The following is a 128,866-nucleotide window of genomic DNA, read 5'->3' as shown; positions in this document are numbered from 1 at the left end:
ATCGATAATAGGTCATTATCGTTGTTCGCGGAAGGTTCAATCATTAGCCTATGCTAAATAAGACTCAGTTGAAGTAGATAATAGGTCATTAAATTTTGTAAATAGTAGAAAGTAATTTTAGAATGGGAATTAACTATTTTTTTTTTAAATCCATTAAGCATATTTAGAAAGATTAAAAATTGGTTTTTTTGAGGAATACTGCGAATGAGAGTTGGTGGTGGAAGGTTGATTTGTGAATCTGGAAGGGATATTTAGAAAGTAGGGGAATGAATGACAAATATAGATCAGAATGTTTCGAGCTGTCGAGAAGTGAAGTCCAGTAGTAGACGGTAGTGTACGGAGAGTGAGAAAGCCGGTGTAGTTCCGTGAGTGTGGAGATCTATCGTGGAACGAGAGGTATGCCAGGTTGAGAGTAAAAGAACCTCCTTGAGCCAAGAGTGTCCCGGTAGCTGATTGCAGTTTCGAAAAAGGTAGAATACAGCATCACGACAGAAGCAGGTACGAGAGCTATACGAGCTAGTTTTCAAAGGAGAACATTACTGAAAGCCAGGACGAGGTTTTGATCGCAGCCAAGGATAGCAAGAAACGGGTCTTGTGTGAAGACATTCTCAGTTCACCAGAAAAAGGTCAGTCTCATTTGTTTGGACATGAATGTATGGGTTTTTCGTATTAAATACCACATTATAAATTGAAGAACATAATAAATAATATCAGAAAAGCTTCATCAAACTTAAATAGAATTGTTGCTAATAAATCCTAATAGTTAAAGGTTAATAAAAACTTTCAATTGGAAACCAAAAGGAAATAAGATTCCCATTTGTAAATGTTATGTTTAAGAATAATAAGATCTAGCACATATTAAGCAGTGATTGCCATTTAAATAAAATAAACAATATTTTGATTATAATTGTAACCCATATGTGTGTATTATTTTACTCTTTTCTTTCCTATCCCGATTAGGAACCATTGAGAAATACTGAGAAGCCACGTAAGTAAGTAATTAATTTTATAATTCGCCCTGAGATTGAAAACATATTGATATGTGATCTGGTTAATTAATTAAATTATTATTAATGCATTGATTAAATTAAATGACAAATAAGAATATTATCTCATAGCAATAATCAAGATCACATCAACTGTCGTCCAACGTGGAAAGCATTGAAAAGTATTTCTAGTGGCAAATTTGAAGGATAGAAAGAGTAAAGCCGGTATTTGAAAATTTATATGCCTGTGGTAAAAAGTGAGATACTTACATTTGATAACATAAAATTTTAGATCTCTTTAGGTACAAATTTTACATAACTGATTTAATATTTTATTTTTACGATATTTACATTTGATATATTTATTGACAATTTATAATATTTGGGTGAGAAAAAGTCGTCTTGGTAACATACTAGTAAAATTTCATATTTGGCGGGGACAGTACTTCTTGAAAACAAATATCTGTGACAAGAAGCCAAAGCAAGGACAACAAAAAACAAAAAGAACATTCAGACCAAGAAGATATTTTAGACACGACAATCATGGCATCAGAACAGCAAGAATTATCAGGAATAGATAAACTATTACAACTGATGCAACTCCAGTCACAAAAACTGGATGACAATCAAAGAGAAACAAAACTAGCAATGGATGAAGCAAAAAGGACAATGGATAAAAATCAGGAAGAAACATCAAAGAAAATGGATAAAGTGGAGCAAAAAATGGATGACAATCAACAGGAAACAAAACAAGCCATAGAAGAAAACAACAGAAATATAGAGAGTATTAAGAAGGAAATGGTTAAAAAAATAGAAGAGATTGCAGAAAAGAGCGAGAAACAGGAGTTAGAGATTAAAGAAATCAAAATCAAAATAAAGGAGATAACGAATTGCCAGAAAAAGGAAATAGAAAATTTGGAAAACAAGTTTGAAAACGCTATTCAAGCAGACAGAGAAGAAGTGGAAAGAAAGATTGCGGATATCAATACTCAACAAAATGTCGAAGAAAGAAGAGAAATGGTTATACATAGCACAGATGACGTGAAGATAAGGTTTGGCGGGGATGTAAGAAGATTACACCCAGTGCCGTTCATAAATAGCCTGAAAAAGAAAATACAACACATCGGAAATTTCGAAACAGCAAAAGAAACTATCAGAAACCATCTCAAATATGAAGCAAGCCTATGGTTCGATAGCAAAGAAGAAGAATTCGGCAATTGGCAACAATTTGAACAAAAATTTTTGAATTATTTCTGGGGAAAGGTCCAACAATTGGAAATTAACAAGGAATTGCAAAATGGGAAATACAATGATAGGATGGGTGTATCAGAAAGGACATATGCTTTGCAAATTTACAATAATGCAAAACATTTACAATATAATTACTCATCGGAACAATTAGTCGAACTGATTGCAAGACATTTCGAGGAAACGCTGGAAGACCATATCACATTGCAAAATTACAAAGACATAGATAGTTTATGCCAATTCCTACAAATAAGAGAATCACGTCTAAGAGAAAGAAAATCAAGAAGGTCGCGAGAAGATTACAGGCCCCGAGAAACACAAGATTACAGAGATAGAAATCAAAATAGGAGGGACTACACAAGACGAGATTTTAATCCTAGAAGGGAAAACGAAAATAGAGACAACGGAAGAGGAAATTATGAACAAAGAAATAGGCAATGGAATGAGGACAGAAATCGAGAATACCAGAATAGAAACACCACACGCTCAAATCAAGAAAACAGAAATAATGGTAGACAAAATGAACAGGGATATCGAGGAAACCGAAACAGATCCGACAGACCTAGAGAAAATAGAAGAGAAGTAAATAATACCCAGACAGATGAATATGACGGAGAGAGACATTATGACGAAAATATAAACAACGATGAGCAACCGGCGTCTTTTCACGACGGCGCTCACTAAAAACCAAAAATCAAACAGGAATCTTTTGTCACCCCAAGGAGTTTATTAAATTGGCAGCAAACAACGAAAAGAAAAATGGAGTTAATTTAAAATTTGTGGATGGATTTATCAACGAGAAACCAATTAAAATTATGATAGACAATGGATCTGAAATAACATTGGTCAACAGAAAACTAATAGAAGAAGTTAACTTAACAAATTTAATTTACAAAATACCTAGGGTAAATTTAGTGGGCGCAAACAAACGGACATTGGCAACTATAAATGAAGGCATACGAGTAATGGTACGACTGGGTAAGAATATGTATGCACTACAATGTGTAATAATGCCAAACATGTCACATGACATGATAGTAGGAGTTGACGAATTGGCAGAAAAACATGTAGTGATAGATTTTAAAAATAATACGATGAAACTAACAGAAGAAAAAGAAAAAGAACAGGACAAGGAACATGAGAAACAAAATACGGACGAATCAGGTAAAGAACAAACAGTGGAAATGAATTTGGCAGCGAAGCAAGGACAAAGAAAAAAAAGGAGAAAAGGTCAGAAAAAGATAAAAGAAAATGAAACCTGTGGCTCCTCAAAAGAAGAGTCGAGCCCAGAAGAAGAAAATTTGAGAGTATCAGAAACAAAGGAAACCTGGGATTCCTCAAAAGAAGAGACGAGCTCAGGAGAAGAAGAAATAAAGCTAAAAAATGAAAGTGAAAAGAATATGATTGAAACAGTAGTATTTGAAGAGGAGGTATATGCAAACGAGGATGCAGAATGCACGGTAAACATGTGTGAAGAGTCTGAGAAAAAAGACAGAAAATTGATATGTGGAGAAGGGAAAGAAAAAGAATTGCGGTTGATGTTAAGAAACTACGAAAATTTGATCAATGAGGAAAACAGAGTGGCTAAAAAGTACGAACATTCATTTGAGGTGAAAAACTTGGGAAATTTTCGATCAAAGACTTACCCGATTCCATACAAGTATCGACAAGAGGTGAAAGAAGAAATAAATAAAATGTTGGAAGATCAAATCATCGAAAGATGTGAATCACCGTATGTTAACCCGATTGTGATAGTAAAGAAAAGCAATGGAGAATTGAGATTATGTTTAGATGCCAGGAATATTAACCAGCACACTGTATCACAATATGAATCACCTCTAAACATCGAGGCCGTTTTTGGAAGAATCACCGGGTCACACATATTTTCAAAAATTGACTTAAAACACAGTTTTTGGTAGATACCGTTAGCTGAAAAGTGTAGAAACTACACCGCTTTTTCTATTGATGGTATTGTCTACAGGTTTAAGGTAGAGCCATTTGGATTGCAGAGTGCTTGTGCTGCACTCGTCCGAGCTCTACATACCATTTTGAATCGCCATGAAGATTTCATAGTTCATTATATCGATGATTTATTAATTTTTTCACAAGATACTCAGAGTCATCTGGAACACATAGAAATAATTCTGGAAGAATTGGACACAGCGGGATTGAAATTAAACATTGAAAAATGTCAATTTTTTCAAAAAGAAGTCATTTATTTGGGTTTTCAATTGGACACCAAAACAGTAAGATTAGCCGAAGATAGAGTCAAGCTCATAGATGAATACCCAAGACCAACGAATTTGAAAACATTGAGAGGTTTTCTTGGCACGATTAATTATTTTAAAAAGCTGATTCCCGATTTGAGCCAAAAGGAAATCCCTCTGATAAAATTGCTTAAAAAAGGAATAAAATGGAATTGGAAAGAAGAACAGGAGGAAGCTTTCGAAACATTAAAACGAGAATTCGCAAAAGGAACGAAAATATACCACCCCATTTACAATTTACCTTTTATACTCCGAACTGATGCGTCCATACAAAAATTTGCAGGAGTTCTGTCTCAAATACAAAACGACCAAGAAGTGCCGATATGTTTTATATCTCGAGTGACAAAAACACATGAGAGAAAATATAGTGTTACAGAATTGGAGTTTGCCAGTGTACTATATTGCGTAAACAAATTGAGGTTTTACTTATTGGGAGCAAAATTCACAATCGAAACAGACCATGCAGCTTTAGTACATATCATGAAGAACAGATTAGTAAATAATAGAATACATAGAGGCATTCTATTATTACAGGAGTATGATTTTGAGTTCCGATATATAAAAGGAAAAGACAACATAATAGCCGACGCTCTAACACGGGATGAGGACACCGGAAAAAAGGAAACAATTACTCTACAGGTGGGACTAAATAGATTAATACAAGAAGAAGGGATATATTCGTTAAATGAGATAAGGACAAACCAGGAAGACCTAGAGGAAAGAGAGAAAAGAAGAGCGGAAGTAGAAAATAACATATATTTTAAGAGAATAGACGGAAAGGAACTATATTTAGTGACACAGACATTGGCCGAAAAGATAATAAAGAAATTACATGAGGACAATGGGCATATCGGTAGCAGAAAAGTTTGGCTCGTTTTTAGGGAAAATTACATCAGCCGACAGGATTACCGCATTGCAAAGGAAATTACCCAGAAGTGCGATGTATGTCAAAAATATAAGAGTCGGAATTTCAAAAACGAAAATGTTGCCAAAAATATTGAAGCCCGAAACAAACTAGACATTGTAGCAATAGATATGTTAAGCGATCTAATTATGACCACTAAAAGGAACAAACATATTCTGGTAATGGTGGATGTGTTTTCAAAATACGTAAAATTATATAGTTGCCGCACCACAAAGGGGGAAGAAATATTAAGAAAAATCGACAATTTTATAGCCATAGTAGGAACACCAAAAAAGATTCTACTGGACAATGCAACGTATTTCCGAAATGATCGTTTCAAGGGACAACTTCGAGAACGAGGAATAGAGACAAATTTTGTCAGCATCAGGCATCCACAGAGTAATCCGTCGGAACGATTCATACAGGAAGTGACGAAATTTCTTCGCATTGCAACAGATGGTCAACATCGCCACTGGGACAGGAAAATGGCGGAAATAGAAAGGTATCTAAATACAATTCCGAGCACAGTAACAAAAGAGACCCCAGAATACATCATGAAGGGTGTACTGCCGATAAGGCCATGGGAAGACCAAGAGCCAAAAGAATATCAACAGGTGATTGAAACCGTACAGAGAAGATTACGGCGAAGCAACGAAAAATATATCCAAAGACAGGAACACAATAGAAAAAGAAGACCAGTGACTTTCCAAAAGGGTGAAAAAGTACTCGTGAGGGCATTACGAGTATCAAATCTTCCTGGGGGCATTTGCGCAAAGTTGATGCCTGTTTTCGAAGGCCCGTACATCATGAATAATGAAAATGGGATAAATAGTTATGAGTTGAGGCACAGGAACTCGGAAAAGATCCGAGGAATTTATAATATTCACGATGTATACAAATATCACGAATAAAAGACAGAATTACATGAAGTAGATAGTAAGTTAGGATATAAGACGTAGATTAAAGTAAGGAAATATACAGGGAATTGGTTTTGCCTCGAGAAAATTTATTTAAAAATGCAGATAAATTTTATCGAATACAAGGCGGGGATTTGTTATATTTCTATTTGATATGAAAATTAAATTTTGATAATTATAAACAAAATTCAATTTAATATAAAATATTTTCAATTTTCTCAACCACGGGCATATAAATTTAGAACAACCTGTATACAACAAATTGTTATATCTAATTTTAAGAAGTGATTAGAAGAAGCATACGAAACTCGGGACAATGCGCTTAGAATAAACAAAGTGAATGGCGCGTACCATTATCGTTGTTCGCGGAAGGTTCAATCATTAGCCTATGCTAAATAAAACTCAAGTGAAATCGATAATAGGTCATTATCGTTGTTCGCGGAAGGTTCAATCATTAGCCTATGCTAAATAAGACTCAGTTGAAGTAGATAATAGGTCATTAAATTTTGTAAATAGTAGAAAGTAATTTTAGAATGGGAATTAACTTTTTTTTTTTTAAATCCATTAAGCATATTTAGAAAGATTAAAAATTGGTTTTTTTGAGGAATACTGCGAATGAGAGTTGGTGGTGGAAGGTTGATTTGTGAATCTGGAAGGGATATTTAGAAAGTAGGGGAATGAATGACAAATATAGATCAGAATGTTTCGAGCTGTCGAGAAGTGAAGTCCAGTAGTAGACGGTAGTGTACGGAGAGTGAGAAAGCCGGTGTAGTTCCGTGAGTGTGGAGATCTATCGTGGAACGAGAGGTATGCCAGGTTGAGAGTAAAAGAACCTCCTTGAGCCAAGAGTGTCCCGGTAGCTGATTGCAGTTTCGAAAAAGGTAGAATACAGCATCACGACAGAAGCAGGTACGAGAGCTATACGAGCTAGTTTTCAAAGGAGAACATTACTGAAAGCCAGGACGAGGTTTTGATCGCAGCCAAGGATAGCAAGAAACGGGTCTTGTGTGAAGACATTCTCAGTTCACCAGAAAAAGGTCAGTCTCATTTGTTTGGACATGAATGTATGGGTTTTTCGTATTAAATACCACATTATAAATTGAAGAACATAATAAATAATATCAGAAAAGCTTCATCAAACTTAAATAGAATTGTTGCTAATAAATCCTAATAGTTAAAGGTTAATAAAAACTTTCAATTGGAAACCAAAAGGAAATAAGATTCCCATTTGTAAATGTTATGTTTAAGAATAATAAGATCTAGCACATATTAAGCAGTGATTGCCATTTAAATAAAATAAACAATATTTTGATTATAATTGTAACCCATATATGTGTATTATTTTACTCTTTTCTTTCCTATCCCGATTAGGAACCATTGAGAAATACTGAGAAGCCACGTAAGTAAGTAATTAATTTTATAATTCGCCCTGAGATTGAAAACATATTGATATGTGATCTGGTTAATTAATTAAATTATTATTAATGCATTGATTAAATTAAATGACAAATAAGAATATTATCTCATATCAATAATCAAGATCACATCAATATATATATATATATATATATATATATATATATATATATATATATATACAAGAATAAAAAACCGCTAAACGCCGTAAAAATGAGTGGCGCATAAAATATTCCAGCTACAAAAGATCTGATATGAATATTACGTGGCGCGAAAATGGATTTTCATTTGATGCAAAACAAAATTCTAGTTTTATTTTAAAATATTTTTCCATAATATTTGCTAAATTTGAAGTAAACGCGCCACAAAAGAGTAACTTTGATACAGTTTGAATTTTGAAACTCTTTTGTGGCGCGTTTACTTCAAATTTAGCAAATATTATGGAAAAATCTTTTAAAATAAAACTAGAATTTTGTTTTGCATCAAATGAAAATCCATTTTCGCGCCACGTAATATTCATATCAGATCTTTTGTAGCTGGAATATTTTATACGCCACTCATTTTAACGGCGTTTAGCGGTTTTTTATTCTTGTATCAGGAGTTTTTCAAAGTTATTTATAAATTAAATGTATGAAGTTGAATACAATGTTCCTCTATTACACGTCAAGCTTTATAAATGGTCACCTTTGTTGCATTATCTCCCAAATGATCTAGTGTCCATCGAATGTACACTAGATTTTTTTTATTCGAAATAGATTGAAAAAAAAAATATTGAGATGGCCGGTAAATGATGTCGGACTGCCCGTTGCCAGATCAAATTTAGCGTCGTAACCACTACAACTACATAAACCATTTCGGGAATAATCGTTAATTGGATTATACTTTTGTAGCTTAATAACTTCTAAACGGCTTAACCGATTTTGATTAGTAAACATGAGTTTGAAACGTATTGACCAGTAATATCTGATGGATCTAAGGTCAAGTATGATAACTGAAGCTATTACAGGAATTATTGAGCTTGAGAAACCGTTTTTCCCACAGGAAATAGATTTTATCATACTTATGAAGCCTATAACCTAAAAATTTCAAATTTTCCGGGATATGAGGTATACACCGTTAAATTCGTCTTGAGTCCTTCTACAAACGCTAAGTTATTGGCGCAATTCGTAGGTTGAAATGTTGAGTAATTGTCGAAAAACCAAAATTTTCAAAGTTTAGTTTTTCAGTTTTTCAGCTATACTGAGCCGTGTGTATGTCTGATCCTGACGGCTTAAACACCATTTGAAAGCTTAAGTCAACACTATTAATTTGATGTATTTGCGGTTCTCCTGGCTCTTCTTGATCCGAATATATATACCCCCAAAACATATGCCGTTTTGTACCTACTAAGTCCTATAGCTGGCTTATGGGTGGTCAAAAGTCACAAACTACACCGGTTCTAAATCGGCCCTGACCCCCTCTTCAAACACAGAGGAAAAATATCAAATCGGTTTAACTTTCAAACACACATACATATATATCCACAAACATTTTCCCTTTTTTAAATAAAAATTAAGTCACATTTCTAAGCTCTATAACTTTTGAATGATATAACCGATTTTCAAAATTAGACATGCGTTGGAAAGGTAATGATCAGTTTTATTAGAAGCCGCAAAGGTTGGATTTAAATTTTTAAAGTTTTTGGGAGTTGTGGGGACGAGAACGAAAAACAGACCCTAAAGAGGAAGGGCCGTAAAATCTACACTCTTTGACCAAAATCGATGGTTGACATATAAATGGGTGACTTTTTTTCTGAACTTTAAGATGGGAGTTGGCCCAATTTTCAATTCAGTCAGATTTAGAAAATCGAAAATTTCGTGTATATATAGTGTTACGTGTAGGCGGTGTGGGTGTGCGCTACTGGCGCTCTGGTAATGTTCAAAATTAGACATGCGTTGGAAAGGTAATGATCAGTACTGTTAGAAGCCGCAAAGGTCGGACTTAAATTTTCGAAGTTTTGGGGAGTTTTGGGGACCAGAACGAAAAACAGACCCTAAATAGGAAGGGCCGTAAAATCGACACCCTTGGACCAAAATGGATGGTTGACATATGAATAGGTGAGTCTTTTTCTGAACTTGAAGATGGGAGTTGGCACAATTTTCAATTCAGTCAGATTTAGAAAATTTAAAATTTCGTGTATATAATAGTGTCGCGTGTAGGGGGGTGTATTTCTGCGCCACTGGCGAGAACTGCCGTTCTCTGGTAATTTTTTCAATATAAAACTAACAGCTTCGATAACCAATAAATCGAAAACTATTAATTTTATCAAAAAAGTGTATAATGAACATTTTTTGCTTATAATTAATATTTTTTACCAGCAGTTGCGGTCAAAATATAATAAAAAATTTCCACCCTCGAGATGAGGTGGCAACCACCCCATGGTAAAAGCGTCTTTCGGCATCATATAGATTTTGATCCTTGGACTATCCACTACTTGTCAAATTTTCAAGCAAATCTATCCATTCTGTAAAAATTGCGAAGTGAAAAATTTCAGTTCCTGGACTAATTATACTTTTGGAGCTCTATAACTTCTGAACGGTTTACCTGATGTTGATCACTAAACATGAATTTGAAACGTATTGACAAGTAGTATCTGACGCATCCTAGATCGAGTATGATAACTGAACGTATTACAGGAATTATTGAGCTTGAAAAACCGTTTTTCCCATAAGAAATAGATTTGATTATACTTATGAAGCCTATAACTTAAAAATTCGAATTTTCCCAGATATGAGGTATACACCGTTAGACGCGTCCTGAGTTCTTCTATGAACGCTCAGTTATTGGCGCAATTCGTAGGTTGAAATTTTGAGTAATTGTCAAAAAGCCAAAATTTCCAAAGTTTAATTTTTCAGTTTTTTGGCTCTGGTGAGCAGTGTGTATGTCTCATCTTGATCGATTAGCCGCCATTTGAAAGCTTAACTCAACCCTATTGATTTGGTGTATTTGCGGTTTTCCTGTCTTTCCTTGAACCTAAGATATATACGCCCAAAAAATATGCTATTTTGTATCTACCTAGTCCTCTAGCTGGCTTACGGGTAGTCAGAAGTCAAAAATTAGACCGGTTCTGAATCGGCCCTCACACCTTCTTGAAACACAGAAAAAAAAATTCAGATCGGTTTAACTTTTCCACACACATACATACATACATACATACATACATATCCACAAACATTTTCCATTTTTTAAATAAAAATTAAGTCATATTTCTGAGCTTGATAACTTTTGAATGGATTAACCGATTTTCAAAATTAAACATGCGTTGGAAAGGAAATGATCTGTGCTATCAGAAGCCGTAAAGATCGGGCTTAAATTTTTGAAATTTTTGGGAGTTTTGGGGACGAGAACGAAAAACAGGCTTGAAATGGGAAGGGCCGTAAAATCCACACCCTTGGACCAAAATGGAGAGGTAACATATGGATGGACGAGTCTTTTCCTAAACTTTAAGATGGGATTTGGCCCAATTTTCAATTCAGTCAGGTTTAGAAAATCGAAACTTTCGTGTATATATAGTGTCGCTTGTATGGGTGTTGTGCGCCACTGGTGAGAACTGTCGTTCTCTGTGGATATATATATATATATATATATATATATATATATATATATATATATATATATATATATATATATATATATATATATATATATATATATATATATATATTGTTATATTTCTATTTGATATGAAAATTAAATTTTGATAATTATAAACAGAATTCAATTTAATATAAAATATTTTCAATTTTCTCAACCACGGGCATATAAATTTAGAACAACCTGTATACAACAAATTGTTATATTTAATTTTAAGAAGTGATTAGAAGAAGCATACGAAACTCGGGACAATGCGCTTAGAATAAACAAAGTGAATGGCGCGTACCATTATCGTTGTTCGCGGAAGGTTCGATCATTAGCCTATGCTAAATAAGACTCAGTTGAAATAGATAATAGTTCATTATCGTTGTTCGCGGAAGGTTCGATCATTAGCCTATGCTAAATAAAACTCAGTTGAAGTAGATAATAGGTCATTAAATTTTGTAAATAGTAGAAAGTAATTTTAGAATGGGAATTAACTATTTTTTTTTGAAATCCATTAAGCATATTTAGAAAGATTAAAAATTGGTTTTGAGGAATACTGCGAATGAGAGTTGGTGGTGGAAGGTTGATTTGTGAATCTGGAAGGGATATTTAGAAAGTAGGGGAATGAATGAAAAATATAGATCAGAATGTTTTGAGCTGTCGAGAAGTGAAGTCCAGTAGTAGACGGTAGTGTACGGAGAGTGAGAAAGCCGGTGTAGTTCCGTGAGTGTGGAGATCTATCGTGGAACGAGAGGTAGGCCAGGTTGAGAGTAAAGAACCTCGTTGAGCCAAGAGTGTCCCGGTAGCTGATTGCAGTTTCGAAAAAGGTAGAACACAGCATCACGACAGAAGCAGGAACGAGAGCTATACGAGCTAATCTTCAAAGGAGAACATTACTGAAAGCCAGGACGAGGTTTTGATCGCAGCCAAGGATAGCAGGAAACGGGTCTTGTGTGAAGACATTCTCAGCTCACCAGAAAAAGGTCAGTCTCATTTGTTTGGACATGAATGTACGGGTTTTTCGTATTAAATACCACATTATAAATTGAAGAACATAATCAATAATATCAGAAAAGCTTCATCAAACTTAAATAGAATTGTTGCTAATAAATCCTAATAGTTAAATGTTAATAAAAACTTTCAATTGGAAACCAAAAGGAAATAAGATTCCCATTTGTAAATGTTATGTTTAAGAATAATAAGATCTAGCACATATTAAGCAGTGATTGCCATTTAAATAAAATAAACAATATTTTGATTATAATTGTAACCCATATGTGTGTATTATTTTACTCTTTTCTTTCCTATCCCGATTAGGAACCATTGAGAAATACTGAGAAGCCACGTAAGTAAGTAATTAATTTTATAATTCGCCCTGAGATTGAAAACATATTGATATGTGATCTGGTTAATTAATTAAATTATTATTAATGCATTGATTAAATTAAATGACAAATAAGAATATTATCTCATATCAATAATCTTAACACATCAATATATATATATATATATATATATATATATATATATATATATATATATATATATATATATATATATATATATATATATATATATATATTATATATATATTCAGCGAATATATATATATATATATATATATATATATATATATATATATACATATATATATATATATAACAGGTATATAATATTTGCTGAACAGTTAGAAACAAAATTCAATAAACAAAAAATCAGATGTAATACATCTCAGTGAAATTTATTCTTATTTACTCACTTTAGATAAAAATAACCAATTTAAATTTAATAATTCAAATTCTTCTTTCATTTAATATATAATTTATAGATTTTTTCAATATAAATCACATAATAAAAAAGACATCTACTATTAAAAAAACTTTGCATTGATTAAAACTGTTTTATTCTCATTTCGGAATTTTCCTATTTCAAAATTTAAAAAACATTTATTAAATAATTATAATTGGTTCAGTGGTGGTGACGTTTCCGTATGAATTCAAACAAAATTTAATAAAAATCGATATAACAATTGTTAGACATTTTCAAAAATGCCATTTGACATACATCATTTTTTAAAATATTTTACCATTCTTCAATTTATACTCGATTTTTAGAACAATTTTTTATATATAGTTTTTAATTTTAATTTTTATTTACGATTTGTACCAGGACAAAATTTCGTTTTATATGGCAGTGTTTAACAACTAGGCTCAACATCCTCAAATAATGTAAGTACAAACATATAAGTAACTCTTTAGTAAGATTGTTTTGTGATGTGCAGTGTTTTTAGTGAAAGTATTGACCCTGCATTTCTCAGAACAATTTTTTGTTGTTTTTGTGTTTTTGGGAATCCTCGACACCTGGTTTAGTGAGAGGAAACTATGGTGTTCTGGATTTTTGGTAACACAAGGATAGCAATTATTATTGATTTCAGTTAGCCTATTTGTTAAATACTGTCTATTTATGATTGTAGTTTCCCTGATGATGAAAATAAACATTTTCGAAAGCTTGGAACTATTATAAAGAGTTTTCTTTGAGATTGCTGCTACCCCAATATTTCAGCCTTGTTTTATATATATATATATATATATATATATATATATATATATATATATATATATATATATATATATATATATATATATATTGGTTGCATTGCTCCTGCAAATTGGTTGCATTGCTCCTGTTTAGCTATATCATACTGATGACGACTAATAAGTCAGAAACACGTGTCTATGGTTGCATTCCATCTTGTGCATATTTTGTTTTTTATATATATATATATATATATATATATATATATATATATATATATATATATATATATATATATATATATATATATATATATATGTTAGATCACTGATCACGTATTTGACTTTTTAAAAAAAGATTTTATTTGTTACACAATAAGTTTACATAATAGTACAAAGTTAAATTAATTTAAAATGACTACAATAACTGGACTGGTCGAAGTTGCAGCTAAGAGTGGTCCCGGCATCTGAAAATGGTAATTTATAGGTTTGGTATAAAGTGCTGAATCGCTGTTCCCATGAATGTTGGCCAACGGTTCGTACAAAGTTCCTCTGCTGCTTGGTCAGCGGTTTCTGTGGGAATGGTATGATGAAATATGAATTCGGCGAACTTAGGCTAGTTCAAGGTTAATATTTTCTCATATAACAACTCCCCTTATTAGTGAAAAGTCAATGCCATTGCTTTGACTTTTACAGAGAAATTGGTGTTTCTGCTTCTTCTTCGCTTTCTTGTTGGACATTGGGTCTTCTTCTGAAGGAGGTTAAGCTTTGAAGTTTTTGTCTAATGGAATTCCTGCGTGGTGCTGAAGTTGGAGGCTGATCCTGGGACAAGGAGATTGCAATTTTTGGGAATATTTTGGTTCGATATTTACAGCAAAGGTATAAGATAACTAGGATGATAATCAGGGATAAGGTAGATATGGTGAATAAGGGTAAATGTTCCTCGATGAATGATTGGCTCATGATATGGTCCAGTTCTTCTGAATATTGGTCCAATTTGTGTTGTGCAATATTTAAGTCATCTACGTTGATCTTACTGAGTTTTAGCGGTTTCAATTTTGATAGGTGACTCTTTGTCTCAAAATGGTCACAGCATCTGTAGGGTACGTTAACTGGGTGACTTCTATACGTAATATTTGTATATTTCTCGATTTGGTCTTTGGCATGAATTCTGGTAATGCCAATGAATGCAATACATTCGGGAATTAATCTTAAGATTGAATTTGTTTTGATTATTCGTGTAGTGACATCTTTTCTTGCACATTTGATTGTTACTGGTAATGGATCGGAAATGGTTAGCAACCATAAATTTCGGTCAATTTCTTGAACGTTGTAACCTTGTGCCAAGAGCATGGACATCTGGCAAGTTTTTGGCAAGTTGCTGAGAGGTTTCAAAAGCTGGGCTTCGCATATAGCATCGGTGTCTATGGGGTACGGAAGAATGTCTGTACACATTCTTTGGTTTTGACTGATTTGATTGCATTTTTCGGTGTCCATGGGTAAGACATATGAAATTGAATCATCATCTCGCGCTATGTATTTATGAACAGTTGAAAGTATATGATGGAAACCAGTTTGATTATCTAATATTGGTATTGAATATAGTTGATACAAAGTGAAGATTTCGGGATCAACTAACGGAATTTCGAGAACGAAAACAATTTTTGAATCGAGCTGATAAGCTTGTAGTTTTATTATGTCAATATACTGAGCTATATTTGACATATAAGTGGGTAGAGGCAAAACGTTATTTTGTAATGACTGTGAGATTTCTTTTAATGCTTCCATTAAGTCTATGGGCGAAATAATAGAACTATGTAAAATTTGCAGGCGAGAGAATGTGATAGAATTTAGTATATCATTTAAATAATTTTCTAAAAATACGTAGCTTTCCATTAAGGACTCACATAAATCTAGTATTTGTAATTGTGCTTGGTAAAAGGAGATGTCATTATTAATGTCCAGAAGTGTAGTCTCTATAGTTTTTAAGTCGTTGTTAAAGGTTTCTTCGTCTATTTGCAATTTTTGAATAGAAGTGTTGAAAGTTTTTATAATTGAAGTGGTAACAGATATTTGATTTTTTAAGAGATTTTCAATTTGAGTTTCATCGGAGTTTATCTTATTTATACATTTATTAAAGTATTCGCCGTCAGAGGCGTCCAAATTTCCAGTAATGGATTTCCATATTGTTCCAATACCATTTACTAAACCGCGTTTTACGCGTTTATTATAAGGTACTGTGTCAGAGGTTATTTCTTTATATTTTAAGTTAACGGAGTTTGAGATTTGTTTTAGCAGACTAACATGTGTCTGTACTTCGGCTTGAAAGGCAAGTTTTCTCGGTGTATCCACGTTAATAAATTTTTCTAATAGGTTTTCCAAAATTTTGTCATTGTTGGATATTGTAGTTTTGATAGGCAATAATTCTTTGTAAACAAGTAAAGTCCATTTGTCGTTAGATATTCGTATAGTTCCTTTTTCATGGAAAAATATTCCAATTGTGTTATTAATGGGAGTGAGGAGAATTTGGGATTGGACGATAGAAAGGAGTCCATAGAATCTGTAAAGGAAAATTATTCAAAATAAGGTTTTAGTCTGTCAAAATTTACTTTAGAAGTTTGGTTAGTTTTGGGATTTAGGATAATTGCGGAATTTGTAAAAATTTCTTGAATTTCGAAAGGTCCATTAAAAAGATTTTCCGATTTTGATTTAATTTGGGATTCTTTTACGTAGACTTTATCACCAATTTTAAAATCAGGTCTTTGTGCTGAAATATTTTCGTCAAATCTTACTTTCGCCTTTTCTTTCTGTCTCTCTGTTTTTGCTCTGGCTACTTTGTAAAAATATTCCATGCGATTATTCAGGTCTCGAATATATTTACTCATTAGTGTTTTTTGATTGTATAGAGTTTCTGGTGGTCGGCCTGCAGTGTGCCCAAATATAAGTTCATATGGTGTAAAACCGTGAGTTTTATTTTTTGTGTTGTTATAGCATATTATTGCATAAGGAAGTATAGTGAAGGGATGATCGTTTGGGTTTTCGGCTTGATTTGCTCTAATCATTTCTGAGAGTGTGGCATGAAATCTCTCTACGGATCCATTAGATTGTGGATGGTTAACACTAGAAAATGTTAGTTTGATGTCGTATAATTCGCATAGGTCTTTGATTATAGCATTCTCGAATTCTCGACCGCAGTCGCAATGAATTCTTAATGGTGTTCCATAGTGTTGAAAGAAGAGTAAAAGTGTCTTGGCTACTGTTACTGCTCTTTTGTCTTCTAAAGGATAGGCTTGTGTGAATTTTGTCAGTTCGTCACGAATAGTTAATGCATAATTTCTAGTTGGGTATTCGAATATGTCCATATTGATTCTTTCGAATGGTGTTTTTGGAGTTTCTGTTATGACTAGTGGTCCACTTAAGTTTTTTCTACAAATTTTAACTTTTTGGCAAATTTCACATGCTTTTACAAATTTCTCTACATCTTTTGTTAAATTTTTCCAATTATATTTTTGTTTTATTCTTCTGACAGTTTCGTTTATTCCACGGTGTAAATTATTTTTACCACAATGGTAATGATCTAAAATTTGAGGGATTTCGTCTTCGCTGGCTGTTTTAATTATATTTTGACAGATTCTTAATTTTAATTCTTTGTCAGCAAAAATATAAGAAAATATCTCTAGAATAGGTAGTTCGAGATTATTTTCGACACAATATATTTTTGATTCATCGAATTGATCTTTATTTGCAAAAAGTACAAGAAACAGGTGTGATATTACTCGTTCGGGATCAAAAGGTAATGGTATAATAAAATATTTTCGATCTTTTACTGTTTTGCTGTGTACAATATTAATTCTTCTGTTACTATATTCCATGTTTTCTTCGAATATGTCATTCATTATTTTCTCGTGAAGTTCTTCAAGTTTATTTTGCCAGAAAAAGGTAACAATATTTTTGTTAGATTTGTCTAATAAGTCTGTATTCGATATTTCAACTTTAGAATAATCGATTATCGACTTAGTTCTATAAAGTTCGATAAACTTGTCAAGTTCTTCGGACATTTTTTCTATATCTTCTTCATCGTCGTCTTCCTCGTTTTCTTGTGTGTCCGTGTCGTCTTCATTCGATGCATGTAATGTGATTTTCGATTGAAAGTTTGCACAATCCTTAAAATGGTTAATCTTAATCCTTGAGAGGGCATCAGCGTTTCTGTTTATTTTTCCTGCACGATGTTCTATTTTATAATTGTATTCTTCGAGTTTTAGGCGCCACCGCGCTAATCGGCTTCCGGGATCTTTTATCGAGAAAAGCCATGTAAGGGGTCTATGATCGGTAATAAGTGTGAATTTTCGGCCAAAAAGATATGGTCTAAAATGTTTGACTGCCCACACAATAGCTAGTAATTCTCTCTCTATGGTTGAATATTTTGTTTCTGCACCGCATAACGTTCTGGAGGCATAAGCTATGGGTAAATCTTTTCCTATTGGGCCTTGTGATAGAACGGCTCCAATCGCGAATGCACTAGCGTCAGTTGTTAGTAAAAATGGTTCCTCAAAATTCGGATATATGAGTATTGGATCTGATGTTAGAATATTTTTGAGTTCGTTAAAGGCTTCTTTGCATTCAGAATTAAAGATAAAAGGAACGTCTTTCTGGAGTAGTTTCGTAAGTGGTTTAGAAATTTTTGCAAAATTTGGAATAAATCTTCTGTAGTAACCGGCTAAGCCTAAAAATGATTTTATTTCTTTTGTGTTCTTTGGTTCCGGGAAGTTTTTGATGCAAGAAATTTTAGCTGGATTTGTTTTTACACCATTTTCTGTTACAAGGTGGCCCAAATATGCCACTTCTTTTCTTAAAAATTCGCATTTGTCTGGCTGTATTTTTAAATTTGCTTTTCGTAACCTTTTAAAAACTTCTGTTAGTCGTGACATGTGATCATGGATAGTGGGTGAGTAGATAATGATGTCATCCATGTATACTAGGCATCTTTCGTTTTGTATTCCCAAGAGGATGTTGTCCATTACTCTTTGGAAAGTAGATGGAGCATTCATTAGTCCGAATGGCATGCGGACAAATTCATAATGCCCATTTTCGACGGAAAAGGCCGTTTTCTGGATGTCTTGTGGCTCTATTTCAATCTGGTGAAATCCAGATGCTAAATCTAGTGTTGTGAAGTATTGGCATCTTCCTAATTGGTCTAATAGTTCTGATATTTGTGGTAGAGGATAACGGTCTTGTACTGTCAGTTCGTTAAGCTTGCGATAATCAATAACAACTCGCCATTTTTGTTTTCCTGAGGCATCCAATTTCTTCGGTACAACCCAGACTGGACTAGAATATGGCGACACGCTTTTCTGGATTATTCCTTCTTCTAACATTTTATTAATTTGCGTCTTTACCTCTTCCTTATGTATTTGAGGATATCTATAGGATTTAGTGAAGATAGGTTTAGCGTTGTTTGTATCGATTTTGTGCTTGATTTCGTTTGTGAAAGTCAATTTGTCGCCTTCGACATAAAATATATCTGCATATTCAGTACAGATATCTAAAATCAGTTCTTGTTCTTCGCAATTTAGGTGATCAATTCTTAGTTGTTCTTTAATTATTCTTGTTCTATCTACTACGGGTTCTTCAAAATCATTTCCGTTGTAGGCTAGGATTGTCTCCGAATTTTTGAAAGGTTCGATTGAAATGTCTGAAAATTCGATTGTCTTCGGCATAGCATTAGCATTTAGGACGGAAGTTAAGAATTCTCCATTTTCGTCAACATGGACTAATGCATGAGGTAATCTAACTTTTTCTATTTCTTGTGCTGATAATATGGCATCTGTATTTGATAAGTTGCATTTTAGTCTGCATATTTGTTCGGTCCGGCTGTCAATGGTAATTATGTTTTTTCCTTTTATTCGTTTTCTCTCCGGTCTTTCAAGATTTTTGTCTTGATCTCGGTTATTTACGATAGTGTATTTTTCATTCATAGGGTTTTGGTATTTTAAATTTGATTCCTGTTTAGAATCTGGTTTAATTTTTATTTTAGGTTCGTTTTGTCTTGTTTCTGTAGGGTATGTCGGTGATATGTCTTTAGGAGGTGTGTTTGTATCGTGTCCTACCTTGTGAAGGGTGAGAGTTTTAAAATTTGTATGCAACTGTCGGGATTTGAGATCTATTACGCATTCATAATGATCTAGAAAGTCTAGGCCTATTATGCCATCGAAATCAATGTCTAAATTGAAAATAAATACTTTGTGAGGATTATCGTCAGTGAAGGGAATAAGGACAGATTCTGTTATTAACAATTTTTGATCGGTTATACCTTGGATAGTAACGTTTTCAGGAAATCTATTATGATAATTACGTGCTGTGTTTTCTTTGAAAACAGTGATTCCAGCACCTGTGTCGATTAATAGTTTAAAAGTTTTGGTAGCATCGTTAATGTAATATAAATTTTTTGAACTCATGGTATGAAATGGGGTTACAGGAACCTTTGTTCCGGAAAATTGAGATCCGGATGAAAATTGTCCAAGTTGAGTGCTTGGATTTGTTCTTGGATATTCGTAATATCCGTTGAATGGTTCGTATGGTTGGGAGGATGATTTTGATTCTGAAGTGAAAGAAAATCCTGATAATTTTCTGTGTTGAGTGTGTTAGTTGTGGTTTCGTAAAAGTTATCGGTTTGTGGATTATTTTCTGTATAATAATCTGTTTCATAGTTTTCATAGTTATCGGTATTATAATAATTATTTGTATAATAATCGTCTGTATAATAGTTAGTCGTCATTTCATCAGGGTATTCGTTTAAAACATGTGCCCTTTGAAAATGTGGGTTTCTTTGAATAACGGATGGACGATTTTGATTTTGATTTTGATTCTGAGATGAAAAGGAAGGTCTCTGTTGGTTGAAATTTGGATTGTTTGAGGAATATTGATTCCTATTAGGGTTTTGATTGTTTTGATAGTTGTTAGGTCCATTATTATATTGGTTTTGATAACCGTTAGGCCTAGAAAAAGATTGATTTGGTTGTACGAAACGGGAAGAGCGGCATTCAAAATTTTGATGACCTATTCGGCCACAATTTGTGCATTTTGTAAATTGAGACGAGGGCCTTCTCATTGGCTGAGAGGGTTTAGGAATAGTTGTCTTAGAATTGGATTTTTGTTCTTCAAAATATGACAATTGAAGTTCGCGTCGGATACGATTGCTTGCTTCAATGAGATCTTTAGGGTTACTAGCCCTAATAATTTGTCCTAGACGAGGTTCTAAACCGGTTAAAAGTGTGTTTAGGGCCATGGTATCGATTAAATCACATTGGGCGGTTTTTTGTTCTGCGGATAAATCTGCAATTTGGATCGAGGCGTACATTTTTGCATTTAAAACTTGTAAGCGGTTAAAGAAAGTTAGAGGAGATTCGTTAGATAGTTGTCTCAGTCTTTGTAAGTCTTGTATTAAAGAAGTCAGGTCTCTACTGTCTCCGAAATGTAGATTTAGTAATTGTTTTATTTCTTTATAAGAAAGTGGTTTTCTAGAATTAATAAGCTGTGCAGCTTTACCTTTGAGTTTATTTTTTATGTGAATCGTTAAAAGAACGCGCTGATCACCTGTGGCCATCTTAACAGCACAGTCGCATGCATCTAAAAATGTTGAAAGAGAAATCGGATCGCCTTCAAATTCTGGGATAATGGAAAAAATTTCCGAAAGCTTATATGGTTCAATATCTTGTTGAGTTTGGGAACGTGTCTCGGGCATTTTGCGGGATATTTTTAAACGAATATGAAAAAGAAGTATGGAGAAATATAAAATGTCTGAATGTAAGGGAGATAAAAAAATATGTAGTGGTATATAAAGGGCAAAATGTATCAATAAAAATAAAAATGTTATATAGAGACAAAATGTATCAATAAAAATATCAAATAATATATCAATAAAAATGTATCAAATATATCAATAAAAATATCAAGAGAAAATATACCAAAAATATAGCAAGTAAAAATATGTCAATAAAATATGGTAGAAATATACCAAGTAATAAAAATATGTCAATAAAATATCAGTATAAAATAGTATAAAGAAAAATGTCAATATTAATACTTTCAAATATTAGATAATCAAATTGTATTTTATTTTTTTTATGTATCTTGATTAATAATTGACTTGCAGTATAGTCAATTTCGTAAATTATTAAAACAAAATTATTAACGAGATGATTCAAAATCCACTTACATAAAGAAGAACATCGGGACGCCTTGTTCTCTCTGCTCAGCTACCAGGGGCTTCACTACGTGTTCCTTCCGTAGATCACAGGAGTGGGGTTGTTCGGAGATGCTTTCTTCTTTAAGGGTCGTCTTGTTCTCTCTGCTCGGCTACCAGGGGCTTCACTGGGTGTTCCTTCCGTAGTTCACAGGAGTGAGGACTTCCGTAGATTCTTTGATCCGTTAAGGGATGAGAATCCGCCGCTGCCAGTGAGTATACACGTGTTCTAGCAACGTTAAACGGATCCTACTGACTGCGCCAATTGTTAGATCACTGATCACGTATTTGACTTTTTAAAAAAAGATTTTATTTGTTACACAATAAGTTTACATAATAGTACAAAGTTAAATTAATTTAAAATGACTACAATAACTGGACTGGTCGAAGTTGCAGCTAAGAGTGGTCCCGGCATCTGAAAATGGTAATTTATAGGTTTGGTATAAAGTGCTGAATCGCTGTTCCCATGAATGTTGGCCAACGGTTCGTACAAAGTTCCTCTGCTGCTTGGTCAGCGGTTTCTGTGGGAATGGTATGATGAAATATGAATTCGGCGAACTTAGGCTAGTTCAAGGTTAATATTTTCTCATATAACATATATATATGTTATATGAGAAAATATTAACCTTGAACTAGCTTAAGTTCGCCGACTTCATATTTCATCATCCCATTCCCATAGAAACCGCTGAGCACGCAGTAGATGAACTTTGTACGAACCGTTGGTCAATTCTCATGGGAACAGCGATTCAGCACTTCATACCAAACCTATAAATTGCCATTTTCAGATGCCGGGACCACTCTTAGCTGCAACTTCGACCAGTCCAGTTATTGTAGTCATTTTAAATTAATTTAACTTTGTACTATTATGTAAACTTATTGTGTAACAAATAAAATCTTTTTTTAAAAAGTCAAATACGTGATCAGTGATCTAACAATTGGCGCAGTCAGTAGGATCCGTTTAACGTTGCTAGAACACGTGTATACTCACTGGCAGCGGCGGATTCTTATCCCTTAACGGATCAAAGAATCTACGGAAGTCCTCACTCCTGTGAACTACGGAAGGAACACCCAGTGAAGCCCCTGGTAGCCGATCAGAGAGAACAAGACGACCCTTAAAGAAGAAAGCATCTCCGAACAACCTCACTCCTGTGATCTACGGAAGGAACACCTAGTGAAGCCCCTGGTAGCTGAGCAGAGAGAACAAGGCGTCCCGATGTTCTTCTTTATGTAAGTGGATTTTGAATCATCTCGTTAATAATTTTGTTTTAATAATTTACGAAATTGACTATACTGCAAGTCAATTATTAATCAAGATACAAAAAAAAAAAAAAATAAAATACAATTTGATTATCTAATATTTGAAAGTATTAATATTGACATTTTTTCTTTATACTATTTTATACTGATTTTTTATTGACATATTTTTATTACTTGGTATATTTCTACCATATTTTATTGACATATTTTTACTTGCTATATTTTGGTATATTTTCTCTTGATATTTTTATTGATATATTTGATACATTTTTATTGATATATTATTTGATATTTTTATTGATACATTTTGTCTCTATATAACATTTTTATTTTTATTGATACATTTTGCCCTTTATATACCACTACATATTTTTTTTTTCTTTCTCCCTTACATACAGATATTTTATATTTCTCCATACTTCTTTTTTTCATATTTGTTTAAAAATATCCCGCAAAATGCCCGAGACACGTTCCCAAACTCAACAAGAAATCGAACCATACAAGCTTTCGGAAATTTTTTCCATTATCCCAGAATTTGAAGGCGATCCGATTTCTCTTTCAACATTTTTAGATGCGTGCGACTGTGCTATTAAGATGGCTACAGGCGATCAGCGCGTTCTTTTAACGATTCACATAAAAAATAAACTCAAAGGTAAAGCTGCACAGCTTATTAATTCTAGAAAACCACTTTCTTATAAAGAAATAAAACAATTACTAAATCTACATTTCGGAGACAGTAGAGACCTGACCTCCTTAATACAAGACTTACAAAGACTAAGACAACTATCTAACGAATCTCCTCTAACTTTCTTTAACCGCTTACAAGTTTTGAATGCAAAAATGCACGCCTCGATCCAAATAGCAGATTTAACCCCAGAACAAAAAACCGCCCAATGTGACTTAATCGATACCATGGCTCTAAACACGCTTTTAACCGGTTTAGAACCTCGTTTAGGACAAATTATTAGGGCTAGTAATCCAAAAGATCTCATTGAAGCAAGCAATCGTATCCGACGCGAACTTCAATTATCATATTTTGAAGAACAAAAATCTAATTCTAAATCAAATATTCCTAAGCCTTCTCAACCAACGAGAAGACCCTCATCTCAATTTACAAAATGCACAAATTGTGGCCGAATGGGTCATCAAAATTTTGAATGCCGTTCTTCCCGTTTCGTACAACCAAATCAATCTTTTTCTAGGCCTAACGGTTATCAAAACCAATATAATAATGGACCTAACAACTACCAAAACAATCAAAACCCTAATAGGAATCAATATTCCTCCAACAATCCAAATTTCAACCAACAGAGACCTTCCTTTTCATCTCAAAATCAAAATCAAAATCGTCCATCCGTTATTCAAAGAAACCCAAATTTTCAAAGGGCACATGTTCTAAATGAATACCCTGATGAAATGACGACTAACTATTATACAGACGATTACTATACAGATAATAATTATTATAATACCGATAACTACGAAAACTATGAAACAGATTATTATACAGAAAATAATCCACAAACAGATAACTTTTACGAAACCAATAACACACTCGACACAGAAAATTATCAGGATTTTCTTTCACTTCAGAATCAAAATCATCCTCCCAACCATACGAACCATTCAACGGATATTACGAATATCCAAGAACAAATCCAGGCACTCAACTTAGACAATTTTCATCCGGATCTCAATTTTCCCGAACAAAGGTTCCTGTAACCCCATTTCATACCATGAGTTCCAAAAATTTATATTACATTAACGATGCTACCAACACTTTTAAACTTTTAATCGACACAGGTGCTGGAATCACTGTTTTCAAAGAAAACACAGCACGCAATTATCATAATAGATTTCCTGAAAACGTTACTATCCAAGGTATAACCGATCAAAAATTGTTAATAACAGAATCTGTCCTTATTCCTTTCACTGACGATAATCCCCACAAAGTCTTTATTTTCAATTTAGACATTGACTTCGATGGCATAATAGGCCTAGACTTTCTAGATCATTATGAATGCGTAATAGATCTCAAATCCCGACAGTTGCATACAAATTTTAAAACTCTCACCCTTCACAAGGTAGGGCATGATACAAACACACCTCCTAAAGACATATCACCGACACACCCTACGGAAACAAGACAAAACGAACCTAAAATAAAAATTAAACCAGATTCTAAACAGGAATCAAATTTAAAATACCAAAACCCTATGAATGAAAAATACACTATCGTAAATAACCGAGATCAAGACAAAAATCTTGAAAGACCGGAGAGAAAACGAATAAAAGGAAAAAACATAATTACCATTGACAGCCGGACCGAACAAATATGCAGACTAAAATGCAACTTATCAAATACAGATGCCATATTATCAGCACAAGAAATAGAAAAAGTTAGATTACCTCATGCATTAGTCCATGTTGACGAAAATGGAGAATTCTTAACTTCCGTCCTAAATGCTAATGCTATGCCGAAGACAATCGAATTTTCAGACATTTCAATTGAACCTTTCAAAAATTCGGAGACAATCCTAGCCTACAACGGAAATGATTTTGAAGAACCCGTAGTAGATAGAACGAGAATAATTAAAGAACAACTAAGAATTGATCACCTAAATTGCGAAGAACAAGAACTAATTTTAGACATCTGTACTGAATATGCAGATATATTTTATGTCGAAGGCGACAAATTGACTTTCACAAACGAAATCAAGCACAAAATCGATACAAACAACGCTAAACCTATCTTTACTAAATCCTATAGATATCCTCAAATACATAAGGAAGAGGTAAAGACGCAAATTAATAAAATGTTAGAAGAAGGAATAATCCAGAAAAGCGTCTCGCCATATTCGAGTCCAGTCTGGGTTGTACCAAAGAAATTAGATGCCTCAGGAAAACAAAAATGGCGAGTTGTTATTGATTATCGCAAGCTTAACGAACTCACAGTACAAGACCGCTATCCTCTCCCACAAATATCAGAATTATTGGACCAACTAGGAAGATGCCAATACTTCACAACGCTAGATTTAGCCTCTGGATTTCACCAGATTGAAATTGAGCCACAAGACATCCAGAAAACGGCTTTTTCAGTCGAAAATGGACATTACGAATTTGTCCGCATGCCATTCGGACTAATGAATGCTCCATCTACTTTCCAAAGAGTAATGGACAACATCCTCTTAGGAATACAAAACGAAAGATGCCTAGTATACATGGATGACATAATTATCTACTCACCCACTATTCATGATCATATGTCACGATTAACAGAAGTTTTTAAAAGGTTACGAAAAGCAAATTTAAAGATACAACCAGACAAATGCGAATTTCTAAGAAAAGAAGTGGCATATTTGGGCCACCTTGTAACAGAAAATGGAGTAAAAACAAACCCAGCTAAAATATCTTGCATCAAAAACTTCCCGGAACCAAAGAACACCAAAGAAATAAAATCATTTTTAGGCTTAGCCGGTTACTACAGAAGATTTATTCCAAATTTTGCCAAAATTTCTAAACCACTTACGAAACTACTCCAGAAAGACGTACCTTTTATCTTTAATTCTGAATGCAAAGAAGCCTTTAACGAACTCAAAAATATTCTAACATCAGATCCAATACTCATATATCCGAATTTTGAAGAACCATTTTTACTAACAACTGACGCTAGTGCATTCGCGATTGGAGCCGTTCTATCACAAGGCCCTATAGGAAAAGATTTACCCATAGCTTATGCTTCTAGAACATTATGCGGTGCAGAAACAAAATATTCAACCATAGAGAGAGAGTTACTAGCTATCGTATGGGCAGTCAAACATTTTAGACCATATCTTTTTGGCCGAAAATTTACACTTATTACCGATCATCGACCCCTTACATGGCTTTTCTCGATAAAAGATCCCGGAAGCCGATTAGCGCGTTGGCGCCTAAAACTCGAAGAATACAATTATAAAATAGAACATCGTGCAGGAAAAATAAACAGAAACGCTGATGCCCTCTCAAGGATTAAGATTAACCATTTTAAGGATTGTGCAAACTTTCAATCGAAAATCACATTACATGCATCGAATGAAGACGACACGGACACACAAGAAAACGAGGAAGACAACGATGAAGAAGATATAGAAAAAATGTCCGAGGAACTTGACAAGTTTATCGAACTTTACAGAACTAAGTCGATAATCGATTATTCTAAAGTTGAAATATCGAATACGGACTTATTAGACAAATCTAACAAAAATATTGTTACCTTTTTCTGGCAAAATAAACTTGAAGAACTTCACGAGAAAATAATGAATGACATATTCGAAGAAAACATGGAATATAGTAACAGAAGAATTAATATTGTACACAGCAAAACAGTAAAAGATCGAAGATATTTTATTATACCATTACCTTTTGATCCCGAACGAGTAATATCACACCTGTTTCTTGTACTTTTTGCAAATAAAGATCAATTCGATGAATCAAAAATATATTGTGTCGAAAATAATCTCGAACTACCTATTCTAGAGATATTTTCTTATATTTTTGCTGACAAAGAATTAAAATTAAGAATCTGTCAAAATATAATTAAAACAGCCAGCGAAGACGAAATCCCTCAAATCTTAGATCATTACCATTGTGGTAAAAATAATTTACACCGTGGAATAAACGAAACTGTCAGAAGAATAAAACAAAAATATAATTGGAAAAATTTAACAAAAGATGTAGAGAAATTTGTAAAAGCATGTGAAATATGCCAAAAAGTTAAAATTTGTAGAAAAAACTTAAGTGGACCACTAGTCATAACAGAAACTCCAAAAACACCATTCGAAAGAATCAATATGGACATATTCGAATACCCTACTAGAAATTATGCATTAACTATTCGTGACGAATTGACAAAATTCACACAAGCCTATCCTTTAGAAGACAAAAAGGCAGTAACAGTAGCCAAGACACTCCTACTCTTCTTTCAGCACTATGGAACACCACTAAGAATTCATTGTGACTGCGGTCGAGAATTCGAAAATGCTATAATCAAAGATCTATGCGAATTATATGACATCAAACTAACATTTTCTAGTGTTAACCATCCACAATCTAATGGATCCGTAGAGAGATTTCATGCCACACTCTCAGAAATGATTAGAGCAAATCAAGCCGAAAACCCGAATGATCATCCCTTCAATATACTCCCTTATGCAGTAATATGTTATAACAACACGAAAAATAAGACCCACGGTTTTACACCATATGAACTTATATTTGGGCACACTGCAGGCCGTCCACCAGAAACTCTATACAATCAAAAAACACTAATGAGTAAATATATTCGAGACCTAAATAATCGCATGGAATATTTTTACAAAGTAGCCAGAGCAAAAACAGAGAGACAGAAAGAAAAGGCGAAAGTAAGATTTGACGAAAATATTTCAGCGCAAAGACCTGATTTTAAAATTGGTGACAAAGTTTACGTAAAAGAATCCCAAATTAAATCAAAATCAGAAAATCTTTTTAATGGACCTTTCGAAATTCAAGAAATTTTTACAAATTCCGCAATTATCCTTAACCCCAAAACTAACCAAACCTCTAAAGTAAATTTTGACAGACTAAAACCTTATTTTGAATAATTTTCCTTTACAGATTCTATGGACTCCTTTCTATCGTCCAATCCCAAATTCTCCTCACTCCCATTAATAACACAATTGGAATATTTTTCCATGAAAAAGGAACTATACGAATATCTAACGACAAATGGACTTTACTTGTTTACAAAGAATTATTGCCTATCAAAACTACAATATCCAACAATGACAAAATTTTGGAAAACCTATTAGAAAAATTTATTAACGTGGATACACCGAGAAAACTTGCCTTTCAAGCCGAAGTACAGACACATTATGTTAGTCTGCTAAAACAAATCTCAAACTCCGTTAACTTAAAATATAAAGAGATAACCTCTGACACAGTACCTTATAATAAACGCGTAAAACGCGGTTTAGTAAATGGTATTGGAACAATATGGAAATCCATTACTGGAAATTTGGACGCCTCTGACGGCGAATACTTTAATAAATGTATAAATAAGATAAACTCCGATGAAACTCAAATTGAAAATCTCTTAAAAAATCAAATATCTGTTACCACTTCAATTATAAAAACTTTCAACACTTCTATTCAAAAATTGCAAATAGACGAAGAAACCTTTAACAACGACTTAAAAACTATAGAGACTACACTTCTGGACATTAATAATGACATCTCCTTTTACCAAGCACAATTACAAATACTAGATTTATGTGAGTCCTTAATGGAAAGCTACGTATTTTTAGAAAATTATTTAAATGATATACTAAATTCTATCACATTCTCTCGCCTGCAAATTTTACATAGTTCTATTATTTCGCCCATAGACTTAATGGAAGCATTAAAAGAAATCTCACAGTCATTACAAAATAACGTTTTGCCTCTACCCACTTATATGTCAAATATAGCTCAGTATATTGACATAATAAAACTACAAGCTTATCAGCTCGATTCAAAAATTGTTTTCGTTCTCGAAATTCCGTTAGTTGATCCCGAAATCTTCACTTTGTATCAACTATATTCAATACCAATATTAGATAATCAAACTGGTTTTCATCATATACTTTCAACTGTTCATAAATACATAGCGCGAGATGATGATTCAATTTCATATGTCTTACCCACGGACACCGAAAAATGCAATCAAATCAGTCAAAACCAAAGAATGTGTACAGACATTCTTCCGTACCCCATAGACACCGATGCAATATGCGAAGCCCAGCTTTTGAAACCTCTCAGCAACTTGCCAAAAACTTGCCAGATGTCCATGCTCTTGGCACAAGGTTACAACGTTCAAGAAATTGACCGAAATTTATGGTTGCTAACCATTTCCGATCCATTACCAGTAACAATCAAATGTGCAAGAAAAGATGTCACTACACGAATAATCAAAACAAATTCAATCTTAAGATTAATTCCCGAATGTATTGCATTCATTGGCAGTACTAGAATTCATGCCAAAGACCAAATCGAGAAATGTACAAATATTACGTATAGAAGTCACCCAGTTAACGTACCCTACAGATGCTGTGACCACTTTGAGACAAAGAGTCACCTATCAAAATTGAAACCACTAAAACTCAGTAAGATCAACGTAGATGACTTAAATATTGCACAACACAAATTGGACCAATATTCGGAAGAACTGGACCATATCATGAGCCAATCATTCATCGAGGAACATTTACCCTTATTCACTATATCAACCTTATCCCTGATTATCATCCTAGCTATCTTATACCTTTGTTGTAAATATCGAACCAAAATATTTCCAAAAATTGCAATCTCCTTGTCCCAGGATCAGCCTCCAACTTCAGCACCACGCAGAAATTCCATTAGACAGAAATTTCAAAGCTTTACCTCCTTCAGAAGAAGACCCAATGTCCAACAAGAGAGCGAAGAAGAAGCAGAAACACCAATTACTCTGTAAAAGTCAAAGCAATGGCATTGACTTTTCACTAATAAGGGGAGCTGTTATATGAGAAAATATTAACCTTGAACTAGCTTAAGTTCGCCGACTTCATATTTCATCATCCCATTCCCATAGAAACCGCTGAGCACGCAGTAGATGAACTTTGTACGAACCGTTGGTCAATTCTCATGGGAACAGCGATTCAGCACTTCATACCAAACCTATAAATTGCCATTTTCAGATGCCGGGACCACTCTTAGCTGCAACTTCGACCAGTCCAGTTATTGTAGTCATTTTAAATTAATTTAACTTTGTACTATTATGTAAACTTATTGTGTAACAAATAAAATCTTTTTTTAAAAAGTCAAATACGTGATCAGTGATCTAACATATATATATATATATATATATATATATATATATATATATATATATATATATATATATATATATATATATATATATTAAATTGTATACAAGTATTTAAATTTAAAATAAAATGTAAAACCTATTTTAGGATGGGGAAAAAGGATTTATTTCGCAACCGTCATCTCTTCGGCGAAATAAATTTTGCACGTATCTATATTATGTGTATCTATATATAAATTGTATAGAAGTATTTAAATTTAAAATAAGTGTAAAACCTATTTTTGGATGGGGAAAAAGGATTTATTTCGCGACCGTCATCTCTTTGGCGAAATAAATTTTGTACGTAGATGTATTGAAGAGAAAACTTCTTTAGGGACGTTGTACATTTTTTGGATGGGAAGAAGTATTAAATTGGCGACCTTCATCGCTTCGAAGAAATACATTTTTGAAGTGAAAACTTCTTGAGGGTCGTTGTGCACTTTTTGGATGGGAAAAAGTATTCAATTAGCGACCGTCATCGCTTCGACGAAATAAATTTTTGAAGTCAAAATTTCTTTAGGGACGTTGTGCACTTCTTGGATGGGGAAAAAGTATTGAATTTGCGACCGTCATCACTTCGCTGAAATAAATTTTGTACGCGTATAAATTATGTGTATGTATACATAAATAGCATAAAGCATACGCATCGCGTATATGATATAGGTATAGCACTTCTTTTTGAATGGGGAAAAAGCATTGAGCTCGTAATTTATATACTATAAGAAGTTTTCAATTCTGTCGGCACTCCCACGAGTACCTTCATTTTTTTTTATATCTACAGGGTGATTGATTAGTGGGGTAAAGCTCCGTAGATTCGTCATAGTAATAGAGAGCGATAAAAGTTAATAACAAAAATTGCAGCCCAACTTTGAGCTTCACATTAAAAAATTAGTTAGAATGTTACAGGGTGTTCGATAACATAGTGGCAGACCAAACTCATGTTTTTTTTTTAATGGAACCTGTATTTTATTTTATATTTGAAATCTTCTTAACTTCTCCATTACAAAAATATAAAGGTTTGGTATGTTATACAGGGTATTTACAAAGTTATAACCAATTTTATATGAAAATCGTATACCCCATTCCACGAATATACGACCCTCTTGGATTATCGCGACAACGAATATTTTACTGTACAAAATATGAAGAACGAAAGTAAATTGCAAATTATATTGTTGTTTATTGGAGTAATTATTGGGGCAAAATACTTTCGTACTTCTTATGTTGCACACTAAAATATTCGTTGCCGCGATAATTCAAAACAGTCGTATATTCGTGGTATAAGCACAACGGCAATGATTTATTGATGCCATATTTTTTTATTTATTGTCTAAGTTGTCATAAATGATTGCTAATATTGCTAATTTTGATAATACGATTTTCATATAAAATTCGTTACAACTTTGTAAATACGCCTGTATAACATACCATACCTTAATATTTTTGTAATGGAGAAATTAAGATTTCGAATATAAAATAAAATACAGGGTGTTCCATTAAAAAAAATGTTTGGTCTGCCACTATGCTATCAAACACCCTGTAACATTCTAATTAATTTTGAAATATGAAGCTCAAAGATGGCTACAATTTTAGTTATTAACTTTATTGCTATCTATTACTAAAACGGATCTACGGAGCTTTACCCAACTAATCAATCACCCTGTATAGTATGAATGAGGATATGATAAACCCAGTGATGATAAACCCACATCACTGGATAAACCTCACCATCTTGTCTTATCGACCCTGTTCTGTGTCGCACTTCTATAAAATATAGTTTGCTAAACTTGTGATCCGAGAACCTGCTCGACCATTGAATGTTGATTCAAGTGTATTCCTTTTTATATTGATGAGCTCATATTGATGAAAAAATAAAACGACAGGCAAAGTTTTTCTATTTATTTTATTTTTTGTTAAGTTACAAATTACATTAAAATATGTACTCACCATATCGCCGGTCCGGAAGAAGAATGACTTAACTGCAAATTTTGGCAATTCCTGTTTATTGCGTAACTAACTTCTAAAATACTGGGTACAGATGATACAAAAGCGACAGAACTGTAACTATTATGTGCTGAGCGACTACAGGGTAGTTGCGTCGTTATTGAAATACGCACCATTTTAGACCTTGTTTCAGATGAATAATGACGCAACTGCAAATAGGGTTGAAAATGGGGGGACTAAATTAAGATAATGAAATTCGGACCAATAGGGATGAAAATAAAAGCCATCGCTGTAAGAATAAACGGCATACTAAATATTTAAGAGTTTTTTTGTACAGAATAATTTTAAGATCAAGAATGACGCAACTGTAGATAGGGTTGAAAATAGGGGGATTAAATTAAGATAATGAAATTCGAACCAATAGGGATAAAAGTAAAAGCCATCATTCTAAGAATAAACACCATACCGATGCTCCTGGACGATTTAATCCATATTTTAAATATTAAGAAATCGTTTTTTTTTTGCTCTCCTGAGAAATTTGGCTTTTTGCAGTTACGTCATTCTTATTCCGGACACAAGGATCTACAGACCGAGCTAGTCCTATAAATTTCCACGGCTTCGCGCCATGCTTCACGCAACCGTACTTACTTACTTGTGTTTCGAGTTGTGTGGTCGTGGACTGGTCGAGTGGAGTTAGAATTTGTCAAATTTAAGTAAATAATCGTTTCTACTGATACATAGTAATTCGGTATCTAATATAATTATTAATAAAGAATACATTAAAAAACAACGTTAAAAACTTTAATAATTATATTATATTATATTATATTATAATAATTATTATATTATAATATAATATACAGCTTTTAATATTTAATATTGCTAATACATATTATTAAAGTTTTTAACATTGTTTTTTATTTACATTAAGTATGTACATACCAAGTCACCTAGGGCTCGATAACATGGAAAGAGTCCCACCAGAGCACAATGCTTTTAATACCTTAGGTATCTGGGATGAGTCAATTTTCCCCTTAGAGGGAGTGTGAGTCGTATGGCTAAATCTGGATTAGCGATATTAAAAACTTTAATATATTATACATATTATATTATATTATATTATATTATATTATATTATATTATATTATATTATATTATATTATAATATAATATAATATAATATAATATAATATATTATAATATAATATAATATAATATAATATAATATAATATAATATAATATAATATAATATAATATAATATAATATAATATAATATAATATATTATACATATTATATTATATTATATTATATTATATTATATTATATTATAATAATTATTATATTATACCGCAGTTTTTTTATATGAAAATGCAAAGCAAAATATATACTATTTGCAGAGTAAATGCTTATTGATTTTTTTTTTAATAAAATAATACAAATTGGATGTAGAGTAGCTAAGCGTTGGGTAGTAGCAAAAGTAGCTACACCACATGAGACACGAAAATGATGAAATTAATTCTATTTTTCTTTTCATGGAGATTTTTTTAAAATAGGTAACATCATTACAAAATATTTTGTTATTAATACAAGTAATTGTTTGTTATTATTTACTGAGCCTTTATAATTTTGACTAAGCCATTTTATAAGCTATTTGGAAAATAGCATTTCAGAAAATACTGTATTTTTATTTAAGTATAATACAAAATATTATTATTCATTTTCTACTTAAGTACAGCAAAAAAACTTTGAAAAAATTAAACAAGAGTTTAAATTATAAACACAAAACTAAATAAATAATTTCCCACAACTGTCAAAAACCACACTTAAAAGTTTTAAAAATTCACACCACAGAATCAGTACCAATATTCAAACAGAATCAACAACCAAACACCTGACGCAGTCGTAAGTACGATTGCGCGAAGCCGTGGAATTTACAAAGCTTGCTAGGTCTGTAGATCTAAGTATTCCGGACCGGGGATATGAACACAACGCTGTATAATTAATAAAAACAAACAAGTATATATTAAATGTCTACAACGAGGTACGTCAACAGAAAGTAAGGAAATTTGTGTTTTTTGTGTTAAAAATAGAAACATTAATATTTTTGTATGGACTATTATGTTACCACTCTTACACGTAATCGCCACTGAAGTAAATATTATTTTAAAGACTTGGCCCCAGCCCAGCTAGCAAGATAACGTTACATTAACGTTAAATTTAGGTTTTTTTGTATTGTTACGTAACATCTATCAAAAAATTACGTTACTGATACGAAATTTTAATACGTATATTATATGTATGAATTTATTCGTTTCTGAAACGTGGCTCTTTGATAGGTTTTAATGCGTATGAATTTATTCGTCTCTAACACGTGGATTTTTGGTAGGTATAGACACGTATAAGATCTCGTTTGAGATTGCAGCGCCATCGCGTATTTATTTTGAACCTTTCATTAATACCTAACCTTACATTTCCGTGATTAAAATCGTGTTTGTTTTTATGGAGTATGGAGTTATGTAAAAAAAATCGAATTATTATTGTTGTGTGCCTCAATGTGATTCTTGGATAAAGCGTACCTAATAGTAATTTATCGTTTCATTCTTTCCCTAAATAGGATAAACAAAATAGAATTCTATTCAATGGAAGTTTAGTTGAAAAACGAAATGTATGGAAATATCTTCTAAAAATGGGGAAGCAGCCTAGTCCTTATATGAAAGTGTGCAGTTTACTAATGAAGATTACTTCAAGGGTATGTTTATGTATTGTAATATAAAGTAGCTATTAATAATTTTGTCTCTTTCTCTCACATAAACGTCAAATATATTATAATAAATGTTTATTTCAAATATTTAATAAATGTGTCAGCATCATGTATGTGGTTTTATTTACACAATAATTTTAAGTCCTATTTATAAATATCATTTATACCGAAAATTCTCCTAAAAAGTGACGTTGAAAAGGTTAAGTAGAAATAACGTAAAATTGTTACGTAACATCGCTGTGACTTTTTTACGTATATTTTAGGTAAAATTTGACGTAACTTTTGTCGTAACTTCTCCCAAAATGTTGACGTTTGTTTGACGTTATATATACGAACACTGTTAGCTGGGAGGTACCATTGTGACTAATATTTTTAAACTTCTTTAGCAAATATACAGCTACATTGATTTTCATTCCTTTGGTTTTTAGATTAGTAGGTTTCCATTCTCTTCTTAACGTGCATATCCGTTCCGGATGTTAGCGATCATCATGGCTATCTTGACTTTGTTTACCGCAGCGCGGAACAGTTCAGTGGTAGTGGTGTTATACTACTTTCGTAAATTTTGAAGCCAGGAAATACGTCTTCTTCCCGGTCCTCTTTTTCCATTTACCTTCCCTTGGAGAATCAGTTGGAGAAGGTCGTAACGTTCTTGATTTCTCATTACATGTCCTAGATATTCTAATTTTTTTTGTTTTGATGGTTATGAGAATTTCACACTCTTTCCCCATTCTACGCAGGACTTTTCGAAAGCTTCGAGCCGATTCATAGATACAACAGTTAGTGTCCACGCTTCCATGTTTTTAATGATATGTCTCGACTGTTGAAAATGGGTCTCATTCTAACGTATGCTGCTTTCGCTTTTATTATTCGCTGTTTAATTTCTGTCGAGTGGTCCTATTGGCTATTTAAATTCGTACTCAGATGTGTATATTGATCAACTCTTTCGATATTCTGTTGGTTGACTGTAAGTTGAGCGTTTAATATTGGTTTTTTACTAATTGTCATAAATTTGGTCATCTTTATGTTAAGAGCTAGTCCATATCTGTTGCTGACTTCTGTTATACGATTTGTTAATATCTGTAAATCATTCAGATTATCGGCGAAAACTATGGTGTCATCTGCATATCTAATGTTATTCAACCATTCACCAATTATTAATACTCCCTTCGCACAACCGTCTAAAGCTTCCTTAAATATCCATTCAGAGTAAATATTGAATAGTAGTGGAGATAAAATACAGCCCTGTCGTACTCCTCGTTCTATTGCAATTTTATCAGTTAACTGGTCTTCTATTTTGATTTTTGCCGTTTGATTGTAATAAATGTTTCTGATAATTATTAGATCTTTGTTGTCAATTCCAATTTCTTGCATTAGAATTAGAGTTAATAATTTGTCATGTTTTACTCTGTCAAATGCTTTCTGGTAATATGTAAAGCATACGTATATATCACAATTTACATCCCTGCATCTCTGAAATAGCACTTGCACAGCAAAAAGGGCCTCCCGTGTTCCCAGAGCATCACGAAATCCAAATTGTGTTCTTGTTAGTTGTTCCTCGCACTTTGTATATATTCGTTTGTGAATGACCTTTAGAAATGTTTTTCCATAGGTTTCCATTAGCTGCCGATAAATACTTAAGTGTCAATGGGCGATAACTTTCTTCTCCTCTCTAACACAGCATCGCAGTATAATGCTAACGAAACAGTACGGTCACTCCTCGAAAATCCTTTGTTCTCTATGTTCCATTTTGGTGACGGCGCGGTGCATCAAAATGTTTAGTCTTTTGCGCAGATGAATGACAGTTAACGGCATCCTACGTTTGCCATGATTGGTCGTTATCGTCGCGCATTAGCCGTGATTGGTCGTTATCTTCACGCATTAAAAATTTTGTCTCGGGAGTGGATTGCAAAATTGGAACCGTCAAAATTCGAGAGTGAATTTATTGATTCTTTAGCATTAACTCTGCCTCTACTTTCTGGACGTCCCTTGCATAAAATAATTTTTGATTTCATGAGGTAACTTTAACCTTCGGATGACCAAGCGGGGGAAATTGTGACCCCAGCGTATGTTTTTCTTTAATAAATTCAAAAGTATCTTCAATTTTTAACTCATTATTTTTTTATTTGACTTTAATGTCATTCTAGATATCCTCATATTTTGAAATAAAAAAAATTCCCTACATTTTACGAATAAAAAATATATTCTGAAGTTTATGTTTAGTAAAATACCGTCTATTATGTGTAATTCCAAGTAGTTTTACGCTAATGACGTCGACTTTGCAAAGTAACAAGACACTTACTTAACATACACACTACACATGACACTAATACTCATGTTGGGACTGGCTGAATGACATAAAGTCCATTCCAAAAAAAAAATAAAAAAAAACGCTTTATTTTTTTGTTAATTGTCATTTTTGACATTTTTGACCTGGGGTCATTTTTCCCCCCTTGGTCATCCATGTAACAAAAAAGGTTGGTCATCGGAAGGTTAAAGGGAATAAAGAAAATATAATACATTTCGAATACAGAATTATAGAATATCACAATATAAAATATACGACATTAGTACGTACTTACATATTAGAGAAGAATAAAATGTAATTGTTTACATTAGTAGAGATCATCGGATTAGTCCAAAATTTGAACAGTGGATTGTGGTTTACTTACTATCATTCTCTTTACAATGCATATTAAATATGATAGACGATAAATTTTAACGGGAACGTGTTAATGCATACTACATAGTTTTTTGAGCAAGTGTTTCCACAGTTTCAAAAATTATTGTATTCTGCGAAAACAATAATATAGAGTACCGTTATAAGGTAATAATAAGTACCTATGAGTTTGTATTTCATTGGTTATGAACTTGTTATATTAATTTAAAATTGTAGTTTTAATTGGATTAGATTAGGTTCGTATACGAAAATACTACATGCTTTCTAGTACTGTGAAAAATAAGAAATGCAGGTACTCTGTTAGGAATAATTGATACACCACTTTTTTTTGAAGTTATACTTCTTTAGGCGCGATTGAGAGTAAAATTTCATAATACTGCGCGCATGCGCACACAGACAGTATGGCGTTTAGGTGCTAAATCTTTCAAGTTATTTATAAGTATATCAGTACAAGAAAAGGTGTGAAAAGAATATATTAGTGTTTTTAGTAAATATATTTATTATAATCTTTGTGTCTTTGGATTTGTCTTCCTCAGGAGTAAGATGAGTATTATTAAAACATTTTATTGTATATTTATTATACTTCACCTTGTCTGTTTGTTACTGTAAATTGTCATTAGTAGACAAGGCGGAAACGGCGGGTTCGTTGGGGAAAATATTCCCATGAGATATTTTTGCATAATCACATTCGTGAGACATCCCAGAATAAGGTTCAAGAAGTCGCCCACGTGAAAAGTGGGCCAATTTTTTTTAACAATTTTTTTTAATCAAATTGCAAAAATCAATATTTTTGGCCCGGACTAATTTTTTTTTTAGATTTTTTGGACCATTCTGGACAAAAACGGTCTCTTATAATGTTTCTCTAAAGTTAATCTTTTTCGAGTTATAAGCAATTTAAAATTTGAAAAACGCGAAAATGACCATTTTTAAGACTTAATAACTCGGTTAAAAATTATTATTATGAAAGTCAGAAAGTGACCAAATTAAAGTTTAAAGTCTCCGCTACATGATCCCGAAGAAATCTGTGTCATTAATTTACTACTAAGCTGTTATTTTTAATTAATAACAATGAGCGGTTAGATCGTATTGACGCGGTTGTAAATGTGAGTGCGAGTAAGATGCACAATTGGACTGCTGGAATGGCTTCTCTCTCGCACTCAGCATTTACAGACGCCGCATATGTGAATGGCGCTTATTATTATTACTTAAAAATAACAGCTTAGTAATAAAATAATGACAAAAGTTTCTTCGGGATCTTGTAGGGGGGGCTTTAAACTTTGATTTAGTCATATATTAACTTTCATAATAATAACTTTTAACCAAGTTATTAAGCCTTGAAAATCGCCATTTTTCGTTTTTTTCAATTTTAAATTGCTTATAAGTCGAAAATGATCAACTCTAGAAAAAAATTATAAGAGATCTTTTTTGTCCAAATCGTCCAGAAAATTAAAGAAAAAAATTGTTCGGGCCAAAAATATTGATTCTTGCAATTTGATTAAAAAAAATTGTTAAAAAAAAACTGGCCCACTTTTCACGTGGGCGACTTCTTGAACCTTATTCTGGGATGTCTCACGAATGTGATTATGCAAAAAAATCTCATGGGAATATTTTTCCCTTCGAACCCGCCGTTTTCGCCTTGTCTATAGGTACATCCGAACCGATACAGACACAGTCCTCGTAACGTATTTGGTATAGCATTCGGCCAGAGATCGAGAGGTCTTGAGTTCGAATCCGGAGCAATCCTATACCTTTTTTTTTATTTTTTTGAAAGCGGTAAGCACAAAATTAGTTTGGTGTTTAAAAAAATTAAAACAAACTGTTTAAAGTATATTTATTTTTAAGAAATCATATAATAGAAGTATAACTTCTTACGTGCGTACAAAGTACAAACACATTCTTTTTTCTTTCTTGATGTCGCCTAATTATACCTACCTATAAAGATTAGTAATAATTCACATGTACTCTACTTTTAAAATTTAAATTACACATAAATATTTCCTCCGCAAAAAACAATTGTATATGTGGCACCATTGTACATGTGCGCAATATTTTCTTTAGTGCGCAAATATCCGGGTTTTTTTTAAGAAGTTGATCCCTGCTAATGTAAACTTTTGCAGAATAAAATCTATACATGAATTAAATGAATTAAAATCTATACACTTCTGGACAAAATTAACACAAAGAACATACGCAAGCAATATTATAACGTCCATGATTACCCTCTTTATTTTATTTCCTTTTAAACTCAATTTCACAGGTAACCCCTTCTGTGGCTCAGTGGTAAGAGAGCCTACCTTTGGATTCAGGGGTCGTGAGTTCGAATCTCATTAAGGGTAGGAAATTTTTAATTTATTAAAAATTAATAAGTGAAGATAGTTTCTATCCTTGTGGGATCAGTACTCCCGGAGACGTTCGGATACAATTAGCGTCTCTTTGTAAAGACAATGAAGTCGACTTCTAAAAGTAATAAGACATTTACTCAACACACACGCTACAATAGGTATCTGACTGCAAAATCAACTGGATCATGCCAATGACCATTAGTTGTCGAGACGTTAAGCTAAATAACGAAAAAATTAACAGGTAATTGTTAGTCACGCACAATATGACGCCTTTGACGTAACTGTCAAATATATATTATGATTTATATTGAAGTTATTCTCAATTTTTCTGTCATAATTTTATTTATTTTTAACAGCATTTAAATTTGTGTGCTGCATAGCAATAAAAAAATGTTATTTTTATCCAGAAGATTAATGAATTGACGTATGTAATAGACAACACTTAAAAACAAAATACCCAATTAATTTATACATAAAAACGATAAGTATCTGTCGTAAATGCTCCTACAGACTTTTCATTATATATAACTTAAAATTATTATTTTCTAATCGCTGTCTTCGTTTAAAAATTTAACCATTCCTTCCTTGAGTCCTTCTTGCAACTGTAGAACATGCGTTATTGGTTCAGGCTTGCCGTCTTTGCCTACTACACAAGGATTTATTGATCCACATTTCATTAGACTATCCAGAAGTACCACTAACTTCATGGCTTCATATTCTTTCTGTAAAATAAGCTTAAATTTAGTTCATCATATGATAAAATGGTTGCCGATTGAGTGTATCTAAATTACGTGGAATGGAAAATCTCTACTAACAATTCTTTGAATTTTTTAAGGCCATCGGTACATAATTCGGAAATATTTTACGGCTATCCCTACTTTTTCTGTATTTACACGGCAAATTACGGGTACTAAAATTCTCACTGGTATGGATATGTAAACATTACTACTTGACAATGTCATAATTAACTTTAAAGAGATGGCTTTTGAATGTTCTTGGATAACTGTTACTTGTATAATTGTAAATTATTAATAGATATGATAATTTTTTCACTAATTATGTATTCAGTGATTGTAATAATTTATATACAGTACAACAAAAACTAATACTCAATCGAGAAAAGAACAAAAGTGTTAAAGCGATTTTTTAATAATATTTTGTTACTATGGAACGCTTACAATTTTGAACATCTTTAACAACAAAATACTTGGATCACAGAATATATCCTGGTCAATTCTCTGCTTGGATCGTCCATAAATAACAAACACTTAACTTTTTATTAAGTTCACGTCTTAAATAAATTATTTATCAAATACACTATCAATATTATTTAATCAACAACTCAAAATATTTCCGATGCCATGTCAAATATTTAAAATTGTCACTGTCTTGTCATCATATTCTATTTGACTCAGTGCGTTGTATGACAAAGATAGCGAATGTTTGATTTGGAAAATATCACCACGGACATGGTGTCCATTTTTTTCAAATCCTGAAAAAACTAATAAATATTTTTAAAAAATTTAATCGCAGAATGAAAGACTAAATTATTATCGAGGGCCGAAAGTCCCTTAGCCGAAAGTCCCTTAGAATAAATGAGAAGTTTTCTTTGAACGAGATATTTGAAATTAATAATCACACTACATTTTCTCTTAGTTTTTCACCCCTGAAACTTATTAAAATACATATTACAGAAGTTTTCAGGGATTTTCGGCCCTCGGTAAGAACGTAATCTTTCATTCTATGTTTAAATTTTTCAAAAATTTCAAGTTTTCTCAGGATTTGAAAAAAATGAATCCCATTTAAATAGCATTAGAGCCGAAACTACGTACCCATCCCCTTAAGTAATAATTGATGGTAGATTTCTGCGATCGGCTTCAGAGTTCACTCCATCTTCAGGCCCATGAGACTAATCAAAGGATCACAGTTTAACGGACATAATATTTACCTATAGATGTTGCAGTAAGTTTAGCCACCATAAATCTAGCCTCAACCAGCTATCTATTACACCACTATATTTTAAAATAATTTTTTGTCCAGAGAATCTTTTGGTGTGCTGGGAGAATCTTTTGGTGTGCTGGCAATTCTTATCGTTAATATAATGTATTCAAGTGTTTTTAATTATGTTCAGGTGCGGATGTACAAATTTTGGGCCCCCTGCAAACCACCCGAATGGCTCCCATAGGCGGTTCTAGACATATTCTGTGCCTACCGGTGGGCCTGGGGATATACCGCCAGGAGCACGGGGAACTCCCCCGAAAAATTTTGAATTATGAATAAAACCCTCCCCAAAAAGGGAAATTGCCAAATTGAGGTAAATAAAAAATAAATTAATAAAATGATAAAAGACCTAAAATGATTTTTAAAAAGTTCAAATGAAATACGCATTTAAATAAATAAAACACAAAATACACTACATTTAAACGAAATCCTTTTTTCTACTCTTCATTGTTGCAAGATTTTGCATTAGAATTTTCCTGTCAAGTCCAGCTTCCTCCGAGTTGATTAAAAATAATCCAAGAACACTTAATCTCTCCTTACCCATGCCACTCCTTAAATAACTTTTAATTCGCTTCAACACTGAAAATGCTCTATCAGCTGATACAACCGAAACAGGCAACGTCGTCAAAAATAACGCAGTCAGTATTTCAGGATAACTTGAGGATAGTGTATCGAACTGATTAATCAGTAGGCAGGCCATATCATGTACTGTTTTTAGGGTTGTTATTTCAGTTTTCAACCCTTACTGAAGAAAAATTAATTCCAATGACAGAGAAGGTCCAATATCATTTTCATAACTCTTTTGAAGCTATTCTGCTCTTTGCATAATTTTATCCTCCATCAGTTTTGCAAGAACAGTAAGGAAATATGTATGAAAATGTATCTATGTGCTGCAGAGAATTGAACTGTTGTGTAATCTGTACCACGTCTAAAAGAGACCACCTTGACCTTGAAAAAGGTCTTTTCATCACAAAATCTATATGGTCCTCTGCTAATTCATCAAAATGCCTGTTCACTTTGCTCTGTCGGGTACTAACAAACACTGAGTCTACCTGCCATTTGGAAGCAAGATGAGTAGCTTCTCTTCTTATAGCTGAGTATTGGGTAATCTTGTCTAATGTTCTGTAAACGGCCTTTTCTCATTTTTAGAGTCTGTACAGCTTTTTCTAGATCTGTTTCTTTACCTCTAAATATTTTAGAAGAGGCATCAACTGAATGAACGTTATTTGACTCTCAGACCACCGTCCACCTCCGCACAACGCACTGGTTGCGGTTGGGTAAGATAGGAAGCCAGCGCGTAAAAGTAAAATTTCTAATTTCTAACAAATTTCTTATCTGCTTTTTAAATGAATATAGCTCTTTGTTTCCCATATTTTATTTTTGTTGCGCCTTGGCCCCTCCGGGTGCCCCAAGCCGACATGCCTGATTATGTTAATTATTTGGTTTCATCTGTTAGTGTCCGCTCCTTTTTAAAACAAGATAATTGGTTGAGAATAGATTTAGTGTGGCTAAACTTACTACAACATCTATAGGTAAATATATCGATTATACTGTGATCCTTTGCTTAGGTTTATAGGCTTGATGATGGAGTAAAAATGGTAAACTCTAAAATTGATTGCAGAAACATACCATCACTTATTACCTTATTCTTCTTCCTATTTATCGGATTGATACCTCTATGGAAGTTTGTCACTCCATCTTTTGCGCGGTCGGTCGATGCTTCTTCTACCGATTGATGATTTATCTCTTGCTATTTTAAATACACGTGTCTCCTTCATTCTGCTGATGTGGTTATAACATTCTTTTTTCTATTTAGTGCCCATTCGTTTATACACTGTACGTTACATTTTCTTCTAATGTATTCACTCCTCTTTCGATACCTCAACGCATTTCCTGTAATTCTTCTCAGTACTCTCATTTCTGCCGTTTCTAGTAGTCTTTGTGTTATGGCTGTATCGGGTCTTGCTTGTGATGCATATATGTCAATGTTGGTCTTATACTGCCTGTATAAATTTTTGACTTAATCTCAGTGTTAATATGTTGGTTTCGTCATATAGTGTAATAACGTCATATAGTGTAAGCCAATAAGGCATCCTGCCAGTCTATTTGCTTTTTGTACTTGATTTCTCACTTATTTATCCCGGTCTCCGAAGCTTCTGACAGTGTAATTCCAAGGTATTTTATTTCCATTAGTTGTCCAATACTAATGCCATCAATTTCTATTTTACATCTGAGTACTACTGTTTTAGTTTTCTGAGATGAAATTATCATATTAAATTCTTTTGCTCTTATGTTAAAACTGTAATCTCATAGTTGCAGCCTATCTTCATCTTGGGCTATCAGTATTGCGTCGTCTGCGTAACAGAGTATTTTTACTGCTTTGTTTCCCATTCTGTATCCTCTTCCTTTGTTGACGCTTTTGATGATTTCATCCATGATTAAATTGAAAAGCATAGAAATCAAGGAGTCCCCCTGCCTATGTCTATAGGTTCTGTAAGTTGCCCATATATTCTGACTTCTCTTTTGTTGTTTTGGTAGATGTTTTCAATAGTTTTTGATATCTAGGGGAACTTCTCTATTAAATAATTGTTACCTAATAAACTTACAGGATTGAGTAGATACTTTTCTTTCCACATCATTTCGTTAGTCATATTAAAATGTTGAAGCAATTTATAGACATTGAGATTGTATTAGTAACAAAAAATAAAGCACAATAAGTGAAAGGTCACATTTGAAAGATCGGCTATCATTATCATTGTTATCAAAACTTTAGTTGCTATAACAGATAAATATATTAGGTTAGGTAACACTGATGATGTTCTTGTTACAGAGCGAAAACGTTTTGTTTCTATGTTTGTAGCCCTATAGGGGCTTTTTAAACTAATATACCTTTTACCAAGAAAAAAATTTTTTATTAAATTTTACAGATAAATATATCTCATAAATTACCTGTTCCTCTGTCATTTGTTCTGAAGCACTAGGATGAGGCTCTTCATAGCAACCAATAACTGGATTTATTCCATGTTTATGTAAGTTATATTCGTCAGTATCACTGTCCTCACTTTCAGAATCATAATCATCTTCACCTTTGTAACGTCCACCTGCTAAGACACCTTTGGTAGCAAAAAGACCTGCCGCGTTGCCATATCCTGTGTATTTTATCATACGGGCCACTAAAAATAAAATAAAGTCATGGTTTAAAAGATAAAACACATTTAGCTTTGATATAGAACAGCTAACTTTCTTAATAATAAATATATTGTACTGCATTTGATTATATACAAATCGTTCATACACCAATAAGGATGAATATTCTGATAAAAAATTTCGTTGGCCATTTCACTACTCCTTCTTTAAGTGCCGTCTCCCAATCGGAGGTTGGATATCATCATCACTTTCTTTATTCTATCTACCGCTGCTCTGAAGAGTTCTATAGAACTGCATTTAAACCAGTCCCTTAACGTTGTTCTGAAGCTATGTCTTGGTGGCATTTTTATGATTAACTATTTAGACGGGAAATAAGCCACAATTAAATTGAAAAAATAATTTTATTAACGTTTCGACGCCCAAATCGGGTGTCGTTGTTAAAATACAAAATACTACCAAATAAACAAAAATGTTGTTGCTAAGTAAAAAAATTCTTCTAATAATTTATTTAATCTGACTCATTTATATTGGCAATTCAGACGTATATTATACATTTTAAAGTAGAAGACTTTAAACTGATATCGCCAATATTTATGAGTTGCGTTCCTGGGACGACTTTACTAAAAGATAGTTCATTCGATTACTTGAAATCAATCCCAACTTAAGAATATCCGTCACAAAAAAAATCATAGCATGTGATCTGTCTTTAAAGACACAACCAAATGCAACGATGACAGTAAAATTCTCGCGTTAGAGATTCCATATTAAATCACGAGGGAAACCAGGAAAAAACCTCGTGATACTATCCCGACATCGTAAGTATTTGGTCTTACATTTAATTTACTTTCAAAAACTAATACCAAATTCTGACTTTAATATGTTTAAATTATAAATAATATTAATAATACATAGATATACAATAAGTAATACTAAAATATAAAATATGTACTAACTCGATATGTTATTGACTTACTAATCGTGGTATTTTCTTTCTATTGACTTCCTCTTTCAGTATGGGTAACCACATCCTACTGCATTCTACTGAGGAATTTGCGACATAATTTCATTGGTTTCATTTAGCATAATTAGAGCCACTTCTTTGATTTTTCTCTTTTTACTATCTGATTCTTTCATGACTATACTTGATATCTCCACTGAACTCTATGTTCATTATCCCATGCGTGTTGACATATTTGAGATCTATCAAATTCTCTATTTTTAATATAAGACTTATGTTCACTTATTCTAACGTTTAATGGTCTTGGTGTTTCACCTAAATAAAATTGTTCGAATTCACAAGGTATTTTATAAATGCAATTCTTTGTTCTTTCTTGTTCATTGTTAGGTTTAGTTTTAGATAGAATAGATCTCAATGTGTTTGTTGTTTTGAATGTTGTTGAAATGTTGAATTTATTTCCTATTGTTTTAAGTTTCTCGGATAGTCCTTTTATTATATGGTATTGATATTTTCCTCGTATTATTTCTTGTGAATGTTGTAGGATCCCGTTCTAAGTTGTTCTGTTCCATTCGATCCAATCTTGACAATTCCTTATTTATAAACGATAAAGGATAAACATTTTTTAATAAAACAGATGTTAACAATTGTTTTTCTTCTAAAAATGAATTTTCGTTAGAACAAGTAATTTTGGCTCTATCATATAAGGATTTAATGATTCCCTTTTTAACGTTGATGTTGTGATTTGATTTGTAATTGAGATATCTGTTGGTGTGTGTTGGTTTTCTATACACTTGAGTCTCATATCCAGTATCCTTCTTTGAGACTAAAACATCGAGGAAAGGCAAAGTGTTATTGTATTCCTTTTCCATTGAAATTTTATTGTCTCTTGATCGATTATAATATTCAGGAATGTATCCAACAATTCTGATCTATGAGGCCATATTGAAAACACATCATCTACATATCTCCACCATACTGTGGGTTTTAAATTTTGATTAGAAATGATATTAGTTTCGAAATCCTCCATAAATATATTAGCCAATAATGGAGATAAAGAAGAGCCCATTGCTAGACCAAAATTTTGTTTATAGAATTCATTGTTTAGTTGAAAATAGGTATTATTAGTACATAATGTCAATAACTCCATTATAGCTGATACATTTAGTCTTGTCCTAGTTGTCAATGTATTATCATTCTCTAATTTCGTTTTGATTATGTTTAAAGTTTTATCTAATGGCACATTTGTAAATAAACTGTTTATGTCAAAACTTACTAAAATATTATTTGGATTAAATTCAATAGTTGATACTTTGTTTAAAAAATGTTGTGTATTTTTATAAATGTGTCATTATTATTAGCAAATGGTTTTATGTTTAATAAAAATTTTGATAGTTCACTACAAGGAGAATTGATGGTACTACAAATGGGTCTAAGTGGTATGTTCGCTTTATGAATTTTCGGCACTCCATAAAAATGTGGTGTCTTACTGTAGTGAGGTGTCATTAATTTTCTTTGATAGTATGTTACATCATTTTTTAAATTTGAATAAAGTTATATATATTTTGTTTTCCAGTGTCTTCGTTGGATCCTTCGTTAATTTGGTATAAGGTCCATTTGTAATTAGATCTGTAATTTTGTCCTCATATTGTATTTTATTCATTATTAGTTGCATTGCTTTTATCCGCTGGTAGGATTGTTATGGAGTCATCATTTCTTTAAGTTTTTAAAGCTTTCATTTCCTGTTTGCTGATGTTCTGTTCAATTTGATTAGACTTTTCCAATTCAAGTTTACATAGTACCCTATATTGTTCTTTTTCATAAGTTGGTAGACACTGGGATATTTTCTCCACTGAGCTAATTATGTCTAATTTTGGAATAGATGGATGAGTAACAGCATAGTTTAAACCTTTTGACAATACCAAATTTTCCGTTGCATTTAATTGTCTACTTGATAGATTAACAACTGTCGCTAATATGTCATTATTTCTATTTAGGTCATCAAAAGTATTTAGACTATTTTGTTCTAAAAGAATATTAAATTTATTTAAATGTATATTTCTTTGTTTCTGATATGAATTCTCATAAATTATGTGTCAACTAAAAATAATTCGATCAAAATCAGAACGAAAAGTAAATCTTACTTACGATGTCTTGTTCGATAAAAAATAAATTTGACCTGTGAAATTGTAACCTTTCCCGGACCATTGACAAACTGGCTCTATGTAATATATTTTTATGACAAACTGTCTTTTTAAAGACAGATCACATGCTATGATTTTTTTTTATGACGGATGTTCTTGAGTTGGGATTGATTTCATGTAATCAAATGAACTATCTTTTAGTAAAGTCGTCCCAGGAACGCAATTCATAAATATTGGCGATATCATTTTAAAGTCTCCTACTTTAAAATGTAAAATATACGTCTGATTGCCAATATAAATGGATATAAAGATTAAATAAATTATTAGAAGAATTTTTTTACTTAGCAACAACATTTTTGTTTATTTAGTAGTATTTTTGTAATTTGACAACGACACCCGATTGGGGCTTCGAAACATTATTAAAATTATTTTTTCAATTTAATTGTGGCTTATTTCCCATCTAAATAGTTAATCAGTCCCTTAACCTCTTCAACCACGACACTCTCCTTCTCCCTTTACTCCTTCCTCCTCTTATGTTTCCCTGTATTATGAGTCTTAGCATTTCATATCGCTGTCCCCTCATTACATCATCATCACATACCGCTACAACCCTGGGTGGGTTCTGGCTGACTGTACAACTTTTTTCCAATTTGTTCGGTCTTCCATCAACCTAGAGTCAAATGAAATGTTTATTTTCTGGAGATCTGCTTGGATGTGATCTCTCCATCGCATTCTGGGACGTCCGAGTGGTCTTTTCCTGAAGGAATCTCCTCGCATACCAGTCTTACAAGTCTGTCGTTATGAAGTCTGTGCACGTGATCTGCCCATCTTAGTCGCTGTGATTTAATTTCTTGGACATTATCGGCACAGTATAAAAAGGGACAGTAAAACCTCTTCTATGTCGGCACTTTGATTTCAAGAAGTAATACCGGCAGTACGCAATTGGTAATTCACCAGTGGTGGATGCGGGTTTTCCCTGTTAAAACCCGTACGTTTCTACGCGACTAGCAATGAAAGAGTGGTGGTCTAGCGACTGGGAACCTTGCACGGTCGCCATGCGCGTTGTAAGATTTTACTTCCAATTTTTCGGAGAGTAGTTCTACTGTCCCTCTTTATACTGCGATATCGGTGTCATTGTAGAGTTCTTTTAATTCGATTTTGGTTCTGATCCTTTAATGGTTTGTGTTAATGTCGTGGTGAGGTCAGAAAATTTTTCTAAGTATGTTTCGTTCAAAACATTTGAGATTTTCTTCGTTTGCTTTGGTCATGGTCCACGTTTCGCATCCATATGTTAGTTATAAGTCTGACGATGGATTTATAGATTTTGATCTTGGAACTTCTTGTAAGATTTTTTGATTTTAGAAGCTTATTGTATTAAAACGTTGTACTCTTTCGAAATTGAAGGTGTTGACCGTCACATTTTGCCCTATCCTGTCTCCTCGTGTCGTTCTATTTATACACATATATTTCGTCTTTTCGTCATTAATTTTCAGCCCTACTTCACTTGTTGCTCCTTCCACCTTGCTGAAAATGTCTTTTATGGATAGGATGGAGTCTCTAACGAGATCAATGTCATCTACGTATGCAAGTAATAGCTTGGGACCTTGAACCGACACCAGTTCTGTTTTTATTTCGGCCGACCTCATGGCTTTCTCTAATACAAAGTTAAAAAGTAGTGGAGATAACGCATCACTCTGTTTGAGTCTAATATTCATTTCAAATTTGCCAGATAGTTTATTATTTACACGTACTTTAGATATTCCACTCTCCATACAGACTTTGGTCACCCGAATGAGTTTCTTTGGTATTAAGAACTCCGCCATGGCATTCCCCTCATTACGTGTCCCAGATATTGCAACTTTCTTATTTTTATTGTGTTTATTATTTCGTATTATTTGCCCATTTCTCCAAATACTTCCGTGTTCCGTTTTCTTCTGTGTCCATGCTATTTTAAGCATCCTTCTGTAACACCACATTTCAAATGACTAGCTTATTTATGTGTTCTTGCTTCAATGTCCAACTTTAATGTCCGTATTTCAAAATCGAAAACACGTAGCATCTCAAAGCAGTGTCATCTGCATAACTTATGTTGTTAATAGACCTTCCGTTAATTATTATTCCTTCATTTTGAGATAGTAATGCTTCCTCAAAAATGGCTCCACTATATACATTACATAGTAATAAAGACATAATACATCCCTGCCAAACACCTCTCCTGATTTCATTCTGGACTGGGTTCGTTATCTATTTCAATTTGTGCTCTTTGATGCCAGTAAAGGTTCGTTATTATTCGTAAGTCCCTGTCGTCTATGTTTTGTCGTTAGAATTTGGACTAATTTGTCATGACTTACTTTGTCAAATGCTTTTTAAAAATCAACGTAACAAACATGCACATTCACTTTCAGCTATCACATTAAAGGCAAATAACGTCTCTCTGGTTCCTAGTCCGTTTGTGAACCCAAACTGACTATGTATCATCTATTCCTTCTTCCAGTTTTTTATTTATACGACCATGTATTACACATTTTCAAGAATAATTTGAGAACAAGACTTATTGATGATATTGTTCTGTATTCACTGAAATCTTTAGCGTTTGTATTTTTAGGGATAGTAACAACTGTTCTTCTTATAAAGGTGCCTATCTTCTGGAGATGTTGGCGACGACATTGACCCATCTTATTCTATTTACGGCAGCTCGAAATAGATCAGTTGACGTTAGACCAGTACACTTCCTAAGATTGGCCAGCCAGGATATACGTCTACGTCCAGCTGTTTGCTGTTGCTCACTGCTGCTACACGTTTTCAAATACTACTGGCCCTAGTATTATTTTGAGAAATTTATATATATTTTACTAAATCAACCTAAATTTATATTTTTTGAGCAAGGCAAAACATCATCTAATACGTTCATTGGGATGTTATGTTTTTTAATTTTACGTAATTACAAATCAATTATACCCATAACGCATGTGACTCTGTCAAAATTATTCACATACTAACAAGAATAAATGATGTCTATTTTAAATTTTGTCAGCTACATCATTGCCGCCACGTGTTTTGATCTGTGTTCGTCACATTTATTGCACCCACTTAGGATGATATCTGTTCTTGTTTTCTGTAGACACTTCCACATTCTGCTGAGTTCCAAGATCGTCACAGCATTTTTGTGGACTCCACCTTATGTGTATCATTAGTCATCAATAAATATAGTCTCTATTCAAAACTTACCATTGTTTTTGCACAAAACAAACAGTAAATCGGCAACCAAATCTCGCAATTGAGTGACAGGAGTGGTAAGTAACCTGCACAGATGGTTCCTCAATGTATTGCCTTCTTCAGGTCTGGTGTGAACATCTTTTAGGGGTGGTAAAATTTGATTCCTTAAAAACTTTCTGATAGGCCTGTGAGTGGTTGCTCCTTTTAGAAGAACTGTCACTATAGGAGACAGGATTTCATGTTGGTTATAGATATCCTGCAAAAAAAAAGAATTTATACAAATTCATTCTAATGTAGTACGGTGATATGGTGATAAAAAATCAAAATAAAATGAAACGGAATACATATTTCAGTTAAAAAAATGGAACTATTTGATTTTTTTTTTGTTTATAAAACTATACAACCATCTCCCTTTACAACTTACACCTGCAACATCTTTCCCAAAGTTCCATAAAATGACAAAAGCCTATCTATCTAAAAGACCATATTATTCAGTAGAAGAATTTCTTAATGAATAACTCAGAAAATTGGGTTTCATATGCAGCAGCTAAAACTTATTATTTCCTTCAGATTTAGCCATACGGCTCACACTCCCTCTAAGGGGAAATTGACTCATCCCAGACACCTACGGCAGGGGTCACCAATTATGTTCCCTGGGGGTCCGTTTCGAAAACCTTTGACACTTACGCGGTCCGGACCTCATGCTACCTATGTCCGGTTGTTCTGATTCGGTTTCTTTGCGGATACTTGTTAAAAAATATCATATCCATCATAATAACAATTCAGAAGGGCACCGGGCGAAATTTTTAGGCAGAAATTGTTAACTTTTTTTTTAACAAATTCAAAACATCACGTTTTTTGCCCCCGAAAATATGTTTTTAGCATTTTTGGGCAATCTTAAACAAAAAAGATCTTTTTTCTCAAAAGTTGATAGATTTCGAGTTTTAAGCGATTTAAAATCTGAAAAATGCGAAAATATGCATTTTAGAAGCTTGAAAACTCATGTGTAAATTATTATTTTTGAGGTTGTAAAGTGTCTAAATTGAAGTTTAAACATTCAATTTTAAGATTCTGCTGAGTAATCGGGGCATATTTCAATTTAGACCGTTGTTTTAATTGTTAATTATACGCGTCCTCTCAACCCTTAATCCGCCGCGGTGGCGCATGGCACTATATGATTGGCGTATTTAATTAGCACATTGGCAATAATTAACTAAATACATACATAAATTATCTAAAAAAACTATGTTAATAATATACAATTTTAATAAATATCCAGTATTTGTTGGGAATTTTTCGCATAAGTACGTATAATATGTATACCTGCGACAGAGACGCATCATAAAGTGCGACTCCCGGCGAGTAACAATTAAAAAATCAACGGTCTATATTGAAATAAGCCCCGATTACTCGTTAGAATCTTGAAACTGAATGTATAAGCTTCAATTTAGGCACTAGTCAACCAGAAAACTAATTATTTACAGATGAGTTTTTAAGCCTCGAGAATGTGTGTGCGTATTTTCGCATTTTTCACATTCTAAATCGCATATAAGTAACTCGAAAACTGCCAACTTTTGAGAAAAATGACAAGAAACCTTTTTTGTTTAGAATCATCCAAAAAACCTAAAAATACCTTTTTGGGGCAAACAGATAATTTTGAATGTTATTTTTAAGATTTTTTTTATGTAGAAAAATGTTACAACCTGTCTGAAGTCTAGAATGAATTTAGCGCAACTGATTTTCATTGGATAGGGAGTTGAGATTCATCTGTTAGCTGAGATCTGTACCAATTTTTAATAAATTTCATGGCCAAACATTTTCAAAATTGCAAAAAACTATATTCTGAATTTAATCGCGGTCCGCACAAAGCTAACCTACGGTCCGGATGCGGACCGCGGTCCGCTAATTGGTGACCCCTGACCTACGGTATCAAAAGGATTGAGCTCTGGTGGGACTCTTTCCGTGTTATCGAGCCCTAGGTGACTTGGTATGCAGGTGTATCTCCCAAAAATTTTCGTACACATCTGGCCGTTGCGAGTAGTACAGCTTTCTGCATGGTTTTGTAAAGGTGTTCATTTAGACCCAACTTTTTTATGCTTTCGAGGAGGTTCTTTGGAATGACTCCAGTAGTAGACATAATAATAGGTATCGTCTGGATACTTTTCATTCTCCATTGACTTCATATTTGAATTTCCAGATCTCTGTACTTGGCGATCTTTTCAGTAAAGGCTATAGCAAATTTTTATCTTCCCAGAGGTCCTAAAACCTCCTAAATCGAGAAAAGAAGAATTTTTAGGTTTTATTTTTTTGTGAGCGCAATTTTAATTTAAAAAATCTGAAAAAATTCAAGAGGATGTATATTTTGAATACAAAACAAATTGATTTTTTTCAGATTTTTGTAATACAAAATGAGCCCAGGAAAAGTTTTTGAAATTTTCAAAAAATTTTTAGGTTATGTAAATATGATTTGGCCAACTTTTAAATAGTATTATTTTGTGTGCTTTTTGTCGTTCTTTTGAATGGCAAAGGCAGAATTTTTAATATCTGAGCGGAAAAAACGAAAAAATTAAAAAAACCGTTTTTGGCTGTCTCGAGATGCATCTCGGGACAGCCAATTTTAGGATTTGGGATCCTGACTACAACAACAGAAAAAACGCTAAAAGTGTGAATTTTGTCATAAAATTTAGTATGTGGGCTTATAATAATATTTGGAACAGCTTTTCCAAATAACTTTTTTAGATATCTCTAACGCGAAGCAAATCGAATCGCATATCGAAAATTCACCCTGTTTGTGGATATATTATCAATTTGATAATTTATTGCAACTGATATAGTCGTATTTTTTATACCTAGATTCAAAATATACATTTAAAATAATGACTAATTCACTAATTTTATCATAAAAAGTTAAAATTTATTGCATTGAAGTATTGAACAAATTAATGTGTAATAATAATATTACAGAGTGAGGTTTATGTACGGAAACCCTCAATTATCTCGAAAACGGTTTGCACGATTTTTATAAATTGTGGTGGGTAGGGGTTTTCTAATGCGGCCGATATTATAGTGATAATTACATTGTTGTCAGATCTTCCGTTTTTCTAAAAATCTATTTAAATTTTTTACTTCAATTGAAATACCCTCTATATTTTTTGCGTTTTGAAGTCATTAAAAAATACTAATTATTTTTCATGTTATATTCCCCATACCTAAAGGCCATAATTTCGGAGTTATTGCTACATTTATTTAAAAACAAATTTAAACAAATTGGACATTATTTTACACGTGTCGGGTAGACAATATTTTACGTTCTTTGGACCATTGGGAACAAAAAAGTTCTTTTGTAATTTTTCTCTAAAGTTAATCGTTTTCGCGTTATAAACAATTTATAACTGAAAAAAAAATCGAATAATGACAATTTTCATGGTTCAAAAACACAAATCAAATATATTATTTTTGTTACTACCCAGTATACAAATTCAAGTTCAAGCCTAATTTTATCAGTTACCAATAAGTAATTTAAGCTTGTTTCATTCTAAAATATTGTTTTTTAGTTGTTAATGCAGCCCGATCGCCCGTCCTCTCATATGCGCTTCACTAACAATTATTAAAAAGCAATGTTTTAGAATAAAACGGGCCAAAAAAGTTTATAGCGAGCGCCTAGAAGACGGGCTTAGCTTGAATTTGGGTACTCAGCAGTTTCAAAAATAATATTTTTTATTTGTGTGTTTTGGACCTTGAAAATCGTCAGTATTCGATTTTTTTCAGTTTTAAATTGTTTAGAGCTCGAAAACCATTAACTTAAGAATAACTAAAGAAAAATTACAAAAGACCTTTTTTCTTCCCAATGATCCAAAGAATGTAAAATAATGTCTACACGGGCCGAAAAAATTGATTTTTATAATTTGTTTAATTTTTTTTAAATACATGTAGCAATAACTCCGAACTATGGCATTTAGGTATAGGGAATATAACATGAAAGATAATCAGTATTTCTTAAGGACTTCAAAACGCAAAAGACATACAGGGAGTTCCATTTGAAATAAGAAAGTTCATTAGATTTCCAGAAAAACGGAAGATCCGACAACAATGTAGTTAACACTATAATATCGGCTGCATTAGAAAACCCCTACCCACCAAAACCTATAAAAATCGTGCAAGATGTTTCCGAGATAATTGAGGGTTTCTATACATAAAACTCACTCTGAATATTATAATAATTACTATAATAATATTATATTAATACGCATTAATTGGTTCAATACGTCAATGCAATCAATTTGAACTTTTTATGATAAAATTAGTGAATTAGTCAGTATTTCGAATGTATATGTATTTTGAATCTAGGTATAAAAAATACGACTATATTAGTTGCAATAAATTATCATTCATTCGATATGCGATTCGATTTGCTTCGCGTTAGAGATATCGAAAAAAGTTATTTGGAAAAGCTGTTCCAAATATTATTATAAGCCCACATACCAAATTTTATGACAAAATTCACACGTTTAGTGTTTTTTCAGTTGTTGTAGTCAGGATCCTAAATCCTAAAATTGGCAGTCCCGAGATGCATCTCGAGACAGCCAAAAACGGTTTTTTCAATTTTTTCGTTCTTTCCGCTCAGATATTAAAAATTCTGCCTCTGCCGTTCAAAAGAACGACAAAAAATACACAAAAAAATACTATTTAAAAGTTGGCCAAATCATATTTACATAACCTAAAATTTTTTTGAAAATTTCAAAAAATTTTCCCGGGCTCATTTTTTATTACAAAAATCTGAAAAAAATCAGGCTGTTTTGTATTGGAAATATACATCCTCTTGAATTTTTTCAGATTTTTTAAGTTAAAATTGCGCTTACAAAAAAATAAAACCTAAAAATTCTTCTTTTCTCGATTTAAGAGGTTTTAGGATCTCTGGGAAGCTAAAAATTTGCATGAGGGCATAATTTTATATCCTTTATCGAAAACATAAGTAGCTGGGCTGATCGGTGCGGGGGCATTTTTGACCATCTTATCCCCCTATAGCCTTTACTACGTAGATTATTGTTGTTAGGTATCGCCACATCAATTAGTGTTGTTTGTCTTGTTAATTTATTAACTAGTACGAGATCTGGTCTATTATGTGCCACTGTTCGGTCTGTGAGCACAGTGCGGTCCCAGTATAGCTTGTAGTTGCCATCCTCAAGCATACTCTCAGGGACGTATTGATAATATGGGAGATGGTCCGTTTGGAGAAGTCCCAGCTTGATAGCTATCTCTTGGTGAATGATTTTTCCCACTGCGTCATGCCGTTCCTTGTATTTAGTTGCAGCAACGTTTTGGACCTGAGGGTCTTTAATGATATATTTCAGGTAATTTTTGGTTGGTATAACCTGATCCTGAATGGCCAGTAATGAACCCTCCGTTTCAGGGAACATCTTTCCTGATTTCAACCAATAGTTCGACGCTGTATTGTCGACATAGTCTTGACTGACCTCATTGGGATGTCGCCCGTGCAGAGGTTTACCCATCCAGGTGCGCATTTTTTCGTCTTTAGTGAGGTGGTTTATGCGCATTTCTGGTTCCGTCAGTTTGATCGGTGTTGTGTCATGTACTGCGCAAATAGCGCGATGTAGAGTAGATGTCTCAGCTTGCATCTGAAAATAAGTTCTTAAATTAGCAATTTGTTTATCTAATTGCTCACCTATATCCATAAGTTTTCTTCCTCCTAGATTACGTGGCAATGTTGTTCTTTCTACTGCACTTTTAGGATGGTGTTTTTGTGCTTTTGTGAGGTGTGTTCTTACTTTTCGCTGAAGATTTTCTATGTCCGTTTTTGTCCACTTAACAATGGCAAACGAATAGCTAACCGCGGAACATGCGTAGGTGTTTAGTGCCTTAAACAAAATTTCTACTGTTAAGATGTGAACGAAGCAGCTGTTTTACCCTTCGTATAAACTCAGTAGTTATCTCAGTTTTCATCTGCTTATGGTCAATTTTCCGCGCTTGCTTTACTCCAAGATATTTATATATATCGTTTTCACCCATGGCCTCGATGTTCTGGCCATTTTGCATATCGAATCCTCCGGGCTGTACTTTTCCTCTGACTATATTTAAAACGCGACACTTGTCTAGTCCGAAGTGCATACTAAGGTCATTTGAAAAGGGTTCTACAGTTCTTAGCATCTCATCCAGTTGGTTTCGAGTGGAAGCCATTAATTTCAAATCATCCATATACAACAGATGATTAAGCTTCGCCACCACCTTCCTTTATTATTAATGTTGTATTTTATTTTATTTTATTTGTTGTATGTTCAATTTGGAATTTATATAAATTTTGCAATATATTGTTTTTGTTTTTTGCTTTACTTTAATTATCTTGTATTCTGTATATTGACGATTTATCTAATTTTAGTAAATTGTATTTGTTATTGTTATTTTTTTGACTGTATGTAAGCTTTGTCCATAAAATTTTAAAATTATCAGTGACAATAAAGTATATTTCTATTCTATTCTATAATATTTTTCTATTCTATTCTATAATTAAATTAATATATTTCTGTGTAATAGAACTAAGTTTTTGGACTATTTGAAAAAATAGGTTATTGTTAATTGTGGGTTTTACTTATTGGGACCGTGCAAGTTCGGAAAAGCGACACCTGGTTTCATAGCTCGGCAACATTTTTCGCACTTTTAATTATATTGGCAAATCATATTGGTCCTGGTTACTGGACAATTGTCAAGGCCATAGCCCAAAAAAATATAAGTAGAAAAAGTAATATTAAGGTTATGTTATTAAATGGGAAACAACTGTATGTAGTAAATAAAATTAATTATTAAAATGCACTACTACAAGCAAAATACAATTAATTAAATTTACTTCTATATAATAATTGCATATCATGTCAATATTGTGGAGCAGCATATAATTTTTCTTCTTCATTGACAGTAGGTAGATATGAAATATACGTCAATTTGACAATGCATTATTTAAGAAAGTTGCAAGATTTCTCCGCTATTCGCGCACGATCCTTTCTTGTATCCTGTCCAAGTACTTGTACACGGCGAATAGGTAAGTATATTTTACGTAAAAATATTTCGAATTCTAATGAGAGTATATTAGGTTTTAAGAGGATTTTTTATTCTAGAAATATCATCAATAGTTTAAAATTTAAATTTTAAATTTAAATAAAAAAAAACAAAATACACGCTTTTAATAAAATTTTTACCTATTTTGGTTTACTTTTATAAATATTTATTTACTAATAATAAAATTGTTTTCTATTACTTCCATTTAGCGCGCCTATGAGTATATTGTCAAAATATTGATCTTAGATAATGTCAAATATTGCCACTGTTGCCAGAGTTTCGCAGAACTTTCGAAAAAGGGTATGATACTACCATTGTTTATATAGAGAGAGAGTTGGTCAGCCCAATAGGTAAATATGTTTGAATTAAATTGAGACAGTCACCAGATGTCCCCACAATTTCTGTCAGGGTTACAACGTCAAAATGTATAGACACCAAGTTGGATAGGATCCTATTCATAACACCCCAACTCGCATACATATTAAGAAAAATAAATATATATTAGAAGAGTATATTTAGAAATTGAATTAATGACGTCATGCTACTATATATTATATATGTAATAGCATGACATCATTAATTCAATTTCTAAATATATTCTGCCATATATATTTATTTTTCTTAATATGTATGCGAGTTGGGCTGTTATGAATAGGATCGTATCCAACTTGGTGCCTATGCATTTTGACGTTGCGACCTTGACAGAAATTGTGGGGACATCTGGTGACTGTCTCAATTTGAATCAAACAAATTTTCCTATTGGGCTGACCAACTATCCCTATACAAACAATGATACTACTATCTCCCGAAGTAATATTGATGACGCGCTAATGTGGCCTCTTAATAAAGTTAACATACTTTTAAAAGTAGTTACCAAATTAAACTTACAGGTTGATCATTAAACTTGGCCTTCAAGAACATTGTCATTTCGTAAATAGCGGTCATGTTCTTTCCTTCAAACTCCAACGATTTTATAATTTGGTGGGACTCTGAGACTGGAGGCAGCAACTCAGAATAAGTTTCTTCGGGCATATTCGTCAACAGATTGATGACATCATTACGCAAAATCCATGTTTTTTCTAAATCTGATGAGGATATCAAAAGATAGCTGCGGAGAACCTTGACAAGTTCTATACAAGTTGCCATTGTTTCTACGTCAGATTCTTCTATTCTTATGGTTAAGTTGAAAAGTGCTTTTAGTATTTCTGACACCATTTCAGCTTGAGCAGGCTAAAAGCAAACTCAATTAATAAAATTTTAAATTCAGTGTCAATAAAATATCAAATTCAGTGTCAAAAAAAACTAATTAAAAACTGGGTCAATGAAATATTAGGGAAACACCAATATTAACCTTCGGATGACCAAGGGGGGTAAATTTGGACCCCAGCGTATGTTTTTCTTTAATAAATTCAAAAGCATTTTCAATTTTTAACTCATTATTTTTTTATTTGACTTTAATATCATTCTAGATATCCTCATATTTTGAAATAAAAAAAATTCCCTATATTTTACCAATAAAAAATATATTCTGAAGTTGATGTTTAGCAAAATACCGTCTATTATGTGGAAGTCCAAGTAGTTTTACACTGCGCGTTATCACAATCTATTTTTAGACTGTGGTGCCTGTTATGTACGAATCATGACATTCCTGTCTGCTACAGTTAGTCAATATTATTATTTCCTGGCGTATATTATTATAGTTTCTTAGTATTTTGCGTACATAAAGATATGGCCCGCAAATATCTTACTGAGGCTGAGTTATAGGAAATTGTTACTGCTAGCGATTTTTATGATGATATAGAAGATGAAATAGTATCAGAAAACGAGGATGAATTGTTAGATGAAGATTTAAATGCTGAAAACATTCATTCCAGGTCATTTTTGACCTGGGGTCATTTTTTACCCCCGTTGGTTATCCGTGTAACAGAAAAAGGTTGGTCATCGGAAGGTTAAAAATACAAAAGATGAAACTATAGATTTCCAAAAAACATTTTTATTAAAAAATGAGGAATATCAGTTAATTTTTAAAACATGAGGAATAAAAAATAAATTTAAAATTTTTGTCATTTTTATTCTGCCATTATAGTTGTTAGATGCGCTATTGCCAAAAGATTAAAATCTCTGATATAGAATAGTTTAATCTACAGTAGGAATATATTCTTTTGAAAACGATTTCCGAAGTGAAAGTTGAAACAACAAATAATTATAAAATGTAATTTTTACAATCAATTGTGGTTTAATCCCATATAAATATAATCTTTAACTTAAACATGCCACAAGAAAACAGTTTCAAATACCTATAAAGAGGAGACTAGAGAAAGAAGCCATAGAGAAAGAGGGTTTATCTGAACGCTAACATGGGTTTTAGAAAAGTAGTCCATTCTTTAACGGTAAAATATTGCAAAACCTCTAAATTTTAAAGAACCGCTTGGATTGACATGAAATTTGGCATACACACAGCTAACAAGTCAAAAAAAAAAAGTGATATTGTGCCGATATGTGCTTTTGCCCTGGGGGTGACTTTCACCCCCTCTTGGGGGTTAAAAAATATTCGTCCAAACAAAGTCAGGAAATGGGTAAACTGGCTAATTTTAAGTAACTTTTGTTCTATGGAGTTTTTTCACTACGTCAATACTTTTCGAGTTATTTGGCAGTGAATATGTTCATTTTTTCAACAAAATAACCACGCTTTTAGACGGTTTTTCGGAAGTAACTCAAATAGTAAGTATTTTGTCGAAAAAGCATTCTTAGCAAAAATATAGCCTATAAAAAATTTTAAAAAATAGTGTATATATCACGTCTTTTTATTTAGTAGAAGCAGAGTTATAGCTAATGAAAAATAGGTTCATATTCGTCAAATTCCAAATGGAATACTTTAACGTGAAATAACCAAAGATGAAGCACATTTCGGGGAAAACTCATTACAACTTATTTAAAGTGTTTAAAAAAAGCTTCATTTTTGTTTTATAAAAAAATTTCTAGCATCAAAATTAAACAAGTTACGCTCAAAATAAAGTTAGTCCCTTTTGGTTTTGGTAAAAAAATTGAGAAAATCACCCCCTAATTAGTATCTTAAATGAACTTAATCGTTACGACTTCACAAGTTTCTTTACTCGTGTATATATTGTTTATATGATCTGTAAGTTTCATCGGTTCAAAGTCCTTATTATTGAAAGTGCTGTAGTTAAAAGGGGTTGAACGAATCACTGATCACGAATGTATGCAAATTTAGAAACACCAAATCTTGATCAATTTTTGTCTAACAGAAAAACAAAAAAATACATGATATTCAGAAAAGCAAATCTGACTTTTTTTGTTTTTCGAGATTTTTGGTATCTCTAACAATTTTTAAGTTATTTTGAAAAAAGCATATTTTTCAAAATTTAAATTTTTAAAATTTTTACTTTGAAACCAAATTTTTTCAAAAATAAGCACTTCGAATCGATGAAACTTACAGATCATATAAACACAATATAAGTAAAATAATTTGTGGAGCGGCAACGATTAATTTCATTTAAGTTGCTAATTAGGGGATGGTCTTCCCGATTTTTTTTTGCAAAAACAAAAGGGACCAACTTTATCTTGAGCGTAACTTGCTTAAATTTAATGCTAGAAACTTTTCGTAAAAACGGAAATAAAGCTTTTTTTAAATACTTTAAAAAAGTTATATTGGGTTTTCCCCAAAAAGTGCTTAATTTTTTGGATATTTCACGTCGAAATATTCTATTTGAAATTTGGTGAATATGAATCTATTTTTCATTGGCTATAACTCTGGTTCTACGAGATCCAGAGACCTAACGCGTACACCATTTTTTTACTTTTTTATAGGCTATATTTTTGCTAAGAACGTTTTTTTCGACAAAATACTTACTATTTGAGTTATTTGCGAAAAACCGTCTAAAAATGTGGTTATTTTGTTGAAAAATGAACATATTCACTCGCAAATAACTCGAAAAGTGTTGACTTGGCGAAAAAGCTCTATAGAACAAAAGTTACTTAAAATTAGCCAGTTTACCCATTTCCGGACTTGTTTTGGAGATATATTTTTTCACCCCCAAGAGGGGGTGAAAGTCACCCCCAGGTCAAAAGCACACATCGGCACAATATCACTTTTTTTCTTTGACATGTAAGCTATGCGTATGCCAAATTTCATGTTAATCCAAGCGGTTCTTTAAAATTTAGAGCAAAAACCGTAAAAGAATGGACTAAAGGGGAATCTAGAATTGGCGCAATCATTACGATCACGGAAGTAATTACCACATGTAGTAATAGGTGGTTGGTGTGGCCTTCTTTCTGGACATAAATGCTTTTAACTGAGCGAACTGGGAAGTAACAACTGGACAACTGGAGAAATTGGAAGTACCCCCATACTTACAAAACATAGTGAGGGAACACTTCTCAAGTAGACAAATAGGGAGGGGAGATGTTATGGAGACACCTGATTGATGGTTTAGAGAAAGATCTAGGAAAAGGGACAGAGGCTACAGCTTACGCGGATGACCAGGTAGTCCTCGTAGAGCCCAATGAAATCGGGTTTGTAATGAACACAGCCAATGCTCACTGGAAAGGGTGAAAACTTGGCTGCAAGACCAAGAGCTGACACTCGCAACGCAAAAAACGGAAGCTCTGATACAAAAAGGACTTCCTCGGCACTATTCTTCCCTCGGGAGAGAATGAATAGTGCCGGTCAAAAAGGTTACATACTTGGGAGTGTGAACATGTCAAATATACTGCAAACAGGGCCGAACAGAGAACAACAGCATTGGTAATAATTATGACAAATATATGCGGTCCCGGTACTAGCAAAAGAAAGATTGTGATGAAAGTGCTACACTCAGCACCGGTGTGGCATCAAGTAACGAATAAACAGAAGTACAAATAAATATTATGGAACGACCTCGACGGGAGCCTTACAAGTTATGGCCGGGGTACTACCAATACACCTGTAGGTAAATAGGAGAGCCCAAATGTATAGCAAGAGTTATCAAGAGAAGACAGAAGAAAGAAGATAAACCATCACTAAATGGCAGTAAGAGTGGGTAATCGCTGGAGAGCTGTATGGACAAGGACTCAACTCTGGTCGTGGAGGAGTGGGTCGACTGCAAATATAAAAGAACGATAAAAATGTATACCATTTTTATTCAGTTGCAACGCGAAGCCAAAACTGTCTTCATGTTTTACTTAGTTCAAAGAGCGCAAACCAGCACTCTAATCGTATTTATTTAACATTCCTTCACGCAATTCTTATGGGGCACGGGTTATTTAGATCATACCTCGAGAGGATACGCAAGGCAATAGATGGTAGCTCTGTGGGCTGTAGAATAAGCGAAACCTCAGAACACTGAGTTAGAATGCAATAAGTCCAATGAAAAAGAGTGGCGAGTATACAAGGGTAGACATATTTGAAGCACACAATTTTATGACCGTAGTAGAAAGGGTTGGGGAGAATGGGTTTAAAGAAATGCTGGAGGCTGTACAAAAATAGTTAAAAGAAATGAGATCTTAGAAAGAGAGAGAAAGGGTAAACACAAGTAACTAAGAGAATAGAAGAAATGAGAAGGCAAAGGGTGGCTGCGCATGCGTGAGAATGGTCTGTAAAGACGTGCGACGCGCGTAAGCCGAGAGTGGTTTTAGTTGATAGGAAGGGTATCATGGGTGCAATCGGGGGAAAGACCCTCCAAAAGGGGAAATGCGTTTGAAGGTACTCCATCTAATCTGAATCCAACTCACGCCAGGTACGATTCACCTGGTATGGTCTTTGAAAAGATTTCCACTCTCACTAACCCAATAGTTTTATGAACATACCAAAATATTTTTAATGTATGTATCGTCAAATCGTTACTGATAAGTTTATATTTCTTATACACTTAACATAATCTCTAATGATTTTAACTCAAGCTTCACCTTGTCTCCTTTTTAAATAAGAAATGTACCTTTTTCCAGTACCATGTATATATTACCAAAGACAAGGATGTCTTTACCAACATTTCTCTGTTATACTTTCTTCTTGTAATTAACACTGTCATCAATTTGTAATGTCCTAAGTAACTGAAAACCTAGTTAGGCAATAGCGCTTATACACTGTGACTAAGTCAAACGGAGATGTAACGACTTTAAAAATATAGTTTTTGGTTTAAATCCAATACTGCAGTAAAAATTATTAAATATTCTGAAGTTAATATTGTATGAAAATATTTTTAATATTCTCCTTCTCATAGGCATCTTTCAGTGCTTCACAGTTTTTCGATTTCTTTCTAACGCATTAAGTTGGAAGTGGCAGAAAAAAGGTACGTCCGTGATTAAAATCATTTATAACAATTATTCTAGTTGTTGATAGATGGCGCTATATACAGCGTGTCTACTTAAGTTGGAAACATATGGGAAACTTTTTTATTATTAATTTTACGAAAAAAAGTTATTCTTTATAAAAAGTTCTGCATGCCCCAAAACCTAATATTCAATCATCAGATATCAAATTTTCTCAATATTATACGAGGTATGTCAAAAAATATGAATTTCGGTCAAGGCTAAAGTACCTTTATTTCTCTCAATATCGAAAATTCTTATGATAAAAAGTTGTTTGCAATTAAAAACTAAGATCAAATATGCAATTAAATGCTTCTAATTGGAAAACAAATTTCTCAAAGTTATGGATACCCAACATCGTTTTTAATTATTACAAATATGATAACTCGTTTATTATTCATTTTATGACAAAAAGTTATTCTTCATAAAAAGCTTTGCATGGTCCAAAATCTAAGACACAACCATGATATATAAACTTTTATTAATTTTATACGAGGTGTGTCAAAAAATATGAAATTCGCTCAAGATTATAGTACCTTTATATTTCACAATATTTCAATTAGAAGGATGTTATTGCATATCGAAACATAGTTTTTAATTCTAAACAACTTTTTTAATAGCCGTTTTCAATATTGTGAAAAATAAAGGTACTTTACTCTTGAATGAAATTAATATTTTTTTACATACCTCGTATAAAATTAATAAAATGTGATATCTGATGGTTGCATCTTCGGCCTTAGGATATACAGAGCTTTTTATGAAGAATACCTTTTTTTCGTAAAAGTAATAATAAAAGAGTTATCGTATGTGTAATAAATAAAAACGAAGTTAGTATCAATAAATTTGAGAAAAATTTGGAAAATATTTTTTTCCAATTAGAACCATGTAATTTCATATTTGATCGTAGTTTATATTTCCAAACAACTTTTCATAACAAGAATTTTCGATATTGAGAGAAATAAAGGTACTTTACTCTTGAACGAAGTTCATATTTTTTGACATACCTCGTATAATATTGAGAAAATTTGATATCTCATGATTGAATCTTAGGTTTTGGGGCATGCAGAACTTTTTATAAAGAATAACTTTTTTTCGTAAAATGCATAACAAAAAAGTTTCCCATATGTTTCCAACTTAAGTAGACACGCTGTATATATATTATCGATCAAAAAGTTATTTATGTATTATCTATACGACTATAATCTGTACAATTTATAAAACTATACAAATCAAAGAACATACCTTTTTATAATAGTCTGGGCAGATTATCGGAGAATAGACCATTTTTGGGAAAAGTTATTTACCAGCAATTTTATTGCTGGAATCGATTCTTATGATTGTACATATATGTTAATAAAATAGGTATTCAAAGTCCGCAGATAGTGTGCTACTCTTTTTATAAACAAAATGGCGCCCGAAAATCGTGTTTTTTTCAATTTTTGCTCTGTAACTCCAAATATTTTAACTTTACACCAAAAACACTCAAATAAAAATTCACCGTAATTAAATTCTGCATAGAGACGTGTTTTTCCTGATTTACTTCCGACGAAAATTTTCCCCGGAAAATGCGGATTTTCCAACAAAATCTTTAATTTTCAACTAAAATTTTAGATAAGTAATTGTTTATTAATAATTAAATAACTCGGTATATAAAAGCTCTTTTTGTATAGATTATAATTCCAGAAGCCAATGGAATTTGAATGAACAGTTTAGCAACAATTGAATTGTTAATTAAATTTTACGGTCGCTATATTAACCACAATATTATTATACATAAGAATAACTATGATTTTTTTATAAAAAGACACTGTACCTATCTAATGTACTTTACAGAACTGAAATTGGACTATTTAAGCGGCCTCAGGAATATTTTAAAATTATAAACAATTTTTTGGCTTATAAACAAATAGAATATCTCGGGAAATATTAAATTAAATTAAATCATGAAAACGGTATTGGAAAAAAGCGGCAGGACGCTTCTTTTAAAAGAAAAAACGTTTAATTGTGATGAGTGGTTCCTGAGATACAACCGTTCAAAGTTGACCGGCATTTACGGCAAAGATATAAACAATAGGATCATAATTTTTGAACCATCATCTTTTTACTTTGGTCCTCTTTCTCCATACCAATTTTCATATCTTTAAAGTACTCATAACATATATTATTACAATAAAAACTATCGATATTACGAGTGAAAATTGCCAAAAATAGCAAAATTCCAATCAAAAATTAGGTTGGAGAAAATCTCAAAGTTTTAAAATCGGTATACGTTAAAAAAATTCAATTTCTCGGCTTCCCATGGAGCAATTTTCTTCATTCTTTTTTTGTTCCAAAATAACTCGAGTAGAGTCATCTAACTAACGCATTATTAAATGTCAAAGTTGATTTGTTTTGTTATAATAAATTAATTTAGTTATTACAACAAAATTTTTTAATTTGTTTAAATAAAGATTGTTTAAATGATTATACAGCTTTCAAATGAGAATATTTGTGTTTTTAACGTTAAAAGGTACACTTCTAGCAAGTTTTTCTAAAAAAAGTCTACAACTGGAAAAATATGTAGTTTTCTTTTCTTATAAATAAATTAATCTATTATAACAAAACAAAAGCAACTTTGACATTTAATAATGCGTTAGTTAGATGGCTCTACTCGAGTTACTTGGGAGCAAAAAAAGAATGAAGAAAATTGCTCCATGGAAAGCCGAGAAAATGCATTTTTTTAACGTAGACCGATTTTGAACTTTGAGATTACATTTTCTCCAACTTAATTTTTGATTGGAATTTTGCTATTTTTGGCAATTTTCACTCGTAATATCGATAGTTTTATTACAATAATATATGTTACAGGTAATGGATTATAGATACTTAGGTGTGGAAATATCTAGCGACAGGCATCTGTGGCAAGAATCAAAACAGCAGGCAACGAAAGCAGCGAGAATATCTGGTTTCCTGAGGGATATAATCTGGCGGAATAAATATATGAGCACCGAAAGCAAAGTCCGCATTTATAAAACATGTGTTAGACCCGTACTGACATACGCAGCTAAGACACGGGCCAAGACAACAAAGACCAAACAAATAATGAGAACAACAGAGAGCTAGGTGTTCAAGATGTAGTGAGATGGACAAGAGCGCGACGACGCATGTGGAGAGACCACGTAGATCGGATGGACCCTGAACGTATGGCGCATTGGGCGAAAACACAGAAGCCCAACACCAAGCGACCCATAGGAAGACCCAAAAAACGATGGTACGAGAGTTGGAGCTCCGGATCGCAGCAAAGACTGTAACAGAAGAAACAGGACATAGTCCTATTACAAGAAGAAGAAGAATATATGTTATGAGTATTTTAAAGATATGAAAATTGGTGTGGACAAAGTGGACAAAAACAAAAAGATGATGGTTCGAAAATTATGAGCCTATTGTTTATATCTTTGCCGTAAATGACGGTCATCTTTGACCGGTTATATCTCAGGAACCACTCATCACAATTAAACGTGTTTTCTTTTAAAAGAAACGTCCTGTCGCTTTTTTTCCAATACCGTTTTCATGATTTAATTTAATTTAATATTTCCCGAGATCTTCTATTTGTTTATAAGCCAAAAAATTGTTTATAATTTTAAAATACTCCCGAGGTCGCTTAAATAGTCCAATTTCAATTCTGTAAAGTACATTGGATAGGTACAGTACCTTTTTATACAAAAATCATAGTTATTCTTATGTATGATAATTATTGTGGTTATTACAGCGACCGTAAATTTTTAATTAACAATTAATTGTCGCTAAACTGTTCGTTCAATTTCAATCGGCTTCTGGAATTATAATCTATGCGAAAAGAGCTTTTATATTACCAAGTTATTTAATTATTGATAAACAATTACTTATCTAAAATTTTAATTGAAATTAAAGATTTTGTTGGAAAAACCCGCATTTTCCGGGGAAAATTTTCGTCGAAGTAAATCGGGAAAAACACATCTCTATGCATAATTTAATTACAGTGAATTTTTATTTGGGTGTTTTTGGTGTAAAGTTAAAATCTTTGGAGTTATAGAGCAAACATTGAAAAAAACACGATTTTCGGGCGCCATTTTGTTTATCAAAAAAGTAGCACACTATCTGCGGACTTTGCATACCTATATTATGAATATATACAATCATAAGATTCGATTCCAGCAATAAAATTGCTGGTAAATAACTTTTCCTTGTATTTTGCTAATTAACCCAGAGTAACAGGAAATAAAGACAATTTGTTATGAAAATACAATAATTGACAATATAAATGAAATAAATAAAATTGATTTGTTTTTATACCAAAATACGATTACGATTCTGATAACTGCCAGTTTTAATAAAATGTCATGCTATGATATGATTCTCTACATTCTTAAAATCATATATTACATCATTAATGAATGACACACTGAAAGACTGAGAAGAACTTTAAATGATAGTCGTATAGATATGTAATAGGTAAATAATCAGTAAATCGATAAACCTAATTTTTTTTTTTTCGATTATCCATCTATCAACAACTGGAATAACTGATATACAGTTATTCCAGTTATTATATACAGTTATTATTATACAGTTATTATATTATATGGTGTATGTATCACGGACGTGCCTTATTTTCTGTCACTTGCGTCACACTGAAAAAAGCCTCCGAGAAGAACCATACAGACCTACATTTTTCCGAAATTGACATACAAGCCCTGAAATTGTGTTTCCCTAATCTTTACCCGCAAAGTAAAAAATCTTACAGTTAAGTAAATTGGTGGTAGATCTTCATGTTTCAGGTGGTTTTTAGCTGCTTCCTGTAAAACTTCTTCCAAAACATTATTAAATGTGTCAATCATGTCAAAAACTTTGTTTCTAGCTTCTGGGCACAAGGCCGTAATTAAAAATACCAGCCGTATATCCATAAATCTGATATCGTCTGATATTTTTTTGTTCCTAAAAGTGTTATGTATAATTAAATACAGAAGACGTAACAGAAGTAGGGTACAAAAATATAGTACACAACATGTACAAAATATAGCTTAAAAATAGATTTTTAAAACTTTTCAGCTGCCCCAAGTAGAAACACTGTATATCCATATTTTTTTCAAAATCACGTTTATTACACTTTTGGATGTAGTGTTATTAGGCTATTGATTATGTTCAAAATAAGAGAGCTAAAAGGAACTACAACGTTAACGAGATTTTATTGTCGCATGTGGTCAATGGACATCCAAATTTGAAAAAACCGCGGAGTGCTACCATTTAAATGGGTGCGTTCTTGAGAAAGGGGTGAATTAGTCCCTAGGCACAGGGCGAATTAGGGTGAGGTATATGCACTTTTGGTACAAACACGTTTACAGGAAAATTGTTCCAGGGTAAATTTATTATCGAAATATCACATTCGGAAGTTAAAAATAATTTATTTTACAAAAATATATTCAAAAGAAAAGCAAGAAAAAATCACGAAAGATAGCAATTTTGTTTTTTGCCCCATAACTTTTTTCCAAAGAGGTATTAGGTCTGGATCCCGCGTATGAAAAAAAAAAGTTGATTAATAGCAAGCTGAAAATTTGTTAATAGCTTAAGGGTGTCTAGTCGGATAAACTTTTATATATGGGAACACTGGAACAGGGGCAGTTTTAATTGTGGAACAGGTTAAAAATTTGGAACGGTCAGACCACGAAAACGGCACATTTATTTTGTCCGACAGAATAGACTTAAACTCTCCGAACAGAGAATAAACTCTCATGCAAAAATCAAACTGCTATTTATCACCAAATGGGCGTTTTAATAAGTGGAACATGTAGAATATTTCAAATGACAGGAATTATGACAGGTGATAAATAGCAGTCTGATTTTTGCATGAGAGTTTAATCTCTGTTCGGAAAATTTAAGTCTATTCTGTCGGACAAAATAAATGTGCCGTTTTCGTGGTCTGACCGTTCCAAATTTTTAACCTGTTCCACAATTAAAACTGCCCCTGTTCCAATGTTCCCGTACATCAAAGTTTATCTGACTAGACACCCTTAAGCTATTAACAAATTTTCAGCTTGCTATTAATCAACTTTTTTTTCATACGCGGGATCCAGACCTATATAGGTATAGGCATTGCTTCAGTGAAAAATAAATTCCATCCTTTCTCTTTAAATTTCCGTTAGGTAGAAGTCTCTAGGTTTTACAGTTTCCGAAATAGCATTTTTCAAAGTTCGCCCCTCACAGCATTTTTTGGCCATTTTCCCCATTATTTCGCAAACATTATTCTGTAACTTTTTTATACGAATCTCTAGGTATAGGCAGTGGTACATTTAGTAAAAATAGAAGTCAATTGCCTTTAAATTGGTCTATTGTAGAAGGTTGTACGACTATTATTAAGCAAGTTATGCCTTTTCGAGGTTTTATACTTTTAAAGATTTTTGATATTTTTTATGATTATTTTTTAACTTTCTCATTATGACTTTTTTTCTTGTACATTTAGTTCCATACATTGTGGAATAAAAAAAGCTTAGTTTCTTTACTTTAAAATGGTGTATTGCAAAAAATTCTAGGACTCTTTTTAAAGAAGATATCCGTAGGATATCCAAGGGTATCCGAAATTTGAGAAAAATTTTAAAATTTTTAATTTTTTCAATTAGAACTACATAATTGCATATTATAACATAATTTTTAATTCCAAATAACTTTTCTTAATAACACTTTTCGATATTGTGAAATATAAAGGTACTTTACTCTTGAGCGAAATTCATATTTTTAACATACCTCGTACACTATTGATAAAATTTTATATCTGATGATTGCATCTTGGGTTTTAGACTATGCAGAGCATTTTATAACAAATATTTTTTTATAAAGTTAACAATAAAACAGTTCCATATGGTTCCAACTTGTGGGACCTATTGGATGTGTATATGTCACACTTTGGAAAAGCATATCTTGTTTAAAAATAGTCCCAGTATTTTTTACATTACACCATTTTAAAGTAAAGAAAATAAGATTTCTTTTTTATTGCACAATGTATATACCTAAATATACAATAAAAAAGTTATATTATGAAATTTAAAAATAATCGTAAAATATATCAAAAATCATTAAAAGTATAAAACTTTGAAAAACCATATCTTGCTTAAAAATAGTCAAACAGCCTTCTACAATAGACCATTTTAAAAGTAATTGACTTTTCTTCCTACTAAATGTAATCTTGCATATACCTAAAGCTGCCTAGAGAAAAAAGTTACAGAACAATGTTTGCGAATTAACAAGGAAAATGGCCCAAAATCGCCGTGAGTGGCGAACTTTGAAAAATCATATTGTGGAAGCTATAAATCACAGATACTTCTTCTAAACGTCATTTTATATAGGAAGGATGGAAGTTTGTTTTCTGTGAAGCAATGCCTATACCTATATCCCCGTGGAAAAAAGTTATGGGACAAAAAACAAAATTGCTGTCTTTCGTGTTTTTTCTTGCTTTTCATTTGAATATATTTTTGTAAAAAAAATATTTTTGACTGTAAGATGTGATTTTTGATAGTAAATTTAACCTGAAACAATTTTCCTGCAGACGTATTTGTACCAAAAGTGCATAGAACTCACCCTAATTCGCCCTGTGCCTAGGGACTAATTCACCCCTTTCTCAAAAATGCACCCCTTTAAATGGTAGCACTCCGCGTTTTTTTAATATTTAGAGGTCCATCGACTATATGAAACAATAAAACCCCGTTAACGTTGTAGTTCCTTTCTAAAATACATAATCAATTGCCTATATTACCTACCAGTTACTAAGGACCAAAAAAATAAAAAATGAGTAGAACCACAATTTAAGGTTGCTATGAAACACATTATGTCACATTCCATCTTCACTTTACTAATTTAATAGTATATTATTCAACGTGCATGTAATGCGAGTAGAATACTATACTGTTTCTACTACTTTTTTATTTTAATTATTAAAAAAATATAATTATCAACTACTCGAGATTAAAATTATCATTTACAAAAATAAATTGTGTTTAAATACCAGTAGCACACGGCTGAAAAATCGGTCGCCTACTATTAGCGAATACTGTCTTATGTACCTACCTATTGTAAAAAATACTGCAAGAAATAGTCAATTCAAGTTATATTCGTTTCCGAAAAACTATAAGCACAAATTTGTAGGTACCTACTGTCAATAGAGCTTTTCGTCGATTGTCATTTGTTTCGAGCTTCTGTCATATTATGTTGTATAATCTGTGTATATATACGCTGTGAGCTCGTACGTAGAGGGGATATTTACAAATTCGCGAGCGCCAGTAGTGGCAAGTCTGTAAACGTTTACCGGAAAGACATAGGTAAATGTCAAAGTGATTAATTTAAAATTAAAATTAAAAACATTAATTATAAAAAATATTAGTTGGTCAAAGCTGTGGTATATATTTTTACCTTAGATATACTTACGTTTTAAATACTGAATTTAAGTTTTTTTAATGTTCCGTAATAAGTAATTATAATTAAATCTAAAAATCTTAGCGCCATCTACACGATAATTGTGAAAGTATCCAAAGTAAGAAATTCATATTTTATCAATAGAACGTCAAAATGATTAGCAAAATCTTAAAAAAATCGATTACAATTTAATTACTTTTTTGCGTTGTAAATGTTAAGCGATAACAATTAAATAATAAATTTAAAAATTACCGGTGAAAGTTGAATTAGTAATCCGCTAGCGCCACCAGCGAAGCTCAGAGCGTATACGGATTATACGACTTATGACAGAAGCTTGAAACAAATGACTGTGAATGAAAAGCCTATGTACAACCTAATAACAAGGAAATGGCTATTATCGGTGGGTGTATTTCATAAAGTTATTTTATCGTTTTACCCAAGGTACTCATTTTATTCAGGCTGAGTCGACCTGGGGCCTATAGACATTTGAAAAATGTCTAGTTGTTCTTGCGGACGCTGGGATTTGAACCCCGGCCTACCAGCACGCGAGTCAAGCATACTACCGTCTGAGCTACCGCCGGCCCGATATTATTTTTTACGTTTACTATTCTTCATGCTTGTTTAAAAAAAATATTTTATGGATTTTACCTTTACAGTTAATGCATGTGTTTTCTTGTTAAAAAACTGACAACAAATAGCAATGAATGGGGCCCCTAAACCTCCAGTGGGACTGTCCAAAAATTTCAAAATCATCAGTCAAACTGGCAGAACCTTAGCAGAACAAACGGATAACGGAACACAAAAGAGCTTTTCACAACAGAAAAACAAATTCTATGTACGCACTTCACCTTCTAGATTCTAGATCATAATCGTTCTTTTAAGGTGACCCAGTAGCGATCAACAGGTAGCAAAAACGCGTTCCAAAATTGCGGCTGTAATTTTGAATATTTTTTCGAGATATATGGCACACGTATTCGTAATATAATAAAGAATGGCGGCACAGAGCCCAATTTGAAAAATATATTAATATGTGGAAATTATTCTGTAATTAAATACAGAATTAAAAAAACGAGCCTGTACCGCCATTAAGAAGAACAAAAAAATACACTTTCTTCAAATAAACTTTTTTATCCGATGCCTAGATTTTGTGTCATTTTGGAACTACTAAAATTTTTTATTTCATTAGTAGTTCCAAAATGGCACAAAATCTAGGCATCGGATAAAAAAGTTTATTTGAAGAAGTGTATTTTTTTGTTCTTCTTAATGGCGGTACAGGCTCGTTTTTTTAATGTTGTATTTAATTACAGAGTAATTTCCACATATTAATATATTTTTTCAAATTGGGCTCTGTACCGCCATTCTTTATTATATTACGAATACGTATGCCAAATATCTCGAAAAAATATTCAAAATTACAGCCGCAATCTTGAAACGCGTCTTCGCTACCTGTTGATCGCTACTGTTTCCTCTTAATGAACTGTTTCAAATTCTTCATATTCAAAATAAAGGCCTAAAAGCTATCTTTATTAGAATCTATGGACATTAATAAATTCCCGATTAAATGACCAACTTGAGACAAACAGTTCTTCATTCCTCAACCTATTCAGTTAGAGACTTTAAAATGCAGACACATAGTAAAATAAAACATTTGAGAAAGGCAGTCTGCCGAAACAGCTGCAGTAACATTCAAGTTATAATTTTATGAAAGTATTGGAAACAAAAGTTTTCAGTGTTTCATTGTTAGATAAAATGAACTTCCATCAAGAAATGGTCGAATCCATCGAATATTTTTATTATTTGTTTTGAGAATTGCTCCCAAACTACTTACTTATGTTTTATTCTCTTGGTCAATCCCTCCAATATTCCATTTTCTAAAGACTTCTCAGCAATTTTCTTAGAATTAAACAATATATTTGACAGACTCTTCAACACCTCTACACAAATTAAAGATTTGTTATCATTGTATTCAAAGTGTTCATTGTCCAATCCGGAATGGTGTTTGATTAAATTGATCCAATCATCACTAATAACTTCACTCAGATGTTCCTTTTCACGGCTACAAAATAAAAATGTTGATATGTTCCAAAAGCAGGGTTGAAAAAAACATGTTTTTTTAATTTTATACAAAAATCATGTTTTTTTTTGTTTTAAACGTTTTTTTTTTTGTTTTAAACATGTTTTATTTTGTTTTTAAATTTTATGTTTTAAACAAATAAAACATGTTTAAAACACATGTTTTTTTATTTTAAACATTTTGTTTTGCTTTAAACATGCGTTTTTTATTTTAAATTTTATGGTTTAAACAAATAAAACTTGGAAAAAAAACATTGTTTAGATCATATTTTCTTAAACAAAATATTAATAACTTTGATTTTAACTTTTCTTTAACATAATAGATAAAAGAAAACCAATTGCAATTAGGAGCTATTGCCTGGGGGAACCCAGACTATTTACTATTTATAAATTCACATTGCAAGTTGACCATTGCAATAGCGCCTACTGTAAGTTATTTTGTGGTGTTTAGTGTTTTTTTGAAACATGCAAACGGCGAATTTTGTACGTGATACTAAGAAGCTTCAAGGAGTGTATGGAAATGGCTTTGATCATTTCAATAAAGAAATGGAAATTTTCAGAAAATAAATTATTATCCAGAAGCATTGCCAATTATTATTAATTACCAGGCAAAGTGTGTACTGTAAGTTTTTTGTGGTGTTTAGTGTTTTTTTGAAACATGCAAATGGCGAATTTTGTATGTGATACGACGAAGCTTCAAGGAGTGTATGGAAATGGCTTTGATCATTTCAATAAAGAAATGGAGATTTTCAGACAATAAATTATCATCCAGAATCCTTGCCAATTATTATTAATTACCAGGCAAAGTGTGTACCCTTTAAACCATATATGTTTTCTAAACATTTAACCAAGAATGTAATACTATAGACATGGTGGCGTTCTATGAAAAATATAAATACCTACTACGGGATTGGAACCTGCTCAACAGCTCCACACAGCTAATGCATCGTCAGCCAACATAGAAAGACTCTTCTCAACATACGCTTTACCATTCCAAACTACGTAATCGGCTAGGCAATGTTAACCCTCCGTTAGTCGCTAGGATAAACGGAGCATCAAGAGTCGCTACGGTGTCAGAGACCGACAATTTAAAAAAAATAGTTATTGCTATAAAATTCATACAAATATTTTATATTGTGTATTATAGGAATGATTGAAAAATACTTTTGAAAATGTTTTATTGAAAAACAACAGATATAAAATGAAAAACCCTAGTATAACAATACACATATTGTTATTTGTAATATAAAAATATTCGCTAGGAAATATTTCCCATAATTCCAACAAACGTTTTTGTTCGGCTTCAAGACATCTATAAATAAGATTTGACCAAAACTTACCGATAAAATGCAATAATAAGATGCTAAATATTTATCTGAACTGAAAGTTATGCCAATAAAGTAATATCCACACCGTTAGTCGCTACGGAGTCTTGCACCGAAAATAGCTATAAAACTCGCACAACTATAATACCCAAGTAGGTAAGAATGTATACTAACACGAGGTTAGTTGATAGGAAGAGGTACAGAAAGTGGCGATAGAAAAAACCAGTTATTTTGTGAATCCCGAATGAATAATTCTGTCGTCGGTGTGTGACACCGATAGCGACTAACCGATGGTTAAAGTTGGTTTCAATTTTTAAAGAGAATTGCATCAGTGATGATGTGACTGATCAGATATCAGATCGATAATTTTAGATTATAAGATTACTATGAGACTGGAACAGTTTTGAGAACAGTTTTTATTAACTCTTGTATACAAAATGTTTTAAGCTTTCCATTTTTTTTACTTAAATTCCGTTTATTAATAAATAAATAATATGTACGTTAAAAAGTTTGTATAATGTATTTGAGAATTTTTTTCATATTTATTTATTATTTTAGTATAGAAAATGAAGAAAAAACGCTTGTTTAATTTAAGTGTTTTAAACAAGAACAGTTTTAAACATAAACAAATGTTTAAAACAGTTGTTTAAAACGAAACAACCCTGTCCAAAAGCTCATTACAAAATATTTTACCTTAAGATTCTCACTGCTATAAAACAATTTTTTGTAACAATTGGATCATCAGAATCTTTGGCAATATTGTATACAACAGTCCATACATTTTTCCTTTTTTCGTCATTGGCCAACTCAGGAAAACTGAATACTTGTAGTGACTGCAAAAAACAATACAATATTAATGCCTGGCTGCACCAACAAATCTTAAGCACCAGCTTAGCCCAGCTCAGCTTCTAGATAGAGCCGTTTTAAGTCTCACTTATACACGTTGCACCATACCTTTCGATTCTTACCTAAGCAATCTACATGGAAATCCATTGTGGGAAGTGAAAATTGATCTAAGACTCAATGGTGTAATAGGTATGTAAGCTTGTGGTGACACTGACTTTGGCAAGTTGTCATTACAATCATAAATGAATTTGCTTTAATATAATTTAATATTTAAAAGTTTAAAAGACAATTCAAGTTCTTATAATAAGAAATGTAAAGCATGAACATTTAATTGTCGATTCTTTGTTTTAGGTTAATATTTCATTAGTTAATATTAGTTATGTAAAAATTAAATAAACTTTGTTTTAGACGAGAATCATATTGTGTTATGCTTTAGAAAAAAATCCAATCTTATAGGTATATTTCGTAAGCTGAGCTTAAAGCATGTCTTAAGATCTAGTGGTGCAACCAGGCATTAATCCTTTCTGTGAAGTGAGTATACTGGTAACTAAACAGTAAAATGTATTAGTCACAGTCAGGTACTTAATTTGGAAACAACTTTGTTTCTAAACGCATTTATCACCGAAGAGCTTAACCCTCTAACTGGCAAGATTCTAAAAATTATTCTATTTAGCTGGGTATTTTTTTCAAGTTTAATAATTATTAAGAAACCTAGACACGCTATTAAAATTTAATTATCAATTTTTGTTTGGCTTCCACGTAAAATCAGGTAAAGGGGTTCTCATGTGCCTATTGCCGGTTAAATAAGTAGAATTTTATTGATTTGAACGGTTTTTATTAAAATTAACTTAAAAAGCAAACAGAACGGAATATTTGTAATATAAGATGAAGTAGTTCTCTCGGATGAGACTCCAACAAGAGTCGAAAATCGTCGATTCAGAGTGCTTGCACTGCGATCCGTATTCTAAGTGAAAAATAAGATTGTTTTGCCTTGGCATTGCAACTGAATAAAAATGAAATTTTTATTTTATTTTTATATTGGTCGTTACTTCTTTGAGTAACTAGGTCCATTTTCTGTTGGAATTAACCAGCTGAACAGACGGGGTCGTGAATTGTAAGTTTTTTTGAATTCCCTCTTGTCTTCTTCGCTTCAGCATCTATCTGTCTTGGAAAATTTTAGAAGCCTTGGAGGTGTTACCAAGAAAATGGACCAATAAGTTTTCGATTTAAAAATCTTTTAGTAATACAGTATTGCCTAAAATAAACAGTACTGAAACTGAAGCACAGATGTATCTTTGTGCGCGCTGTCATATTCAAATTAACTTGTATAGACCTGTCGAGTAATCTTTAAATAATTACCTATTAAGGCCTAATTGTTAAAAATGGTGTTTAATACAGAGGAGAACGTGTTTCTCGTGGAGCATTATTTTCGCTCATACGGAATCGGCCGACGTAATAGTGCAAGTCTGCTATACGTGTGTGATCAATGCACACAACAGTTTAATAAACGTTGTCCAAGTAATATTGTAATTTTAAAGGTTGTTGAAAATTACAGTATTAGAACGTTTATTAAACCGTTGCGTTGTGTGAATTGATCACACACGTATTGGAGACTTGCACTATTACGTCGGCCGATTCCGTATGAGCGAAAATAATGCTCCACGAGAAACACTTTCTCCTCTGTACTTAACACCATTTTTAATAATTAGGCCTTAATAAGTAATTATTTAAAGATTACTCGACAGGTCTATACTAGTTAATTTGAATATGACAGCGCTCACAACAATACATCTGTGTTTCAGTTTCAGTACTGTTAATATTGGGCAATACTGCATTTTAATATTTTTAAATAATATTAATATTGCTATCAGGATTGAAAACTACTTCATCTTTCAATTGCCAGATGACGCTAGTCACCTAGTCCATTCACGTCAGTTGCGGTGTGGAGGATAAACTCTCGGTGTTGATCACTTGAAGTATGGAGAAGCAGGCCTACGTTCTCTCCGATGAGACTCCAACAAGAGTCGAAAATCGTCGATTCAGAGTGCTGGCACTGCGCTCCGTATTCTAAGTGAAAAATAAGATTGTTTTGCCTTCGCATTGCAACTGAATAAAAATGGAATTTTTATTTTATTTGTAATATATTTTTATGGTGACAATTATAAATACAGTATTTGGCATTAGAGCAACATAAATGAATATTACATTAGTTACACACACACACACACATTGAGTTTTCGACACTTTGCAAAATTTACATTTTTTTACCATCCTCTTTGCTAGGCCACAGTGGAAAGTGATAAATACTGTCGAAGCGAATGTCATCAATGGGATATTTAGCTTTTTTTCCAATCTGTTTCAACAGAATCCATAAGTTCTTGGATTTATTCTTCGGTCATTACAGACAAATCAAACTTTTTCTTTCTCTAGTTGATATTGCCTGCTATTTCCAGAAGCAAAAATATACAAATAAGTGATCAAATGTTGGAAAACAATAACACAACAACACACAACAATCACAACAAATTGAGACGAAACTTCCCATAAACCGGCAAGGGGTCCCTCAGGAACCCTTTCTACTTTCGTTTCTAAAGCACACTCAGAATATTTGTTTCGTAATAATTCCAATATATAGTGAAACTCGAAGCCGTAAACCACTCATAAAAATATGTTTTCACTAAATGCAGATTATTTGCAGTATCAAAATTTTACTTCGAAAAAAAAATTATGAGAGATATTTGTTCTGCGTTCACCTCAAACTGTCGCACAAAACTGAGGCAGAAATGTAACTATACGGCGTAATCAATTTAGAATGCGTTTAAAACACCTCTAGAAGAATTAGAGAAGAATATTCAAAACAGTTTCAGGCTACAATAATTTTACCTGTAGCTTAAATAAATAATAAGCAGATAGAGGGTTAAAAAGGGCAATAGACAAAGACAAGGCGAAAACGGCGGGTCCGTTGGGAAAAATATTCCCATGAGATTTTTTTGCATACTTATTCACATTCGTGAGACATCCCAGAAGAAGGTTCAAGAAGTCGCCCAAGTGAAAAGTGGTTCAATTTTTTTTAACAATTTTTTTTTTAATTAAATTGCAAAAATCAATATTCTTGGCTTGGACATTTTTTTTTTTAGGTTTTTTGACCATTCTGGATAAAAAAGATCTCTTATAATTTTTCTCTAAAGTTGATGTTTTTTGAGATATAAGCAATTTAAAATTTAAAAAACGCGAAAATGACCCTTTTTAAGACTTAATAACTCGGTTAAAAATTATTATTATGAAAGTTAGAAAGTAACTAAATCAAAATTTAAAGCCTCCGCTACATGATCCTGAAGAAATCTGTGTTATAAATTTATTACTAAGCTGTTATTTTTAATTAATAACAATGGGCGGTTATATCGTATTGACGCGGCTGTAAATGTGAGTGCAAGTAAGATGCACAATTGGACTGCCGGAATGGCATCTCTCGCACTCAGCATTTACGGCCACCTAACACGTGCATGGCGCTCATTATTATTACTTAAAAATAACAGCTTAGTAATAAAATAATGACAAAAAATTCTTCAGAATCTTGTAGGGGGGGGGGCATTAAACTTTGATTTAGTCACTTTCTGACTTTCATAATAACTTTTAACTTTGGCAGAGCCAATTAGCCAGACTTGTTTGTGATTGATTGCAGATTCATAGTCATAAATTTCTTATTCCATAACATAAGTACATACTACAATATTATTTTTAGATACATAGGTACACTGTTTTTTTTTTTATTATTTTACTGTGTTTTTTTATTAAGCCTTGAAAATCGCCATTTTTCGTTTTTTTCAATTTTAAATTGCTTTAACTCGAAAACGATCAACTTTAGAGAAAAATTATAAGAGACCTTTTTGTCCAGAATAGTCCAAAAAACGTAAAAAAATTGTTAAAAAAAATTTGGACCACTTTTCACGTGGGCGACTTCTTGAACCTTGTTCTGGGATGTCTTACGAATGTGATTATGCAAAAAATCTCATCGGTATATTTTTCCCAACGAACCCGCCGTTTTCGCGTTGTCTACAAGGGCGTTATGAAAAATGGAAAATCACAAGGGGTAGATGAAATCATAACAGAGCAAATAAATCACTTCAGACCAAAACCGAGACAATGTCTACACAATTTGTCACTGGTATAAATTATACATACTTATGCAACTAAAACAGTATATAGAAGAGGGATATGAGCAGAGAGATAGTGGGGGAAGCCCCCATGGTGGCATACGATACAATAAACGACAGAACCCAGCTAACTAAGATCTACAACACTGTGCTGGACTACGACCTAGTAAATATCTTTAGGTCATCACTATGCAATAGATACTTCTATGTTTTAAGCCAGGCAAAAAATAGTTTGAAATCTAGCTGCTAGGTTAGATACTAATGGACTTAATTTTCCCAACAATATAAGTGACTATTTCATTCGTTAAAAAAAGTTGAAAACATCAACTACCTTCATATCTTTTAGTATATTTAGTAGTTATCTTAACAGCCACAAATCGACAACCCCATCGAACAAGGTTGTAACTCAAGTTAGATCTATTTTCAGATTTCAACACGGGCGAATTCAGCAAAAAATTGCACACACATCAGTATAAACGAAATAGTTTATTTCTCAATAGTTTGGCTAATACTCCATTGAAAAAAGTTGTATTTTAACTTACGTGTGCCATTTTGGCGTGAAAAAGGCAGTAACACTGAATACTGGCTATGTTAAATATTTACTTTCTTTATACTTGATGATTAACAAGGTTTTTAAAAGAGTTACAACTTTGTTGCACATATGTTTAATTTATAAATTTATCAAACATACAGGGTGATTGATTAGTAGGGTAAAGCTCAATAGCTCCGCTATAGTAATAGATAGCAATAAAAGTTAATAACAAAAATTTTAGCCACCTTTGAGCTTCACATTACAAAATTAGTTAGAATGTTACAGGGTGTTCGATAACACAGTGGCAGACCAAGCTTGTTTTTTTAGATTGAACACCCTATACTTTATTTTAAATTCGAAATCCTGTTAACTTCTCCATCACAAAAATATAAAGGTTTGTTATGTTATACAGGGTATTTACAAAGTTATAACCAATTTTATATGAAAATTGTAACAAGTTCAACTCCCTGTATAAATAAAAATAAGCAAAACAACAATGGTTTATTAATGCCATATTTTTTAACGTATTGTCAAAATTTTCAAGACTGGTCGATATTGCTAATTTTCTTTATATCAAATACAGGGTGAGTCAAAACGCAAGTACATTATTTTCTCAGTAATTTTAAATGGAACACCCTGTATTTTATATCACTATTGAAAAGTACCATTACCGTACTTTAATTTTTAGATAACATTCCCTATGTCTAAATTTATTAGTTTTCGAGATATTTTCATTTTTCAATGGACCAGTAGCGTGGCCACCCAAATCACCAGAATTTAATAAACTGGACTGATTTTTTTGGGGTTACGTTAATAATGAAGTTTATAAAATACCTCCAACAATAAGGGATGAGATGAAAAATAGAATACAAAGTGTATTTCGATGTGTTAAATTACAAAGGCTCCGTAGAGTAAGTAGCTCATTCAATGATCGTTTTTAGGCGTACATAAATGTGTTAGGAGATAATTTTGAACACCTTATGTAATTAAATATTAAAGATATTTTATTAAAAGTAGCTTCTAATGTTTTCAAACATGTTTTTTGCAAAATGTATTACTGATAAATTATGTTTTGTTCTTTATTTGTTACATTTACATACAAAAGTAGTGTTTAATTGTCTTCACAAAATATTGTATTTTGTGTTTTTTTTGTTGTAAAATTTATTACTAATTTTCTTTGTTTATTTGTTGCATTTACATAAAAAGATAGTTTTTAATTGTTTCAAAAATGTTGAATGTAGTGGTTGTGTTTTTGTTTGTAAAATGTATTACTAATAAATTATTATTTCTTTATTTACTACAGTGTTACAATGATTACCGGATTGATAATCGGTAATCTTCAATTGTCAATTCAGTCATGGCTTACTTAAAATTTAGGTAAATTGAAACACCTAAAATAATTTGCTCTGAAAAATGAAAATATCTCGAAAACTAATAAATTTGGGCATAGGGAATGTTATATAAAAATTAAAGTATGTTAATGTTACTTTTCAATAATGATATAAAATACAGGGTGTTCCATTTAACATTACTGAGAAAATAATGTACTTGCGTTTTGACTCACCCTGTATTTGATATAAAGAAAAAAATATGGCATTAATAAACCATTGCTGTTGTGCTTATTTTTATTTATACAGGGGTTGAACTTGTTACGATTTTCATACAAAATTGGTTATAACTTTGTAAATACCCTGTATAACATTACAAACCTTTATATTTTTGTGATAGAGAAGTTAACAGGATTTCGAATATAAAATAAAATATAGGGTGTTCCATTTAAAAAAACACTGTGTTATCGAACACCCTGTAACATTCTAACTAATTTTGTAATGTGAGCTCAAAGGTGGCTAAAATTTTTGTTATTAACTTTTATTGCTATCTATGACTATAGCGGGGCTATTGAGCTTTACCCTACTAATCAATCACCCTGTATAGTGCATCTCTTAAGTCAATCTATCTATCTAAAAGAAAAAAAGTGTTAAAGTGATTTTTTAATAATATATTGTTACTATGGAACCCTTACAATTTTGAACATCTTTAACAAAAAAATACTTGAATCACAGAATATATCTCTGCTTGGATCTTCCATAAATAATAAACAATAAATAACTTTTTATTAAGTTCACATCTTAAATCAATTCTTTATCAAATACACTTTCAATATTATTTAATCAACAACTCAAAATATTCCCGATGCCATGTCAAATATTTAGAACTGTCACTGTCTTGACTCAGTGCGTTGTATGACAAAGATAGCGAATGTATTTAAACGCAGAATGAAAGACTAAATTATTATCTAGGGCCGAAAGTCCCTTAGAATAAATAAAAAGTTTCTTTTAAATGAGATATTTGAAATTAAAAATCACACTACATTTTCTCTTAGTTTTTCACCCCTGTAATTTATTAAAATAAACATAGAAGTTTTCAGGGACTTTTGGCCCTCGGTAAGAATGTAATCTTTCATTCTGCGTTTAAATTTTTCAAAAATACTTATTAGTTTTCTCAGGATTCGAAAAAAATGAATCCCCATTTGAATAGCATTGCAGCCGAAAATACGTACCCACCCATCCGCTTAACATAGCGTAAGTAATCAGTTGTTTGTTTATTTTATTATTTGTCTGTCATAATAAATATAATATAATGTCAAACCAATCAAATACACTGCTCAAATCTTACTAAGAGTCGTATCAGTTTTTTTTAGGACCCAGCTGTACATCTAAATTACCTACAGTTGTATACAGTATTGTTTATTTCTTGGTAAAAAACTCAGTCAAAGTGAAAAAATGTTTGTTTTATGTGACGAAAATCAGTCCAGGTTATCGGAGGCCGACTTATCGGGGTTCCACTGTACTTAAATTTCATTCAAAGGCAATTTTACTCTTACAAACAATAACTCTATAACTATGCATCCCATATGAAAAACATGACTCAGAGATGCCACAAGTGAATTGACTTGTAAAATCTGGGAAATACAATTTTATTTATGGAAAATGTGGCAACAGAATGTAACTTTGCTAAATATTTGGATAAAAACAACTCGAAGTGTTAATAAAAAATAAAACAAACGGATTGTTAAATAAATAAATTTAGTTTTTTTAAATATAATTTGTCCTTTAATTGTAATTCCAAAGTCATTTAAAATAAAGATACTGAAACATAGGTAGTTACATTTCTTTGAAAACATATTTATAACATCTATATTCATATGAATTCATTAAAACATTTATCGATTTATTTAAACAATAGTTAATCTTATAATCTCACCTTTTTTACAAAGCTATCAATTACTGTAGCCCAAGTATCTTTTTCAGCTAATATGATAGCATCAATGTCCGAAATGTTGTTAGCCATTTTAATAATTCCAGTATGCACTATTATTAACAATACAACTTTCTAAATTAATTATTTTTCTTCCCGACAAATGATTTTTGGATTTACCTAATTTGGAAAACGTAAATAAACATTTCCAAACACAGCTCATATATATTTTAGACTTAGACAATTTGACATGGGACTATTGACAATTGACGTTGACACTAATTTCAGTTGTTCAATGTTGGTGTTTTCCAGTGATGTGGGAGGGAGTCCCTCCCACATCACTGGTGTTTTCCTAATAACCGTGGGTGTTTTCTATTTTTTGCCATTGGCTCCGTGCGTCTCCCCTCTACTTACAGTCACGTGACACGCTGATTTTGTAAGGACGTTTTAACATTGAGTCTTATTGTATTCAACGTACCTTAGAAGATTGAAATTGGACCATTTGAGCGGTCTCAGGAATGTTATAAAGAAACAATTTTTGGCTTGTAAACAAATAGAACCCCTCAGAAAATATTAGATTAAATTAAATTAAGTTAACGCTGTTGAAAAGGGCACGGCTTCTGTGCCCTTTTCGAAGAAAAAAAATTGAATTGCGAGGAGTGATTCCAGGTATAACCGGTCAAATTTGACCGACAGAGTTATAAACAACAGGATTTTAATCTTTGAACCATTAGATACCTTTTAATTCCGGTCCTCTTTGTACATACAAATTTTCATATCTTCAAGACACTCATAACAAAAAAGATTTATGTCACTGTCACCAAATTATTTAATTATTAATAAATAATTACATCTCTCAAATTTTAGTTGAAAATTAAAGATTTTGTTTGGAAAACCCGAATTTTCCGAGGAAAATTTCCGTCGAAGGAAAATAGAATAAATTATCAATGTGCAGAATTAAATTACTGTCAATTTTTATGCGAGTGTTTTGGTTTAAAGTTAAAATTTTCGGAGTTATAGAGCAATAATTTAAAAAATATATTTAGGAGCGCTAATTTGTTTATAAACAAAATAGCACACTTTCTGTGGACTTTGTACAGCTATATTACTAATATAGGAAATCTTAAGATTTGATTTCAGCATGTCCAACAATAAAATAGCTGGTAATTAATTTTCCTTGTTTTTTACTAATTTTCCCAGATTATTACCTTACATCTTTCATTGAGTTGATGATTCATGTTGTGGACATTCTCAATTATTATATTTCTAATTTAATACTATTCTATCTAATTCCTCAAAACAAGCAAATTTCAACTAAACCCAGCCATATTAATACCTTTTGCTTTAGTTTTCCTTGCAAGAAATAAACAAAACACATCTAAACTAAACCTAACCTCGCTTTTGGCCATTCATTCAACTCCGTGTCAAATAATTTCGACATCGAAATTATATTATCAACACCCTTTTTAAAGTCGCTATTAATTTCGATAGTCGCTATTTCGTGACGTCATTTCGTTAGTTCAACTAAAATCCACAAGGCTCGCACAGTCGCATTTGGACGTCGCCATATTGAAAGCGACTTGTTTAGTGCTTAGAATATAAATAAATAGGAAGGAGTGTGTCATATATCAACAACCTTAGAATATAAATAAACAGGAAGGAGTGTGTCATATATCAACAACACCTAAAATTTCTAGCGGAACCGGCCATCTTGAACGTCTGTGGATGACTCATAAGTTTTTGTCAACGAGGTAGAAGGTGTTTGTGTATTGGATCAGCTGTGTGCATAGGCGTACCATCTGGTAAAGCTCCTGTATATGCAATCAATTAACTGAAGTTATTAGTATAATAAAATTTTATTTAACTGACTTTTCAACAAAATATTATATTAATACGTATTTTCTCTTGATCTATAGCTGTTTGTTTAACATCAAAGATGTAATAAAATCGTTAAGAATTTCTTTTCTTTCCTCTTTCAAAGGTACGTCACTGGAGATAGAAAGCAAATCTGACAGCTGATCGCCATTTGCAACCTCCTTCCTGGCTCGGACTCATTTCGCATTGTACTCCTTCCTAGTTTCTTTATATTCTAAGTCAACAACACCTAAAATTTCTAGCGGAACCGGCCACCTTGAACGTCTGTGGATGACTCATAAGTTTTTGTCAACGAGGTAGAAGGTGTTTGTGTATTGGATCAGCTGTGTGCATAGGCGTACCATCTGGTAAAGCTCCTGTATATGCAATCAATTAACTGAAGTTATTAGTATAATAAAATTTTATTTAACTGAATTTTCAACAAAATATTATATTATAATACGTATTTTCTCTTGATCTATAGCTGTTTGTTTAACATCAAAGATGTAATAAAATCGTTAAGAATTTCTTTTCTTTCCTCTTTCAAAGGTACGTCACTGGAGATAGAAAGCAAATCTGACAGCTGATCGCCATTTGCAACCTCCTTCCTGGCTCGGACTCATTTCGCATTGTACTCCTTCCTAGTTTCTTTATATTCTAAGTCAACAACACCTAAAATTTCTAGCGGAACCGGCCACCTTGAACGTCTGTGGATGACTCATAAGTTTTTGTCAACGAGGTAGAAGGTGTTTGTGTATTGGATCAGCTGTGTGCATAGGCGTAACATCTGGTAAAGCTCCTGTATATGCAATCAATTAACTGAAGTTATTAGTATAATAAAATTTTATTTAACTGAATTTTCAACAAAATATTATATTATAATACGTATTTTCTCTTGATCTATAGCTGTTTGTTTAACATCAAAGATGTAATAAAATCGTTAAGAATTTCTTTTCTTTCCTCTTTCAAAGGTACGTCACTGGAGATAGAAAGCAAATCTGACAGCTAATCGCGATTTGCAACCTCCTTCTTGGCTCGGAGTCATTTCGCATTGTACTCTTAGAATATAAATAAACAGGAAGGAGTGTGTCATATTGGCTCCGTGCGTCTCCCCTCTACGTACAGTCACGTGATACGCTGTCAGATTTTGTAAGGACGTTTTAACATTGACTCTTATGGGATTATTTTGTTAAACTTGAATATTTTAATTTGTAGTGATAATAACCGAATACAATTGTTAGAATTCATTAGTTATTAATTTGTACTGTAATTTATAGTGCAACAAAATATTTTATGCCAAGTGCTTATGCAAAGATGCAGGGATGTTGACTGTGAAGTGTATATTTGTTTTATCGACTACAAAAAGGCGTTTGATAGAGTAAAACATGATAAACTCATAAACATCTTGAAAGAAGCGGGAGTAGATGATAGAGACTTGAGAATCATATATAATTTGTATTACAACCAAACTGCCAATATTAAAGTGGAAGACCAATTAACAGAGGCAGTCTCCATAGATAGAGGAGTGAGGCAAGGATGCATCCTGTCCCCGGTGCTGTTTAATATATACTCTGAATGTATCTTCGAGCAAGCGCTGGGAGAACTACAGGAAGGCGTATTAGTCAACGGAGTGCGTCTGAACAACATTAGATATGCCGACGACGCTGTAGTTTTTGCAGACAGTCTAGATGGTTTGCAAAGAATAATGTCGCGCATATCAGATATAAGTAGAGAATACGGACTTGATCTCAATACGAAAAAAACAAAGTATATGGTAGTCAGTAAGCGCGAAATATTAAATACACAGCTTTTGGTTAACCAACAACTAATTGACAGGGTCGACAGCTACGCATACCTTGGTACCAACATAAACAGCCAGTGGGACCACTCAAGTGAAATAAAACAACGCATAGGAAAAGCGAGATCAGCGTTCATAATGATGAAGTCTCTTTTCAGAAGCCACGATTTACCTCTTGCTACCAAAATCTCTATCATCAGATGCTATGTATTTTCTACGTTATTATACGGAGTAGAGGCCTGGACACTTTCCGAGGCTTCTTTGAGAAAACTCGAGGCATTTGAGATGTGGTGTTACAGGCGCATTTTGAGAATTTCGTGGGTGGATCGTGTGACTAATATTGAGGTTCTACGTAGAATAGGCAAGGAATGCGAGATTATTAACATAATCAAAGAGCGCAAACTAGAATATCTTGGCCATGTTATGAGGAATGAACAGAGATATGGCTTGTTGCAACTCATTCTTCAAGGCAAGGTATTTGGAAAGAGAGGACCAGGGAGAAGAAGAATATCTTGGCTTCAAAACCTGAGAAAGTGGTTTAATACATCGACAACCGGACTATTCAGAATAGCAGCAAGCAAAGTTAGGATAGCCATGCTGGTCGCCAACATCCGGAACGGATAGGCACCTTAAGAAGAAGAAGAAAATATTTTCTTTTTCGTTAATAAATATTTATTGACATAAACTGCGATAGTGAGGTTATGCATACAAAATCAAACTGATAATCAATATTGGAAAGTGAAGAATTTATAGTGCGTTTTTATTTTCTGTTTATATTAATACATAATATCACTAGCGTGACACGACATTTTTTTAAATGGCTCATTTAAACATACACAAAGCGTCCTTATAAAATTTCAAAAAACCGCCACCATGAGCAGGTCGGTCGATTTTGCTTTGACACTTTGTTAACGCTCGGAGCGAATATCAACAACACCTAAAATTTCTAGCGGAACCGGCCATCTTGAACGTCTGTGGATGACTCATAAGTTTTTGTCAACGAGGTAGAAGGTGTTTGTGTATTGGATCAGCTGTGTGCATAGGCGTACCATCTGGTAAAGCTCCTGTATATGCAATCAATTAACTGAAGTTATTAGTATAATAAAATTTTATTTAACTGAATTTTCAACAAAATATTATATTAATACGTATTTTCTCTTGATCTATTGATGTTTGTTTAACATCAAAGATGTAATAAAATCGTTAAGAATTTCTTTTCTTTCCTCTTTCAAAGGTACGTCACTGGAGATAGAAAGCAAATCTGACAGCTGATCGCGATTTGCAACCTCCTTCCTGACTCGGAGTCATTTCGCATTGTACTCCTTCCTAGTTTCTTTATATTCTAAGGTATATGCCAATAACGTATGACGTAGATATATGAATATTATGTGACACATGACAGAAGCTCGAAACAAATGACTGTGAATGAAAAGCCCTATAGTCACTCCAAAGCCAAACGAACACAGATATCACGTGGGTAGTTCTAACCAATAAAATCGTGGAATTCATAGCGGTATTTAACCACGGTTCTTAGACATTACTACGGTTGCCTAAATCGACTAACCAATGAACATTAAGGGTGAGATTACGTCACGAGAGTTTACTGTCATTTGAATCGTAATATGATTTTTTTCGAATCCTGAGAAAACCAAGTATTTTAGAAAAATTTAAACGCAGGATGCAAGGTTACATTATTATCGAGGGCGGAAAGCCTCGTAGAATAAACAAGCAGATTCTATTGAATGAAATATTTGAAATTAAATATCACACTTCTCTTTTATTTTCAGCCCTGTAACTTATTAAAATAAACATTATAGAAGTTTTCAGGTACTTTCAGCCCTCGGTAATAATGTAGTCTTTCATTCTGAGTTTAAATTTTTCAAAAATATTTATTAGTTTTCTCAGGATTCGAAAAAAATGAATACAATTAAAACACATTGAGAATTTTGACATGCGTCAAAGTTTTGCATTAACTCAATGTAAAATTCTGAACTGTTGAATTCCAGCTTCCCTAATAATTATTTTACATCAAAAGACATTAGAAACTATTTGAAAATGATTGAAATCTGTATTATAAATAACTGTTAAAATTGGTCTACGTAATTAAACATATTCCAAAATTTTGTAAAAATGTAATACATTTTAGTTTTCAGCCCAAACTTAGGCCACACACAATGCAGTAATGTTCACATTTTTGAACTGTCAATATTTTTATTTTATCATATATTGTTTAAAAACAATACAGTTGATAAGATACCCTCAGTTGCGGATATGGAGACCTGTTAGAAGGAGTGGAAACGCAGTGCATCGTTTGTGGGCTAACTTTTCAACCTCTAATTCAACTTTCAGCAATCGTCACTAGAGGCGCAAGTGTTCGAATAGGTGCTACAAATACATTAGCTCTTATGGACTTATTTATTATTTAACTCATTTTATTATTGTTTTTAGCGTAATTAGACATTAATTTTTTGGTGGATTGTAGCTGAATATGTTTTATGCCAAAAATAAATTATTTTAACTTTATAACATATCGACGTGTTGTAAAAAGTGTATTCTTTCTATACCAATTTTAGATGGAGATGTGACATCAAATTTAAATTTGTCATTACTTTATTGTAGGACAGCTTATTTTGAAGCGGAAATATTTTGTCAGATTATCTAACTGCCACATTTTATATACAAATGGTATTTCAACTGCAAATTAATTTGTTAATATCTTTGTAACTGATATCAAAAAGTTTGTTAGTTGAAAAAATTGAACTTAACTGTACGTAATTGTTTTTAAAAAGTTAAAAAAGTTATTTAAATAATTTGAAGTTTATTGATCAAATTTTTTTTGAATTATTAATTCTTTTTATCAAAATTTAAAATGCTTTTTCTTTTGAACACTTCATTTATATTCTGAAAGCTTACCTATCAGATGTTTAAATTTAGTTAATAAAAATATATGTAAATTAACTACAGACGACAGTCTGACTTTTATAAAATTAATGTTAATTTTTGTGAAATATTTTGTCTCAAAAAATGCATTGTTTCGACAGAAAAACTTTCAAGGTCCTCCTACTATTATCACTATAATTTTCAGGTTAAAATAAAAACCAATAATAGGTAATACACAAATTTTATTTACACCGCAGGAAACAACATACAAACGAATATAATCCATGCACGTTATAAATAACATAAAGACAAATCTTTATAAAAAGTCGTAACTTCGTTAAGTTCCCTTTTGAATTTTTTATCGGGACAATAACTCGATATAAATCCCGGTACGAAGCAAGTTCTTTTAGTGTAAGCTTTCTTGGCACTCATATTTAAATAATATTAACCACCAAAACCAGTAATTTTATATTAACTACGAATAATTAAATATTTTCACATTCACTCCAATGCAAAACTAGCATCTATTTCTACGCCAACGCCGCCTAGTGACAAACGAAGCAAACAGGCAAAATAGTGTACAGAAATTTCAAGGTCGTCCTATCTCGATTCCTCTCCTCTGTGTAGGTCTCCATAGTTGCGGAGAAAGGATTAATAATAAAGATTTTTTTATTCAGTCAATGGTGTGAGCACTGTCAGCATAGTAACGTGTGGTCTTACTTTTACACGCATACCTATTGTGGCAAATGTATCATATTTTTCAAAATTTTGGAATGCATTTAAATCGTAGAACAATTTTAACTTTTGATTTTAATACAGATTTTAATTCTCTACAAGTATTCTCTCATGACTTTTGATGTAAAATAATTAGGAAAGCAGGAATTCAACAATTCAGAACTTTACATTGAGTTTCCTATGGCCCTTTTTACGATTCGCCACCCGGTATAAGATAAAATGTGTACTATTTGTCTTATTATTTCATAATAACACAAATAATACACATATATACACAATAACACACTTTCAATGATCGAAAATAATTTAACAATATGGGAATGTAAACTCTTGTGACGTAAAGTCAAAAATATAAGTCTCCCCACCACCGCCGGACAAGACAACCGTAATAAAGTCTAATAACCGTGGTATTTAACCCTTAGAATATAAAGAAACTAGGAAGGAGTACAATCTAAGAATATAAATAAACAGGAAGGAGTGTGTCATATATATCAACAACACCTAAAATTTCTAGCGGAACCGGCCATCTTGAACGTCTGTGGATGACTCATAAGTTTTTGTCAACGAGGTAGAAGGTGTTTGTGTATTGGATCAGCTGTGTGCATAGGCGTACCATCTGGTAAAGCTCCTGTATATGCAATCAATTAACTGAAGTTATTAGTATTGGCTCCGTGCGTCTCCCCTCTACGTACAGTCACGTGATACGCTGTCAGATTTTGTAAGGACGTTTTAACATTGAGTCTTATGGGATTATTTTGTTAAACTTGAATATTTTATTTTGTAGTGATAATAACCGAATACAATTGTTAGAATTCATAAGTTATTAATTTATACTCTAATTTATAGTGCAACAAAATATTTTCTTTTTCGTTAATAAATATTTATTGACATAAACTGCGATAGTGAGGTTATGCATACAAAATCAAACTGATAATCAATATTGGAAAGTGAAGAATTTATAGTGCGTTTTTATTTTCTGTTTATATTAATACATAATATCACTAGCGTGACACGACATTTTTTTAAATGTCTCATTTAAACATACACAAAGCGTCCTTATAAAATTTCAAAAAACCGCCACCATGAGCAGGTCGGTCGATTTTGCTTTGACACTTTGTTAACGCTCGGAGCGAATAATAAAATTTTATTTAACTGAATTTTCAACAAAATATTATATTAATACGTATTCTCTCTTGATCTATAGCTGTTTGTTTAACATCAAAGATGTAATAAAATCGTTAAGAATTTCTTTTCTTTCCTCTTTCAAAGGTACGTCGCACTGGAGATAGAAAGCAAATCTGACAGCTGATCGCGATTTGCAACCTCCTTCCTGGCTCGGAGTCATTTCGCATTGTACTCCTTCCTAGTTTTTTATATTCTAAAGGCTGTATGACACTATGCATTTTCTTGTATCATTTCTAATATCGTTTCTGATATCGTTTCTTGTATACATTTTCTTGTATCATTTCTTGTACGTACATTTGTGCCCTGTATGACACTATGCAAGTTCTTGTATCGAAAATTGTATGAAATTCGGCACGTGATTGGTCGAAATTTTGTTTGTCATCCTGTGTCACGTTATGGTAGTACTGCATCTACAGACACAGCTGATTTTAAATATTTTATAAAATTTATAAACTTTTATATAATTAACATTTTAATGTTAACCAGAATTTTACGTTGACTGAGGTTGATTATTTGTGTTTTTATTTTGTTTTGATATTTGTGCTAAAATATTTGCATTAGAATTATCTTCAGTTTGATCCAAATTAGGAACTATTGTATTTTCGTCTATTAAAAAATTATGCACAATGAAACCTAAATTTATAGTTTGAACTTTACTAGGAGCTAAATATATGGTTATTAGTAGAACAGTAGTCCATACCAAACGGTATATTAAGTATCAATAAAAGATTTATAAATAATACCTACAAAAACACAAATAAATTCATCAATACATTATCCCATTTTCATTTCAGCCGCCATTATGAGTAAGTAATTATGACATTTTAGATGTTTTACCAGCAGGTTTTACGTTTTTGCTCTTTGCGCAGAAATTGGCGCAGTTCTTGTACAATAATCTGTGCCTGACACAAATTCTTGTATCGTTTCTGATATCGTTTCTTGTATCTGTGTATGACACTATGCATTTTTTTGACATATCAGAAACGATATTAGAAATGATACAAGAAAATGTATAGTGTCATACAGCCTTAAGAGTACAATGCGAAATGAGTCCGAGCCAGGAAGGAGGTTGCAAATGGCGATCAGCTGTCAGATTTGCTTTCTATCTCCAGTGACGTACCTTTGAAAGAGGAAAGAAAAGAAATTCTTAACGATTTTATTACATCTTTGATGTTAAACAAACAGCTATAGATCAAGAGAAAATACGTATTAATATAATATTTTGTTGAAAAGTCAGTTAAATAAAATTTTATTATACTAATAACTTCAGTTAATTGATTGCATATACAGGAGCTTTACCAGATGGTACGCCTATGCACACAGCTGATCCAATACACAAACACCTTCTACCTCGTTGACAAAAACTTATGAGTCATCCACAGACGTTCAAGATGGCCGGTTCCGCTAGAAATTTTAGGTGTTGTTGATATATGACACACTCCTTGCTGTTTATTTATAGACCCGTTTGCCATTATACTAATTTCAGTACTAAAAATATTGGTTAGTTGCGCGAGTCGATTTAGTATGAAAAATGTCAGTTTGTGTCAAGTTTGTGTTTGCAACTATCCGAATTATAATCAGCATGTAGGCATGCGCTCTACTAATTTTATATTGATAATATTGATGTTGAAGAAGTATTTTAAACCTTTCTAATCCTATTTTTGAGTAAACAAAATAAAGAGCTAAAGAGGCAAATAATGAATGCGAACAATAACAGGAAGCGAAAGCTGAAATTATGTGCAGCAGCCGTAATTACAATGATGCTAGCAATTAAGAAAAAAAAAACGATACACTTCTTAAAACAAAACTAAACAAAACAAAAGTAATATACAACATATACTCACTTTTTAATATTGTGTCAATTTTAGTACAAGAAATTAGAACATGTTTTAATTTTTAGTACTAAATCGGCGCGCGCATCTAATTTGTAGATACAATATTTTTAGTACTAATTTCAGTACTAAATTTAGCATAGTGGCAAGCGGACCTAGATTTAACCACGTATTTAACGGCTCGTCTGATGCACAGCCATTTAAAATTTCAATAGACCGTGATAGTCGTGACGTCAAAACGTCAAAAAAAGTTTTCCAAACACGTTGTGTCTAGGTACACGTTAAAATGTACGCAAATAAAAAAGTTAAACTTCATCAAGCTAGTGACTATTTAGCGTGGGCAGTGACTGTATATTTTGATACACGCTATTTTGATATGTTTAGTGTTTGGTTGATAGAAAAATATTTGTTATTACGTTTAATTCTACCTAACTTTTTTATTTGCGTACACGGTAGCGTATACCCTAGAGACAACGTGTTTGGAAAAATTTTGACGTTTTGACGTCACACTATCATGGTCCATTGTCAGATGTCACGTGTCACACCTAGTGTCAAAAGTCAAAAGCAAAAGCTGTCAAAATATATATTTGATCTGTCACTGAAAATTTTACACATTTGATTTAGTTTTTTAAATAATTCAAATTTAGCACAAAGAAATAAGAAATGGCTTCTGCTATGGACGTTGATGCCGAAGAAGTAGAATTGCCCACTTCCAGTAGCTCAAAAGGAGAAAAGAAACGTTTTGAAGTAAAAAAGGTAGGAAATGCTTTGTAATTTAACCTTCCATTTGAAGTTATTTTTTCATATTAATGTTTAATACTACTAGGTATAGTTAAAATAAGGAAGTACACAAAATATGTTGATCTTGATTGTCTATTTTTTTTTTCATTTAACATGACCTTTTTGTTTCAGTGGAATGCTGTAGCTTTGTGGGCCTGGGGTAAGTTAGATTACACATAAAACAGTAGAAAAGAATAATGCCTTATTAAGGTTTACTTGATTAGACCAAACACTAAATTGTATCAGAAACTGTATTATTAATAAATAATATGAGAATGCACTTTGTGTACCCTGCTTTAACACATTGCGTGTGGATGTTTGATCCTAAGACTTATACCTACTCTGAGCGGACAAAAAAAAAAACACACATTAAAAATGGGACAGGTTGTACGTGACCATAGACATATCGCACCTCCGCTCAAATAGTGTCACACCTCAAAAAAAAGGGATTTATTGCAACAACAGTTTACTAAAAGTACAAAATCCTATCTCAAAAAGTGTTCCGCTTATAGTTCAAGTAATTGTCATTTGATGACACTAGAGTCATTATATGATTAACCACAATCCGAATTATGTGCACCGAACATAAACAGTGTCTCATATCGACTTGTGTAGGACATTTGTCCATCTCAGATGTATATAAAGTGTCGTTTGTGGAGTTAAGACAGTATATGTGTTTACTTTATTCAAAACAATCTGCATATGAGCTCAAGAAAAGTGATACATTTATCACTTAGTTATCTTTATTTTTACAGTATTTTTTGTTTAATGTTGTTACTTCATTACTTGTACTTAAAGTTACATCATTAAAAATTATAAGTCTGTTAACCGAATAATAATAATAATATTATATTCTGTACTTCAAGTGCCACTTTTGATAAATAATATTTCGTAAATTTTTCGTTATTTTATCTGTATAGTGTCACAACTCAAAAAAAAAAAATATTTTTTAAAAATATTTTTATCATAATTAATACACTATTTTGTAGAGCTTAAAAAACCTTTGTAACTGACTAAAATAGTTATTATACTAATTTTAACAGTTTTTGAATTAAAGCCGGAAAAGTTCTAGCACAAAGTTTAAAGGTGGTTTTCTCGATATTTTGCTTTTTTGACTTATGACACTGTTTGAGCGGAGGTGCGATATACTCTCTAGACTGCTCACTGCTATCTTAAAATGGGTGATGATTGTTATAGAGATAAATGAGCCTATTAGGTGGGAAGTCTCTTTCCAATCGGAGGAGTTCATCCAACCAAATTTTAATTAACTTTGATTTAAAATGCCTCTTTTGAGCTTTTTGTATCCAGTATTTACACTGACATTGTACTATTTACTTTTCAAAACTTTACTTTTTTATATTTCGTAAATTTTTCGTTATTTTATCTGTATAGTGTCACAACTCAAAAAAAAAATTTTAAAAATATTTTTAGCATAATTAATACACTATTTTGTAGAGCTTAAAAAACCTTTGTAACTGACTAGAATAGTTATTATACTAATTTTAACAGTTTTTGAATTAAAGCCGGAAAAGTTCTAGCACAAAGTTTAAAGGTGGTTTTCTCGATATTTTGCTTTTTTGACTTATGACACTGTTTGAGCAGAGGTGCGATATACTCTCTAGACTGCTCACTGCTATCTTAAAATGGGTGACGATTGCTATAGAGATAAAAGAGCCTATTAGGTGGGAAGTCTCTTTCCAATCGGAGGAGTTCATCCAACCAAATTTTAATTAACTTTGATATTTAAAATGCCTCTTTTGAGCTTTTTGTATCCAGTATTTACACTGACATTGTACTATTTACTTTTCAAAACTTTACTTTTTTAACTTTATGGAATGTGATAGTATGAAAAAATTGAGGATACGGCAACAGTGTCATATGTCAAGCTTAGATCCAATATTCGTTGCTGGTTTGTACAACATGTCCTAAAAATGTGTATAATCAATGACATACCTACATGCGTGCTGTCCTCACATTAGTAAAGGCATCATGTGGCTCACATTTATGCCATCTGCACGGACCTTGTTAAACTCTAATTCTATGTTATATGGTCATTACACTACAATTCTATGTCATATGGTAAGTTACATTTTGACAGACTCGATGTGGCTGGAAATTACTTTACAACCAAGCACACATACTGATAGCCAATATTAAGAGTAAACAAAGGTAAATAACATAAATCTTATGCCAATCAATAACTATTTATTTACACCGTAATATAATGTATTGATAAGAAAAATGAGAAAATTATTTATTGTACAAGATAAAAATATTTTGAAGAAATAAATTCCACAAAATTTTATGAGTTTTAACATAAAGTAAAAACCACTTCTATGTAATAGGTATATTTATTAAAAATTTTAAAAAATCCCAATGGATTGAATAAAATGTGTCCAATTCAGAACGTTTTCAGACCTATCAGTCCATCATCAGTGAATCAGAACCAAACAATGGTTGAAATTATAATTCAATCTACATTATGTTGAAGTAATATTGAACAGGCCAAACGCCGAAGTTAAAAGATATAACCTCCGGGAACATGGTGAAACTCTTGGCCTAAGATGGTTGATTAAGTTTCTTGATAGAGTTTCACCATGTTCCCGGAGGTTATATCTTTTTACATCGGCGTTTAGCCTGTTCAATATTACTTCAACATAATGTAGATTGAATTATAATTTCAAGCATTGTTTGGTTCTGGGGCTATTTAGCAAGTATTCAGATTCACTGATGATGGACTGATAGGTCCGAAAACGTTCTGAATTGGACACATTTTATTCAATCCATTGCGATTTTTAAATTTTAATAAATATACCTATTACATAGAAGTGGTTTTTACTTCATGTTAGAGTTTTTTAACTATTTGGTATACAGCCAACCTAGGGAACTACCCCTTTTTAGTTTATGAGTTTAGTATACACTTCCACTATTTCCTATTGTTCTTCTTTTTTAATGACAGAGTAAGGTTATTTGAGCTGTTAAAAACTTCACTGTCCAATGAATCATATATGATTCAAATAGCGTGTTTATAACCCTAATCCATATGTCTTCTCGTTTTCTCTTAATTTTATATTATATTATACCAGTAGGGTAAAATAACAATACAAAAATGTTTATTAGGTAGGTATATTATAAAATTATATAGAAATAAGAATACAAAACAATTTATAAGGCATAATATGAATTAATTCTTCTTCTTCTTTTTTGCATACCCTCTGAATCATCATAACATTCCACATTTCTTAGCCTTTTGGCTTTTCCGACAGTTTCCTCTTCAGATTCCGTTCCGCTTGATAACAAAGCACATTCAATGCATGATATAATTTGCTTTTATGTACATGAGTCAATGAATGTGGGAGTATAATTTGTTTAACGGCACGTCCGTGAATCATATGTGATCATTAAATTTTTTTTTAGAAAAACGCTTTGACTTTCAGATATATCAATACATTTTTAGCAAAGTACCATAAGTGACATTTACGATATTATTGTTTAAAAGGTACTGCCAAAGTGTAGTAAGCCTAGAATTACTTTAAACCATTTTTTAATGATTTTAAAAACATATGTTCAGAATTGTTTTAACCATACCCACAAAAGAAATGCATGAAAAGAAAAAACATGCTTCTTCTACAAAATCATTTTGGTAACTGACCAATGTCAAAAATGTATCGATATTTAGTGATAATAAAAATCCATATTTAATATTAAAATAGCATTAGATATGGGAGACTCTTTGTATGTATTACCATTAGGACAGTGAAGTTGTTAATGCTTAGTGTGAGGTAGGAATTTTTGTGTTGTAGGTTTCCTATTATGAATCTGTCAAAAAGCATCTCAGTTGAGCTAACTTTACTACGCTAATTTAACTACTAACAGTTCATACTAATTTTATTTTGCCTGAACAACATTTTGTATCTAGTTCAATATACAGAAAAACATGTAGAAAATGTAATTCAGAAAAACTTCAAACTAACTGTAAACCACTAACAACGGATAGATCTTAAATTTTCTGATTAGAACCTAATAAATATAAATATGTTTTTGTTGTTTGCTTTTATATGATTGATAACATAAATACAGGGTGAGGCACTAGTGTGACAAAGTCCAATTACTCGTTTATCCCAAGAGATACGAAAAAAAAGTTATTTAGGTAAAACTTGGGGTACAGATAGGACTATCACCTAAAAATATTTTCAAATATACAGAGCCACCCGTATTGACAGGGTGACACAAAATTATGTTTTTTTAAATGGAACATCCTGTATGTTTTTACATTTTTGGATTCTCCTTGATGGCTCCTTTAAAAAATATTTAGTTCAAACGATTTTTAATATAGTCAAATGTTGTTAAACATTATTAATATAGCCAAACATTTAATTTTAGTATACAGGTTGGTCGAAACTCGGAATGAGTATTTTCTGAGTTTTCTTAAATGGAACACCCTGTGTTTTAGTATTGTAATGAAATTATATTTTGTGGTACTTTTTTATTTCTTAAGCATTCCCTATACCTAAGTGCTTTAATTTGTAAGTTATTTGTAATTCTTTAAGCCAAACATTACTTGCAACAAAGCAACTGGAACTATAGAATTAGTATAATGTCAAATGTTTAATCAAATTCAGTGTCATAGCCAACTAGATAGAATATTGTACATTTTTATTAATATTTTACGCACCAACAAGCGTAACTACGTAGGTTTTTGATATCTCATCGAATATGAATAAATTCAGTATCCGTCTAGATGGAACTGTATTTGTTTTTGAAAAATGATGTTTGATTGAATATTTTCACACCAACCTAATAAAATTTCATGTAATTTTTGTTGCAACTAATGTTTGCCTTAAAAAATCACGAATAACTCACAAGTTAAAGCACTTAGTTATAGGGAATGCTTAAGAAACAAAAAGTACCATAAAATATCATTTCATTACAATACTAAATTACCAGATATTCTATTTAAGAAAACTCAGAAAATACTCATTCCGAGCTTCGACCAACCCTATTGTATAAATAATATTTAACAATAGTAGACTATATTAAAAATCGTTTGAACATAAATAAAAATTTTGATGTCAAATCACTACAATTCTACAAGGTGTGAATGTTGTTACAAAATTAACAAAAAAACATAATTATCTTTTAAACTACGTTGTATAATATTACAAAACTCTATATTTTATGAAAGAAAGTATCGAGAAGAGTTCAAAACTGTAAAAATATACAGGTTGTTCCATTAAAAAAAAAAAAAAACATAAGTTTGTGTCACCTTGTCAATACGGGTGGACCTGTATATTTGAAAATATTTTTAAGTTATGGTCCTATCTGTAGTCCAACTTTTACCTCAATAACTTTTTTCATATCTCTTTATTATGAAAAATGAGTAATTGGACTTTGTCACACTAATACCCCACCCTGATGTATATTATTCTGCTAATTTTATAAAAATTTTATTATACCTTAATTTTTTTTACCTATCTCTTTTAGACATTGTTGTGGATAACTGTGCCATTTGCCGAAATCATATTATGGATCTATGTATTGAATGCCAGGCAAACCAGGCGTCAGCCACCAGTGAAGAATGTACTGTAGCTTGGGGTGTTTGTAATGTAAGTATATAAATGTCCTCTTTGTTTATTAGATATTTGAATATAAACTTTAACAAGAAAGTTTGAAGCTTTAGTTCTGAAGAACTAAAGATTTCTACTGGGACCAAGTTCTGGTAACACCTGTAATCGTGCTTTCTAATACTTGCATAGTAGACGAATGATGAATTATATGCCACAGCGTCCATATCGAATTATTTGTTTTAATTCGGCATTGGAATATATTAACAATATAATATTAATAGGAGTGTACAAATACTAGCGTATGCAGACAACATTGATATCATAGCAAGAACAAAGCAGTAGCAAAAAGAATGCTGCTACATGTTGACACTAATAGGACTAAGTATATGAAGGTTACAAATATTAATCAACTAGCAAAACCCGAAGATATAACAGTTGAAACATATACTTTCGAAGGAGTAAGAGAGTTCATATATCTAGGCTCACATATCAACCAAAGTAATACAGTAACTGCAGAAATTAACAGACTTATATATTACTATGGATTAAAAAAACTTTTAACATCAAACATAGTCACAAAAAGAACAACAACATTGACATATAGAACTCTAAGCTCGTCCTCACACATGCCTCAGACACATGGACGATAACAAAAAGTGATGAAGAAAGATTAGGCTGCTTTGAACGTAAAGTCCTCAGACATATTTATAAAGGCGTGCAGGAAATCGGATTATGGAGTAGGTGCTATAATTTTGAGCTTTACCACCTTTATAGTGACTCTAGTATTGGTAAATCTATCAAAATAAACAGGCTGTAGTGTCTAGGCCACTTAGAGAGAATGAATGAGATGGAGTGTTAAAACACATTTATAACCAAAGATCGGATGAGTTGAGGAGAAGAGGCAGGCCCAGAGCACGACTTAAGGACCAGGTAAAAGACAACTTACGAATATTAAGAGTACTAAATTGGAAAACCAAGCCGAAGGATAGGGAGGGATGGAAACTGATTCTGGAAAAGGTCAAGACCCACCATGGGTTGTAGAACCAATGATGATGATGAATTCTGCATTGGGAGACTGCTTATTTCTCTTTTCGTTAAGAGCAGATCATAGAGCCTTTCTGATGATCCCTAAATAGGGTGAAACGTATGTAAAAGGATGGTGATCTTCTTTGAACAAATTGAAATATATGTCTCACATTTCATGTTCTTTCTATTAGTATTATTCCGATCTGAGTACAGGGAACCAATATTCGTTGGAATTTTTCACCGTGCTTCACCGTGTTTCATCGTGCTGGATCGCCTACCAACTAAACTCACCTCCTCTTTCTCCAGCCGACGGGTCTGGGACCACTCTTAGCGAGTATATACACTGACCCGTCGACCTTACTCTTAACTCCCCCCTGGCACTAAGTGACCCCCTAGCTGCCCCACCCCACACACACCTCGCAAAAGACCGGCCAGTGAACACGACCGTCCCGTGCAACCCATGTGTGGGTGAGGCAACCGGGGTGCCCCTCATCCAGCATGAAACTAGCAAGAAGATACCAGTCGGCAATTACTAACTACAAGAATTCATGTTTTCATTCACTCACACTCACTCTCACACTCACTCTCACACTCATATCTTATAAATGATTACGTAAATAGACTTCCCTATAAGAAATAATGAAAAACGAATATAAAAAATTTTTGTATGGATAAAATTATGGTACGATATTAAATATATAAAATTAAAAGGTAAAATCGATAAAATATTTGTATAAATAAAATTAAATAAACAAATAAATAAAATAAAGTAAAATAACATGATAAAGCAGTCAGCGTAGGTTGGATGTAAAAAGTTCTCCCACCCTGGCTGCCCTCTACAACACAAACACGTTAAAAAAAATAAATAATAAGGGTCATCCCGCTTGCAGTCACCTCTCTTTTTCCTCTTTATGCTTCATTGTTTTGGTATCAAAGGCAATGACCAGGTCGAAGTCACTCTTGCTATTGATAGCTTTGCCGTGCCCCGCACGGTATGCCGGGCATACGAATACGACATGTTGCGCGTCATCCACCACTCCACAACCTAACCTAACCTAGAATGACCTAGATGAATAGACATGTAATGAAATGCATTTTTAGATTTCCCCTACTCTTCTTCTAATTCATCGTTCATCTGCTTTGCAAGTATGTATTAGAAAACACGAATACAGTTGTTACCAGAATTTGGTCCCAATAGAAGTCTTTAGTTCTTCAGAACTAAAGCTTCAAACCTTTTACGTAGATGTCACTACAGCCTCGGTATCGAATTATTATGTTAATTTGCCATTGGGAGACAGCTTATTTCTCTTTTCGTTCAGAGCAGACCATAGAGCCTCTCCGATTATCTCTAAAGAGAGTGATACATACGTATGAGGATGGTGGTATTCTCTGAACGAATTGAAATATACAATATCTCTCAATTTCATAAACTTAACAATAATTTTTTTATTCTTTTCAGCATGCCTTTCACTTCCACTGCATATCTAGATGGTTAAAAACTAGACAAGTATGTCCCTTAGATAATAGAGAATGGGAGTTCCAGAAGTAAGTATTATTTTGTTGTTGTTGTTGTTGTTGTTTTGTTTTTTATTTTTTAAATATTTTATTTACATTATTTAGATTTTACATCTGTTTACGATCTCAGACTCATATGAATTGGTCAAACCGGCAAACAGATGTATGTTCTCAAAATAATTGATAGTGTGTAAAAAACACACTAAGGTAATGGCACCAGTAGTGGACAGGGCACCTATAGGTGACACTTATGAAGAAGATCAATCAAATAAGGTTAAAATTACAGAAATCTTCTCTGACATAAATTTATTTCTTTGCTGTTAGTGGCATCTATCAATGAGCATTAAAAGTAGTTTGTTATTTCTGAATCCAAGATGGCTATTAATAGTTTTCACAAGTAGATGCATGGTCCTATGGTCTTAAGTTTTTTTGTTATTAGAGTGACTAAAAAGGTAAGAAAACATTATTAATATTTTTTGGTACCTTTTTTTTAAGTTTTGATATATTAAGAACTAATGCTAGTGAGGGTTGGAAGTTATTTCTTTATTTATTAACAAATTTTAGTAAATAACCTTGAAATAAACAAGATACAAGGTATACAAGATACATACCTTTAGGTAACTAGAATTCACGTAAAAATTTTTTGACCCCAGTACATGACACCCAGTGTCAGGTATTGGTTACAATCAGAAAATGTGGGTTCCAATAGGTGACAGCTTTTTTTGTTACAGATTTAAAAGTATGCCAAGAAAAATATTACAATACAGTCATGAAGATATGGAAGCAGCTTTGGCAGAAAGGCAAAAATCCAGTAGAAAGAAGAATGGGTCCAAATTAAATATTTACTGCAGAGGAAGAAAATAGGCTAGTGCAGTGGATAATATCAATAACAAGTCGAAAATTCCCAATTACAAGAAGCATTTTAATCATAAGTGCTAGAAAATTGGCGATAGAATTAAGTAAACCTCTGAACTTACAAAAATTACAAAATTGGAAATAAATGGTATTACGGATTTTTAAAAAGGCATCCAGAAATTTCTCAAAGAGTTTGCCAAAATCTTACCAGCAGCAGAAAAAATGTAACTGAACAACAAATTAAAAAATGGTTCACTGAAGTTTACGATTATCTCTCAGAAGCAAATTATTGTGATATCCTTCAAGACCCTACCAGGGTCTTTAATGCTGATGAGTCAGCCTTTTTTTTACATCCAAAAGGACAAAAAATTTTAGTAAAAAGAGGTGACCGATCTGTCTACCAAGTTGTTGGAAATGATGAGAAAGAGTGTCTTACTGTTTTGGTAGCATGTAATGCTGCAGGTAGTGTTGGTCCACCAATGGTCATATTCCGATATGTAAGAATTCCAGCAGTTCTGGCGGAGAGTGTACCAAAACAGTGGGGAATAGGTCGTTCAGAGAGCGGATGGATGACTGCTAAAGGATTTTTTGAATATATCACCAATGTGTTTTTCCCTTGGCTGACACAAGTTGCCAAAATACCTTTGCCCATTATTTTATTTGTGGATGGACACTCATCCCACCTAACTTTGCCTCCAAGTAATTTTTGTATTGATAAGGGTATAATATTAATCGCATTATTTCCAAATTCAACCCACTTGTTACAGCCACTGGATGTAGCTATATTTAAATCTCTAAAGGGTGCCTGGAAAGAAAATGTCCTGGAATGGAGATTAGAAAACAATATGTCTGAATTAAAAAAACATAATTTTGCACCACTGCTAGAAAAAATTTTAAATTCAAAGATTACTCCAGACATTGCAAAAAAATGGATTTCGTAAATGCGGTTTGGTGCCATGGAACCCAAATGCAGTGGATTATACTAAAATTACACCACCTACTGAAGAGAATAATCAGCTTCAAGAACCAATTCAAAATTTAGCTCTGGAAGAAAACTTAGACAACGTAGATTGGATGTCCTTTAAGTTAACATTAAGCAAACTTATTGGCGAACAAAAAGTTTAAGATTTTGTGAGAATTATTCAGGGCAATGAAGACAAATCACTATTTAAAATTTGGGAGAAAGTTTGCGATTATGTGACATCATCTCAAAAATATCAAGAACGGACATTTGTTGATGATCAGACAGTACAAAACGTGACAATTATGGAAAGACTGGAAAACATAGAAGAAAAAGAAAATATACCTGATAAATTAGAAAATAATATAGATGTATCAGTTATTCACTCAACACCTGTAAAAGATTCTACTCCTGAAAAAATTCCAATAGTAACATCAACACCAGTTAATATAAACATTAACATAGAAGCAGGTCAGTATGTTCCATCACCTTTTAAAAGGGCCTTATTCTGGCCGGAAACGAGCAAGGAATCTTTAAATAAAAGGAAAAGAAAAGAAAATATACCGTCTGTTGTGACCTCTGATTCATGGCAAGAATACAATAAAAAGAAACAACAAGAAAAAGAAGAAGAGGAAAAAAATAAAATTGAGAGAAAGAAAAAGAGAGAAGAAGCTAAGGCTGAAAAAGTATTAAAAAAGAAAAAGATAAAATTGAGTCAGGATCAGAAGATAGTGATGTTAGTGGCGTAGAGTATGCAGAGTGAAAATTCTGGATGGAATGAGGATTTCGAAGATACGGGTGCTGAAGATATACAAAAGCTAATCATAATAGAAAATTTGAGTGAACTACAAAATGGTGATTTCATTCTAGTGTCATTTATGGGAGGGAAAAGAAATTCCCAAAGATTTAAATATTTCTGCATTGTTCAGAAAAATGCTCTAAGAACGAATTATTAGTTATGGGATGCAAATCTATTGATACTACAAAAAAAACTTTTAAGGCTGTTGAGGATGATGTGTCCACAGTAGCTTTTAATCAAATTTTGGGAAAATTAGAAAATCCACAACTGGTGCAATCTGGTGATAGGTTTAATTATGTTTTTCAAGCACCAGTTTCCGATTTGAAAGAAATGTTTTAAAATCTTGTAGTTTTTGTCATAGTTGGAAGTTTTAATGTGTTTAAATTTAAGAAGTTGTGTATTCAGTACTTTTAGTTTTTAGTTTTTACATCCTTGTTTGAGTAGGTACTTATTAAAAATGCTGCATTTTCATATTTATATTTTAGTTTATTTAGGTGTCACCTATAGGCTTCTTGTGTTGTCACCAACTGGTGACCTTCAATTTTTACCTGTCATCTATAGGGGAACATGTATTTTATCAAAAAAAATTAAAAATAAAATCTTAAATTAACAACTTTGCGATTTTTTTAAAGATATTTATAAAAATTAAGTAGTAATAGTGACACCAAAATGTTCTCTTGTGACTTTCTTCATCTATCTTAGTCAGTAAAAAATTATAAGTTAATTTGTAATCTAAGAATGTCAGGTACTGGTGCCATTACCTTATGTTTTTTTACACACTATCAATTTTTTTGAGAACATACACCTCTTTGCCGGTTTGACTTACTTAGAAGTGTGTACAAGTCATACAGTCTTTTTCAATTCATATGAATTGGGCCAAAACCAATAAGCAACACATTTTTTATTTCTCTAAATTAGCATTTATTTAACACATCATTACATGCGTATGTTTGTTACGCAAGTAATGCAGAAATTTGCCTCCTTATACTAGAGCGGTTTAAAATTTACCAAATATTATTAAACTGTGTACATTTTATTTCAAAGATCTTTTAGTATTTCGAATTAGAATTAATATTGGGGAAAACACACCTCCTTAGTAATTTGCTACATCTGACTTATACTAGAGATTATAAGTATATTATGGTAGAATAATTTTATAATTTTAGTATTATGCTGTATTTCTTATTTACATTTAATAGTCCTCCTTAACCCCTTAACACCCGAGTTAACTCGAGTCCGCTAAACTGGCCAAACTGGGCACACTCGAGATAATTCGAGCGACGTTGTACATTGTGTTACTATAATTTTTCACACTCGAATGCAATCGTTAGTTGAAAATAATTATGTGAAAGCAAAAAAAACAAATCGTTTTATTGATATTTATCATTTACATAAGATTGTAATCGTAAACACTTACTTATTCAAGTATAAAATATAATCCTTTTTCTACTTATCATTTACGACTTATCTCTTTCTTGTGAACTTCTTTCTGACAAATTTGCATATTCGCATTCTGATTCGCTCATTTTTCAACATTACAGGTTTGTTCCAACACAACGAAGAACCGGCATGTAACGATCACGTTACTATATAATTAACGTTCCATGGTAACGAAATAATACGCTCCATGTTACTGCGCAGGACGGTGATCGTTACATGGACGGTTTCTTGTTGTGTTAGACCAAACCTTATTCAGGGTGTTTTGTAAAGAATGGGCCGTAGCTTAACCTTAGATTCCTGAGCTTAAATTAGGTCGATTTAAGCTAACTTACCTTAGTACGAAAGTTTAAGTTAGTCACTCTGTGACCAACTCACAGACCACACTAGTTGGTCTGTGCTAATTCAAATGGCAAGTACCTAGTTTTTTCGAGCAGGGAAGCATGTTGCTCTTTAGGCACATACATATTTTAATCTTGTAACATCGGCTTGTAGTCACAATATTTTATCATAAGGTATAATGTAAGCCATATATTATGAAGTTACCACCTTCATTGGTGTGCTAGTTACAACTACTTTGCGGAATGCACTGAAGATGTTCTGTTCAGAACGAAAACGTTTTGCAATCCATGTGGATGACTTTTAGAAGTTTTAAATAAACTATTTTATACCAAAATACAATTTGAAGTTTTTACTTCTGTATAAGTTATTATAAGTTATTTTTCGGGTGTAACTACAATGATATATGCAAAAAATCATGTTGCCTCGCAGATATAAAATGAATTTATCTCGAAAACGGTTGAGTTTAGCGAGATGAATGCAGTATACCTTTTTTAAGTAAAAATATTAAGAGAATAATAGTTATTTATGTACCACGTCAGTAAAGTTACTCTTTATCGAACGAGTCTGATATTATGAGCAGAGCGAGCATAGCGAGCGAGGCAAACATTTAATGACAGTGATGACAGATGGCTTTTGCATGATGGCCGCTTTCGATTTTTAATCGATAGTTATCAATATTGAATAATTACTAAATCGGTAAAGTTTTGATTTATTTTATATGAATATAATTACAAAATACTACAGAACATGTTCGCCCATACCCATGGGCAGGGGGGGGGGGCGTGCCTCCCTGGCTTTTTGGGTGCTTTAAATTATATATGGTTATCCAAAGTATACAAAATATAATGTGCAACATCTTCACGTCTGCCCCCCCCTTAAAAATTTTTATATGGGCGCCCGTGCTACAGAATTTCACTTTTTGACATAAATTTAATCAACAATGTCTTAAATTTTGTACAATATTTTTTGAATAATGAAAGTAAATACATTGTAAGTTAATTCAAATAAATAATCGACTACTGCCATCTACCACTTACATTCAATCTCGATTAATCGCGGCAGGTAAAGTAAAATTCTTCTTTCAGTACAATAAAGTGTTACTTTACTGCCGCAAATGAGGGCAAATGAGTACAATAATGAATGACTTCAGTGGCGGTTGGCAATAAAAGTTTTTATTCAAAAAGTATATAGAGTGGATAATAAAAAAAATTGAACCTATTAAATGAGCGCTGAAAGGCGTATGTGGCGCCCTCTGGTTAATATATCATTTTGGTGGGGAATTTAGATTTCTCGTTCCAAAAAACCCCCGCTTACCAAATTTCGTATTATTTTACCATGCCCGTTAGGAAATATTCAAGAATAAATAAAATAAAAGTTTAACTTCGACACCCTGTATTTCGGTTATTATCAACTTTCGTACTAAGGTAAGTTAGCTTAAATCGACCTATTTTAAGCTCAGAAATTTAAGGTTAAGCTACGGCCCATTCTTTACCAAACACCCTGTATATCACGCTCCTGCACAGTAAATAAAATACGATCTAACAAAAAAATGATCGTTCATCGCATCGTCCTTCCGATTATTCTAACAAAAATTGTAATCATTCAGTGACAGTCTCATGACGATTATTTCAGTAATCGGATAAATTCAAGTAGGCCAATCAAGTTAGGTTTTTACTAGACATAACGGAAAAGACGAGGTTTGACAGTTGAAATGTGTAGTATGAGATATTACAAAAAGACTACCATCTTTGGATTCATCAATTTTTTAGTGGAACATTTTTTAAATAAACAATCAAAACGTCAAACTTAGTTTTTTACTCATAACTTAAAAACTTGTTTATTTAGAAATTTGACGTCCACAGAAAACTTTCTCAGAAAAAAAAGATACATCGAATGAGATACGCTAAATAAAAATCGGTTAATAAACAAAAAAGTTATTGCAAAACGGATGACAAAATCACTGTTTTTGAATATAGTTAATAACAATTTTATTGCTTGTTAAAATACGTTTTAATATACCCAAAATTGAGGGCACTATGGTGTTTGAATGGTGTGCAAAAAATGGTCCAGATCTGTTAAATAGTTTTCGTAAAATTGAATTTGTTTATAAAATTTTTTGAAAAACGAGCTAATTTCTGAGGCTGGTCCAGTTAATATGGCTGAATGTATCTCAATAATCCGGGGCTCATTTCCTTCGTTAAGATGTATCCTAACAGCTTATGAAAAAAAAAGTAAAAAAAAATTACATATACGTGCACAAAATTATTTGTTAATAAATAGCAGTTTTTAAGCTTATAAACAATTACAATAATTTCGTAGAAATTAGATCAAATTAAATGGCAATAAAAAATACGGAAAGCTGGTTAAAATACACAACTTTCAAAAAAAAATTTTAGGTCCTACGACCCTTGGGGTCTGAGATAGCCCCTTTTTTTGAAAAAATCACTGTTACGTTAATTAACAACACTAAAAGCTGAAATTAACCAATCTTTTATAAGAAAAGTCAAAGTTCTTAACAAAGTTTTTAGTAAGAAAAAATGTTAAAAATTGTTTAAATAGGAGTGTTATAAACACAGAGTATTTTGCGTTCCGACTAAAGTAAAAAATAGCGGGCGTAGTCGACTGACTGAATAGTGGGCGCGGTTGGCGACCGGCATGCGGCAGCAACTATTAAAATTACGTTATCCCGACCACAAAAATTCACTTTAAGGTGAATGACAAATTTTCGTCATTCCTTATGTTTTCGAGGTCTCTGAATCCGAATATGGAGTTAATTTTTTTCTAGAATTAGTGGAACATGTTCAAAAATCAAATTTTATGCAAAAATGCGAAACATCAATTTTGATGATTTTTCAATTTTAACTCAGTGTATTTTTGGTCGCTGTAATTATTTCCTTTTGAAAATTTTACTGTGTTATCTTTGAAGCATTTAGATAACAATGAGATTTGTCCAAAATGACTCAACACGTTAAAAGAGAAGTTGTTAATTTTTAAACATTTTATCGTCAGATTTCGTTAGTTTCATGTTTACTTAAAAAAGTTGAGTGACAAATTTTTTAGTTTATAATTTTAATTAACACAGAAATAAAATATAATTTATGAAGAAGTTTTCCAAAAAAAATTAATTTAAAATATGCAATAGGAAAAATGTTATGTGACTTTATAGACGAGCGGCACACTCCAAAAAAAGCTTATTTCTCGAGATACTGATACTTATTTTGGTCATACTTTATATTTTTGATGGTGCTCAAAACTAAAATTAGGGTTGTTTTGAATTTTACGTGGGGGAACATTATCAAAATCGCAACTTTACCCTAAAAATAAAAAAATATCACGTTTTTTTGAGTTGAATTTGCTACAACTCTGTTCCATTGTAATATTTTTTCTGATATTTTTACAGTATATATTTCTCACCTTTCTGAAGACAATGGGACCTGCTTCAATATTTCTGTCTTGCCATAAAGAAAGTTATAAATTGTTTGAAGTAAAAGGTGCAGATTCTTGAATTGCAAAGTTTAATCGCAAAAGTTGAGTAACAAAATTTGAAATTTAGCTGTTTAATTAATTTTAAGTTAAAATCTAGAGTACAGAGAACAAAATGTTTTATAGAAAAAAAGTGGTGTAACTTTTAATTTTAAGAAAAACGTGATTTCATTTTTTTTATTTTTAGGGTAAAATTGTGATTTTGACAATGTTTCCCCATCTAAAATTCAAAATAAAACTCATTTTCGTTTTCAGCACCATAAAAAGTATAAAGTAAGACCAAAATTAGCCATTCACCACTCCGTGGTTGATATCTCGAGAAATGAGCGTTTTTTTTTGGGGGAGTACCACGTACCACTCGTCTATAAGGTCGCGTAACTTTTTTTCTGTTGCATATTTTGACTTTGTGACCTTTTTATTGTTATTTTTTAAATTTATTTATTTAAAATATAATTTTACTAAATAAATGTGCAACATAATAATATTCATAAAATTCAAGTTTCTACCAAAATATATAAATATAATATTAAGCTTCAAATCCGGTATACTGTCAATGTTAAGAATGGGCTGCAACGGTCTAGCGCTAGCGAACGCTAGTCCGCGAATTTGTTCTCATTCGGCTGCGCCCATTCTTTTTTTTTTTTTACTTTAGTCGGAACGCAAAATACTCTTTCTTTATAACAATACTGTTTAAACAATTTTTAACATTTTTTCTTGCAAAAAACTTTGTTAAAAACTTTGACTTTTCTTATAAAAGATTGGTTAATTTCAGATCTTAGTGTTGTTGATTAACGTAACAGTGATTTTTTCAAAAAAGGGGCTATCTCAGACCCCAAGGGTCGTAGGACCTAAAAATTTTTTTTAGAAGTTGTGTATTTTAACCAGCTTTCAGTATTTTTTATTGCCATTTAATTTGATCTAATTTCTACGAAATTATTGTAATTGTTTATAAGCTTAAAAACTGCTATTTATTAACAAATAATTTTGTGTAAGTACATGTAATTTTTTTTAATTTTTTTTTCATAGGGTATTAGTATACATCTTAACGAAGGAAATGAGTCCCTGATTATTGAGATACAATCAGCCATATTAACTGGACCAGCCTCAGAACTTAGCTCGTTTTTTAAAAAATTTTATAAACAAATTAAATTTTGCAAAAACCATTTAACAGATCTGGACCATTTTTTGCACACCATTCAAACACCATAATGCCCTCAAGTTTAGGTATATTTAAACATATTTTAATAAACAATAAAATTGTTATTAACAATATTCAAAAACATTGATTTTGTCGTCCGTTTTGCAATAACTTTTTTGTTTATTAACAGATTTTAATTTGGTGTATCTCATTCGATGTATCTTTTTTTTTCTGAAAAAGTTACCTGTGGACGTCAAATTTCTAAATAAACAAGTTTTTAAGTTATGAGCAAAAAACTAAGTTTGACGTTTTGATTGTTTATTTAAAAAATGTTCCACTAAAAAATTGATGAATCCCAAGATAGTAGCCTTTTTGTAATATCTCATACTACACATTTCAACTGTCAAACCTCGTCTTTTCAATTATGTCGAAAAACGGCTTATTTTTTACTAACTTGATTGGTCTAAAGTATTAGTTGGGCTGGCCTGCGTAGGACCTGACTAGGATCGCTTTTTTACATTAAAAATAAATTGATTTTTTTTGGCCGGTCTTTTTCAAAAAAATTGTGCATTAAGGGGTAAAATCTATGCCAATCTATAAGTGGCATGTCTTCTTCTCTATAAAATGACGTGAATGTGAATCGAATTCTTTTACACATGAATGTATGACACTTTTTTGTAATATCGTGTTTGTCCCACTAATAAAGTAGGAAGATTTTCCGGTTCTTGTGTATAAAAGTAATACTCTTAAAAATGTCGAGAAAAAGTAACCTTTATTTTTCTTTTCAGGTATGGACATTAGTGCTTTAGTTTTGTTTTTGCATCAAAGAAGACCTATTTATAATTTAATGGTATGAACAATTAATAATACAATATTTTGTCAATATTTCATTTTCTTTCGAATTAAACAGTTTCTTAGTAATTTTAAGGTAGTTTTATTATTCTTTGATTCACTATTGTATAATGTGAAATAAAACTGTTATGGTTTTTCTCACAGGATTTTTTCAATGCCTTATTTCTTTCTAATATGTGCATAAGAAAGTGACAAAAAAATTGTATGTCCTTGATTATTCCTCAAAGAAAATCATCATATTGTATCTAACAAAGGACCCCGCAGAAACCTTATGGGAAATGGCACTCAAATGCTCTAAAACTTTGGGTTGTGTAGTCTTTGATGTGTACAACAAAAGACTCAATGGGACTCTGAAGTTATAAGTACAGTGAGGACGTTTGAGTTGGAATAAATTCATTTTCTCGAGAATGGGCGACTCTGGAGATAAATTACGAATCAGGTCGATTTTTATTTTTAAATTATAATTTTTTGGCATATATATCATACTAGCGACGTCACCATCTGGGCGTGATGACGCAATCGATGATTTTTTAAATAAGAATAGGGGTCGTGTGATAGCTCATTTGAAAGGTTATTCAATTCTCTATTCACCAGTCCCGGATTAATAATCTTGAGACCCCTAGGCAAAAAATGAGGCCCCTTAAAAAACCTAGGCTTTCTCCGTTTTCAATAATTTTCATTTTGGAAAATGTCCGTTCGCCTGTTGCGAAATAACCCAAAATAACTGTGAAGCAGAAATAAATTGTTTTCCCTGCAAGTCTTGAAGCTGGGCTATAAAATATTTGAACTGCTCTAGTTCATCTTCAAGTTCAGATTCAATATCATCAGGATAGTTTTCATGTACACTCCTTTATTTGAGTATCGTTCAATTTTGGGGAAAACACTTCTTCTTTAAGTTTCATCTTCTATCGAAGGTTGGAAATCATCATGGCAATGCGGACCCTGTTGAATGCCGCTCTAAATATCTCTGCACTACTGCATTCGAACCATTCCCGTAAGTTCTTAAGCTAGGATGTTCTTCGTCTTCCCACATTTCGCTTTCCTCGGATTTTGCCTTGCATAATAAGCTGTAATAATGAGTATTTTTGCCCTCTCATCACAAGTCCCAAGTACTCAAGTTTTCGTCTTTTGATAGTTAGTATTATTTCCGGTTGATTTCCTATCCTTCTAGTTACTTCCACGTTCGACATTCTTTGAATCCATGATATTCGTAGGATTCTTCTATAACACCAAAATTCAAAGGCGGCCAACTTATTCAAATGGACTTGTTTCAACGTCCACGCTTCCAAGCCATAAAGAAGAGTAGAGAACACGTAACATCGAAGCATCCTTAGGCGTAGTTCTAACTTTATATCCCGACAACAAAGAAACTTTTTAAGTTTAATGAATGATGCACGTGCTATTTCAATACGTGTCTTAATTTCTTTGGTTTGGTCTACATTTGATGTTATCCATGTTCCTAAGTATTTGTAGTTATCCACACTCTCAATCACAGTATCTTCAATAAACACACAAAATACCAAATACTGAGTACACTGACCCGTACACTACACTGTAAACCGACGACTTAGTAATTAGCTCATCGAACATTGGTAGATACCTTTCAGCTTTAACTTTTGACCACCATGTATAAAATCTTCATTGGAATTAGCATCATCAAAATGTAGTTTTTTTGCTCGCTTTCGTTTACTCGCGTCGGAGTATTCAGTAGATCGCAGTTCTTCTGCTCGTAGTAAGCAAAATTATTTCTTTGGGATTTTAAGAACTCCAAAAGTGAATTTAGAAGTTGAACTGCAGTTTGAAGTTCAACCTCTTCTCTGTATAATGATTTACTGACAGCGTTGATGCGTTCTAAAATTGTTGCCCAAAACTCATTCATTATGAATGCTGTTTTGACATTGATATTTCTTTCAACAAACACTTATATATAATCGGGCAACACGTTGTAAAGCTTGTAATCTAAAGAATTTGTTTTGGACTTAGTTAGACGGTAACGATTAATTCTGATATTGGGGGCTATGATGTATCTTTACGTAAGCTGATTACGTACGGTAAACTCGAATTACAGGCTGTAATCTCCCATAACACATGTACGTAAAATTGGTATGATGTATCATTGTTATCCAACGGGTTGCCTACCTTCGTATGTAATTTGTTTTAGGTAAACGCACGCGTAAACGTAATTTTTAAACTTTTCTAAACTAAAATTACTTGCCCATTAGTTAGGTTATGTTTAAATGTTTATTATTGTTATATGATATTAATAAATATTATGTTATTTTTATTTGTGAAACCAAGTTGTTTGTGTGTTAGACTTGTATTTGATTTTGAGTTTAATTGGTTTAGTGTTTAATTTTTAAGTGATATTTTAGTTGTTTAGTACTTCATTATATTATATTATCATAAAATGAATTCTTGTTTTTGTTCTAAGTAGCTTTCACTATTTCCTACTAACACTACATCATCAGGATACAGTAAGTACCAGGGAATGTTACCCTGCTAGGCCTGGATCCCGCGTACCAAAAAAAGTTGAATAGCAAGTTGAAAATTTGTTAATAGCTTAACAGTGTCTAGTCAGACAAACTTTGATGTATGCGAACACGGGAAGTTTTAATTGTGGAACAGTTTAAAAATTTGGAACGTAGATTACTAAAACTCCTGTGTATTTTGTCGGACAGAATATCCAATTGATTTGTTACCCTTTCATTAAACTCTCATGCAAAAATCAGACTGATATTACTAACCAACATGATTCCTGTCATTTGACATGTTCTTCTTGTTCCACACATTAAAATGCCCAGTTGGTGTTAAACAGCAGTCTGATTTTTGCATGAGAGTTTAATGAAATGGTAACAAATCAATTGGAACTTCTGTCAGACAAAATACATGGAACGTTTTCAAAAACGTTCCAAATTTTTAACCTGTTCCACAATTAATACTTCCCTGTTCCAGTGTTCCCATACATCAAAGTTTGTCTGACTAGACACTGTTAACCTATTAACAAATTTTCAGCTTGCTATTAATCAACTTCTTTGCTACGCAGGATCCAGGTCTATGCAGTTTCCTTGTTTACTGATCCAAAACTAATGAGTATAAATAAGAACTGAGTACTTACTGTGCCTCTCCCATATTTTCATGATGTGTCTAAGTAGTTTTATGACTCTGTAGTTTGTTCATTATTGTATTTTTTTTTGTTTTTTATAAACAGGTACAAATATACTGCTTCTCCATTCATTTAGCATTTATTGTCCAACTTTCATAATTCTATTAAATAAACGTGTTAGCCAACTTATTCCTGTCTCTCCTAATGGCTTCCACACTTCCCCAGGAATATCCTCTTATTCCTTTTTTTTTATTTTAAGTGCTTGAACCACTTCCTCATGGTTAATGCGAGTTAATAGTAAAATCAAGGTAGGAAGTATATATCAGCATGTCTCCCAACAAGGATGGAAAAAATACAGTATGTTTAAGATATGCAACGACAGGCACGTGTCTCTGACTCATCAGTACAGTATAGCCAAGTTAGAATAGGTCTGCGTTAACCTTTCCTTGTTTGAAAAACTCTAAACATTGATTGTTTGAAACATTCGGCATTGCTTTCCTCAGGTAGCTGTAGCTTCCTCCTTGGATGTATTAGTTGTTGCTCTGGAATCGTCAGGGTCTTCTAACATTATTGTCATATTGTCACAAATTGGTTGCATTGCTCCTGTAGTGATCTTTTCCCAAGCTAACATACACCTATTCTAACTTGGCTATATAGTACTGATGACGAGTAATGAGGCAGAAACATGTGTCTATGGTTGCATTCCATCTTATACATACTTTGTTTTTTTTGTCATTGCGAGACATGCCGATATATACTTCCTACCGTGATTTTTACTATTACCTCACATCACTAACCTTCTCTTATATATTTGATGATGTTTACTAATTAGTAAACGTCATTAGTTCTTGTACGAATGAGTTTGATAAGAAACAAACATCCATAGAGATATAAAAATGCAACAGTTGTTGCCTTAAAAAGATATTAACTAACAAGATTTAAGTAATGTAGCTAGTCAAATGAACCATTGAAAATGTAAATATAAACATAAAAGATTAAGTTTGTCAAAAACTAAGTACAGTTGATATTTAAAAATTATTTCAACAGTAAGAGAACAAGTGGTAAAAAACAATTGCAAAAAACTGTGTTCACCAAGAGTCACACTTCCAAATATTTAATGCTTATTATAATTTAATGCTATTAAATATTTGGAAGTGTGACTCTTGGTTCCTGTTCTTCGCTAATAAACGTTTATATCTTACATTTTCAATGGTTCATTTGAACATTACTTATCTTGTTAGTTGATATCTTTTTAAGTTAACAACTGTTTCATTTTTATATCTTTATGGATGTTTGTTTCTTATCAAACTCATTTGTAGATGAACTGATGAAGTTTACTGATAGGACCGAAGTAGCCAAATTCGTCTTTTATTCTCTACCTATTGATTGAAAAACCCAGCACTTTCGAGTGATCCTTATTTGATATAGTCGGTGGAGAATAAAGGCAAAGAATTCGGCTACTTCATCATTTACTGAAGACATTTTCGTTTACAAATCTGTAAAAATTCTAGTAGGTATAGCAGTATAGCATACATAAATGTAGATAAACTGATAATGTTTATAGATTTGTAAACCAAACATCTTCACTAAATGGATGAAGTAGCTGAATTCTTAGCCTGTTATCTGTATTTTGAGGTTGCAGTCAGTAAGTTAAAGGGCAGGATAAAAAACTCTGTTAACACATTCACGGACACGCTTCACATGTAGGCACATCTTCTTATGGAGTAAGTTACTTCATATGCAGATGTGTCGGTGAATGTGTTAATATCAAGATTTCGCAAAATTTATTTGTTTCATCAAGTCTAAAATAAACTTATTTTCTCAATAAATACAATGAAATTAAGATGAAAAAGCATTGTATAAAGGAAGCATAAAAACTTACAACATGAGGTTAAATAGTCCATTAAATTTTAAACATTATAACTAAACATAAAAAATATAAGATTGTTAATCTATTAGTAATTACAATGTTTTATTTATTTTTATCTCACAGTATATAATAGTTTTTGGCACTGAAATATCTCATAAAAACCTGGTCGTCTGTTTCAAAGGGATTACTGGTTCACTGGTTGTCTTGTAATCCATCTCGTAACTAAAGTCATTCTAGATTTAAATTATATCTTTCTGCCACAGCATTTAAGTTCATAAATAAAAGATTTACAAAATTCATCTTTTCAAAATATAAACATTAAATTACTGGTTGTCTTTTAATCCATCTCGTAACTGAATAGTCACTCTAGATTTAAATTATGTCTTTCTGCCACAGCATTTAAGTTCATAAATAACAGATTTACAAAATTCATCTTTTCAAACCATCTAAAATTCATCTAAACATTAAACCCATTAAACTTAAAAACAAAGCAAAAAGTTGGGTTAACATGAGGTTACTCTTTTTCTAACAGTCTAAACATTCTTTTTCTATTTATTTTCTATTAACATGAATTAACTGACAGTCAGGACCAGGACATGACAGAACCCTTAAATAACATAATACGTAATTTTTTTGATACATCATACCACTTTACACACTTATGTTTTGACGACTGTAATCTGATGTACGTAATTCTGAACTTTACACATGTATGTAATCACTTTACGTAAACGATACATCATAGCCCCCATTATCTGCCTGTCTGGTGTTGTAATTATGAATATCTTGTTTCACAAGGGATACAGATCTCCTGTGTATTTCAACAACACTAAAAATATATAGGTACGGTAAAGGTAATATACTAAGTTCAAAAAACAAGGGGCGGCAATGCTCCAAATAGCTCACGCCAGATATAATTCGTATTGCTCTCTTTTGCAGACGGAAAATCACCAAGGAGTCAGATGAATCACCCAAAAGAATAGTAGCATAGCTAATATGTGAATGAAATAATGCATAATGTAAGTTGTTTTTAATGTAATTACAGTAGAACGTCAATAATCCGGATTAATTGGGACAGGACCCCATCCGGATTATCAAATTATCTGGATCATCGAAATTACCTCAAAAAAGGCCAGTATACACATTAACCCTTAACGCCCAACCTTTTTAGGTCCCATGTATGCCCAAGGGTGGGTAAAAAATGTCCACCTCGAAAATAGTTAATATATTTATTGAGAGTTGTTGGAAATGGATTAAACTTAAGAATCTAATGCTTAATAAACACAGCATCTTCTAAAATATTAATATAAACAATTTACAAACCTTACAACAAAATTACAATGTACATAAAAATTAATATACCAGTAAAAGACAGTAATTCAGATTTGTCGATTTTCTCCACATTCTTCCTTTCAGCCTCTTCATTGGCGGATAATTATGTAGATTATGTAATTATACGTCGATAATTATATGTATTATGTTCCTACCAACGAGAAATAATATAAACACCTTTAGTAACAAGTTTTACCAAGGGTGTACTTTTTGTGCTCACCCATATTTAACTCAAGATATTACTTTTATTTTCAAAAATATCGGTAAAATCAAATTAACATTCGATAAAGGGCTGTCTTTTTAACAATAAAATTTTTGAAAAATTTTTAAACACGTAATAAATATGTTACAAGGGAATACGCATTAGGTGGACATTTTTGACCCACCCGTGGGCGTTTAAGGGTTAAAGTACAACATACGTTTTAAAATTTTATGTTTTCTCTTGAACAGTAAAGTGTCTAGAGGTGAAATTAATCAAAACATTTTTTTATGTTTAAACACTCTATTGTAATTAATTTATAATAGAACCATATGTACAGTAAAAACATCAGACACTATTTGGGCTTTTAAAAAATGAGTAAAATATTTTTTAACTGCGGTAGAGGTTCGTTTTTCGCAGCGAAGTTCTTAATTTATTTTAAAAGAATCAGATATTTTTGCTAGATACAAATCCGGATTATTGACGGTCCGGATTTTTGACGTCCGGATTATCGACGTTCTACTGTACTACTATAAATACATTAAAAACAACTTATTATGCATTATATGCTACTATTCTTTGGGGTGATTCATCTGACTCCTTGGTGATTTTCCGTGCCTATATATTTTTAGTGTTGTTGTTGAAATACACAGGAGATCTGTATCCCTTGTGAAACAACAAGATATTCATAATTACAACACCAGACAGGCAGATAATATTAGAATTAATCGTTACCGTCTAAGTCCAAAAAAAATTCTTTAGATTACAAGGTTTACAACGTGTTTCCAGGTTATATAAAAAATTTAAGTCTAAATGCTTTTAAAAAAACCGTGAAAAGAATACTGAATAAGAACTGTTTTTATTAAGTGGAGGAATACCTTGAATATTTCAAGTTTCATTGAAGTTCATGGAAAGTACTCATCTATCTAATATATTTTACTACTGATCTGTGATACAGTACTTACATAATTTATACTATTTAAAATTGGAATTTTTGTGATATACTTGTGTGTGAAATTATTATTTGTATATTTTAGGTATTTTTTGTGTATTTTAGATATATTCTAATATTTTATGTATAGATAGGTTTTTACTAATCATTGAAGTCTGACTTGCTACAAACCTTGTAATTGTGTAATGTAGTAATAAATCCCAGAAATGAACTAAGAAGTGGAACATAAAACTTAATGAATCTAAATCAAGCCACATATATAGTATTGACTAAATGCCATAGCTGCTCACCTCAAATATTACTCAACAATGCTCATGAGCGCCCATATAAAAATGTTTAGAGGGCCAGGCGAGAAGCTATTGTTTACGCACATTTATAATTATGTAGGTACATTTATAATGATATCTGAAAATACGGACCACTACGCCAATGCGGCTACCATTAATACATATAAGGTTCATTTTTTACTACCTCCACACCCGTCTCAACCAAGACGGGACGGAGGGTCGAAGTTCACCAAAGGCAGATTCCAGATTCCCATTCGAGTCAAAACATTCAGAGAAGTAACACACATATGACCCTTTTATTTTCATTTTCTGTTACATTATCAAATTATACTCAATATACATTTAAATTCAAAAATATACTAACAAGTGCGAAGCGATTTATTTACGACCACCCGTCAACCTTTTTCTTCAACTTCGTAAAAAGAAACAGCTATTGCATATTACATTTTGTATACTTTGGATGACAATATACAGGGTGTCCAAAAACTCTACCGACAAACGAAGACAGGAGATTCCTCAGATAATTTTAAGACAATTTAACCCAATTCACCTAGTCCGAAAATGCTTAATAAGGGAGCTAGAGCTCTTGGAAGATGGCGTCTGGTAATTAGTTTTTCTTAAATATCTCCAGAATGCTTCTATTTAGAAAAAAAAATTGTAAGCTTATTTATCTTCCAGGGATAAATCGATTCCACCCATTGCGAATTTCTAGTAGGTACCGGTCATAGGCGTCCGTTTTGGGTAGGGCAACGGTTATTTTATCCCATAACTTTTTTCTCTTTAACGTTTAAGCATTTTTGACTCTGGAGGATTATTAAATTTTGAACTATTCTGAAACTAAAAGGTACTCTTGATTTAAGTCGGTGGAACACATCGTTTTCTAAAAAAATCGATTTGAAAATTTTTCGTTTTTTGAATTTGAAAAAAAGTTGGTAAACTATACCAACTACTAACTATAAAAGGTGGTAAAATACTCCGTTTTTTTTTAAATTGTTTTTAAAAAACAATTTTCAAAAAAAAAGAGTATTTTACCAACTTAAAGCAAGAGTAACTTTTAGTACCAGAATACCTCATAATTTAATAATCTAGTGTCAAAATTGCCTGAAAATTAAACACAAAAAAGTTATGCGATAAAATAATTCAGGATAAAATGCAATACCTTTCAAAGAAAACCAAATTAATATAAAAATAACAGACGTGTTGTGAAATGAATATACCTAAATATAACCTAACATTTATCTAGATCTAGCAAGGTCTATGACACCGTTGCCATATCCTCAATTTTTTCACAGACATAATCACATTACATAAAGTTACTTTAAAGAATATTTTTGAAACACCAAAAAATTAAAGTTTGGAAAAGTAAATATCAGTGTAAATATACTGGATAGAAAAAGCTCAAAATGGCATTTTAAAACAAAGTTAATTAAAATTATTACAAAAAAGATAAAAGAAGACAAACTGTATAAATATTTTTAAATTAAAGATAATTTGAATTGTTTTCATTGATTATTATTACTATTAATAAATTAATTAAAATTTAAATTTTTTAGTAGATTATATTCAAAGTTAACTAAATAAACTGTTATAAAAAGGAAGATCAACTGATAAATGAAGATAAACTGTATAAATATTTTGTTCAGACTATAAGTCATATCTCTATATTTTAAACGTTCTTATACAATCTTGATTGATTGTAATTATACAAGAAATAAACAAATAAAGTATGGCAATACTGCAGATGCCAAATAAATAAAGGTTATTAGATCCATTCCTGAACTGATCTGTATTCGCAATTCCTAGGGACGTTCATAATCGTACTTCCTGCGGGGACGTCCGATTAAGGTCCCATTACATTCTGACTTAGTGGGACCTGAAACAGACGTCCGTAATCGTACTTCCTGGGGACGTCCGATTGAGGTCCCCGTACATTCGGACTTAATTGGGACCTGAAACAGACGTCCTGTGCTATCTGGGAATAACCTTTGACCTACCCAAAACGAACGCATATGACCGGCACTCGAAATTTGCAATTAATGAAATCGATTCATCTCTGGAATATAAATAATGTACCAGTTTTCGTTTTTCTAAATAGTTTTTATTTTGATTTTTTTTAAATTCAAGAAACGAAAAATTTTCAAATCGATTTTTCTAGAAAACGGTGTACCTATTCTATGGACTATAAGAATACCTTTTAGTACTAGAATACCTCACAATTTAATAATCCATAGTCAAAAATGCTTAAAAATTAGACACAAAAGAGTTATATGGGATAAAATATATAACCGTTGCCCTCCCAAAACGGGCGCCTATGACCGGTACTAGAAATTCACAATGAATGGAATCGATTTATCTCTGGATGATAAATATGCGTACCAATTTTCGTTTCTCTAAACAGAAGCGTTCTGAGTTTCTGAGGGTATTTAAGTAAAACTAATTACAAGACGCCATCTTCAAAGAGCTCTAGCTCCCTTAGGAAGCATTTTCGGACTAAGTGAATTTGGTTAAACTATCTGAGGAATCTCCTATTTTCGTTTGTCGGTAGAGTTTCTGGACACCCTGCATATTTTAAAGCACCCGAAAAGCAAGGGGGCTGCCCCCCATGTGTATGGGCGCCTATGGCAATGCTTCTTTCCAACGGTAGATACTGTAAAGTACTTAGGCTTACATATGGACAAGAGAATCACCTGGAAAACTCATATATGGAAAAAGAAAAACATCTTGATACCTATCATAGAAAATATTATTAGCTAGGTACTCGGAAGAAATAAATCCCAGTTGTCATTAAGAAATAAACTACTAGTGTACAATGCCTTACTCAAGCCAATTTGGATGTTCGGAATACAGTTGTGGGACACTGGTTCAAAATCCAACGTAGCAGTCATATGGACCGATTTCAAAACAAGTTGTTTACGAACAATAACTGATGCGCCATGGTTTGTAAGCAACAAAGACACTCTACAAGAACTTCAAGTGCCAACTCTGGGTGAAGTTATAGTGTCGCACAGTGATAGTTACAACGACTAGAGAACCGCCCGAATATGTTAGCATTAAATTTATTGAACAATAGTCAACAAATTAGACGCCTTAAGGAAAAATTACCATTAGATTTACCATTCTCGATTTAAGAAACGCCGATTGTAATCGGAATAATCATATGTAGATTAAGTATTTAATGAAATAGTTCTCTTCGCGCCAATTATGTAGTCAACAAATTATGGTTTCTTTTTGACTGATTGCCCATAAACGAACAACAAAAAAAAACATTTTTGAAAAACCCAGCGATAAAGCAAGCTTTGATTAAAGGGGGCACATTTTTTAGTAATTTTCGAATATTTTACTTTGGCCACTAAATTTGTAAAATCAGAAAGATGTACAACAAGAATTTTGTTTTGAATAATAATAAAAATATGTAGGAAAAATATATGTCTCGTTGGAACTTTACCGCGCTGAGCAGATGGGATGTGAATTATAAATTGTAAAATTCGCTCATCTTCCTTATAGTGCAGTCACTGAAGGTTTTCACTTCCGATTTCGTTGAACCTCCATCGATTTTCATGAAAATTGGTGAGTAATTAGAGAATATCTCAAGAAATAAAGGTGACATGGTGCCAACTTGCGCTTTTACCCTGGGGGTGGATGCCACCCCTTCTCGTGGGTGAAAATTATTTTATTTAAAATAATACCATAAGTCGATAGAGGGACAAATTATAAGCAAAATTGGTTATATAAATTTATTAAAATAAATCAACAGTTTTTGAGTTATTAAAGACCAAAGATTTTATTTTTTCGTAAAAAAATGCTTGTTTTAAATCGGTTTTTCACGTATAAATCAAAAACTATAAGCTTTTACAAAAAAGTTGTTATTACTGAAATTGAAGATAATAAAAAATTGTATACATTCCTCACATAAAGAACTAAACTATGTTAGTTCAAAGTGAGTTATTGGCAATTGAATTTGTATTTTTTTCGACAATTACTCAAATCTAAGTATTCAAGCTTAAATGACGGGAAAACGATGCAATGTATAAAATATTCCGGCTAAATATTTGTCACAGTACTTCGGAATACCTATCAAATGAGCTTCAGAACAAGGTCATTGCGTCAAAATTAAGAAAGTTATAATGAAAATAAAAGATCCGTTTCGAATTTTTTAGGAAAAAGTGAAAAATTAAACATACGCCATTTCCACAAAAATTAAAATTTATAGTAATCCTTACAAGAAATTATTTATATTAGCATAAGTAATGTTTTCGATAATTTTGACCGGTTTAGAATGCATATTTTTGAAAAAAAGATGTAATTTAAAAAAAATCATAATTTGTAAAATTATTGTAATTCTCATATTCTTTTGATAATACTCCAAAAATACTCAATATACGTAAAACATTATATAAAACCAAATTTTAGTTTTTTGTGCCAAATATTTTACCTGTTTTACTATTTCTATAGGGTAAAAAATAACCGAGATAGAAACGTTTAAATCTTAAATTTTGCTTTGGGAACCATGCAACCGGTGCCATTTAACCTTTTATTTTAAAAAATGTAAGGGGTTTAAAAGATTAATAGATTAGGTTCAACGTGCTTAAATAGCACTTGTAAATAACTTTCAAACAGTTTTTAGATGAACCCGATATCGTAAACACGAACGGAGTTATTAAAAAAAAAACAATAACATTTTTTGAAAAAATTTTTAAAAGATAAATTTTGAAAAAATTTGGAGCATAAATTTTAACGCTATCAACATGATCGGGGGCTCATTTGATAGATATTTTTAAGTACTTTGACAAATGTTTAATATGTTTATGTTATAAAATGCATCAATGTCCCGTTATTTCAGCTTGAATACTTAGAGTTTTTTACTCGCGGAAAAAAATATACATTCAATTACCTATAACTCACTTTTAGTTAGCATTAAAAGATTTTTCTAGTAAGAGGTTTATTTAATTTCTTATTAGCTTCAATTTTGATAATAATAACTTTTTTGTAAAAACTAACACTTTTTGAGTTATTGATGAAAAATTGATTAAAAACATGCATTTTTCTCAAGAAAAATTAAAATTTTTGATCTTTAATAACTTACAAAATTTTGATTTATTTTAATAACTTTATATAACAAATTTTGCTTGAAATTTCTCCCTCTATCGAATTATGGGGTTATTTTTATTAAAATAATTTTCACCCCCGAGAAGGGGTGGCATCCACCCCCAGGGCAAAAGCGCAAGTTGACACCATGTCACCTTTGTTCCTTAAGATATCCTCTAACCACTCACCAATTTTCATGCAAATCGATGAAGGTTCAACGAAATCGGAGGTAATAGCTCATATCCACACATAGCGGTAATAGCTTCAGTGACTCCACTATTAGTCTCAGCATCCGTTATAGTTTGCAAATTGTAGAAGCCTCGGGGTGTTACCAGAGAAGGTTCCCATTGTTTTCAGTCTGGTAGGATGTGGAACAACATTTTTTGGTGTTGTTTTATATGTGCTATTAGATTTATAACTTAGTCTTTTGCTAGCAGAGCATCCCTGCCATTTCGTTCGTTGCAATCCGTGACTGCACGCCGGGGTTTGTCCGAGTTGGGTCAGAAAGAGCAGCATATGTGCCTCCTGATGAGAGACTAATAAGTT

At 32.2% G+C, this 128,866-nt stretch overlaps 2 protein-coding genes across 2 annotated transcripts; one reads left to right on the top strand and one right to left on the bottom strand.

Moving 5' to 3' along the window:
• Positions 1 to 40,482: 40,482 nt before the first annotated feature.
• On the bottom strand, positions 40,483 to 86,706 carry LOC114329734 (synembryn). Its single transcript, XM_028278930.2, has 8 exons — positions 86,460 to 86,706; positions 78,357 to 78,496; positions 76,094 to 76,321; positions 70,608 to 70,800; positions 60,430 to 60,771; positions 52,486 to 52,729; positions 45,961 to 46,184; positions 40,483 to 41,732 (listed from the first exon to the last, which is right to left on the bottom strand). Exons 1-8 carry the CDS (start codon positions 86,544 to 86,546, stop codon positions 41,556 to 41,558), a joined length of 1,635 nt encoding a protein of 544 aa, XP_028134731.1. The 5' UTR covers positions 86,547 to 86,706; the 3' UTR covers positions 40,483 to 41,555.
• Positions 86,707 to 97,254: 10,548 nt separating this feature from the next.
• LOC114329733 (RING-box protein 1A) lies at positions 97,255 to 115,561 on the top strand. The gene is made up of 5 exons (XM_028278929.2): positions 97,255 to 97,493; positions 97,650 to 97,677; positions 103,002 to 103,123; positions 105,570 to 105,655; positions 115,429 to 115,561. Exons 1-5 carry the CDS (start codon positions 97,401 to 97,403, stop codon positions 115,439 to 115,441), a joined length of 342 nt encoding a protein of 113 aa, XP_028134730.1. The 5' UTR covers positions 97,255 to 97,400; the 3' UTR covers positions 115,442 to 115,561.
• The last annotated feature ends 13,305 nt before the right edge of the window (positions 115,562 to 128,866 follow it).

Source organism: Diabrotica virgifera, chromosome 1 (genome assembly GCF_917563875.1).
Source record: "Diabrotica virgifera virgifera chromosome 1, PGI_DIABVI_V3a".
NCBI lineage: Eukaryota > Metazoa > Arthropoda > Insecta > Coleoptera > Chrysomelidae > Diabrotica > Diabrotica virgifera.
The sequence above is the reverse complement of the archived record's forward strand: the minus strand, read 5'-3'. Positions and strand labels throughout refer to the sequence as shown.

Bases quoted from the DNA above. Each gene is read 5' to 3' on its own strand.
- LOC114329734 (XM_028278930.2), bottom strand. From the start codon at position 86,546: ATGGCTAACAACATTTCGGACATTGATGCTATCATATTAGCTGAAAAA. The intron at 76,322-78,356 runs GTAAAATATTTT...TTTATTTTGTAG, and splicing joins ATAGCAGTGAGAATCTTAAG to CCGTGAAAAGGAACATCTGA. The intron at 52,730-60,429 runs GTAAGTTTAATT...TTTTTTTTGCAG, and splicing joins CCAAGTTTAATGATCAACCT to GATATCTATAACCAACATGA.
- LOC114329733 (XM_028278929.2), top strand. From the start codon at position 97,401: ATGGCTTCTGCTATGGACGTTGATGCCGAAGAAGTAGAATTGCCCACT. The intron at 97,678-103,001 runs GTAAGTTAGATT...TATCTCTTTTAG, and splicing joins TGTAGCTTTGTGGGCCTGGG to ACATTGTTGTGGATAACTGT. The intron at 103,124-105,569 runs GTAAGTATATAA...TATTCTTTTCAG, and splicing joins TAGCTTGGGGTGTTTGTAAT to CATGCCTTTCACTTCCACTG.